General features: G+C 37.8%; 5 protein-coding genes across 6 annotated transcripts; 3 read left to right on the plus strand and 2 right to left on the minus strand.

Annotated features, from left to right (window-relative positions):
- Nucleotides 1-15,714: 15,714 nt before the first annotated feature.
- On the minus strand, nt 15,715-29,899 carry LOC129741108 (annexin B10-like). 2 transcript variants are annotated; one of them, XR_008736435.1, is made up of 5 exons: nt 29,740-29,899; nt 29,444-29,620; nt 25,982-26,695; nt 25,655-25,916; nt 15,715-15,846 (listed from the first exon to the last, which is right to left on the minus strand). XR_008736435.1 is itself a non-coding variant. In XM_055732842.1 (4 exons), the coding sequence occupies exons 1-4, from the start codon at nt 29,755-29,757 to the stop codon at nt 25,860-25,862; spliced, it is 966 nt and encodes a 321-aa protein (XP_055588817.1). In that variant the 5' UTR covers nt 29,758-29,899; the 3' UTR covers nt 25,561-25,859. The 2 variants fall into 2 exon arrangements, 1 of the variants encoding a protein (XP_055588817.1); XM_055732842.1 differs by lacking the exon at nt 15,715-15,846 and having other exon boundaries at nt 25,561-25,916.
- A 4,482-nt stretch (nt 29,900-34,381) lies between these two features.
- Nucleotides 34,382-49,266, plus strand: LOC129741022 (annexin B10-like). Its single transcript, XM_055732749.1, has 4 exons — nt 34,382-34,553; nt 34,742-34,918; nt 47,226-47,939; nt 48,625-49,266. Exons 1-4 carry the CDS (start codon nt 34,536-34,538, stop codon nt 48,679-48,681), a joined length of 966 nt encoding a protein of 321 aa, XP_055588724.1. The 5' UTR covers nt 34,382-34,535; the 3' UTR covers nt 48,682-49,266.
- A 1,566-nt stretch (nt 49,267-50,832) lies between these two features.
- LOC129741228 (probable serine/threonine-protein kinase clkA) lies at nt 50,833-58,529 on the plus strand. The gene is made up of 5 exons (XM_055732974.1): nt 50,833-51,292; nt 52,116-52,176; nt 52,480-53,137; nt 53,885-54,019; nt 54,081-58,529. The coding sequence occupies exons 1-5, from the start codon at nt 50,900-50,902 to the stop codon at nt 54,724-54,726; spliced, it is 1,893 nt and encodes a 630-aa protein (XP_055588949.1). The 5' UTR covers nt 50,833-50,899; the 3' UTR covers nt 54,727-58,529.
- LOC129738109 (WD repeat-containing protein 91) lies at nt 58,448-59,751 on the minus strand (the record flags this gene model as incomplete). Its single annotated transcript, XM_055729296.1, has 3 exons — nt 58,448-59,226; nt 59,288-59,428; nt 59,484-59,751. Coding segments are annotated over 3 exons (1,002 nt in total), but the record flags the coding sequence as incomplete, so codon positions are not given.
- Nucleotides 59,752-63,439: 3,688 nt separating this feature from the next.
- LOC129741311 (ER membrane protein complex subunit 6) lies at nt 63,440-74,559 on the plus strand. The gene is made up of 2 exons (XM_055733058.1): nt 63,440-63,672; nt 74,163-74,559. Exons 1-2 carry the CDS (start codon nt 63,534-63,536, stop codon nt 74,369-74,371), a joined length of 348 nt encoding a protein of 115 aa, XP_055589033.1. The 5' UTR covers nt 63,440-63,533; the 3' UTR covers nt 74,372-74,559.
- Nucleotides 74,560-132,025: the final 57,466 nt, after the last annotated feature.

Raw genomic sequence — 132,025 nt, forward strand, 5'->3', positions numbered from 1 at the left:
ATAAACAGGGATTAACCGTTAAACATAAAAAAAACAGAAAAAAATCAAAAATCAACTCTTGTATGAACTGAAGGCTAGCAATGTTAGCTGTTTCATCTAATCAGGCTGAATGAATCACAAAGTTTTCCATAGAACAACTGTCGTTAATTCCGTGAGTAATTGCTTCATTGCTTCTATTCTACTCCTCTTAAATACAAACATTGTTCATAAAAAGGTAAAATATTTCCTATAGATATTCTCGCTAAATTAAAAATTACTTTACCAGAAAATTTGCTCTTGAAGTTTCAGTCTGAGATTTACCTTCGATTCACAATTTTGTGTAGCTCTGCTGTTTGGTCAGTACTACCATGTTCAAGTTTATCGGGAACGGTTTACTTTACTCATATTTACGCCGGAGGTAATCGAGGAAGAAAAGTGCAATGTTTACTTTCAATGAAAAGAGCTGATTGTTCATGTCTGCGGTGTTGTTGGTCGGATTCCATGCGTACACGGCACTAGAGGTGATTACATAAAGGGTGATACGGTCAAAATTTGGTCAAGGGAAAACGCGTGTAAATCGGTGAAATCGTTTATTTAGAAAATCAAATTAAATTTCTTTTTCAAGTTTAACTAGTATAAAATTCAGGAAAAATATTCAGCTAGGCTTCCACTTTTCCAAATCCGAATTGCCGGGCCTTACGCTTAACCCCTGCCATCAGATTTTGTACAGCTACCTTGTCCACTTTCTTCGTCACAGAAAGCCATTTTGCCTTGAACTGCTGCTCGTCCTTAGTAGTTTTTTTGGTCTTCTTTAGGTTCCGCTTGACAATAGCCCAGTATTCTTCAATTGGGCGGTGCTCTGGCGTGTTGGGAGGGTTCTTGTCCTTGGGAACCACCTGCACGTTGTTGGCGGCGTACCACTCCATGGCCTTTTTACCGTAATGGCAAGATGCCAAATCCAGCCAAAACAGTACGGAACAACGGTGTTTCTTCAGGAAAGGCAGCAGACGTTTATTCAAACACTATTTTACGTAAATTTCTTGGTTGACAGTCCCGGAAGCTATGAAAATGCTGCTTTTCAATCCACAGATACAGATGGCTTGCCAAATCAGATATTTCTCCGCGAACTTTGACAGTTTCATGTGCTTGAAAATATTTGCTACCTTTCCCCTTTCTTTTGCCGTATAAAACTCCTGTTCCGGAAGCTGCTTGTAGTCGGCTTTGACGTAGGTTTCGTCGTCCATTACCACGCAGTCGAACTTCATCAGCATCGTTGTGTACAGCCTCCGGAATCGCGCTTTGGCCGTCGTATTTTGTTTATCATCGCGATTTGGAGTCACTACCTTCTTGTAAGTCGATAGTCCGGCTCGTTTTTTGGCTCGATGCACGGTTGTAGACGGAGAAAGAGGTTAGGGATTCGCTTGAAACTACCGGCAACTCTCTTTGTCGTCTCTTTGTCTTCCGGTTTTCGATTTCCCTCCGATCCAGACTTCCTGGCTGTCGACAAACGTTCCCCAAACACTTTAATTACATTTGTAACCGTTCATTTGGCAACTTTTAGCGATTTTGCCAGCTTTGCGTACGAGTAGTTCGGATTTTCGCGATGTGCGAGCAAAATTTTGATACGCTGCTCTTCTTCCTTGGACGGCATTTTGACAACTGAAGAGTGAACTCCAAAATCAAAATAGGAGCAAAATTCTACACACACGAACCTTCAAAATGAGAGGTGTTCAAGTTTTTTAAATGCAAAATTGAAAGAAATACGCCAAGTTGTTATTGACCAAATTTTGATCGTATCACCCTTTACCTACATTCGATCGAATCTTTCGTTTTGGACCGGTCAATTACAACTTTAAGCCCGGTTTACAGTACTTGTGAACTCGGACGCGAACGTGAACGTGAACTCACCACAGTGAAAAAATATTCCGCAGAGAAATGTCAAATCGGTCAAATCTCCCAAATTATCTACAGGTTTGTTCAATAACAGACAGAAATTGGTTTCGATCGGTAAATGATAGATCATTCAACCAATGTTTTGATCGATACTAGTCAAACCGTTGTTCAAATTTAAATTCAAATTTCTTAAGAAATATATAAAGAAACAAAAATAATTATTGTTTTTCTTGAAGACATATTCATCTTTAAAAACGATTGATTGAAAAAAAAAATAATCCAAAAGTCTTTATCCGTGAATACAATCAATTTAAATTTGAATTATGGACTTTGAGTACTCTCAAAAAGTATTTATCGATCAAGGAGTAACTAGCTTTAGCGATTTTTTTTTGAAAAACTTATTGAAAAAACGTTATGAATAACTTTTGCAAAATAGCCAAATTTTTTGTTCTTGATTAAAAATTTGCTAAAAAAAAGTTATCAAAATTACTTTAAAAAAAATGAAAAAATCGAAAAGTTTCTATGAAATTTAAATGCATCAGTTTACTTTTGCTCATGATTTTGCTGCTTTTCAGTTCTTTTTAAAACATTGTTTTTGAAGAATTTCAAGAATTTTCCAATTATTTCCAATCTTTTTCTGAAGCACACATTTCAACAGAGCTGAATCTACTAATTCTTTTTTATTTCAATGGACCCGGCCATTCGCATGGTTCTCGTTTACATTTATTCGTTGAGAAACTCTCCCAACAGGTACAATTAAATGATGCACAAGAGGGGTTTTAATATTTAAAAAACTATCTAATGCGCCTCAATTCAAACTCGTAGTATTTTTAAGCCTTCCATTGCCTTCTAATGTACTTGCGATTTAAAAACTAATTTTTATAGAGCAAAACAATTTTCCGTCATCGGTGAAATTTTTTTCAGAATGCACATTGCCATTCGGACTCTCTAGTTCGTTTCCGTTTTCACGTTCGCTCAGTGTGTTTACACTTCGAGCGGAATGTCAGTGAACGCGGAAAAAATATTCCGCAGTGAAAACCGGGGGAATTTAAATAAAATCAATGTTAAAGGGTTTGAACAAGAAAATCAATTCAAAAATAATCTTTCAACCATTCCGCATCTATTCCACCTAGTTTCGCAGCCATGAAATGCAGTATAGTCAAGTTTTTGAAGAATATAAGTATTTTCATTTTCACGTTCGAAAGAACTGTAAATGCACCTTTAGAAGTTAGCTCTTCTTCGTTTTAAATTCGTTTTCGAATTTTCATTTGACTAGAAAGAGAAATTAAATGTGATTTTCGGTGCAAATTATTTAAAGTTTAAAATTGCATCCATATCTGTAAAACTGTCCAATCAGGTGATCAGTTTTCCAATATGCGATTATTATTACAGGAGTGTATAATTTCCACAAGCATATAAGTATATTTCTAATCTTGGTTTACCAGAAAAATGTTTGATCCCAAATGGTGTTCAAAAATAAGTTCAAACAAACGTGTCAGAAAATTGGCTCGCTTCGCCTAGATTTTTTTCTTAATCACTCTAGGCCGTAGACATTTTAGTTACACGACATAAGGATATGACCTTCAAGAACTGAAATTTATTTTTTTATTATAAGTTTAGAGTTGCAATTCAATAAACCCTTTAAATTGAACCTCAAAACTTGACACACAAAAATCCTACCTTAAGAATGGGTTTTTAATAAGAAGTGTAACAAAATAAGTTCATAAATTTAAACCAACCATTTTATATTCAAAATTCATGCATCGAGATCGAATAATTATTTCAAACATCAACAAGTTCTAAGCCATGTGACAGGTGTGCAATACTCACAATAGTCAATAGAATAAGCAAACAATATCTTAAACCTACTATCCATTACTTTATAATTATATCTTTTCGATTTTAAAAAAATCATTTCTACATTTTATCCTTTTAATTGGGTCATTCCACATTAAATGTATTCAATATTCAATAGGGGAGAGTGGGGAATCATGAATCACTTTTTTTTCTTTGCTCCAAAACTTTTTTATTATAAAAGATAAATGTGAGGGTTTCCTACACTTTCAACGTACCATTTGACAATTTTATTTTATTTCAATAATTAATTCCCCGAGTTCTGTTTCAAAAAAAAATTTTTTTTTAATGATGGGGAATCGTGGGCCACGAAATCTAAAATGATCAAATAACTTGGAAAGTTTATAATTTTACCTAAAACTGTAATTTCATAATTCATTAGGTAATTTTAAAGCATTTTCAGGTGAAGGAATAAAAAACAGAGTTGTGTATGATAAAAAATTTCAAAAACCTGGCTCGTGAACGTTCATTTCAAAATTTCCTATAAAGGATTTATTTTCGTCTTTATTGCATTCAATAAAATATGAAGAATTTTCATATTTGGCATAAGAAAACTTTACAACAATAAACAATGTATTTTAAGATATAAATGTGTATAAAAACACCAAAACATAGGTGGCCCGAAATACCCCTCCTTGTGTGGCCCATGATTCCCCACAAGCTATGATTTGCGTTTAAGTGACTTTTTATGTTTCAAGAAAAATTCTTTTTCTATGTGGAAGAGCAACACAAAACTATTAGCATATTTTTGTTATGTACTTTAGGCCTCCCACCGACGTGTAATATATGAACTACAGCAGTTTTCCTGAGGCATGTTTTTTCGGATTTTTTTCTTGCATGCTAATTAACGAGAAAACTAGTAGCTTTAGCTATATATAATGCGCTAAACATATTTTACTGACATTGCAAAGTTTCTATTGATATAAGTTTTGTTTAGATCGGTTGAACACGCCAAAAGTTATAACGATTTGAGCTTGTAGTGTCAAATTGACACTCCTAGTGCTGATTAGGGTAATGAAATCTGATGCGGATGAGGAATCAGCTATGGCGACATCTTTGACGACATTTCATGTTGACCAGACACCTATCAAACATAATCCAAAAGTCGGAACCAAACAAAAGAAAAGGTTGCCGATTGCCGAGGTGTTTGATGAATTTTTTGTCGTCGAACTTAATTGACCAAGTCCTGACAGAGTACAACGACTGTATTTTGATGGACAATAAAACATATGGAAAATCCAGGGTCAGATATGTTTTCTACCTTGATAAGCGTAATAACGCGGAATACTCTTGGTAGGATCAAATTTGCTCTCAAATTGGTGATTTGGCAAGCCGACTGTAGCTGTTGGAAGAAGACAAAAGTTTTCAGCACTGGAGCAACCATAGATGGACAAATTTACAAGGAAAACTGTCTTCAGGACATAGCTTTTTCCGAAACCCTCGTGAAGTTCTGGCCTGATCTAGCTAGCTGCCACTAACCCGAAATATATTAAAATAGTACCAAAAAAATAATATTGATGTTTTTGAAAGAAGTATTATTCCACCAAACTACCCACAGCTCGTCCCATCGAAATATATTGGCCAGTACTCAAGAATAAATTGAAAAAAGGCAACAAATCAATCAAAACATCATCCTATATAGCGAAGTGGTGTGAAAAAAGGCAATTTTCTACGATATTTCTCCGATTTCGAGAAATCGGAAATTGTATTCGACCCGATACTAAGTGGCACAAACCTTACATATAGATATCTAGCTCAAAATACTGAAGCATAGTAAAAAAGATTCGTATGACAAAAAGACGTCAAGTAATTCAAGGGTGTAAAGTTTGTAGAAATCGGTTCAGTATTTACTAAGATATAAGGTGCGAGATCTGGCGTTCCAACTTTTTTCTGGGCCTTGAGCCATTTCAAATCAGAATCGGAATTTTCTTCGAGTTACAATTGAAGTTGCTGAAATAATTTCAAAAGCTACCTATTTGTTAACAGAGAAAAATTCCAAATTTTTATAGCAATTTTTTTTTCTCAAAAACACAGAGTTTAACCAGGTCATAAACCCATTTCCATATGAACTTATTATCGTAGAAACTGACGATCATTTTTATTGTAGGCTGTACCAACGGTCGTTGCGGCACCGGATTTCAATCCATCGGCAGATGCTGCGGCCCTGCGTAAGGCCATGAAAGGTTTCGGAACGGATGAACAAGCTATTATCGATATTCTCTGCTCCCGATCCAACTGGCAGCGTCAGGTGATATCGCAAGCGTTCACCCAGGAGCTAGGGCGAGATCTTATCAAAGATCTGAAATCGGAACTGGGGGGAAAATTCGAGGACGTCATTCTCGGTTTGATGCTGCCACCGGTAAATTATTTGTGCAAACAGTTGTACAAAGCTATGGATGGAATCGGAACGAATGAACGGGCCTTGATCGAGATTCTGTGTTCGCAAAACAACGAACAAATGCATCAGATAGCGCACACATATGAAGAGATGTTCAATCGACCTCTGGCAGAACACATTTGTACTGAGACTTCCGGGGATTTTCGACGACTGCTCACGTTGATCGTTACCGGAACACGTGATGCGCCAGGAACGGTAAACCCAGATTTGGCCGTTCAGCAAGCCAAACAGCTGTACGACGCCGGTGAAGGAAAATGGGGAACTGATGAGGCGGTGTTTACAAAAATTCTAGCCCATTCCAGCTTCGATCAACTCGAGTACGTATTCGAAGAGTATAAAAAGCTGACAGGCCGAACTATCGAACAAGCTTTGAAGGCTGAAATTAGTGGCGATTACTACGAAGCACTCAGTGCAATTGTAGAATGTGTACAGATGGCGCCACACTTCTTTGCCAAGCGGCTTTTCGAAGCCATGGACGGAATGGGTACCGACGATAAGACCCTTATTCGAATTATTGTCTCCCGATCTGAGATCGATCTGCAGAACATCAAGGACGAGTACGAACAAATGTACAATAAAACGTTGATGAGTGCGGTAAAGGTATGGTTTAGAAATTTATGGTTAAGCTTTTTTTCCTTATTCAACTGTTACTTTCTCTTTTCAGAGCGAAACCTCAGGCGACTATAAGAAAGCCCTATGCGCCCTAATAGGAAACGCCTGAATTAATATACAACGACTAAAATGCGAATCTAATCGACCTCAACCGTTTGTCATGCGGTCCAGTATAACCATATATTCTACATTCGATTGCCTTCAATATGGAAATAATCTTAAAAACTGTATCTTTTAATGAACGGCCTCTGCACATGCACAAACCCATATACAATTTCAAGTGCCAATTACGTAAACGTGCATTCGATGAAAACTTATTATACACCAAACTTCATGAACAAATGACTGTTGTCAGGAACTCAGTGTAAACTCATTTGATATAAATTGTATGTGTCTGTGGTATTGATCACACCGAATGCGCTGAATGATCTGTTTGTTTAATTTTAAATTATATATACATGAAAATAAATGTTTATCGTTAAATACTAAATTTCTTTGATTATTGCGAGCTTACGCAAGTGGCATAACTCTTCTCTTAAAAAAGGTTATTTAGTGATTGAAGGAAGTATTTCAACACAAACAAGCTATCAACAGCCTCTACATTAATTAATCAGAGATGGTGGATAAATCGATTAAACGAGAGCAGAAACGAAAACGCAATACGTTTTGTAAGTTCCTTGAACACTTAATGGCTTAAGGTAAAGAATGGCTTCTAAAAATACAGCTTGCCGACCACTGAAACGATTTTCAGAAACTTTGTCTTGTTGATTTGCCGAAAGTGTCTTGTTTTAGTTACTATAAATTTAAAAAAATTAGATGTGTTTTAAATCGTAGAGTAGGGTGGCTCAAAATTGCACTATATCTAGGATTCTGGAGGCTCGACCTTCAAATGATACCTTAGGGTGTAAGAAACGAACGTTTGTATGGCGGCGACTCAGAAAAATGATGTTTAGAGGTCGTAAAAGAGGTTTGAAAAAAACCATTGGCCCTTATTCTGCGCCGCGCGTGACGTGAAGATAGTCGTTTCACCCAAGTCACTCTATTCCAGTAGTCGGTTTAGGTGAGGAACGTCACTTCGGATGAACTTTGTGAGTTCTTACCCTATTCTCGTAGTCACCGTGGGTGAGAATCGTCGCATTCGGGTGACGATTTTAGGTGACAATTGTCGGTACCTTTTCAGGTGGTGACGAGATAGAAATTCAATGAAAAATTTATAGAACAGGGAATAATTTGGCTCTAAATGTTCAACAACATTAAAGAATGACCATTTTAAAAACAATTTTCACGAACAAATCAAGAATCGCTGAACTAATTCGGCAATCGGTGAGGATTGTCGTTACCTTTTCAGGTGGTGACGAAATAGAAATTTAACAGAAAATTAGTTAAATTAAATTGTTAACACTAATTAATTAAGTATAAAACGTTTTATTGAAAACGTCTTTTAAAAATTTGGAAGAAATTGCAAAAAGCTTCTCGGACACCAACACCGATAGCAGATTGTGAGGCAGCTCTCCCTCGAGCAACCGGACCGGCTTCAGCGACAGCTACGGATCCAGCAGGGATGTGTTCGGATCGGCGAGGGTCATCACTATACACTTCATGGCATCCTCCCGGGCATAGCTGGTAATTTCGTCCGTGTACTTTCCGAGCATCTCGATCATGATCATGAGCATTTTTAGCAGCTTGTAGCACAAAACGAAAACCACTTTACTTAATTGATCACACTTTGGAATTTGGCCTTGAATCCGCTTCTTTATGTACCGATTGGTTCGGGCGACATATTCGGGTCTTCGATTTTCACATTCGATGGTTCCTCCTTCAACTCGGTGCAGGTTCCGGAGTCATCCTTGGATAATGCACTTGGACCACACCATTTGACCCTGTTTTTTGTCAAGCAGCTTGCCATTGCCGTACAATTCGATTTTGACCTTTTAAAACCCGGAATTCCAACTCGTTTTTTTGAAAATTGATTCGGAAAATCCGAAGCGCGACCAAAATCAAAACAAAACAGAACAAGTTTGGCCATTTTGATAGATGTGTTCATTCAGTCACTCACATATGAATGAACCTCTGTCACTTTACCCATATCGACTCCGGGAATAAGGTGACAAATCTCACGGTGACTCCGAGGTGAGGTGACAATCATCACGCCACGCGCGGCGCAGAATAAGGGTCATTTTTTGCATCTGTTGCATACACTGACCGAAATCGGGCTATAAGCTTTATTGAAAATTCTAGTGTTTTTGCACTAAAGGAAAATCCAATACTTTTTACGATTTGACGGTCGAAATAGGGGTGATTCATTTTATAGGAATTTTCAATGAATTTCAAAGTGCGCCAGGATGATTTTATTTATTATTTAAAAAAGTAAAACTTATAGTTCATAGATTCCATAAAATATGCCGTTGTTCAATAATTATTTATTCTTAAATTAATTTGTTTTTATTCACTGCAGCGTGAATGAGAAACATTATGGAGCTTGATTAAACATATTTATTGTTATAACCTAAAAAGAAAACTTTCCGTTCCAATCAATTGGCCATGTACATTTGGTGAACATTCCGGACTCGGTTCTATTGTTCTCAGCAGTACTGTTCAAGTTTAAGGATTCCACACGCCATTCCGTACTCCGTTTCCTTGTTGTCACCTGCAATTAATATTTATTGGAAATAACTATCCGTTGAGGAACCTTAATTTATTTAAACTTACCGATTAAAAACTTTTCATAATCGCGAAGATCTGTTCAACTAGCATCGGGGGCAGGTCCGGAAGTTCTTCTGGTTCGGGTTCCTAAAGAGTCTCGCGAGCCGGAAATGGAATGAATGAACAGCGAGCGGTATTCATCAGATTTTTCAAATTGTAGCTTAATAATTATTATTATTCTCATGTTGATGTTGGTTAAGTATGATGAACCTCCAGTTAGCTTTTTCCGGATCATAATCATGCATGAGCCCGAACGTTTCTCTGGCCAGATGTCTAATTTTTATTAATCCGTGCGCTCCCGTTTAAATAAAATGTTAGCTGGAAAAAATAAATTCATTGAAAAAAAAAACAAATTATAATTTAATTTAGAAGTTATGTTTACTTACGACGAGTTGTAACATTCTTGAGGAAATTTTTTATCACTAGCTGTTTGATTTTTCGCTGCTGAAGGATTTTCCGATTCCGCACCACCCTGATGAACAAACTGGGGTCATAATACACCAGACGTCCTGTTTAAATTCATTTTATGTTTGCCGGCTGCTGGTTTACTTTCTCTGAGTCTGAACAGGTATCGAAAACTCAACGAACAAATCTACTGGATTTTCCAATACATTTCAAAAAGTGTTAAAAGTTCTTAAGATTTATTGGATTGTCTAGTATCTTTCACCGGATACTGTCCGATATCGACGAACTGGTAGAAAACGAAAGATTTTGATATAACTTTCAATGAATTTACCGTTAGTTTCTATTAGACATAGTATTTGTAATTATTATTAAAATGATCTTATACATTTTATAGCCCGATTTGGTTCAGTGTAGATAACTATTGATGTTGTGACCAGGGGTGTCATTTGCTCACACAATGAGCTCAATGTGCATTTTTTCCATAGCACATTGAGAGAACAAAACCGAGCGCTGCCTGAGCTAGCTGTTCATCAATGTGCCACATCGAAGCAAATCACTGAGCTGCACAGCGGTAGCCCCTAGAAAATGATCATGAAAGGTTTTTCGGAAGCCTTTAATACGATTCAAAATCTGTCGATAGGTTTTGATGAATAAATTTTTTTTTAATTTGTTTTCTTGATTTTTGTTGAGTAATATCTGGGTTTTCAGAAAATTTGCCGGAATATTGCCCGGATTTTCGGTCGTCACTTTCGGAATCAAATGCCCAGATTTTGCCAGTTTTTTATTTAAAATTGTCCGGTTCGTCCGGCCCGGATACGTGCTGAAAAAATTCTGGCAACCTTAATCTAAATTCTAGGTGTCATTTTTTGTCTTTCGATTTTGCTACCAACATGGTGTCAATGAGGCATCGGGTTGCTTTATCCTGGTCATAAGAATGGTGGTTTACACTGAACCCAAATTCACTCTTAAAATACACATGATGTTTCACTTAAAAACAAGGATCCAGTGATTTTCTTCCATTCAAGTGCGACATATACATTTCACTTGGCAGTCACTTAAATTTCAAGTGAATTCATCTACATTCACTCCAGTCGTCACTTGAATTTGAAGTGAGAAAAAATATTCACTTCCCCATCACTTGAATTTTAAGTGAATGTCAGGTTGTAATTGTGTTTATTTTCAGAGTTCAAAATGGCAAATTCTAAAGAGCGCAGCGTTTAAAGCTTATGCTGGATTTGGATTTTCCCAATTCTTTAATAGGCGATTTTGGCGGTAGTTTGTGTTAAACGTGATGTAAGAAAAAGTTATTTAAAGGTCATGATAACCAGCTTGTGTGTTGAACGGGACAGATTTTCTGGTTTGCAGCAGGGAAGATTTAGAAGTAGCACTATCCGCAGTAACCGATCTGCCTTGGGATTACGATGGAATTTTTCTTTCGCCTTAAATTTATGGCGAGAGCGTAATGTAAGTATTTGAAATCGTAGTGCTGTTCTATAAATGTTCTTTTATTTAAAAACGCGAGAGATAATTAACTAGAAACTTACTTAGAAACTCAGATAAATTTCACTCGAACGTCATAGTGTAATTCACTTGACCGGTCACTTAAGTGAATTCACTTGACCCATCACTTAAAATTCAAATGAAATTACGTATGGCGAGAATTTACTATAGATGTCACTTATTTTTTAAGTGAAAATTATTTTGGGTGTATGACGGTTTTATTAGAGTAATATAAAAAAACTATTTTTTTTTACTTTTCTTTCGCAAGCCACGCGCGTACGACGAATTACTCATTTCTGAGTTATTAATCATTAGTACAGTAAACGAGGACAGTCTTTTTAAATGAAATAAATTAGACCGGAACGAATATCAAATTCTTCTGTTGTCACAATATGGTTATTAATACGAATGGGCTAAACGAGTAAAAGTTGAATTTCGCTATCTCACGCCATCTTAAAATCTGCTTAATTTTAAATAGCTGTAAATTACTGAAAATCGCTTTAAACTTCCACAATCTGGATATTAGTTGAAAGAAGTCGAATTTCGCTATCTAAAGCCATCTCGAAATCGAAGATGACGGCTTCCGATTAGCTCCAAAATGCTGTACACGCTGGGCCACATTGAACCATTTATGTTTGAAAAATAACCATAATGGCAGTTTTGTGGATCAAGTCATTTTATGACTTTTCATCGAAAACTCATAAAATGAGATTTGAAAGAAAACCAGCATTATGGTTATTTTTCAAACGTTTTCTAGAAGCTGAATCATGGTTGAAAATTAACCGTTTTCGCAAAGAAGGGAACATTGTTTAATTTTTAAGGAATAAAACAGAAGTTTTTCAATAAATTTCAAATCGAAATGTTATCATATTTATTAGTTTGATAAAATATGTTGAATACATAATAATTGCTAACAACAAATTGAAGGGCAGTAAATCAAATCTCCGGTTGAAATAGTTTTCCTTGTATCCGGCTCACTATGCAACCTCCATTTATGACATGTGTCGACGAAACTGTAAAGATACCCCTGTTATTTTTTGTTCCGGCAGTTCAGAATGACTTCTTGAATGAGACCATCCAGCCGATCCGGTTGTCGGAAAGAAGAAAATCAACGCTCAATTCAAATTCACTTTCACTGAAAATTTTCTGGAGCAGCTCCTGGCTCCTGGCTGTTCACGGAGAAGATCCATCCATTCGTAGGTGACGTTTCTTCATCTAAACGAGTGTTATCTGGAATATAGAATGGTATTTGAATATAAGACCAGAAAAAGATTAACTGTATACAGTATACACTATTAACACACGACGTATTACAGGACACGACACTTGACGCTTAAAATGTGTGCCATCTGTGGAAGATATGTCATGGGGAGAAGATTTGTATTGAACAAAGCAATAAAAAAAAAGTAATAGTACAGGAACAGTAATTAAAAAGACCAGCCTTCTATCAGTAGATTTAAATTGTTCTGAAAAATTTGGCATTAATGTTCTGTGAAAACGGAGAAATTATTCGCTCGGTGTTTAAAACCATAAAAAAAATGTAAGATGATACAATTGTAGTAACTCTCATTCGACATACCTCTTTCTTTGCTTGTTGTACCTTCTATTTTTCAAATCTGCCGCAACACCAACATCACTCGAAATCCCATATGTACCTAATACCGGACACATCTTTACTCCAGAAATTTGGAATACAGAATGACCATCAAAACTCATTCATTCGCCAATCTCTTTTGTTCATTCATTCTTCTTCAAGTAACTCATCCTTCCAAGTAGTTCATCCGTACAACATGAACACTTAGACAAACACACGCTCTCAACTTCGTAATCATGTATAGTATACTTTTAAATCATCTTACATTTTTTTTATGGTTTTAAACATCGAGCGAATAATTTCTCCGTTTTCACAGAACATTAATGCCAAATTTTTCAGAACAATTTAAATCTACTGATAGAAGGCTGGTCTTTTTAATTACTGCTCCTGTACTATTACTTTTTTTTATTGCTTTGTTCAATACAAATCTTCTCCCCATGACATATCTACCACACCTTCTACAGGTTAAAAAACTGATATTCAGGGTTATGTTATTGGAATTTATTTTTTCCTTACCGGTATTCAAATTTGTTCCGCCGGATCTGATGGCCACTCGGTTCTTCTTCCAGTTCCTCGATTGTGAATTTGTTCGGCATACGGGGGCAGATCGAGAAGCCGTAAAATGATCAAAACCGAATATTTGATGCGCTGGCAAATGTGCCAACACTTTCGATAGTATGGAAAACAATGGCCGCAAAACTTTTTCTTCGTTGAATTTAACCATTTTCTGCGATTTCGTTTGGAACTCATGAAATGGGTAAAATTCAACAATTGATCTTGGTTAAAAAACAACAATTTTCGAAGTTCTTCGAGAAATATCATAAAATGGTTGAAAAAAAGTAAAAAATGGTTAGAAAAAAATGAGCGTGTAAACAACTGAAGGCCCGTTCAATAGCCAATTGAAATTGGTTTCAATCGATTTCGATTGGTAAATGGTTGTTCACTCAGCCAATGTTTTGGTCGAAACTAATCCAATTGACGTTCAATAAAGCCAATCGGAATCGATCGAAACCAATCGAAATCGTTTTGGAATGGTGTCTGGCTGGACTGCACAGGTGCTAGTGAAAGTGGTGTCGGTCGATGTGGCATTGGCGGTGCTGTGTCAGTGATGCGGTGTCAGTAGCATCTTTCAGTGCAGTGCTGCGCCGAAGCAATGGTGAAATTTTAAGAAATAAGTTTAAAATAATAATAAATAAATGTTACATATTTTGCAACAATGAAAGAAATTTATTTTTATCACGATATTCCCATGGAGTATGGTGTTGTTGACACGGAAGAGACGATATTCGCATTGTTATTCCTCGGAGCTTTCTATTTCCACCTATAGATTTAATCCTGCCAGAGTGGAGCTTCCGTATATTTCCATCAACAGCTTCTGGATTCATTCTTCTCTGCCTTAAAACGTCTTGTTTTGGATGAGGGTCGCGCAGGTAGACTTCGAAGGATGTCATGTCCAGGGTCGTTTTTGTACTAAAAAAAAAGAGAAAATACCTGTTAGTGTTGGATCCAGGGAACGGGGTTCGAGCTGATCCAATTTGTTTATTAAATTTTGACTGGCTACCAATTGCTTTGCCACTTTCCCTGATGTATGAACAAATTGATGAGATTTACTTACCAAGTTTTTATCCGACATTTTGTTGCTATCCATTTTAAAAATAACGAGGACAACAGAGACTTCGAAGAAAACGCACGCGTCTGAAATTCTCAAAAATACGGTGAAAAATGCCGTGGGTATTGATTTGAGTTGATTGCTTAAAAGTTTTTTTTATTATGCTTAAAGGATCCCGAAATCTCGAAGCGCACTGCTGAATAAGAAAATGCCAACAACACAGCGCGTTAGTATTAGTGAGTGGCTGTTCAATTAACGGCTTGATAGAAATCGATCGAAGTCAATTGGAAAAACAGCTGATCAACTGTCAATCCATTTCAATTGATTTCGATTGAGTTCTGTTGAACACACCTTGAATATCAAATGAACCTCCATTCCCCACCCTCAAATATGGGTATTGGATGAATGAACGAACGAACGAAGTTCAACGAATATAAGTCAAATTTTGCAATTTACGCCATCTTGAATTTAGAGATGGCGGCTTCACTTAACTATAAAATGCTGACTGATGTCTCAGGTTCAAACTTTCACGTCTCATCTGTCATGTCTCAAGTCCAAGGCCTCATGTCTCTTGTCTATGGACTCAGGTCTCGGGTTTCAATTCTCAAGCCTTTCGTCTAAGGTCTCACCTTCCAAACCTTTGAGCTAAGATTCTTCCAACTTGTTTTCCATTAAAATGGATTTCGAAAGTTTCCTCTCAGAGACCGTGTTAATTCCGAAAACCACATAAAAACCGTGCAAATTCCCGAAAACAGTGTTAAAAAACCGTGCAAGAAAAAAAAACGTGGCAAAATTTGTGCTTTTCTGAGCAACTTTCAAATTCGGTTCCTAAGTTTTTGTGCCATTGTTGAGAACTTTGATCTATTAATTGGTTGTGCCCGGCAATATAAAACACTTTAGAAATTGAGTGAAAAATAACACATAATGATTCCGTTTGCCACTCGAATATGTTGTAATTTTTTTTCCTATATAGTATTGTAATCATAATTTTTTTTTTTAATCATAGGTTTGTTTATTAAGGCATTTTACTTATAAAGCTTCAATTTGCCGAGTGTATCACTTTATTAATCTATGTTAGTAGAAGGGGGGGGCGTAATAGTCGCGGCGACTCAACTGTTAGTTGTATTCTAATTCGGGGGAGGGAAGGGGAGCATTTAGGGTTAATTATTGAAAAGGGTTTCTCCATCTGGGCTCGGTGGTGGCTTCCTGTAGCTGTGGATGCGGTAGCTACTCCAGATGGTCATCTTCTTGGCCAGACTTCTGGTGGAGTTTGTGGAACCCATTGGATAGTAAGTTGCTCTATTGAATAGATGAAATGAAAATTAATAGGGTACATATACAGGGGAAAAGTTACGAAGGAAGGACGACTAAACGACCAAGTCAGACATTTTAAGATATTTGTAGATAGGGTACAAATATTCAAGATCAAGGTTTGCCAAGATGTCTCGAATTGGAACATCGGGTGGTTTACGTCGGGCCCTAAGGGTATCCAGTAGCCAAGCCCTCGATCGATCAAACCGTTCACACGTCCACACAACATGATCAATGTCGTGGTAGCCATCCCCACAAACACAAACATTGCTTGTAACTAGTTGTATACGAAACAAATGCGCGTCAAGCCGGCAGTGATTTGACATGAGCCGAGAAACCACGCGAATGAAATCGCGACTCATGTTGAAATGCTTAAACCATGCCTTCGTCGGAACCTTAGGGATAATCATATGGAGCCAACGTCCCTTTGTGCCATCATCCCAGCTAGACTGCCAAGCGTTAATCGCTAAAGTGCGAGGTATTGAAAAATATTCATTGTAAGTTATAATCCTCTCAAAGATTTCACCTTGTAACGCGCCCACCTTAGCCAATGAGTCCGCCTTCTCATTGCCTTGTATAAGACAATGAGACGGGATCCAAGCTAAGGTAATCCTATACGAATTTTCGATCAAAGCGCCCAATAACCCTGAAATTTCCAGCAAGAAATGGGAAGAGCGCTTCATCAGTTTCATCGATCGAATTGCCTCAACGGAGCTGAGACTATCCGAATAGATGAAATAGTGGTCTACGGGCAGTGTGCGAATGTGTTCCAAGGTGCAGTAAATAGCGGCTAGCTCAGCAGTGTAAACGGAGCATGGCTCTCGAAGCTTGAACGAAGCTTCAAAGCCCTCATTATACACTGCGAAGCCAGTCGCGTTGTCGATTCTAGAACCATCAGTAAAGAACATTTTTAAAGGATCAATTTCACGTACTTTTGAAGCAAAGATTGAAGGAATAATGTTGGGTCGGACGTGATCTGGTATTCCACGGATGTCAGCGGTCATGGACAGATCGAATCTTATCAAGGAACTGCTACTCGGGTAAAAGTGACTCGTGTCCGAATTTAATAAAGAAGGATTTATTTCTAATTGACTAAAAGTTTTATAATTATTTACATATTTTACTTGCGAATTAATATTCATAAGCCTTTTCAAATTTTCTATCACCAAAGGATTCATAGTAACACTTCGAATTAGGAAACGTAGCGATAAATCGAAGAACCGATTTTTCAACGGCATTACTCCCGCCAGTACTTCGAGACACATCGTATGTGTCGACTGCATACAACCCATGGCAATACGCAAACAACGATACTGTATTCGTTCTAGTTTAATCAAGTGGGTATCCGCGGCTGACTCAAAGCAAAAGCTTCCGTATTCTATGACCGACAGTATCGTTGTTTGGTATAACCTGATGAGGTCCTTTGGATGAGCACCCCACCAGGTTCCAGTAATCGTTCGAAGAAAATTGATTCTCTTTTGGCATTTTTGTGTCAAGTACCTAATATGTTTTCCCCAGAGGCATTTAGAGTCGAACCAGACACCCAAATATTTAAAACTAAGAGATTGAGTTAGAGTTCTACCCATCATAAGGAGCTCTATTTGAGGTGGGGAATGCTTCCTTGAAAAAACTACTAACTCGGTTTTACTAGGCGAAAACTCGATGCCTAGATTCCTGGCCCAATGTGATAAATTATTTAGAGTTTCTTGTAACGGAGGTTTAATTTGAGTGCCTTTTTTACCTGTGATATGAACAACACAGTCATCCGCAAGCTGTCGTACACACTAAGATTGCCTTTATCACGCTCGGGACCATGATTCTCCATATCACAGAAAAACTGCTCAATTCAAACGAAGTTCGAATGGGAGCTCACCCGGATGTCGGGACGCTTCATGTCTCCTGAAATCGGAGACAAACTTGCTACGAGAGCACAGGAACTCAAAGTATCCCCGTGAATTCAGGGTAGTGTACGCCGGAAACACGGGAGGCCCAATTCTTGTCAAATTTTCTGTCTCTTGCTCTCCTGTATAAAAAAACAACACGTTTGTTTTCTGTCGCTTTCAGCAGTGCATTGGGCAAAATCCGCGAAACATTTTGACTCGTCATTTTTTTTGCAGTTTTCGTTTGTTGGTCGGTACTCGTGCAGAGTTAAAGTTTTGTTCAGCAGTTCGAAAAATTAGGGAAGTGAAAATCGTGAAAATATAGGTGAGGCCAGCGGATCAAATTCAGATAGTGCCTTCGTGCGACCGGTTCCAAGCTCCAAGTTCCAGCTCTACCGGAAACCTCAAACGGAAACTTCACATGACTGGTAAGCTGATTCGATCGGGTGCCAAATTCCTTCTACCTGGTTCAGGATCTTGGTCCATGGTTGACTGATTAACCTAGATTCAGTTGCTGGACACGGAACTCAAGGATTCGCCAGTGTCTGGCCTAAAACGTAACAATTTGTTTTTTTTTTATTTACAGGAGAACAGTCCCAGCGGGCATGTTGTGTTGTGATAGTTCAAAATTGTCGACAATGCCAAAAGTTATAAATGAATAAATTAAAAAATATATTGGTTAAAATATTTGGAAATAAATTTCAATTGTTTGATTTAACTAAGTTTTTTTTTCATTCAAACATTGCATTGGAATTATTTTTAAAAACAGAAAATATACAAGGGGAAAGGATTCCTTAATTCACTACAAATCTCAGGAAATTGCTGTTTCGAGCTCCCAGAACTGTTTCGAAATTCCCTGCAAATTACAGGAAAACATCGTTCAGAGTCTACAGGTGATTTTGACAGTTGTTTTCCTGAGCTGTTTTTCTGTCCTGAAATCGTCCTGTAATTTCAGCTGTTGAAAATACAGGACGAAATCGTTCCGACCACAGGCGAAAAGATTAAGTGTGTAGCGTGCAATTTTGTGCGATACAAGCATCGATTTCTCGGATATAAAAGTTGTATAGCAGGGGGCTTAAACATGAGCCTTGGGGTAGACCCATGTAACTAATGCGTTCAACGTTGGTTTCTCCATGACTAAAATGCATGATTTTTTCAGACAACAGGTTGTATAGAAAATTGTTCAATATTGGTGAAAGTCCGCAAGAGTTAAGATTACTTGATAGCACTTCTATGGACACCGAATCGAATGCCCCTTTGATGTCCAGAAATACTGCCCCCATCTGCTCTTTTTGGGCAAACGCCAATTGAATGTCTGATGAAAGTAATGCTAGACAGTCGTTCGTACCCTTGCCTCTACGGAATCCAAATTGTGTACTTGACAACAGGCTGTTTGATTCAACCCATTTATCCAGCCGAAAGAGAATCATTTTTTCGAGCAATTTCCGGAGACACGAGAGCATTGCAATCGGCCTATACGAATTGTACTCAGAAGCTGGTTTTCCCGGTTTTTGGATGGCGATGACTTTCACTTGTCTCCAGTCATGCGGAACAATGTTCAGTTCCAAACACTTATTGAATAAATTCAACAAGCGTTTTTTAGCGGTATCTGGCAGATTCTTCAACAAGTTGAATTTGATTCTATCCAGTCCGGGAGCTGAATTGTTGCAAGACCAGAGCGCAAGTGAAAGTTCGACCATCGAGAATTTATCCTCCGTTTCGGAACTATTCTCTGTATCCCGATAGTTTTTCTGAGCTGGTGCTGCGTCCGGGCAGACCTTTTTCGCGAACTGTATCAGCCATCGACTCGAGCTTCCCTCACTTTCGTTCGAAGGTGTGTGATTTCGCATGTTTCGTGCTGTTCTCCAAAGCGTGTGCAGAGACGTTTCTCGAGATAACCCATCCACAAATCGCCGCCAGTACCCACGTTTCTTGCCCCTGATCAAGTTCTTGAACTTGCGTTCCAAGGCCAAGTAACGTTGGAACTTCTCTGGCAATCCGGTTCTGCGAAACTCGACAAACGCCTTGCACTTTTCTCCTCGCGCACGTGAGCAGTCTCCATCCCACCACGGAGTGGGAGGCCGTTTTTGTATCGTCGAATTCATATTTCGTCTGACCTGTGCCCCGATTGCGCAGTTCACAATTGTCCCGGAAATGAAGCTGTACTCTGCCTCCGGAGGCAGTTCGTCCGTTGAGTCGATGGCTTCAATGACACCCGATGCATACTTTTTCCAATCTATATTCCTTGTGAGGTCATAAGGAATATTGATTTCTTCGGGTGGACTACGACCACTGATGATAGAAATATTGATAGGCAAATGATCGCTTCCCTGAGGGTCTTGGATTACCTTCCATGTACAATCCAAGCTCAGAGAGGAAGAAGCTAAAGAAAGGTCTAAAATACTATGCTGTGATTGGGATCCATTAATTCGAGTCACTTCCCCATTGTTTAAGACAGTCATGTTGAAGTCGTCGCACAGCTCATAAATAATGTTAGCACGTTCATCATCACGTGAGCTACCCCAGCCCACGCCATGGGAGTTAAAATCTCCCAGAACAAGCCGGGGTTCTGGGAGAAGTGAAATGATATTCGCCAATTGGTTCCGGCTCACGCTTGAATTTGGCGGAATATAAACCGAGGCTAGACAAAGGTCTTGACCTTTTATTCTAGCTTGGCAACTAACGACTTCAATACCTGGAGATGGTTGTAGTGGAATACGATAGAAAGAGTGGCATTTCTTGATCCCCAAAAGAACACCACCCCCTCTTTGACCATCACGGTCCAGGCGAATTATGTTGTGGCTGTGGAAGTTGAAATCTACGTTAGGAGAAAGCCAAGTTTCGCATAAGGCGAACACATCACAATTCAAATTGTGTACCAAAGCTTGAAAAGAGTCTAATTTTGGTAGAATACTTCTGCAGTTCCATTGTAATACAGAAACTATTTCTCTTCCCTCATTGAATGAATTAGCCATCAAGAGAAATTGTTTCTGAAATGAGGGTCATGGTGAGAGCTTTCTTTTTTAAAATTTCTCTCAAAAGGGGTACAAAAATATTGATCATAGTCCTCCATCCTGCAGGTACGCTGAAAAAGTCCAGGATGAACGCAACAATTTCCGAGAATTTCATCTTACCATCAGCCGAAAAGCTGGGAAAACCATTCGACGATGGCTCAGATGCAGTTTCTCTGGGAATTGTTGCATTCCTGTTAACTACTGATGGGCCTGAATTCTGAAGGGAAGCCTGGGGTTTTGATTTCCCAGAAAGTGGAGGGAAGTCCTTCGGGGACGGATTAAAACCCGGAGGATTCTGAATAGGAGGGGAAGAATTACTATTTCCACTTTGAGGATTTCTTTTAGTTTGTTAGTTGTACGTTTCCTTTTTGTAGCCTGTGAAACATTATTTTTAACAAATGGCCCAGTTGATGTTCCTTCACATGGATCCTCCCCTTCGGACTCATAGTCACTTAGAAGGCCAAACTGGTTTTCTGAGACGATTGGCAAAGACTTCATCAGCATGTCTCTGTATGATTTTTGAGAGCGAGTTTTCAAAGAAGCCTTGATTTTTTCCCGGCGCGATATGTACTTTGGACACGCTGAGAGAGCATGAGATGCTTCACCAGTGCAATACAAACACCTGCTTGCTGCTTGTATTGTACACGAAGCTTCCTCATGTTTCTCCCCGCACTTAGAGCAGCGTGCCTGATTGCAACAGTAGGCGGCCGTATGATCCAACTGCTTGCACTTCTGGCAGAACATGACCGAAGGCACATAAAGTCTCACAGGTAGACGAACCTTCCCGATCGCAACGTAATCAGGAAGTGCAGTGCCGGAAAAGGTAACTCGAAAAGAGTTCGACAGGGAAAAAGTTCTTTCTTCCCCCTCGCCTTGTGCCGATTTTAGCTGACGCGCGTCCAGCACCTTGACCGTGGGAAGGCCAGGGTCTTTGAATCGGCCAACCCCGGACTTCACCAGATCATCGACGGTCAAACCCTCTTCCGTTACCACTCCGTCGATTTCCACGTCACGAGCGGGAACGTAAACGCGATACTCGATCGTAAACTTCGGGTCACGAGCAATGGCATTTGCTTCCTTCAAGCTACCAACAACAATGCGCATCTTGTGCGGTCTCATAGGCTGGTAGCTTATTACGGAAGGGTAAGATCGATCAAGGTCCCGTGCAATTGAAATCACATTGGGTGATTTCCCATTCGGTTTGGACCGGATGTAAACCACCCAAGGTCCCGTCGATTCAGGTTGGTAAACCCGACGACGAGGGGGCGGTTTAGGCAACTCTAAAAGGGGAGCTTTTGTTTGAGGTGAGTTTAATATTGGAGGCGAAACACTTGAGGTTGAGGAATGGTTGCCGAATGTGAAGGCAATCGGTGAAATCGATAAGCCACATGGTTGAGGGGAAGGGGAAGGAGAAGGGTTATTTTCAGTATCCGAAATGTACATGGGAACATTCGGTTGGATATGGAGGTCTATCTCGTCAGAAGAGTTTTCCTCGGATGCAGTTTCCTCTTGGATGGGAGGATCTTTTCCTCCCTCGCCGTCGTCATCCATTAGACGGAGACTTCCGAGCTAATGGGCAAGAGGAGAACAAAACCTTATGAAAATAGTTTTGATAAAATGTAAAATACAAAAAAAAGTATTAAAAAAAAATATATATACTTAAAAATATAAAATTAATAATATTAATAATAATTAAATAACTATATACAACGAAGTGGTAAAGAAAGGAAACCGAAAAACCAAGAAAAAGGTAAAAGAAAAGAGAATAAAAAACCAAAAAAAAAAACTTTTTTTTTGGAAAAAAATACTTATTTAGGCACACCGTGTGTGTACCAGTCTGCTGTTGATCCAAAAAACGTGGTCCTTTTGTTTCAACTTTGTTTTGTTGAAGACGACACACAACAGCAAGGCCGAATGACTTCAACCGAACAACCGGTGATTCACTATTCACACCTGTTCTGGGGTTTCGCTACCGATTACGGCACTTAAGTCCGGATTGATAGCATCCCCAACGGATGCAAGAGGCACTGGTAAAACACTTTTTTTGCACTATTGCACTTTTATCACACCGCAAGAGATAGAGAAAAAAAAAACACGTCTGGCTGTGGTAAGTGATGCGAGACGAATCGGTTTGGGATGTAATCATAATCTTGATACTCTTAACAGGAGTATAGGATCCAATATTTAAAAAAAATTTTGTTGAGACTATATTTAGTAGTGATACGATTTAGTCTGGCTACGCAACACCCTACTAAATCAATGACCCTATTTAGTTTGCCGATTAATCGGGATACGTTTGAATATGAAATAGGTGCCATATTTATTAAATCGGCTGATGAGTAGGTAGGCTCACACAATGACATGATTTGATAGAACAATAAGTTGATCGACTTTATCGGGCCGGATCGTTAAATTTAGTAGGTTTTCGTAAGGCTCTATTAAGTTGGCAAACTGTAAGCCTATTGAGTATGAAATGGTTCATAACTGAACTAGTTTTTGACATCTGTTGTGTGATGGAGTTCACCGAAGGGAAAACTTGGCCCACGACAGCACGGAAGCCACGGAAGCACGAGGCCGTCGATGCTCATCAGCGGTCGTTGGAGTAATGACGACGTTCAACCTGACCAAGTTCCCGGACGTTTGCCGGACATGCCTGAAGCCGTAATAGAAGGTGTTCATGATTCCGATGGAGACATCGCTAACGAATTCCGCCGCCCTCACCGTGGGTCAGTTTCTGGATGAATTTACCTTCCCGATGCCGGAGATGAGTTTATGAACCAAATTTGTTTTGGAAATAAGTTTGATTGTGTTCATCTTATTTCAATAGAAAAACATTCAGCTCCCGAAATCCGTTTGTACCGGTTGTCTGGAAGAGCTGGAACGGATTTTTGCCTTCCAGTGCGAGCTGTTGTTGAGTCTACAGTTTATGGAAATCTTGGTAGATCGTTTGAGTTTTGCAGTGCTTGAATGGCAAGCTTCTCCGCGAATAGGTGCGAAAATTAACCACGTACATAAATTAATCGCCCTATTTAGTACAATTTATACATTAAATACGAATACCAATGCTCCTATTTATTTGGGATTCATAGAGTCATGAAATTGTTAAACTGGGTACAGTAATGAATACTGCTGTTAAATATTACTTCGTAGGTTTATTTTACTAGATCATGTGACAAATAAACCTTTTTAGTCGGGTGGTTCTATTTTGCGGTCAATCATTCCGGCTATATGCGTAGGGTGGTAGAAAAACAATCGATTTTTGTGGTTAATCAATTCTGCTATTTAATAGGAAGAAAAATCAATTGGTACACAAATTAATATGGGAGAGTGGGGAATTATGGGCCACTTTTTTTCGTTGTTCCATAAATTCTTTATCATAAAAGATAAAATGAAAATAAAAAATGGTATGGTTTTCTACATTTTCAAGGTATCATAAGGTATTTTTTAAAAATTTTAATAAGTTATTTTTCCCAAATTTTGACTGTTTGAAAAAAAGCAATATTTTTTGGATTTTGAAAAATGGTGGGGAATCGTGGGCCACCAATTCCAAATTGACCAAATAACATGCAAAGTTTATGAGTTAACCCAAAACTGTGATATCCTTATTCATTTCGTTATTTCATAGCGATTTCAGATGATGAAATAAAAAAGAGAGCTGTGCATAGATTCCAAAACCTGGCTCGCGAACGTTTTGCATAATTTCTTATATAGGATGGACAAAATATTTTTCATAACTCTTCATTTGGCATAAGAAAACTTTACAGATAGGTTAAACCTATTTAAAGTTCTGAATGTGTATAAAAACATAAAAATATAGGTGATTCAAGATGTGTGGCCCACGATTCCCCACAAGCTATGATTTGCAAATTGGTTGCGTTTGTGTGACTTATTGATGTTTCATCAAAAATTCCTTTTCCATGTGAAAGATCATGACAAAACTAAGATCATAAGCGTATGAGCATATTTTTGTTATGCACTTTAGGTTCCCCATCGATGAAATAAGCGGGTGTTTTTTTAATTATGTAAGTAAATTTTTCTACCTTTTTTTAGCTTGATAAATAAAAGAAGCATATGATGCGTATTTAAATCAACAACATATAGGAATATATGCTCACGCAAAGCGACGACGATGACAGTTGGTTTGAGATTTTTATCTCAACACACATCTGAGATATTAAAAGTGGCCCACGTTTCCCCATGGCCCACGATACCCCACTCTCCCCTACTGATATTAAATATGGCTTCGTAGGTTTTTTTTACTAGAACTTGTGACTAATAAACCTTTTTAGTCGTGTGGTTAATACTAAATAGCTCGTTTGATACTCCTATTAAATAGCCGAACGTCGAATATCTTTTCTACCTTATCGCCCTACGAATCAGGCGATTTAGTAGGTTCCTACACATTCATGCTACACATCACCCTATTTGATAGGCCTACGAAACCGTCTGATGCCCAGCAAAAACTACCATAGTGGCGATGTAACAACAGGCCGATTAGTATGAACAAAAATCGACCAACGCTCCCTACGCGAGCCGACTAAGTATGGTGAATAGTAGGGTGTATTTCCTATCGGGCAGGCGCAGCAAAACGAAATTTACAAAAATGTTGCATGGGTTGCATGGAGGGAGACTACATGTGTGTGATACATTTGTCACTCATAGGTATTCCTCGTTGCAACAAAAAGACTCCTGGGGTGCACCTGTACTCGAAGAAGACACGTGTCATCATGCATCTCTCAGCTCACTGTACACGTCAAGTAAGACAAAACTGAAGGCATTTTCGAAGCAATAAAGTGTACAACTCCAAGTACGTCAGCATTGGGTTAGTAACGACAGCTTTTTTCTGCTACGTCATACATTTCAACATTCAATAATGACCAATGATAAATTGTTAGTACTTACCTTTGAGTAATGGACGAATATGCATCCAAAAACTGGTACCACATATAAATTTCACGCAAAACGATACAACACTAAGCCACTTGAAGGCATCCGATTCTCGAGAATTGTTCTCATTTGGCAGATTATTCAATAATTTTTGAGTTACCCAATCACTTATACATAATGTAGAGATTCGAAATTCTAAAAAACATAAGTTAGAATACATTTATGCGTGCCCAATAATTGCCAATAAAGCACGCTTGTAGTCGCCGGATGTTTCGTCCTACAATAGAAAAAAATATTTTAATATTCCTGAGTCATTCATAATCTAAATAGGTACCAGCTGACCTTGACAACGCTGTGCAGCGACTTGTTGTACATTTGCTCGAATTCGTCCTTAATGTTTTGTAAATCGATTTCAGACCGTCCAATAATGATCCGAATCAACGTGGCATCGTCCGTTCCCAAGCCGTCCATTGCTTTGTGAAGGCGTTTAGCAAAGAAATGTGGCGCCATTTGTACACATTCGACGATGGCACTGAGAGCATCGTACATCTCTCCGCTTAGTTCGGCTTTCAAAGCTTGCTCAATGGTACGTCCGGTAAGGTTTTTGTATTCGTCGAAAACCCGCTCTAGTTGATCGTAGCTAGCGTGGGCCATTATTTTGTAAAACACTTCCTCATCCGTTCCCAGCTTGCCCTCGCCAGCGTTGTACAACTGGTTGGCCTGTTCGGTGGCCAGCTCCGGATCTACAGTCCCTTGCGGGTCACGGGAGCCAATGATAATCATGGTTAGCAAACGACGAAAGCTGCCCGACGTTTCACTGCACAAATGCTCGGCCAACGGACGGTTGTACATCTCCTCGTAGCAACTGACAACGGTCTTGATCTGGTCGTTGTTCAGCGAGCACAGTATCTCGATTAGCGTTTTCTCGTTGGTACCGATGCCGTCCATGGCTTTATGCAGTTGCTTGCACAGGTACTTTTCCGGAGGCATCATGAGCCCAATGATGACATCCTCAAACTTGCCGCCCAGCTCCGATTTCAAATCCTCGATGAGGTCCTATATGAGAGAAGATGTTTGTGAACAGTAAAAGGAACGCGTTATTTTTGATCAACTTGTTTCACTTCTTGTTAATGCATTATATCAAATTTTGGAATTGAATCAATGGATCCATAAAACACTGTCTAAAAAGTTTCTGCTGCATCAGAAAAGGGGTAGGCTTAAATTCCGAGAGTTTTAAGTATCTTGTCAAAGAATCCAAAATCCAATTGTTACACAGGATGTCACTGAACTAATGGTATGTTTCGACAATCCCTTACTCCTATACCTAACAAGGCAAATTTATTTCCATTTTGGGTCGATCCAATCAACGATGAGCTGGTTTGACGGTGACGTCATATGTCTTATAGTTCTGATGTCTTCTAAAAAGAATTTCGTTGCACGAGATCCCTTCGTAAATTTCAATTTTCAGCCCTTTAGTGTGTTGCCGTAATATGTAATTCTACGTCAACCATTTTAAAGTAAGCAAAGTGAACTTAACCATCTTTTTTAAGGATTGCATCAAACAAACTTCTTATTTGAGAATTAATTTTGAAACGTAGACCGCCTGATTGAAATGTTGATACAAACGATTTCAAGATATGCTAAACTGCCGTTGGACGCATAATTGTCACATGTGACATTTCGACGTTTTTTACTTTTTGATGCCAATCGTGATAATTTTATACGTATTATTGAAATTCTTTGTCGAAACATACAGTTTATTCTAGAAATTTCGAGAAAAATTCAAAGTCAATTTGTCACACTGGGACAAATGGACGCATAACTGTCACACCGAGACGATTGGATGCATATTTGTCACACTCAATAAATGAATGTATTATAACTTCGGAACGTCTAAATAGATTTTCACCAAACTTGTCATACGTGTCCTTGTTAGTCGGGAGGGGATCATGGAGATAAAAAGAGGGGGAGGGTCACTGTTTTCGCGACATCCCAGCATGTGCAAGAAAAACTCTGCGAACTGCTTTGGGTTCGTTGCTGGCGCTTGGAAGTGTGCATGCAAACGAAACCCACTTCACAACATTAGTCAAATATTACTCTTCCGGCGTCGTGGAACTGTAATCCAAAATTGTCCAGGATGGCCATAAGTGATTGTCAGTGGTTTTAGCAGACCATTTCTTCTTTGGTTTTGCTTTGAAATTTTATTTTGACGCACCTTGCAAAATACCGAAGATGTCCGTTTTTTAATGTTTACGAAGTATGCCGCCAGAGTTACTTCATCCGGAACTTGTTCCAGGACCGTATTCACTTCAAACGGATTGATTGTCATCTTCTGGTATCGCTTTTATCGCGGTTGCGACATTTTCAGCACGGCAGCTGACAGTTTGTTGAAGAAATGTTGCCTTCTGTACAGTGAGTGAGCTGGCTCCCCGAGCAGTCTTATTGATCGAACCCGTTAAACACTTCATGTTAGTCACCAAATAATGTACGCTTTCGAATAATCCGATTCAGACCTAATTTTTTTCAATTTAAGCTTCCATTTACGAATAGAACACAAGAGCCACGCACGAAATTCAAACCAAACAACTACTGAGAAAGTGTTCGTGGTGTGACAAATATGCGTCCATTTTTCGACTATTCATAGAATTTCGCGGCATAAATGTCACACAAGGATTTTCATTGAAAAAACAGTTCATTTTCGAAAAATTTTATCGAGGCTCATATGATAGGAGTATACTTTAGAGATCTATGGCATAGAATTCAACAAAAGTTGCGAAACTGTGCGACAACAGCAAAATGTTTTGGTGAAACTTTAATTGCGTTTTTCTCGCTTTGCCTTTTTGTAACATGTGACAATTATGCTTCCAACGGCAGTAAAGTAGTTCAACGGAATTCGCCAACTGATTTTTGGGGTGTTCAACATTTCGGAAGATCTAGACCAATTAATCAATTTTTTTTCCAAATACGTTTTTATTTATACTTCTCACTGATACACCCATACATGTATCCTGAATTATCTGGTTTCTAGTTCCAATTATGTAGTTTTATAGCCCTTTCCTTCGTCGAACTGCCACAGCAAACCAAATCGGAACTGCATGGTGAAATACCATATTGTAATAGAGCATCTGATTCTTCAAAACGGTCTAACATTCCTGTCGATAAAAACGAAGATATACGTAAATTTTGCTATTGATCTTTTTTGCGATCAATCAATTTTATGAAGTCGAATCAAACAACTATGTAGGTATTTAACCAAAATCTCATTTATAACGAAACTTTACCCTAGTTTACGAAAAAAAAATCAATTTTAAAAAAGTTGAGCATAAACAATACTCAAACTTTCAAACAGATCGGTTGAAAGTGAATAAGAAGCTACAAACAGTGTTTCATTTGCCGTAGTTCAAATTCTGTTCAATCGAATACGAACCCAAAGATTTTTATCGATCGAAAATATTTCATCCGACGAGTTCGAAATTAAACTGTATTTAGAAACCGTGATATCAATAAAATATGTTAACTTTGAATGATACTTGCTCAGGCAATGTTCAATGAGTTTACTAAATGAACCTTAACAATAAGCAAAAGGTAAATATGTACATATATTATTAAGAACAATCATTATTTCTAGGAAATAGCATTTTTGAGAATTTCAAAAATAAATAAACACAAACTTATTTCCTGGAATGTACCATTGAAAATGTTCGCTACTCAATAAAGATATAATTGCAATAACAATCGTAACGTTAGGGCAGAGCTCTCGTCGCTCTAACTATCGACGTTAGAAAAAAACTATTTGATACTAACCCGGCCCAGGTCGCGAGTAAACGCCTCCGAGATCTCTTGCCGCTGCTGGTTGCTGCGAGCACAGAGAATATCGATGATGGCCTGCTCATCGGTGCCGAAACCCTTCATGGCCTTCCGCAAGGCTGCCGCATCGACCGACGCGTCAAACTCTTCCGCAGCAAATACGGTTGGGTGAGGCTAATGATCAGCAGCAGGGTAAAACGGAAAACAGATAAAAGCACGTCATTAGAAATCGCTTCACATCGTAATCAATATTGGATTGATGAAAAATTGATATTGAATTCAATTCTACTTACGGTGTAGTACCAGGACATGGTAAAACGGGGAGCTTTCAAATACGCAGAAAAATAGTAGTTCTTTAGTTTAGGACACAAATCGTTGGTTGACTGTTCACTTTGAGTTGAAATGTTGGAATGAAAATGAGACCGAACTGAACCAACACTCACCAAATTTAACGCTTTTTGACCAGTGCTGCCACAAAGAAATCCCTACCTACAGTTCTAGAATAAAAATATCTTTACACCAAATTCTCTGCCTTTAGCAGGTATCGGTATAATAAATATTTCGGGATTCAAGTTAGAGGTAAATACGGTGATTACCAACATGGGAATTTTCAAATCGAAGGCATTTTTTTCATTGTACCTATAGGTTAGGTTTTTGCATGCCGATGGCGAAATTCAAACCATTTTCCAGCTGTTTCACATGCTACTATGTGGAAAAATTATATTCATATATCCGTCTTTTCTAGAACAAAAATGTGGTTGTTTCCGACCCGTAAATTCGATGATGGGAGGCCATGGCCACGGCTACGGAATCGATACATGACTAATACGTGCTAATACATCGATGGAAATCCAAGGAATTCTTCAAGGAAAATCGATGGAAATCCAAGGAAAATTGGTAATTCAGTTTATTAAGAGGAATATCATTTAATACTAACATAACTTATTTTGTTCCCTTTTCATGGTACTGATTATAAAATTATTAATTGAAAAAAGTCTTCACTTCTTGAAGAATTTAATACATAAATTACAAATTACCATAATAAAAATCTGACAAAATCTGTCTGTTTGGCAACACTAATTGTTCCTGCTAGTATGCGTGCAATTGCATCGGTGCCGCATCGTTTATCGCATGCGACCCATGCGACATAACGTAGTATGTTGCACTACACATCATGCTACATTTTATGCGCGCGACATATATGTATCGGGAGAAAACACTTGGAACCGGTTTAAAGGTTTTAAGCATCCGTTGTAAACCGGCTTTGTTTTTACGTATACATATTTTCAACTCTACTGTTCCACGCGACACGCTATCCGACCCGACGAGCCCGATCCTAAATCAAACTCACGCGCTGCCTCTGGTGATATGGGCGAAACCCAACAACAAAGGCTGATGTCATGCTGAAACAACTAGCAACGCAACGCAACGCAACGTTCCAATAAGATTGCGTTGCATTGCATTGGTATGTCATGCTGGCGCGACCTGTCACTTTGAAATTCCCTTCAAATCATCACTTCTCTACATCTGATAATGCTTTGAATCGTCTCCTTTCTTTCCGGAGCCATCAAAAACTCATCAAATCACGACCCGGATTGCAAGAATGCCGAAATTTGAACCGACAAAATTCCTTGTTTTTTTTCCGGAACTAAAAATTCATGAAAATTTTTTCGCCGATTAAGATAGTTTTTAGTTTATTATCACAAGTTCGGACAGATCTTCGTACTATTGTGCTTAAAACCCGGAATCACTGCTTCTAATCGAGAAAAAACAATGTTCCTATTGGATTTCCTACTAGTCGCGCTACTAAACACATTGGCATCAGATTGGTCGCGCTACCAGTAGCGACCAGTATGACAGGTCTGCGCGATTTCCATGGAGATCAAATGAGAGCTGGTTAGTCGTGTGAACGTTGCGTCGTAGGTCGCGTTGCTAGTTGCTTCAGCATGACATCAGCCAAACTCTCGCGCTCTCGTTTCCAAATCATAAACTTCGTAGTAGTATATAGGTAGTAGTACATTTATATGACTATGTGGAGAGGAGATCAACTATGCTGGGCTGCTAAAACGGGTAAACGGGTAAACGGATTCCGTATAGTGACCCACGGTTTGCTGACGAGTTAGGTTGTGTATCAAGTTACTCTCAGGGTACGAACACAGTGAGCGCGAAGCGAACTGCGAAGCGAAATATTCATTCACCGGATGAATTTCGCAAGTTCATTTTTGAAGGCCGGCCACAGTGCACGCGAATTGCGAAGCGGTTCAACACTGAAAAAAACCTTCGGTGTTGCAAAAATTAATCACACGTGAAAAAGTCTTTGCAAATTAACAAAACTGTGAACGAGGGATACGTACCGCGCAAAAAAACTAATCCGCGTTAATTCCGAAAAACTCAATCAATTAGTAACAGTCGAATTTTGCAGTCTTACGCTATGAAACGCCATCTTAAAATCCAATACGGCGGCTTCCGCTCAACTTTAAAATAATTTTAATGACTGAAAATCGCAAAAAAAAATCTTCTAAAACTATGACATAAATATAACAAAATTTTGAAAAAAAATACACTATAATAATAACAAATATTACGAAACGCTGACAAAACTTTAATAAAAATATGGCAATGGTGATAAAAATATTACAAAAATATTAGAAAAATATACCAAATCTATGATAAATTTGACATTGAAATGGCAAAGCCATGACCAAATTAAAAAAAAAAAAACTGACAAAAATTAATAAAAGTTGACTGAATAATAACAACAAATTAGTAATAACGCCAAAACTCGAAATTAAAAACTTTGACAAATATTTGACAACATTATGGAAAATTTGAAAAATGAAATAAAAATATGACAAATATAATAACTATAAATCAAAAAATACAAATACAGACCCCGTTCGTTTTTGGCAACACGCCCGAAAATTTTATGTTGCCAAAATCGAATGTTGCCAAAATCGAACGGTTTTTTTTGTCACTTTTTTATTTTTGATTTTTAATTCAAATTAGTCAAAATTGATGTAAAACCTTATATTAGCATACAATTTTTCAATTTGACTCAATTATATTAGTTATAAGCAGTAAAACATGGAAAAATTCATGTTTTTACTGTAAAACTATCATAATTAAGCCGAATGAAAAAATTTCATGCTAATATTACGTTTTACAGTACTTTTTATTGATTTGAAATGAAAATAAAAAATAAAAAAAACACAAAAAACGTCTTAATTGGATGTTGCCAAAAACGAACGGTTTTTGCTCGGATGTGGCCAAAATCGAATGTTGCTAAAATCAAGCGGGGTCTGTATGACAAAATTTTGAAATAAAATAACATAAATCTGGCAATACTATGACCAAAATCTTGCAAATGTGATAAAAATATATGCAACAAAAATATGAAAAAATTCTACAAAACTATGATAAAACAAAACAAAACTATGACAATTGACAAAGGTTGTCATAGTACTGTAAGATTTTTGTCATTTTATTTTAATTTTTGTCATAATTTTGTCATGTTTTTATTTGTCATATTTTTGTCATAGTTCTGTCAGATTTTTTATTATTATTATTATATGTTCGAATTTGTCTTATTTTTTCAAATTTTGTGATTTTTATTTCGTATTTGTCTTCATTTTGTCATTTTTCTTACATATATTTGAAAGTATTTTGTTATATTTTTATCTCATTTTTCATAATTTTCTTATATTATTGTCATTATTTTTGACAAATTTTTGTCATATTTTTTTCAGAACCTTGTCATATTCTAGTCATTTTGCCTTATTTTTTGTCAGATTTTTGTGATTTTATTGTAAATTTGTTGTTATTATTTTGTCATTTTTGTAAATTTATTGTCAAATATTGGTCCTTATATTAGTTCTGTCAAGTCATTTTATTGTCAAATTTTGATTATAATTTTATCATAATTTTTTTTTCTCATTTGTCATTGTTTTGCCATTTCTGTGATTTTTTTCTCATATTTTAGTCTAATTTTGTAATATTTGTCATATTTTTGGCTCAATTATTTAACCACATATGGCGTGTTTTATTCAAAGTTTTGTCATTTGTCACTATTTTTTTGTCATATTTTTGAATTTTAGTAATAGTTATTCATATTTTCCCACAGTTTTGTTCTATTTTTGTCAATATTACTTTAGTTTTATAACACTTGTTATATTTTTGTTTATTTATTTCAGTGCATTTTTGCAGTTCTGTCAAAATTTTTGTCAATAATTTTTCATCTACTTTTTTATCCCTCTTACTCATTTCTTATATTGTGGATGGACCTTACGATTTTCAGTTATTTATTGCATTTTGACTTAAGCGGAAACCGCCATCTTGTATTTCAAAATGGCGTCGGACAGCCAAATTTGACTTCTACTTATTGAGCCCTTTCATCCAATACCCATATTGTGGGAGTTTCATGTGCTTATCAGTCACTTCCAGCATTTTAAAGTTGAGTGGAAGGGGCCATATTGGATTTCAAGATGGCGTCGGATAACGAATTCCAACTTCTATCCGTTCAACCCCTTCACTCTATACACATATTATGGGGCTTTCATGCCACCGGTCGTTTATTGCCAGTTATAATTTGTTTCAATTGAAAAAGACTGAAACCGCGTTTGTTTCGAAAATCCGCGCTAAAAAACCGTGCATTTTTCATTACCAACATAGAAACGGCAATGATAATTAAATAAATAAACTTTTGAAAAAGATTTTATTGATAAATCATTTTACGATAAAAAATATCCGAGAGAATATTTTCAGTGTATGGCCGGATGAACAGGATGAATTCGCGCGATCCAGCCGGGTCTTCGCACGAAAATTCGCTTGCACTGTGGCCGGTCGATGTTTTTTTCAACGTGTTTAAATGAGAAGCGGTTTTTCGCGCGAATTGGAAATTCGCTTCGCACTTCGCACCGCGCTCACTGTGAATTCGACCTCAGATTCACTGCAGCGCTCAACTCCGATAGAATCAATTAAGCGATATTTGTGGCATTGAGTCATTCACATTCCGAAGCATTGTCGTTGAACAATTGAATTGCGCACAATTCACCTTTTTGATTCTAGTTGAAATCGTTCTAGCGGAATAAAAATGTCGTGGTATTACACTGTAAGTATACTTCTCTGGCGACTAGCATATCAAAAGCGAAGTGAAAATTTCCTCCGCCAAAAGGAGTGTCCCCCAATTTGATGACGAAATCAAGCTTCCGATCGATACTCACCTCCCACTGCTCGGGGAATGTTTGGCAACATAACTGTTCATTAGGCTAATGTTTCCCCTCGTTTGTTTCCGTACAGCCCAAACCGACCGTGGTCCCGGTGGACGGTTTTGACGCGTCGGCAGATGCCAATGCCTTGCGGGCCGCCATGAAGGGTTTTGGAACCGATGAACAGGCCATAATGGATGTTTTGTGCGCCCGTAGCAGCCAGCAGCGGCAGCAGATTCTGGAACAGTACTCCAGCGAACTTGGACGAGTAAGATTTTTTTTTTTATTAATGTATAGGGGAGATGAGGGCATAACGAGCACCCAGGGCATAATGAGCACTACGCTTTTCTACGAAAGTACGTATTTTCTTAAATAAATTTTCATGAGGATTTGTTTCGTACTTCCTATAGTGTTAATTTTTCACAAAAAAAGGAATCTCCTTATCATGTTTACAGAGATATTTAAAAAAAACTAGCTTGGTTCTCAAGTTACGAAAATATTATAATTTTTGAGCACCACGAAATAAGCTCTTATGATCTTAAAATAACCTTGATCTATAATGTACGCACTGCAACATGATGTACACATTGTTTCTCAACTTTTACCATCATAAAATTTTTTGATTTTTCACTTTTATCAATTTTAAAACAAGTTTTTACTTAAATTTGTTGACTAGGGGCATATAGAGCACCATATTAGCGAGGCATGATGAGCATTTTCTGCCGTAGAATCTAGCAGCGAATTAAAATTGATTTATAGCGCCACACCTTGACTAGTTTTCATCCGACGATTTAGCCTATTGGTAAGGTGTCAGAGAGGTAATCAAAAGACTAGAGTTAGATTTCTGTTCGAGGTGATTTTTTTCCATTCACAATTCATGATCGATTTTTTTAAAGTTACATTATACGGCTAGTAGCATCATCCTCCGAACAAAGCACTTAATGTATGAGCGTGTGTGAATTGTTTGTATTCTACAAACAGACCTAAATTATTTTGTTATTGCTTTGTTTGATGAATCTACGACTCACCTGACTTCATCGAATTGAATTCGCTGCTAGATTCCCCGGCAAAAACGCACATCTTGCTCTGATTAATGGTGCTCATACTGCCTCAGGGGGGGTTCTCATTATGCCTCCACAGTGGCTTGTTTTCAGCTTTTAGCAAAATTTTTTAAAATGCATTTTTTAACGTTTTCATCTAGTTTTTCACGTTTCAGCCCGTTAGGGAATAGGCACGCAGAGAAAACTTGGATTTTGATACAAAACAAAACTGACTTTGATTCAAAACATTCAGTTTTTTGAATCAAACTCCTGTTTTCTTTGAATCAATGAATTATCGTTCTGATTCAAATGAATAATTTTTGAAAGAAAGAATTAATTTTTTGAACTGAATAATTTTGGACTTTGATTTTAAACAAATTCTTTGATTCAAAAGAAATTTGTTCAATTGCACATTTCGTTAAAAACAAAGTAAATTTTCTTTCAACCAAAGAAAATTGTTTTCAACAGAAAGGAATAATTTCTTTAAATTAAAATTTTAAACTTAGAAGATATTTTGGATTGAGCAAGAACCGAATTTCGAATGAAGTTTGTCCGGTTGTGTTGAAAATCAAAACTAGTGAATCAGAGATAGCTTTAGGAGGATTCAGGATGAAGAATGGTAAGTGTGTGTTAATCCATTTATCAAAAAGTGAATGTTTAAGATTTTATAAAAACTCTTGCATTACAGGACCACGGCAGATTCCGCCCCAAATCCAGCGGTCTGATTATCTTCGGCCCGATCTTCAGCGGTAATGACCAGTTGGATGACCACTAAAGCTAGCAACCGGAGCTGCTTCCGGAAGTCTATTGAGCGGCCCAACAAGAATGCCTTCAGGCCAAAATTTGGACCAAAATTATAGTGAACCAGTGTTAGTGTTAATTTTGTGAATAAAAATGAATTTAAAATGTAAATTCTTTATTTTTATTATTCAAAATTCCTAATAGGAACTTCGGGACAACAGAAAATATTTCTTCCAATTGGAATAAAAGGAAAATTGTTCAATGAACCAATCCTTTTAAATCTAAATCTAAATTACATTGTAGCAAACGAGAACAACTTTGCATCAAATGGAACTGTTTTTTGTTTCAAAGCATTAATTTTTTGATTCAAAGATTTTTCAAAAGAAAAATTCTTTGAAACAAAGCAAAATGCCTTTGAATCAAAGGAATTTTTATTTATCCCAAAATCAAAGGAAAAAATCCTTTGTTTTTGCGGCACTTTCCTTTGAAATAAAAAATCTTTTCGCTGCGTGGGCTTTTCAAGTGTCTGAACACGAAACAATAATGTAACTTCCATATTATAGCTATTTTCTATGGTTAAATCTAGAGTTTGTTTTGATTAGGTCGTATGAACCAATGCAAACAAAACTGAGTTATCTACTGCAAACGATTGACAAAGATGTAATCTATGATCGGTAAAAATTTGGTTTCATTTTATGAATGAATAACTTTTTCAAATTGATTTGAATTTAGGACGTATAATGACTTTCTAATTTTTTAGTGCAATTTGGTTTTTGTGTCGTTTTGCGCTTGCCGTGCATTGCCGGGATGCAAATGGTCGCAAAATAAACAGTTCGTCGAGTTGGTTATACGACGTTATGAATCATCGCGAGAAGTTCGGTAAGTGTTATTAATTTAAATTAAAGGAGAAAGAACTGTGCATGGGTGATACAAGCGATGATATAATGGTGATCTGACGCTGTAATTTGGTCTCAGGTGAGTGAAATATTTAAGATCTTCCGAATTAGGATAAGTAAAAAAACACTTGTTGACAGGGGTTGAAAATCGAGTCGCTAGCTAGATGCCCGAAACGATCAAAACGCAAACCATTCCGAATCATGCTTGAGCTGAATCATTCCATTTTGTAACATTATGGAATGGAATGGATTGCCAAACAAATTATCCCTAGCCATCGCGTGGACGAATGAAATTATTTCGACTTACTTGATATCAACCAAGTTCAATGCGGAGGCCAGTGAAAATGAAAGGCATCTGTAGAAAATGCTGATGGGATGGCTGGGGATGGCAGTTTCTGCTTAACTAAAAATTGCAGTCCTAAATGACTGAAAAATGTATGAAGCCCACACAATATGGGTATTGGGGAAAAGGGCTTAACGCGTAGAAGTCGAATATCGTCATCCGACGCCATCTTGAAATCCAAGATGGCGGCTTCCGTTTAACTTCAAAATGCTGTAAATGACTGAAAAATGTATGAAACCCACACAATATGGGTATTGGGGAAAAGGGCTTAACGCGTAGAAGTCGAATATCGTCATCCGACGCCATCTTGAAATCCAAGATGGCGGCTTCCGTTTAACTTCAAAATGCTGTAAATGACTGAAAAATGTATGAAACCCACACAATATGGGTATTGGGGAAAAGGGCTTAACGCGTAGAAGTCGAATATCGTCATCCGACGCCATCTTGAAATCCAAGATGGCGGCTTCCGTTTAACTTCAAAATGCTGTAAATGACTGAAAAATGTATGAAACCCACACAATATGGGTATTGGGGAAAAGGGCTTAACGCGTAGAAGTCGAATATCGTCATCCGACGCCATCTTGAAATCCAAGATGGCGTCTTCCGCACAACTTAAAAATGCTGTAAATGACTGAAAATCGAATGAACCACCCACAATATGGGTATCAGGTGAAAGGGCTCAGCGAGTAGAAGTCGAATATCGTCATCCGACGCCATCTTGAAATCCAAGATGGCGTCTTCCGCTCAAACTAAAAATGCTGTAAATGACTGAAAATCGAATGAATCACCCACAATATGGGTATCAGGTGAAAGGGCTCAGCGAGTAGAAGTCGAATTTCGTCATCCGACGCCATCTTGAAATCCAAGATGGCGTCTTCCGCTCAACTTAAAAATTCTGTAAATGACTGAAAATCAAATAAACCACCAACAATATGGGTATCAGGTGAAAGGGCTCAGCGAGTAGAAGTCGAATTTCGTCATCCGACGCCATCTTGAAATCCAAGATGGCGACTTCTGTTTAACTTAATAAATTACTGAAAATCAATTGAACCATCCACAATATGGGTATCAGATGAAAGGGCACAGCGAGTAGAAGTCAAATTTCGTCATCCGACGCTATCTTCAAATCCAAGATGGCGACTTTCGCTCAACTTAATAAATTACTGACAATCAATTGAACCACCCACAATATGGGTATCAGGTGAAAGGGCTCAGCGAGTAGAAGTCGAATTTCAAAATCGAAGATTAAAAGAACATTAATAATAAAAAAAAGTTGTTAAATAATATTTAAGGTGTGTTAGGTACACTTTGGGAAGGACCTGATTTGAAAAATGGAATCGCTCGATCTAATGCTGGATTGATGAGTTCAGCATTCAGTTTTACTTGTAAAACATTCTCCAGTTTTGTTTGTCCAATTAAGTGTCTGTGGGGCGTGAATATCATTCCAAAATGCAAATTATCTCCACAGACACTTGAGTAGCCGCTGCTGTGTATACGACCTGTGAAAGGATGGATTTCAAAATGGCGTTACATGGCAAAATTAGATTTCTACTCGTTGAGCCCTTTCACCCAATACCCATATTGTGTGAGTTTCATAAATTTTTCAGTCATTTACTCCAATTTGAAGTTAAAAGACAGCCGCCATCTTGGTTTTCAAGATGGCGTCGGATGACGAAATTCGACACCTACTCGCTCAACCGTTCCACCTGATACCCATATTGTGGTTGTTTCATAGATTTTTCAGTCATTTACAGCATTTCGATGTTAAACGAAAGCTGCCATCTTGGATTTCAAGATGGTGTTAAATGATGGAATTCGACTTCTACTCGTTGAGCCCTTTCACCCAATACCCATATTGTAGTACCCATTTTTCAGTCATTTACAGCATTTTGAAGTTAAACGGAAGCCGCCATCTTGTATTTCAAGATGGTGTCGCATGGCGATATTCGACTTCTATGCATTAAGCCCTTTTCCCCAATACCCATATTGTGTGGGTTTCATACATTTTTCAGTCATTTACAGCATTTTGAAGTTAAACGGAAGCCGCCATCTTGGATTTCAAGATGGCGTCGGATGACGATATTCGACTTCTACGCGTTAAGCCCTTTTCCCCAATACCCATATTGTGTGGGTTTCATACATTTTTCAGTCATTTACAGCATTTTGAAGTTAAACGGAAGCCGCCATCTTGGATTTCAAGATGGCGTCGGATGACGATATTCGACTTCTACGCATTAAGCCCTTTTCCCCAATACCCATATTGTGTGGGTTTCATACATTTTTCAGTCATTTACAGCATTTTGAAGTTAAACGGAAGCCGCCATCTTGGATTTCAAGATGGCGTCGGATGACGATATTCGACTTCTACGCGTTAAGCCCTTTTCCCCAATACCCATATTGTGTGGGTTTCATACATTTTTCAGTCATTTACAGCATTTTGAAGTTAAACGGAAGCCGCCATCTTGGATTTCAAGATGGCGTCGGATGACGATATTCGACTTCTACGCGTTAAGCCCTTTTCCCCAATACCCATATTGTGTGGGTTTCATACATTTTTCAGTCATTTACAGCATTTTGAAGTTAAACAGAAGCCGCCATCTTGGATTTCAAGATGGCGTCGGATGACGATATTCGACTTCTACGCGTTAAGCCCTTTTCCCCAATACCCATATTGTGTGGGTTTCATACATTTTTCAGTCATTTACTGCAATTTTTAGTTAAGCAGAAACTGCCATCCCCAGCCATCTCCATTTGAGAAAGAATAAAATTGAAATGACCATCATTCAATTTTGTAACATAAACGAATGACGCCGATTCGAAGAAAAGTTCGATCCTGACGAAAACCAAACAGAGTGCCTTGGAGCTTCTCCTATGTCTGAATATTCCACTGCGCGCTGGTTTGAAAGTAGGCAACACAGATAACACAGAAGCATGTTGTTCACAGAGCAGATCGAAGCACGTTCATTTCTGTAGGGCTTCACTAAGGGGGTGAACGTGAATTTTGATTCATATTTCAAACCCTGCTTGTTGATGATCAGAGTTATCAAAAGGCAATGCCCTGCATCACCTCTCTGTTTATTCTTCTTTTTTCGATCTTCTCTGTTTTAAGGCAGTGTGCCCAGTTGGACACAACAGCTCTTCCCCTTTACATAGTTAATTATTATTCTTTCTTATACATTTGTATTTCACTTTAATCATTTCTTACAAAATTAATTCTATTTTAAACTTGTTTTTAAAAATATTCATAATCTGAATTTGTTGTTTTAGATTGCTTATTTCTTTTAGATCTTCTCAACACTATATTTCCAGAATCAGTCGCCTTTCTTTTGCGTTTCATTCGTTTTTCATCCTTGGGCTCAGGAAATCCTAAGAACTCCTCATCACTGCTCAACCCTGGCGGTGATTCAGCAGGATTGTCAATCGACTTAAAACGAACGTTTGGCCTAGTCGAATCTTCTTGATGGACCGGCATCCGGATCTGTGTACGATGGGCCATTATAGGAACGCTTCCAACTTGTACCTGGAAGGTGTTAAGAGAAAACCTTTTAATAAAAATCGCCTTAAGCCATCTGGCGTCATTTTTAGGATTAGAGTTTTTATACCATATAGCCTCCCCTTCGTTTAGTTTATTGAAAGGGTCTACTTGACCTCTTTCCCCTTTTTTATTTTCAGCAACTTTTGCTGAAGCTTGCGTCATAGATTGTTTGTAATTTGATCTAGGATTTAATAGATCTATCATTGTTTTAGGTTTGAATGAAAAAACTTTTTCGGATGGAAACTCTCCATCCTTTGTCGATATGTTCCTGTAGTTGAATAAAAATAAATTTATTTGATCCTCCAAACAGAGTTCTGCATATTCAGGATCTAGTAGAAACTTTTTAAGAACATCCTTTGCCGTTCTAACCAATCTCTCTGCCTGTCCATTACTTGAAGGATTGTATGGAGGACTTTTAAGAACTTTTATGCCTTGTTTTTCTAGAAAATCAACGAAGCTGTGTGAATTAAATGGAGGTCCGCCATCAGACACCAAAACATCAGGAAGACCAAACCTTGCAAAATATTCCACCAATCTTTTAAGTACTTTTCCGCTATCTGTTCCTTTTTTCATCCATACAATTTCCAACCATTTCGAAAAACTGTCAATTATTAACAAAAATGTATGATTGAAAAGATGAAAAAAATCTATGTGTATCCTGCTAAACGGTCTTGTTGTAGGTGTCCATTCAGACAGAATTTTTTGCCTGGGTACCGGTAGTCTACTGCAACAAACATCGCAAGTTGATACATATTTTTCAATATCTGTATTTATACCAAACCAATAGACAGTGCGTCTAGCTAATTGCTTCATTTTAACAATCCCTGCATGGTTGGCATGTAGAAGCCTTAATACATTACGCTGTAACAACTGCGGTATAACAACTCTGTCTTTGTAAAGAAGACAATCGTCAACTATTTCTATTTCATGCTGATTTGAGAATACGTCAACAAAACGCTTTTCCAATTTCTTTGGCCAACCGTTTCGCAGGAAAAAGATCACATCTTGTAGGAATTTATCGTTCTTAGTTTCATTAGCAACTTTATTTGCATCGTACGGAACGTCTTTACTGAAATTTATACTCCGTATAACCTCGACATCAATATCAGATGGCACCATTTGCTGCAATGGAAAACGCGAACAAAAATCAGCGTTTCCCATTTTGGAAGAAGGTCTGTACATAATTTCAAAATCATATATTGAAACTTCCAAAATATAACGTTTTAATCTTGTAGCAAATATCGAATTCTGACCAGCTTTACCAAAAATGCCAACCAATGGTTTGTGGTCTGTGTATACAATAAACTGTTGACCATACAAATATTTGTGGAATTTTTTTATAGTGCATACCAATGCTAAGGCCTCCAGGTGGAGTATAGGGTAACGTTTCTGAGCTTCATTTAAAGTAAAAGATGTAAAAGAAATAGGCTTTTCTACTCCATCAACAATATGAGCAATAACTCCACCTAAACCATATCCAGACGCATCTGATACTACAACAATAGGTTTATTTGGATCATAAAATTCCAAAAAATTTGTAGCTATCAGAGCTTGTTTACTTTCTTGGAAAGCTTCAGCACAACTTGAATCCCAGATAAACTTTACATTATTTCTCAAAAGATTGTAAAGACAATATAATTTTGTAGATAGGTTTGGTATGAATCTATGATAATAATTGATCAGTCCCAGAAAAGATTTAAGTTCAGTCACATTTGTTGGTGGTTTGGAATTTTGTATAGTTGATATTTTATCAGAGCACGGTAATAACCCATTTTCACTTATAACGTGCCCTAAATAGTTCAATTTGGTAACGAGAAATTTACATTTTTCCCAATTGACTTTCACATTAGCTTCGTTCAGCTTGTCTAAAACCAAAAACAGTTTCTGTTTGCATACTTCGAGGCTAGAACCGCTTATCAAAACGTCGTCCAAATAAACAAACACACCTTCAATTCCTGCTAAGATTTTTTCCATAATTTCTTGGAAAATCGAACTACTGGAAGATGTTCCTTGAGGTAGTCTGTTATATTCAAATAAACCTTTGTGTGTATTGATAACCATGAATTTTCTTGATTTTTTTGATAAGGATAGTTGGGTGTATGCTCCTTCTAAATCCAACGTACAAAAAAATTTAGAACCCGCCAATTTAGCAAATAAGTCCTGTGCAGTTGGTAGAGGATAAGAATGTGGAATCAATACTTTATTGATCGACACTTTACAGTCAATAACTAACCTTATTTGGTTATTCTTTTTCATAACAATTACTATTGGAGATGCCCATTGGCTAGTTTTTATAGGTGTTATTACTTTTTCTTTTTCTAATTTATCCAAATATTGTCCAACTTTTTCTCTTAGCCTGTATGGAACTTCATAGGCTTTTTTGAAAATAGGGTTGTCAGATTTTAATACGAGATCAGCTTCGAACCCTTTTATGGGAGTGGAAAAATCCTTAATGAACACGTTGCTAAATTTTTGTTTCAAATCTGATATAATTTTATCCCTATCTTCTTGTATCACTCTTTGAATAGTAATTTTACTAGTAAATGTTTCTCTCCAATTAGGTATGAAAATATCCAACCATGATCTACCTAAAAGAGGCAAGAAATTGTTGCTGCAATTAAGTACTACTAATTTCAATTTAGCTAATATACCCATGTATTGTACGTTCACTGTAGCTTCCCCTTCAATCAAAAGTTTTCCACCGTTTACAACTATAAGCTGTTTAGATGATTTCTTTAAAGGAACAGAAAATAACCCATAATATTGCTTTTTCCCAATTACCGACACCGACGACCCACAATCTATTTCCATTTGCATATTTTTCCCTTCTATAAGGACATTTACCAAACAAGGATCATTAACTCTATTAATGGACGTCACATTTAAGCATTGAAGATCACCTGTATCCGAGTCACTATCCGAGTCAGATTTCGCAGCTCTCAAACGGTTTAGCATCTCGCTCAATTGTTTATCCGTAGATGATCTCAATTTTTCCGGTTCTACAGCATCCGCATATTTTACCGCATCCCTTTTCGCGTTTTTCAATTCGAAGCATTTGTGTACCAGATGTCCCTTTCTGTTACAATATGTACAGGTAATACGGTCATAATCTGGTCTGCGTTGTCCCGAAAATCGTTTTTTATCAATTGGTTGATCATACCGTCGCTTAAAATTGTTAGAACTATGCCCGTAATTTCTATCTGAGCGATAAGGTTCACGCGTTGGTCTAACACCTAACCGGCTTTTAATAGGTACACGCATGGCCCCGACTACTCCAACTGCAGCTGTTTGAGCTTGACTTTGCTCCATCATTTTTGTATGTTTTCTGGCTAATTCGTAACCCGCAATGATCTTTTCTGCTACACTCAATGTTAAAACCGGCTCTTTGATGAGTAATTGTTTTAAAGGAATGTCTGTTACCCCAAATAATAGCCGATCGCGAATTGTCTTTTCTTTACCTTCAAAATTACAAAATTCAGCCATCAATTTAAGGGATAAAAGATAATCCTCGGCTGATTCACCGGGCTCTTGGAAACGACCGCTGAATGCCAAACGTTGTGATACTTCATCGTCAACTTTATCGATTCGCGTTTTTAATGCAGTTACTATTTGCTCATAACGAGCCTCCGTCAAAGCACCCGGCCCCGGAAAAAGTAGCTTTAATTCAGTAAAGATGTAAGGTCCAGCTAAAGTTATAAAATGAGCTTTTTTATCTTCATCCGAGATTTTATTAATCATAAAGCAATACCCCAATCTTTCAACCCAATCCGAGAAAGACGTTCCTCGTCTGTAAGGTTCTATCGAGGTTGCCAAATTAGAACTCAAAGTTTGTCGCGATTCAGTCATTGTCTAAATTTTATAACAGAGTTTTGTTCAATAAATCGACTGAATGCAATGAAATTCAAAAAAAATCTTCAAAAAAATGAAAATTAAGCGGCTTACCTTTGAGCAGGATAAATTAATATCAATAATAGTGCCTGCAAAATACACCACTGGACGCACCGTTGGCCACTCAGCACAAAAGCACTCCTTTTGGTTTGTAAACAAACCCTTAATTTTCTCCCGCGTATCGTCGAACTATTCTCAACGGCTCTCACTCAACCACAAGGAACTCTTGAATAGATGAACTCCTCCACTTGGATGGACACTCGAGTTCAGATGAATGCTTGCAACTCACTCTCCAGCACTTTCCTGGTAAGCAAGTGAGTTACCTCTACACCGCAGATCTAAAACGAAACCAAAAAATAATAAGATGTAATAAGATGAAACTAAAATTTCTGAAACTTATTGTTCTTTCACAATGGTACAATTCGATCAACACATTCTTTTCGTTACAATTGTAATCGTAAAAGGATTCAAAATGGAGTTAACTCTTTCTTATTTTCACCAATTTTTGATTAAAATACACAGCTTTTCCGTCGTTAAAATTTGATTTTTATACTTCGCCAATCAGCAGTAATGATGTAAGCAATTGCTTGATTCTTTAAACACTTTTTCACACTTAGGAATTTTCCTACTTACTGCTTCTGTGAGGTGAATTCCAAAAAAAATATCGCCAATTAGCTTCACTTAATTAGTTTCACTTTTTCCGAACAGCAGTTGCTGTTAAACTTCGCAAAAAAAATAATCCACCACATACGGAGTCACTAGACTTAGATTTTTCCTCGTCGCCAGTTGAAATATTTAAGATCTTCCGAATTAGGATAAGTAAAAAAACACTTGTTGATGATCAGAGTTATCAAAAGGCAATGCCCTGCATCACCTCTCTGTTTATTCTTCTTTTTTCGATCTTCTCTGTTTTAAGGCAGTGTGCCCAGTTGGACACAACAGTGAGTACAATAAATAGCAATTTTCACTTTGTGAATAGCCATAGTAGTTTTTTTGTCATTACAGAGGCAGCCGAAATAGTTGAAGGTTATGGATGCTTCTTACATCCCTCGATCGGCCAAGGGAGCCTCAGTTTGTTCCCGGAAATGTCCAAGTGGATTCCCAAAGACCACATCCAGAAAGCAAAAATATCAGGCTCCCTTGAAAGGATAATTTCCGCGTTTAGGTTGAAGGATTTTTTTTGTTTATAGTATTCCATCAATCTAATCCGAATGAATGATTGAAAATTGAAGGCAATCGAATCGGTTTTTGGAATCAAACTTATCGAGTGACCAAAGGACGTATGCGCCAAATGATAAATGCATTAGGTCGTAAGTACATCTTCATTGATTAAAAGTGAAATAACATCAATTTCTATCATGTCGTCATGTTCTGTGTCCATTTTTACGTTGACTTATAAATTTACACATGAACTGGACAAGCATTCATAAAATGAGAATTGAAAATGTGGTTCAGAACTTGAACATCGATTTTCTCAAAACATGTTCAGTGGCTCATACGACCTAATCAAAAAAAACTCTAGAAATAACCGTTTTCCTTAAGGTGGCCATTATGCCCCCAGCTCCCCTACCTATCACACGTAATATGCTGAGCCGTAGCTAGTGCTAACGCTCCCTACCATCAATAATACTCGTTATATGGGAAGGGTGCTGAACGGAATTTATGTTTCGGCACAGACAGGCGGAGTGGAACCGCGTGGCCGTAAGATGTAATGCGATGGCGTCGTTTATTTGCAAATTCATGTGAGTAGCTATATGTTTACTCTTGTATGAAAATAGAGTTAGCGCTGATGCGTCGCATGGATTTGAGCGAATGAGTCATGTAATCACAGTTTTCAATGCCATTCCATTACAATGAGCGCTGTTTAGTCACATTTCGTCATTCGAATTTATCTATCAACAAAAAAGTATCAAAAATATCAAATGTTTAATCTTTTATAAACCTAAATTTGTCAAAAACTTATAATTAGATCGAGAAGTGGATACATATCGATAAAACATTTATTATCAATCATACAAAGTACCACCTACCCGACGTATTTTTAAAGGGAGTTGAGTTACATACGCACCGTAAACGTGTGCCGAAATACGAACGACAGCAAAGACTCCATTTGTTTTCTTTATTGTTGACAGGATCTGATTGAGGATCTCAAATCGGAACTGGGCGGAAAATTCGAGGATGTTATCGTAGCTCTTATGGTGCCAGCGGAAAAATACCTTTGCAAGCAGCTGCACAAAGCCATGGACGGCATGGGAACGAATGAGGATGCACTGATCGAGATCTTGTGCCCCCAAACGAACGAGGAGGTTAAGAAAATTGTCGACTGTTACGAGGAGATGTACAATCGACCTTTGGCCGAGCATTTGTGCAGCGAAACCGACGGAAGCTTCCGTCGACTGTTGACTATGATTATAGTTGGTGCTCGCGATCCCCAGGGAACGGTTGATGAGGAGCTGGCCAAGGAACAGGCCAACCAACTGTACAATGCCGGCGAAGGCAAGCTCGGAACCGATGAAGAAGTATTTTACAAAATCTTGGCTCATGCCAGTTTCGATCAGTTGGAGATTTTATTCGAAGAGTACAAGAAGCTCTCTGGAAGAACCATTGAACAAGCATTGAAGGACGAACTTAGTGGAGAATTATTGGATGCTCTGAGCGCTATTGTGGAATGCGTTCAAATGGCTCCGCATTACTTCGCAAAGAGACTGCACAAAGCAATGGACGGCGCTGGTACGGATGATGCCAGCTTGATTCGGATTATTGTTTCCAGGTCGGAAATCGACTTGCAGAACATCAAGGATGAATACGAACAACTGTATAACAAAACGTTGGTCAGTGCCGTTAGGGTGAGTGGTTTGTCTTTATACATTTAGTCTAGAATGTATTCCAATGGCTCACAAAATCCGTAAACGTCTTGCGTTTTATCTTGTTTATTTATTTCAAATCTCTTTTTAATTGTTTATCAATGTTCTCATTTCTCGTCTTGAATCATCTAACAATTGGATGTGCTGTGAATACCAACATTGAAATCCACTCGAAACGTGGATGCTTGCCGCCTCTCGTCCATTGACAGGAGGTAAATTTAAAACTGTATTTATTATGTGTTTTGTTTTCACTAACAACGAGTTTTTGGCATTCCCATTTAGGCAAAATATTATAAATACCTATGTATTTCTAAAAGTTTTTAATTATCAGTTTCCAAAATAAGTATCTATATATGAATTATTAGCTTTGAAGATTAATTGGGCTAAAGTTGATAAAAACATGCGTTTTGTATCACGTGTTTTAGACACCTAAATTGAATCTTTTTTTTTAACAAAAATATTTATTGAGTGTAAAACGGTATAATAAATTCGTAGAAGAATGGTTCAGAAATAATATCCACAATCGAGTTGGAGTCATTGGCATGATTTTTTATCGTATTCTATTTATAACCTAAGGTTAACATTGCAATGTTTTATAGTTATAATCTGTTATAATAGGCAATGTCACAATTCCGCATACTCAAATTATTATTTCTACCAATTTCAGGGCGAATGTTCTGGTGACTACAAGCGTGCTTTGTGTGCTCTTGTTGGCGACGCCTAATTGGACCCCGCACATATAAAGGAAATACGTGGCCGCATAGAATTAAGCTTTCATTGTGTCGAAACTATAATGAAGAAAAATTATTACAATGTGTTAACAATTTAAGATGTGTAGTAACCTAAACTAAAGGCATTTATTTCATGACAGTGAATCAAGGACCTTGAAAAAACGAAGCCTATATGTTTATAAGCTGTTTCTAATGAGTTCGATTATGAGATTGGTCCGGGTATAGGGATGAATCATCCCAGAGGATGAAAACCCCGTAGAAAAAAAAAATTGGTCCGGGTACACAGGTTTATCGATCAAATTTCAAAGTATTATGGTATTATGTTAGTACGAGTAATGGTTGTACGGTGTATTGGAATGTTGATAAAGGAAGTCCTTATCCTCTTTTCTGCACAACATTCAATTTAAGAATATGAAACAATTTAAAATGAAACCTTATTTATTATTATCACGCAAGTGCAGTTTACAATACGCATGAAGGCCTTGAAATCAAAGATTTGAATCTCATACTATTTACTTTTCAAAACCGTTCAAAAAATGATGTACCGCAATAAAATAGCTTTTAGTAAGCACAACAAACATTTATGTTGTTTAAGTTCTTCTGAATCTTGAAAGAAATCCTTCTCTAAAAAAAAAACATAAAAATTATTAGAAATTATCACCAACTGAGCTTAATAAAAAAGTGCATCTTCTCTAACTTCTCACACTTAAAACACCATCAGTGATAAAAATACAAAAATTTGTATTTATGCTAGCCATCATCATATCATCGGAGAGTGTCCGCAGGAATATCTTCGAAGAAACTTCATGTTTCATTGAGATAATAGGTGGTATGAATAAGAAAAAAGCAATTACTTCGATAGCTTTTACTTAGCTCGAACTTTAGAATGGCTAAATTTGAAAGCATTTTCTTGACTAGATATGAAAAAGAAGAGAAAAACATTTACTTTCAACCTGCTCCGGATTAAAAATATGCATGCCATTCGAAGTATTTGACTCACAAAACTGCTCGAAAATAGCAAAAGCAATTACTAGAGCTTTATTCATATCAGCCAATGTCTTTGTGTTCGTTAAAAAAACTGCGTCAAATTGTGTCCAAAGCTCCTGAATTTTTGGACCAATCCTTAAACCAGTTCTAAAAACAGTTGGGGGTTGAAATGGTATAATGGATCGTAGATATACGGTTGCTTTGGTCGGAATTAAATCATGCACCGACCTGTGAGCAGGTAACAAATTTTGTTTCACTAGAATTATCGCTATTAAAACTCTTTTGAAGTCAATACTGATGTTATGAAATCGCTTGGTACATCTTTGTACCTGAAAATAATCACATTTTCGTAGGTGATAGAAAGAATTAGAGAAACATGACAACGACTCACCGACAGGACTCGAACCTGCAATCTCCATGATATTATTCAAAATCATGCGGATAACACCGGCTGTCAACATTTCGTCTCCTCCATCCCCGTCTATATTATACATATTATAGTCCTATTTGCCGCTGGTAGTGTTTGTAATTTTTTGCTGGTTGTTTCACCAACACTTTTCAGTTTTGGGACAATTAACCTCAAAAACGACCATGTGTGTCGACCGGCTGCCCATTTTTTGTACCGAGAGTTTTTGAGGTTAATTGTCCCGTCTCATCTGCACACGCTCAGCAAGTGTGCGTAAGAAATGTCAAAAACAACTCTATACCAGGGAGATGGCATCCCTATCCTTTGTCATTGAATTTGACAACCATCAAAATTAAGGGCCCGTGATTTTGTGGGCCCATAACAAACCTGACATTTTGCTGTCAAGGACCCGAACTAAATGTCAAATGCTAGAGAAGTATGGTTGATAGCACACTAACACATCAATCATTCTGATTCCTCATTGGCTGAAATTTTGACTTTTGAGACTTCGTACTGCTTTGAGAGGAAAACACCATAAACGTCTCTCCCGATGCATAGAAAAAAAGAAAAAGATTCTTGTTCGAAAGAAGAACTAGATGTCACCTCCCTGTATTATACGCTTTGCCAAATTTTGGACCACCTTATTCTAAAGCGTAATAATATTTTTATGAATATGTACTACATTTTCTGCGTGTATTGCTTAAATTTTCTACGGCTTATGAGTAATTTTCGGTTGTCGTTTGCCGATGAAAACAAATTCTATCGATTAATCGAAAAATTCAGTCTCAACATAAAATTATAAGTTTTTCTTTGTGAAAATGGATAATCCAAAGGATCTTTGGTTGATTGGACCGGCCAAGCGAGATTTCCAGGGAAATTCTTTACCAACAGCTCGCGAAGTGCTTCAAGTTCTGCAGTTCCACATAAGAGAAGTCGACAAAAATACGGGACACCTCACGGCCCAGCGGGTTGCCCAGAAGGTGGTGACGGATAAGTTGAAAGCAATATGGGATCGTGAGCGTAGCCCGATTAGATCTAGGCCTAAGATCGTTAGCCAGATTAAGCGACTCAGCTATAAATGGCGTCTACTGTTCCATGACCGTTCTAATGAATCCCAGCAAGCGATAGAGGAACGCAAAAAATTTAACGAACTTATGGATCAAGAATTCGACATCAGAGTTGGAAATACTTTCAAGAACGTCCTTATCCGGGTGAGTAGAAGTACAAGTACGAAATGATCGAATCTTTATTCCTTCTGTAAGCTTCTGTATACCTAACGTGCAAGATAGCCAAAACGACAAGGTACCCTATAAGCCATTTTAAGATGAAAAGTTTCCGTAATGCAGCAACCTACTTTTTTACTTGTTTCTACCGTATTCGTTTTGGTTCAGTTTTGCACCAGTTGTGCACGTTTTGCTGTCTTGTGTTCATTTATGCGCTCAGTTTTGCACCGGTAGTGAACTGAGTGCGGACGGTGGCAGCCAAACAAGACCGCTGGGCTCATTGCTGGCATCCTTTATGTCAGCTGATCGACGCGGCAACCAGCGGGTTGAAAACAACAACCAACCATTCACTTTATGTTTGGTTCTGCAAATATAAACGTTATTTTAATATGTACTGTTAAGTAACTACGTGTTATTTATTCTCTTGTATCCGTGCTACCTCAGTTTACAACATAATGCAACACGGACGCTATGATGATGATTATGATCTATGGGTTATTGAGGGCTGTAATTGTGCAAATAATTAATCAGTCGCATTCTTTGAAATTCTTTGAAAACCCTCAAACGATGTATTTGAAAACGTCAGGACTGTGTATTGTTGCTATCACCTCGATAGAATGCTGAATAGCATTCTTTTCAGCTCTTCATAAGAACGTAAAATTACAGCTTATCTGATGCACTATGCCTTTTGTTTTATTTTCTATTCCACAAAAGCTACTTGACAATCAGCAGATTTTTTTTCGTTGAAAATAGTAACTAACAAACAGTTATGCTTTCAATTTGATTTACATGATAACTTTGTATTTTACAGCAAACCTCTGCAAAGTACAACAATCCGCAAATCAACAATAACCGTTCGATGAAAAGGCGAGGTAAGTTTTTTGCTTTGTTGCTAACAGAACGGTTTTAATGTATTATCATTCAAACAGAAGATACCTATAAACCAAACGAATAAGTTCTCTGTCTTTGCCACGTACATTGGGTTACTGAACGTTATCAGCGAAATATCGATCTGCAAGCAAGATATTTCTCCAGCAAATAAAATATGAAGGTTATCTACCTAACTTGCTTTTCATTGATCAAATGATTAAGTTGACTTTTTTTAAATACGAAAAATTCACACGGAAACATGAAAAGAAATTAATCGTTTGATTGCATGATTTATACCTTTCCAGAGAATAAGAATAAAAGAGGGAGCAGAGCAGAACGGAAACTCCTTCGAAACCTGTGGGTGTCCGGTTTAGGACTGCAGACTGATGGCCGTATTTTAAAAACTGCTTTCGAAGCACACGGCCGTGTTCTCGGTGTGGAAGTGATGCAAATGACTTCCGAACCGCAACCCAACACCTACGGTCGGGTGACGATGGCAAATAATAAAATGGCAGCCGACTGTATTGCCAAGCTGAATGGGACGCAATTACTTGGGCATCGAATTAAAGTCGAACGTATTTCTCAAGCAAATCTACAAGGTGGTGTACAAAATTCGCCCGGAAAAGGACAATTTGATTCAACAGCAGATGAAACAGACGAGGACGATGAGCAAGAGTTTGACGTTCCAAACAATCAAGAAGGGTCGAGTGATCGTGGTTATCAGGGGGGTAACAGATCACGCGATCGAGGTGATGAGAATCGTAGAAACCAGTCTGATGAATTACAGAACACTCAATTAAATCTTCTTTATGAGGAAGAGGAACGGCTGCAGCAGGAACGCGAAGAGCTGGCCCGGGAACGGGCGCGTATCCTTCAGGAACAAGCCGACCTGCAACGTTTTGAAATGGAACATCGCGCCAAAATCGAGGAAGAACGGAGCGAGCTTCTGAAGCAGCAAAGAAAGTACGTAGACGTTAGTATAATTATTTGTTATTAAATGTGCAGTATTCGTCCCGTAAAAAGGTAACGTTTAAGACCCGATGTGTTGCCAATAGGTTGTTGTCCAATTTTTTTTTACCTTGACAACAGACTAGAAATGTTCGTTGCCTATAGGATTGGATCTTTTCAACTGACTCTGAAAAAGTGGCTTTTGAGTTGAATGTTGAGATTTCCGTTCGTAAAGAGATCTGACGTTCGGGTGTTTATGGTACCACCATTCGGGTTATTCGGGTGTCAAGAACCCGATGACTTGAAGCCCTGCAGTCTAAGCGTTGGCCGTAATGTCACGAAACTGCCGAGATTGAGGAAAAGTAGCGACGATAAAATAGATAATTTTTGTCACTTCAGTAGTTATTATAATTATATGAGACCAGAAAATATCGCGAAATTCCTTGCACGAGAATGCCTCTCACCATGCTTCGAAGAGATGGACTATATAAGTTTTCTGGCATTTCTCTTCGCCACAGTGTTATTCGTAGCATTAAAATGCGGTCCACACCGTCCACACATGTTGCCTTTACAGAATTGCGTCAATTTACTCCTAAATTATGTTCAGGATGAAAGCATAAAATAACGCCAAGCCACGCCAGTTACCACATCACACCTGAAAGTACTGCGATCAAACATGAAAGAACTCCTATGACTTTATCTGACCCTTCCCTGCACTCTAATCGTACTTAAACTAAACGATTCAAAACGCTTATATTTTAGAATTGAAGAGGCGAAGCGGCAGCTGATGAAGAATGTGAATTCCAATGTGAATCGATTTAGAGATGACCGAGAAGGATTTTCTGGCCATAATTTGCAGAACTTTGATGTATCAGGGATGTCGGTCAATTCTACCAGGTATGAACTTTGGATAAAAAAAACACAATTGCACTTAAATTTAAACTCTATTTTGTTACAGACCGGATGCTTTCGGATTGGCGGCTGCGGGCAACGTTCCCGTTGATAGGACCCCATCTCATCAAAGACAACAATATATCAAAGATGAATTCTACCGGGAGCCAAATTATGAACATAACATACCATCAGATCATCGCTATCAGGATTCTAACGCGAATATAAACTCAGGTGGCAATCGTGGCAGTTACGCAGCGGAAGCGTACGCCGGTACCTCCAGGTCCCATTACTCTAATAACTTGGACAACGGCAACCGAAACAACATGACCAACTCCAACTCAATGAACCAACGCTACCCGGATATGGCGGACAATCGTCACCAGGAACAGATGAGTAGGAATAATCGCAACGTTGATCAAACCAATAACCGCTATCCAGATAACAATCGTTACAATAAAAACAATGGTCACGGTTTTCGAAGCTCTAGGCCGGATCATGAAATTACCAGGAGCAATAACTTCGAAGGACGGAACGATGCTTGGGGGACGAACAACAACGATAGTAGCAAGCGATCTTCCTTGGGTATGAATTCGTACCGAAACGCACCACGACAGCATCATCGGAATGATCAGGGCGGCTACCAGACGGGCCAGAACCAGGATCGATACAGGCCGGCCGGCTCGGAACGCTTCGACTACGGACGGTTTTGAACAGGACATTCACTGACAGGTTTAATTTTTATGTTCCTTGAAACATATTTTTTTCTTGAGTTCAATCAAATTATCTGCGGTTTTTTTTGCTTCCAATGGAATCTAAATATGTTCATTTGCTGAAAGAACAGAACGCTGCAGTTTGTTTTTTTGGTAGTTACAAATACTTCACATTTCATTAATTATCAGAAGTGCTCTATTTCTATACCAGCATGAATTACTTTATGGACTTATTCTTAAAACCGTAACAGTGGTTAGAATTGAGAAGAAGTTTCCGATCTTAAATGCAATTACCATCAAGACGCCATTCACCGCCCAGTTAAGCGGTTTTTCAACTTCAAACATGTGTAATAAAAAAACGACGGCTGATTTTTTTTCGCTTTCTTTTTCAATACATCCCAAAACTGCTCTACTTAAAATAAAAAAAATTAGTGGAATGCGAAAAATGTACGCTTTTCAAAATAATTAACTAAACCTAGGGGTGTTCAACTGGCCCTATTACCGCCCACTCGACTTTTTCGGGTATCGATCATGTTTTCTTAAGGAAAAACTATCTAAACAACACGGAAACTGTTCTTTTTAGTATTTTCCATACAACGAGCTGTCAAAACCATATTTTGGCTCTTTAGAGAATACATTTTGTGAAATTTTTTCTGCAAATTTAGTACGAATTTTAACAAAGTGCGTTGTCTGACAAAATGATGATTCTCGGCAAACAACCTCAAGTAGCCGGTTACTTTCAGCGATAAAACATCATTTTCTAACATAATCAAACTAAATGCTTCTTACAATTTACACATTTGACACAATATATGCGTTAAAAACAAAGAAATTGTGCGTGACCGGTCATTAGGAACCCACACTTTTTTTTATACACCAATTACCGCCCATCACTAAACGCTTCAAAAAACAACAACTATTGAAAAAATCGAAAATTTTTTGATGCAAATCTATTCTACGGAAATAAAACTATCGTTTCAAGTCGATTTTAGGTCCAATAGGTACTATCTAGTAAACAAAAACCCTTTTTGCCCTAGGAGTACAGTAATGCTTAGTTCGCTAACAGGCGTCGAATTCAATAATTTGACCGGAAACGAAAAACAAAATATTTTATTTCTGGCTATAGTTAGCATAATTAAGTGAAGTTTTTTCAGTGAAATGGTCAAGCAATGATGCTGACACACAACACAGGTCTTATATTTGGAGGAAAAATCCCAGTTTTTTCAAAATACATACAAAAGGGTGATTTTGGGCGGTAAATGGGGTCTGGGCGGTGAATGGCGTCTTGATGGTAGTTACATCTTTTTTTTTCGAATTGATTGGTCCAATCTCGACCCATACACATAAAACTATGCTGAAAATAAAAAATTGCATTGACTTACCCAGATACCAAGTTGAAAATGATTTTACCCCTACGATTATTAATTATTATTTTTTGTCTATAATTCAACAACAAACAAACAAACAATTACACTAGTTTACAGCATTTTTGAACTAAGTAAACTGAAGGTCATTTCTAATGTGAAATCGGGCGCTGAATCCAAAAATGAAATTCAAAAAAATCTCTGTAGAACCGTTTTTGAGTTATGCTCCAATTATGAAATTTCGGAAAAATTAAAAAAGTTCTTGTACTTACATTATAATATCTCGGACGGCACAACAGTAATTTGAAATCCCTCTTTTGCATATTGAAGGTGAATAAATTTTCTGTCGATCATCTGAACACTGTTTTTGCGTTTGACTAACAGTATTGTTGATATTAGTGACTTTATGAGAATAAAAGTTATAAAAAACGCACTTTTTTAGATAAAATTTTGTTTCAACGAAAGTTTTAGACTCAATGGTAGCATTTATAAATTCTGATTTTTTTTTGCGCTTAAATGACAATTTAAAACAAAGATTTCAAGTGGTTATTTATCAAAATCGGTTGAAAATTGAAGAAGTTATGGCTACTTTACCATAATAGTATTTTTTGTAGTTTTTCATAATTTAACGAACTGCAGTACACTTATCATAGTATAGGAAGAATGAAACATGATAAATCTCACTCGCTCCAAGTCAAAATTATTTATTAGCTTACCAGAAGGTCACATGCCAAGTTTCAGGAAGATCTGACCATAGGGAGTGGTTGCTTGAGTCTCAAACGTGAATAACATTTTGAGGTATTTTGCCCGGAAGGAACGAAAAATACTGGTTTTTCACCAAGAACTTCTTTCATCACTAGCTGATTGTTTTTTTATGGTTGATTTTCTCAAAGCCTAAGTTGAGACAAATATTTCGCCCGAAGACTGTAACTCGATTGGATTTAAAACAAGAAAGTTATTGCGGTTCAAAGATTGTGTTTTGGTCGAAAATTCTCGTATAAAACGCAATGCGTAAAAAGTACTCATTGCGTGTTGAACAAAATTTGCGACCTTCGAACTGCAATAACTTTTTTACTTCAAGTCCAATCGTGTTGCAGTCTTCGGGTGAAATATTTGTCTCAACTTAGGCTTTTAGAAAATCAACCATAAAAAACAATCGGCTAGTGATGAAAAAAGTTATTGATGAAAAACCAGTATTTTTTGTTCCTCCCGGGCAGAAAACCTTAAAATTTTATTCACGTTTGAGACTCAAGCAACCCCTTCCTATGGTCAGATCTTCCTGAAACTTGGCATGTGACCTTCTGGTAAGCTAATAAATAATTTTGACTTGGAGCGAGTGAGATTTATCATGTTTCATTCTTCCTATACTATGATAAGTGTACTGCAGTTCGTTAAATTATGAAAAACTACAAAAAATACTATTATGGTAATTATTATTTTTAAATTTACAAATGGTTTTATTAAGGCATTTCAATTATAAAGTTTCTATGTGCCGGGGGTATTTATCCTAACTTTGGTTTAGTAAGAGGAGGGCCGCAATCGTCGCTACCCCTACGGATCATGTTTGTGCAAATTTACAGTTCTGCTAATTCCAGTAAAATTGCTGTACTTGTATTTGATCATTTCGAAAGTGTAGGCTACACTTTTTTTTATTTATTTAAATAAATAAATAAATAAAAGTGGCCATTCTTATTAACTAAATACAATCAAGTATATCTGTCTAAGTATTAACGATAATGTAGTCCTATTTGACTTATGTGAGAAAAACCCATGTCATTACCTTCGAAAAATCCTAAATAAAGTACATTATTTAGTAAGTCACGGAACGTGATTCGCCAAATTTCAGTAGTATGACTACTTCAAGTGCTTAAGACAAAAAACGTGAGTTCAAACGAGCTCCAAGAACCAAGCTTAACACGTCACGCAAAATGAGTTTCAATGGAAATATACTTACATAGTTAAGAAAATAAATAAAATGTCCATAAGGAAGTGTGTAATTGCTTCCTGCGCATCAATATTACCCAAATGAAGCGGCAAGTATTCACCAGATTCATATGAAACATAGAAAACAATGTATGTAATGTGAGGAATCGATACACACAGTTACAATACAAGAAGAGTCGAAGATTTCAGTATACTAAAATACGAAAAAACACTGAAGGTTCCGTGTTCTTTATCTGTACAACATCTGAATGTTGTACAACGTACAGCTGAGCATTAAAGCCAGTTTAAACAAAAACTACTTCAAAATTAATAATGCAGTTAGGAAGCAAACAATTTGAATCAATGGAGATCTGTCGAAGAATCGAGGATTACCATATTAACGAAAAGTTTATTCTAGCAAAAATTCATGATACAGGGAAATAAAACTTATTTTTCGAAAGTTACATTTTATAACCATATACATCCGTTTATTTTTTTCTATGTAAGCATATTCGTAGATTGTGAGATCATATAACATATAGGACATTAAATAGTAAACCGCTCAAAAAACAGAAAAACCATAAACAAACATTACCAGTTATACCAAATAACCTAGCTTCTTAACTATGTATCCAGTTGCTGCGGCTACCCACGCTCCCGGAGCGCCGTTTGTTGCGCTCCGATGCCGTATCCTTGCGGCCCAGCACCGGGCTGCCCCCGGAGCTTATGTTTTTGATCAACGATTTCAATCCACGGGCTTGCGATTCGGCCGCATTGCCAATGTTGTTCGATTCCTGGGCAATGATGTAGAAATCATCGACAATATGTGCCGGCGGAGGAATGTCGAACGGAACGATATCGTTCAGCGATTGTGGATTCGCTGCCGAGCCCCTACTGCCGAACCGAATCTTGCCATCCGAAGAGAAGCTCGACAAACGTGACTGATGATGGCTAGCACTCGGTCCGGTGGAACTGGAGCCAGCTTGCTGTTGTTGGATACTTTGCAGCTTGGCCCGAAGTTGCCCGTTTTCTTCCTGTAGCTTGCGCAGCAGACTACTCTCGGCTTCAACCTTAGAAATCGTTGGCTGGGGCATGCATTGGTAAATGGTCGACAGGAAGTTATGAAGCGAGATAAGCAGGGTATCTTGCCACTGCTTGGTGAAGCAAACGGCGAACGCGGAATGCTCCTCCGGGTTCTTGCAGAATGGGAAATCTAAAATTTAGGATTATAAAATTTAACAATAATCATTCCTGATTGACAAAAGAAAACTTACAGAACCATTCCTTCCATTCGCTCTGGTTTACCAATTCCGGAGCCATTTTGGTAAAAAAGTCATTAACTTTTTCCTGTTTATTAGACATGTACGCGATCACTAGGTAAAGTTTCAACATCGACTGCTCTAATTTATTGACCGCTGATAAGAGAAAAAAAGATTAAACAACCTGCACACATTCAGCGACACTACTTACCAGAAGTGTAGCTGTGCTCCAGATTGCGAAAGAGGTGATTGTTCAGATGAGACCATAGATCCCTCAAGCCCTGCAGATCGTGCGACTGAATCTGCTGCATCAGCTGGTCGATCAGCTTGTCCACTCGGAAGCTTTTATCCTTGTCGTTCTTCAGCTCAGCATCGAACGATTTGAGCGCTCCCGAAAAGCCTCGGAACAGGATATACTCCCGTACCAACCCATCGGTGTACTGTATGTGAGCCAGCTTGGATGATGTTTTCGAGAATGTAATTTAAAACTTGTTAGTTTTGGAGATTAAAGGCGACAAGCAGCAGCACGATTTTTTGTAAATAAAGTTCACAAAGTTCACTTTTCACTTTCCAAAGGGATCATTCAAATATTACGTAACATTTTTAAACGTTTAAATATTTTTCAATATTTCAAGCGTGAGTTTTCAAAAGGACGTATGTAACATCAGACAAAATCTGAGAAAAAGGAGGGACAAAATTATGTTAATATAAATAAATGCTATTTAAAGCTGTTTGATCTAGAATCAAGTTTTATCATGGCAGTTGTAGGAAAAACAATAATGTTTTAATTATAGGTTTGAGCATACTGGATTTTTTGCTGTTTCCTAGTGAATTTGTTAAAAAAAATATTTTACACCGTATTGTTGAGTTTTTTTTCACATACGCCATAATGATTCGTCGTTGTGACAGTTTAATATTTACATACACCCTTTATGATTCGTCGCTTGGACAAATTGTTTTCATTATCACATTCAATTGTTTTCATTTCACATCATTGCAGATGCGTCAGTTTTAAAATAATAATTATTTTAAAACTGACGCATCTGCAATGATGTGAAAAAACCGACGTATCTGATTTGACGAATACGACGGTTTGCTGCGATCCTATCTGCTGTGTGTGCGATATTATTTGTTTTGACAGATGCGTCGTTTTACCAAAAAGAGGTGTAAAGAAGAATTTCGAAAACACTGAGAAAAGATGACATAGGTCGTTTGTATATTTTTTTAGCTAACGGCATATTATTTTTTTTTGTACAAACAGTTAATTCATACAGAAGAAAATAAAATTTACTATACCGTGCAAACAGTAACTCAATTTGTTTACTTTTGCGACATACGTCCTTTTGAAAACTCACGCTTGATTTATATTCCTTGACGTTTTTTAGATAAGAATGTGTTACGTAGGGGAAAAGCGGGGTTCAAAATGATAAAAAATTGGATGACGTAATATTTGGATGGCCCAAATTTGTTTGAATGTTTATATTCGCTACACTTGAATAAAATGAATTTCTCATTTTACTTATCAAGAAAACTAATTTTACACTTTTCACACTGCTCCTATAACTGAATCCATCGAACAAACTCACCGATTTTGATAATAGTTTGGGTGAAATTTTCTACATTTTTTTTCTATAATAGATTTTTTTGGATTCTATTAAGCAGTCATTGAAGTGATGCATGTTTCGAAAAAATAGATGTGAAAAAAACTATTGATTTTATGAAGCCATTTCTCTCAGTGTTGGCTAGGTATCGAATTAAGTACCTTTAAAAAAAATTAATTTAATTTAAAATTATTTAATAATGTTTGTTAATTTTGAAAAATAATTGTTTTTGATATTTAAGTTTGTGAAAATTTCGATTTCGATTCGAGGAATCGAAATTTTTATTAGCCCAAAATATAACTATAAAAATGTTTAATGTTTATTAATTTTGAAAAATTATTGTTTTCGATATTTAAGTTAGTGAAAATTTCGATTTCGATTCGAGGAATCGAAATTTTTATTAGTCTAAAATATAATTATAAAAATGTTCTGCATTATGTAATGCAATTAATGCATTAAACTTAACATTAAGTCCCTGCACTTTTTGTCCGAGTTGCATATACAAAAAAGTTGCTGCTGAGTTTTTTATTTAGGGCATCCGCAGCAATCGCGAGCAAAGTGAAAATGCTCACGAGTTTAATCACTTCCATACCGCACCGGGGGTTAGTATGAAGGTGAGCAAAATAGGGCCGATGCCGTCGGGACCGACAAAATCACCAAATTTGCTCACTAGAAAGGGGCGAGAGCAAACATGCACTGAAAAAATTCTACCGTTTTGAGCAGAATTAAACAAACGATGTCGCAGCGTGTAGATGTTTGTTGATATTTATTTTAAGAAAAAAAATGTATCAGCTTAAAATTGTGGATGGTTTTTTTTGTAATAACTGCAGTTAAATTCGCAATTTCGTTACATTTTTTCGGGGTTTTCCAGGAATTGAACGAGAAAGTGTAAATGCTGGTTCTGATGGTGAGTTATTTATTTTGTATTTTATACTGTTTTTGACTTTTTTTCTACCTATGAATTTTGATAACATTTTTTCCTTTCTCACTCAATTTCAGATAAACAAACTTGAAGCATCGTAATTTGTGACCAAAAATGGTCACTCGGAGTTTCTCGGAGTAATAATAATCGAGACCAGTGCGCTGTGCAGGATTTTTGTATCCAACCGGCCGATATGGGTGGCATTCCAGTACTGTCCCTACCGATTCGGCTTTCGGAACGAGGTCCAATAAGTTTGCAACTAATGGGACCCAGTTTTTCGGAGCAGCAATTATTTCATACAGCACGTTGGATAGAAAAAGAAGTTGAAGATTTTTTAGAAAAGTATGATTTTAATATAAATATAATAAACAAATAAAGTTGAATTTTAGTTGAATTGTTTGGTTTGTTAAATTTTGTTTTTCGGGTCCATTTGTTAGAAATATAAGTGCCCGGCGTTTTGAAAGCAAAATCGAGCTTAATTCGAAAATATATTCTTATCTGAACTTATTTTATTCAATCAAGTCGTCCTACAATTCAATAAGTTTTTAATCACAATCCAGCAAACGGGTGACACGGAATTGGAAACACCGTAAGGAAAACTCAACGCTTTACAACCACCACACCGGTTGAAAGCGGTGTCCTATAGATACGATGACGAGGCCAAGCGAAGCAAACATCCTGCTCGGAAGTTCTTGCTGCATCCGTCATCGGACCCGATTGCTGGTGTTCGAAGCTGCTTGGCCTTGCTGCTTCTGTATGGCATGTTCAACCAGGATGTAGACTTTGACGTCACGATACGGATAGCAGCTATCCCGTCAAATAACTGCCAACACCCCCAGGCCCTTTTAAGACCAACATTCATCGAAATTTGAGCAAAAAACTGACGACTCCGAAAATTTACTCGGTACGTATTAATTTAAATTTAGATTTTCTTCAAAAGTTTTCTCAGTGCAATGCTAAATTTAAAAATAATTATGCTACCGCCCGGTGCACGAAAGAGTGTGTATCCCAAAACCGGTCCGCTGAAATGAGCAAAACCGGGCATCTTATACTCACTTATTGGTGCGTTTGCTCTTAGACCGTGTACGAAGTTATGATTTTTCTAATTTTTCTCATTTATTTTTTTCAGTGTACAAAATTGTCCTCTGATTTTGACATCAGCCAATCAATCGTGCTTATCAACAGGGATGCCAGGTGTTGAGGATGAAAAATCTGGGCAATTTTGAAAAAAAGTCTGTGTGTGTCTGTGCATAAGGAAAATCACAAATTTGGTAGTAAACAAAAAATTAAATTTGGCGAATCGTGTGAGCGAGGGGGGGGGGGGGGGTGTTTGTGCTATGATGTTCGGGTTACTTTATAACAAACACTATTTCCTACCACGTTCCATGCCGATCTTATTTAAAAAAAAAAAAAGTTTAATGATTGATTGGTCATACCAAACAATACAAGCCAGATTTTAGTCTAATCTGCCATCTTACATATCAAATCTGATACATTAATATTGATTTTATCTGTCAATTTTGAAAGTCTGTAAAATCTGGGCACTCTCAGTAAAAATCTGGGCAAAATCTGTGTCTGGCCAATATCTGGACGAAGGGTCAAAAGTCTTGGTTTTACAGACAAATCTGGGCACCTGGCAACCCAGCTTATCAATCAAAATATTTGGTTTTAATTTTCAATTTTTCTCCAAAAACCTGCGAAAAAGTGGTGCATTTCGAATCGGTTTCGGTAGGCTACAATGGCAACGTCTAGAGTGAAAACAAGAGAAACCAAAACCGGTGAAATCATCGCCTACAGTGAAATGGCTATCCGGAACAACGCTTCCGCCGTAGAGTACTGTCGCACATCGATGGCCGCCCTTTCCGGAAGCACGGCAGGTAAGTTATCGTATTCTGTAAGCTGCTCACTAAAACGTAGCCTGTCGGTTGCAATTCACTGTATAAATATCATAAAGAAAAGCAAAGGTTCTCAATGGTCTTATGTTTGAAATTTCATAATCAAATTGATTAACCCTCATCCGCATTAGGGTATCATTTTGACACCATTGCAAGTTTGAAGGCTTGTAACTTTTTTCAAAAGCTTCAAAATACAAAAATTTCTTCGGGGACCCTAAATGAATTCAAAAGTTCTTCAATATTGCATCTTTACTTTTTTCATGGACGAATCCTGGAAGCCTGGACAAAAAACTCCCTTTTCCGACTTTTGGTGTCATTTTGACACCACCAAAGTAAAATCTATTTAAGTCGTTTGAATTATTATGAACTTCATATAAAACTTATATCAATAGAAACCTTGTAATGTCAGTAAAATATGTTTAAAACATTATATACAGCTAAAGTTACTAGTTTTCTCGTTATTCAGCATGAAAGAAAAAAAATCTGAAAAAACATGCCTCACGAAAACTGCTGTAGTTCATATGTTACACGTCCAAAAAAATTTGCCTTATGCATATGAAAGCTGAAGTTAATGCCTACACCATGAAGACAAGAAATATTTTTTTAAATTTTTTTTAATGAAATGGTCACAAAAAGTTAAAAAAGTGGTCTAAAAAACCTACTTTTCATTCGATTGCTAGTAAATACTGTTTGAGCGATGGTAGAGTTTTGAAAAAAATATGACTACAAAATGTATTAAAATTCCAACATTTTGCTGTCTTTAGATTTTTGATGCAACAAAAATTGAATTTACTGGAATTTTTCAAACTTCACTACTTTGCGCGATTTTTTTACAAATTGAAATTTCATCTGTTTTTGTGGTCCACCGTCATGTTGTACCCGGATTATCAGTGCTTTTACTTTGTTTGGACCAACCAAGAGTATATTCATTGGAAAGCACATTTAATCTACATTCTAGTGAGGTGCTGCAATTCACGCTGTGAGATTTCACAAAAATATGAAAATTATAAACATAAAATCATTCCTGAATTTCTAGAACTACAAGCACCTCGTCCAGCAAAACGTGTTTGTTTGCTCTCCGAGTAGGTACTAAGGTAAGGTTTCTATTGATATAAGTTTTGTTTAAATCGGTCTAACACGTCAAAAGTTATATCGAAATGAGCTTGTGGTGTCAAATTGACACCACAAGTGCTGATTAGGGTAATGAAATCTAATGCGGATGAGGGTTAAAGTACAAAGATTTTTTTACGTGGTATGAAATCAGACCTTCATATATGGTACTTAGAATACTGTCACTCAGAAACCGAATTGATTTGTGAGAACAGCGTAAGAGAATCGTTCTAATGACAAAACCCGTGTGCCATATGTCCAAATATGTCCACATCTATTCATTCACTGTTTTATTGCCAAACTCTTATATCCGAATTTGGAGTTTATAATTCAACAATTGAAACGCAGAAGTCAAAAACAAAATTTATAATTGATAGGTAATACCCGAAAGTAGTATTCCATATTTTATATAAGCAAATGAACACTGCGCTCAGATCCTAGTTATTAGATGAAGAGATTCTTCACCGTGTCCCCCACTATTTCCTCCACTAACTCCCGAAACCACTAAACTAGGGGTGCTCGTAACACTAGTGAATAATATAAATAACTAGCTGATCTCATACGAACTCCGTTTCGCTTTCAACTTGCAATATGTCACGAACAGTTTGTATGAGAGTCAATTGCCAAGCATTTTCCAGATTCATTGTTAAGTGATAATTGCAAAAATATTGGACGATCACTTCGTCTGTCGTCTGCTAATAAATATGAAATCAGGAATCGAAATCCACGTGTATAAATTTCGACTAAATCATTGCATAACAACGCAATTATTGCCAAAAAGCTGAACCCCTTTCGGGGGCTTTTATATAAACTTTGATATCTCGATTGCCCTTCCCTCAAAACTTCCGTGTGCAAATTTTCAAAGCAATCCATTGTATAATAACGTCAATATTGCTAAAAATAGTGAATAATTAATTTATATGGGCGACCCCTTTCGTCGACCCCTGGCAAAATATTTGACATCTGAGATCGATTATCCGTCCCTGAAAACTACCGTGTGGAAATTTTGATCCCAATCCGATGTATAATAACGTCGATATTGCAAAAATATTGAAAGGTTTATATGGACGACCGCCTTTGCCGGCCCCTTAAACTGAATTGGATACCTGAAATCCAATGCTCATCTCTCAAAACCCTCGTGTACCAATTTTCGTCTGAATCCGATGTATGATAACGACAATATTGCATCAACAGTGAATAGTTAACATGGACGACCCCTTTGGCCGACCCCTGATTTTAGTTTGGATAAGTGAAATCAGTTATTTGTCCCTAATAATTCCTATGTGAAAATTTTCATCCCAATCCGATGTATAAAAACGACAATATCACTAAGATACTGAAAATTTAATATGGACGACCCCTTTTGCCGGCCCCTTACACTAAATCTGATAGCTCAAATCGATTGCACGTCACTCAAAACTATCGTGTACCAATTTTCGTCTGAATACGATGTATAATAACGTCAATATCGCAAAAACAACGAACAGTTAATATGGACGACCCCTTTGGCTGTCCCCTTACCCAAAATTTGACACCTGAAATCGATTGCTCGTCTTTCAACACACTCATGTGCAAATTTTCAACACAATCCGACGAAAAATAACGTCAATATCGTGAAAACAATATTTGTCTTGTATGGACGACCCCCTTCAGAAGGGGTCATCCAAAAATCTGAAAACATTTTTCATCCTTCCTGGTCCTAATGAGCATCCATGCCAAATTTCAGCTCTCTAGTTCTTAAGACGGCTGAGTCTATAGAGGACAAACAAACAAACAAACAAACAAACATACAGAAATTGCTTTTTAAATATATAGATATTCCATAATTGCTTGTTCAAGGTACAACAATTCGTAATTCAGAATTCTTAATTCAGGATTCAGAGTCACAATCAGGATTTACAATTTATAATAACGCAATCAAAAAGAGGAATTACCGTTGAAATCTGTATCGTACAGAATTTTAAAATCAGATTTTTTCTTTGCCATGTTTGTTTGTTTTTCTATTCAATACAGCGCATTCTAAACAACAAAGTGCAGAAGAAAAACACACTGTGTCATCTGGAATGCGCTATAGATGGATACAGAAATCATTGTCCAACAAACATGGTAAAGCAAAATTTATACATATCTGAAAAAGGTTTCATGCATTTTATCAAAATAACTCTGAAGGCTTACATTTTACATGTTTAGAATGTTCATATTCAGCAAAAATATGTATTTTGATCATTTGAACAAGTTTGTAGAATATTTTAAAATTTATAAAAATACTATAAAAATTTCATGTTAAAAAAACTGATTATTGAAGGTTCTTTTCATATTTTACACTGTAACTCGAAAGATAAAAGTGGTAGGCACTCAACGTTCAAGACAAAGTTTTATTAAATTGTGTTTTGAACAAGTTTGTCGAAGACAACAAAGATATTGGACCAACGGTTTCAAAGTTAGATATTTTATCTCCCTTATAGGGAGGTTAAATAAAAAAATCAAAAAAATTTCTTGTAGAGGTCATTTTACTGTAAAACTTTTTTCAAGGCACCTAGAAGATGAAATGTAAAACAAAAAATTTATAAGCAACAATCACGTTTTTTACATTTTTTGACCACCGTGCAATGGGAAGTGTGACCAGCGTGCTTACAGCTACGGGTCCATATTTACACCGAAAAAACTCTTCACATGAACGCTACGTGAAAATGTACATGGATTTTTGCCACCATGAAAATCACGTGAAACCTACGTGAATTTCAGATAGCAAACAGAGCTCGCGCAGCAGGCAGAATTCACGTAAAGTTCATGTGAGTTGTAGGTGAAATCCATATGGAGCGTACGTGGATTTGATTTCGTCTGCTACATGCATTTCACGTAGTTTTCATTAAAATATTTAATATAGGGAGTTTCTTCAAATGTTTATAAATTATTTTTTTTAAGTTAGCGGGAATTTTTTATTACCTTCAATAAATGATAAATTAAACACGATTATCACAAAACTTTAAATCTCCACTTTCAAACTAACTAAACTTCACTTCACTTAGTTTTTCAACACAAACCATCGTCGCGGAAATGGCATTTGGTGTGTCCCTTTAGTGGTAACTCGGCCGTCTTGGCTGCTCCAGTTCCAATTCTGTAAAAATATCAAATGTTCTGAGAAGAAACAAACACATAACCCAGTTTTTATTACTTACAAAAATTCAACTTCTGCATCACCCAGAATTCTTCTATCTGTCAGCAGCAACTGTTGGATCCACGCCATATTGTGCTGTATATTTTATCACATCGATTTTACTTCAATAAGCCATTGAGATTTACGTGAAAAACACATAGATTTCACCCACCCCACTATAATTGGCGGATCGCTGGATTTTCACGTAAATCGGATGTGTTTTGGTTTTGGAAACAAACGGCTATGTGAATTTTACGTAAATATCAAGTGATTTTTTATTAGCTTCTAAATGATTCACGTAAATCAAGCAAAAATTCACGTAATGAGCGCCTACGTGAAAATATAGGTGAATTTAACGTTTCCTTTTCGGCTGAGTGTAGGAAAAGTAGGCAAAGGGTACCAAAAGTTTCTCCTTGGTAGGGGGTGGAGACGGAGCGCTTTTTGACAGCGAATTGTTCGCCTACCATGCCTACGATTACGATTGCCTGTCACAAGATGGACGATTCCGTGTATTGTGTAACCGTTGTTACAAAAGGTATTAGTTCGTTTTTAAAATATTTTAAATTGTTATAGGTGAGCTGTTGTGTATGTTGTTAAATTTAAGGGAAATAGGGAAAATTACATGTATTAGCTAGTTTGGTTTAAATTTTGAATAACAAGTACACATTATTGTTAGTTTATAATCAGGCGGGCTTCAGCGGGGGTGTTCAACAAAATGTTCATAGTAGTATGAACAAGTAGGGGTGGTTCGCCATGTTGGGTGGCATAACTATTGAAGAAATGGTAAAAGGAAGGGATGAAGATGACCTAGCTTCCGCTATAGGTCATTTTCATTTTGGCGTTCGTGTGTGAATGTTGTGAGTGTCTAAAACAATAGAAAGTACGGTTTATGTGGCATTTCCGGTTGAGATCAACGTAGATCATTCAGGTAATGGTGACCTATTAAAGCCAAAATTGAGTCCTGCAATTACATTTTTGCTCGATTACAGGACCTTGTATTCTTGGATCGATTTTTCGATCGCAAAAACGTCCTCCGAGACCTCACACGCGCACGCGATTCGGCCTAGGTAGTCTTTGACTGCCTACGTCTAATCCGTAAAAGACCCGACTCTCTGGTTCCGTGGAACCATCATTGTAAAGGAGAGAAGTCTCAGACCCGACGGGCCTTAATTATTAAGGAGACCCCCTCTCGGCGCGACCAATACGGCCTTGCTGTGGTCCGCCGATAGTGTCAAAGAGGGAAGACGCCAGTGCTTACCATTTCTGGTGCCCAAAAGCTACAAATTGGGTACACATCGCCACAGTCACCATAAATAGTTACCTGAGAAACAACAGAGCTCAACACAGCAGTTCCACGACCAGTATCCTGCAAGCGCGCCAACGAGAAAAATCCGTCGACGGTATGTACACCCTCAAAAGCCAGTGAAGCTACCCCTGAACCACACCCACACCCACATTGTAGTAAAAATAAAAAAAAACCCAGTTCCAAAATTTAATTTTCTAACTTCTTATTTAGCAAGAAACTCCACAGTTTGCCTCTTAAAATTTGATCCGCGTTCTCTCCGTTTACCCAGTAGTAGGCCGACCCTGAGACACAGTTCAGGGGTCTCCTGCTACTGAGCTAGTTCCCGGGAGTATTGGGCCAGTAGGTTTTAATTGGTATGAGAACACACCCGAAGCTGTACACGCCCTGAGTGTGACATTGAAAATGATGACAAGTTTGAGTAAGAACTGAGGTTTATTCTATTCAACGATCAATACAAAGGGTGGATATGTTATAATTGTGTACAGGTAAAAGTATGACACAGATAATTTGAAGTACAGACGAGTTACTTTCGTCACATCTACCCTTCAAGGACGTTGCTATAATTTGTGTAAAAACATCAATGGATCGCATGTTGATCCTAATGATAACTTAATAAAATAATGAGTTAAAACTAGTTAAATCTACAAAGTTCCCGAAACCATTAAATTTTTTTTTCGGAAAGTAGCCCTTGAAACTTCGAAGTCGAAGTACTCGGCGAAGCGGTTGAAAGCAAGGTTGCTGATCTTCGCTCTGAATGGTTTTTCACCCCGATCCTACCCAACAAACACTTTTTGCTGAATGAACGCTGAAAAAATATCGTGGTTCAATTTTTAATCAGCAATCTGGCTGAAAGAAGGTCTCAAAAATTCACTAATTCACGTGTCTTCAGCCTTTAATCATCTTGATCTGGAGAAGGTATTCAGCAAACGTCATTAAACGTCAATTGACGGATCATCAAAAAAAAAAAAATAAAAAAAAGTCAAATGTCTGTCTGTCAGATGTTTCGCACCCACTTTTTCCCCTCTGTGTTGTTTTTTTTTTCGTTTCAACTGCCCCGACTTTTAAACCTCCGGCTTGTTGGTCGCATGCCGCAGTACGCAGAACCAATCATGAAGTCTGCGGCGCGATGAAAATTTGTCGATCTTAAGCGACCAACATGCCTCTCAACCGAATTTTTTTTTAAAATAAGTGTGAGAGAAATGATCTTTTTTTTCAGTTTTGGGCACCAAAAATAAAATTTGTGAGGAAATTTATTCTTTCTTTCAAAATTAAGCTAAATGAGAAATCATAAAAAAAAATTTCATTGCATAAAGAAAACAAAAATTCCCCTCTCATTCCAATCAAGCCGCCATCATGCAGGGCAATTTTACCACAGTTCACAGTCTGTCAAGTTCCAATGGTAGCGAATGGTTGAACAAAGGCTGAAATAGTGTTATGGAAGCAACTCTTCAACTCCTTTCATTGGCTGCACTGAGACTTCTTTAAACGCTGAAACATGGTTATAGTTTGTCTTTATTCAACCATTAAGCTGAAGCAGCAATTACGCTTTAGCTCAGCTTTTGTTCAGCGAATTGCCGTTCTTAAGCAGCCAAAATGTTTATTGGGTAGTCACCAACGATTTTACTCCTCAACATAGAAAGTCAGTTTTCTTTAGAAACGATGCTTTTCAGCATGGAACGACGCGAACCTAGTTGGTTTTTCTTCCCCTTTTTAGTGATCAGTTATTTTCTGAGTTACTATCGGTAACCATCAAACAATCATCATTCGCTTCTAATGAAAACATTGCGCGTAGACGGCGTCGAATTCTTCGACATCTACTCGACCTGCTGACGATCCTGCTTCGCCGCGAACGCTTCATGAAGGAAAACTATTTAATTTTCGGAACGCAAGAGATGCTTAAAAACCAAATTTATGCCAATATTGGCTTATTTTCAAGGTGTGTTCATTATTTTATTAAATATCTGTCTTAGTCTTTATCCCAGGAATTGATCCCTAGTACCATTATTCCTTAAAGGTCTGATTCTGGGCATGAATCAACAGCATCGTCATCAACTCGCGCCGAATCAACTCGCAAACGAATTCATTCAGTAGCGAAGCAAATGATTGCTGCAGTAAGCAATGACTGAAAATTTGGAGGAGAAAATCAACAAGGAACGCTAGGCAACAAAAACAGAAAGAAAATTCATAGTACATGGTTCACTAAGACAACTGACCATACTGACTGGACACTCGATTTCGTTTTCTGGATAATTTTTCCAACAGTACGCAATGTCGATTCCAGAGTGCGCATCGATCGATTTGAAGAAATGCTATCCCAGTTAGGAAATGCCACCCAACTTTAAAAATAAAACACGCAATTTCTACGATAAAATCGGACTAAACAGGACCATTTTTCCAACAGGGCATTTTTTGTCAAATTTTTCAGGTTCGCCACCTGCCGTCGGTATTGCGAACCTGCAAAATCTGACAACAAAAAATTAGACAGACTATGGTTGAATTTTTGTTCTAAGTGTCATGTCAGTGTGGTCAGTCTAAGACGGCGTTATGATGTTGTATGTTTTGATTCGTTCGCGAGTCAATGCTCAACAGCGTCGTTACTGTGGTTGCGTCGGTAACAATTGGAAATTTTCAAGCCAACGAAGCTATTATCAGTAAGCCTGGTTGAAAGTTCTCAAAATTCCAATTAGAGCGCTGTTGGCTCCGTTGTTATTCAGCCGGATGGAAACATAGAGCTGTAGACAGCCAGGAAGTCTGGATCGGGGGGAAATCGAAAACCGGAAGCCGCTGAGACGACAAAGAGAGTTGCCGGTAGTTTCAAGCGAAACTCTAACCTCTCTCTCCGAGATGCCGCATATAAGCTGGGTGTATCGTCTACAACCGTGCATCGAGCCAAAAAACGAGCCGGACTATCGACTTACAAGAAGGTAGTGACTCCAAATCGCGATGACAAACAAAATACGACGGCCAAAGCGCGATCCCGGAGGCTGTACACGACGATGCTGAAGAAGTTTGACTGCGTGGTAATGGACGACGAAACCTACGACAAAGCCGACTTAAAGCAGCTTCCGGGACAGGAGTTTTATACGGCAAAAGGAAGGGGAAAGGTAGCAGATATTTTCAAGCACATGAAATTGTCAAATTTTGCGAAGAAATATCTGATTTGGCAAGCCATCTGTACCTGTGGCTTGAAAAGCAGCATTTTCATAGCTTCCGGGACTATACCAAGAAATTTACGTGAAAGAGTGTTTGAATAAACGTCTACTGCCTTTCCTGAAGAAACACGGTTGTTCCGTACTGTTTAGGCCGGATTTGGCATCTTGCCACTACGGTAAAAAGGCCATGGAGTGGTACGCCGCCAACAACGTGCAGGTGGTTCCCAAGGACAAGAACCCTCCCAACACGCCAGAGCACCGCCCAATTGAGAAATACTGGGCTATTGTCAAGCGGAACCTAAAGAAGACCAAAAAAACTGCTAAGGACGAGCACCAGTTCAAGGCAAACTTTCTTTCTGCGGCGAAGAAGGTGAACAAGGTGGCTGTACAAAATCTGATGACAGGGGTTAAGCGTGAGGTCCGGCAATTCAGATTTGGAAAAGCGGAAGCCTAACTGAATGTTTTTCCTGAATTTTATACTAATTAAACTTGAAAAAGAAATTTAATTTGATTTTTTAAATAAACGATTTCACCGATTTACACGCGTTTTCCCTTGACCAAATTTTGACAGTATCACCCTTTAGTTAAAAATAGAAAATTTTCAAATAGTCGCTGTAAACATCCGCTATTGTCGGAATCGTATCTCTTTTAAAGTTATTGGATAGATTACAAGTAAATTTTACATTCTGCATAAAAAGTTTGAAAAAAAGTGCACAGTATTGTTTTAATAGCCATCGTTCCGCGGTGTACCTTATCCTTTTTCTTTCATGAACAATCTTATTTGTTTAACATTTTCGACTTGAGTGACTTAATTTTAAAAATTAAAAAAAAAACCCTGCGTGTTAATCTAATGATTTGCCGTTTAATTGGTTCAAAATAACTGGAAATAATCCATTGAAAGATCATTCACAACTAGAAGAAAGTTTAAACGATTTTCCTTCATATGGTTTCAAAAATGAATATTCGGAATTTTGTTTGGTTTTCTGTTTTGCAAAATCGGGATTTTCGTGAGACCATGCGGGAAACCAAAAATTGATTTTGGGTGGCCATCCTGCAATTCCCAAAAAAAAATATTTCTATGGTTTAGTTCGTCAGCATTGGAAGGGGAAGATGGTGGGAAATTTTTATAAATTAAATAATTAAAAACTTATGAAGCTTAAAAACCAGATTAAAAATTTTAGACTTGAAAACAAATTTAGAGATCAAGTTTCAGAAAATTAGTGCAGTTTGATTTGGAATAATGCCACCAAAAAATAAAAATTTAAAATTTTTAAGCAATTTCATTTAATTTTGAAATGTTTAGAAAGGCAGCTAGTACAAAATAAAGCAAAAAATCACAAAACAAGATAAAATTAAATAAAACACAATTAAAAAAGAAACAACAACAATAAAATTTTATAAAGCAAACATCAACAAAGAAAAACTAAGAGAAAACAATACAAACACTTTTTCTGAAATATTCGTCAAATTTCTAAATATCGCCAAAATTCTTAATGTCTTAATGTTTTGAAAGACATTTTTTAACCCAAAACAATGAAAATAATAGAATTTTTTTTTATTTCCTGAAAACGCAATACATAAATCAAATTAACAAAACTCATTTTGAGCGATACTTTTTCGCAACTAACACCTTCCTGGAAATTATTTTATTGAATAATTGAATCAATCACGTATTTCGTTTTTTTTTTGTGGAAGGAAACTACAAACGTTGGAAAGATTCTAAATGTGCTTATATTTCTCCCTACAGGTGTGCTCGGTTTGACCGGAATCATCGGATTCCTGTTTTACGTGCTGGCCGTGCTAGGTCTGTGGTGTATGCTGCTGCTCAAATCCGGCACCAACTGGCAGAAATATTTCATCAGCCGGAAGAGTCTCCTGACCAACGGATTCCTCGGTGGGCTCTGCACGTACGTACTGTTTTGGACATTCCTGTACGGTATGGTTCATGTTTACTAGAACTGTGGGTAGATGTGGAGGACACCAAATCTTGTGAGGGGTGAATTTTGTTTCGTAGCGATTAGTTTACCTTCTAAGGGGCGCGATGATGACCGAAAGCATTTCTAAACGGGAGGGACACATATTTATGCTAGCGTTAAATTGATTCAGTAATTAAACAAACACCGTGTATAACAACAGTAACTCTATTGAGCAGTATCTGTTTGGTTTGTTCCGGTAGAAGGGAAAGAAATATCCTTGCACAGGTGAACAGAGAACAACCTATAGAGATAGTCGTCTCCCGTTTTAAACTTCATTTTCGTGTAGCATTTCACGCGACCCTTCCTATTGAAACGTTCTTTCCTCTCGGAGGTGTGATGTAAAAACGCTTAGGTATATCCCTAGCATTACATTATAAAACAAGTGCTTTAAAGTTTATTTGAACACCTGAATTAATTTGGCAGCTGCAAAGTGGTTCACTGATTGATATTTACACTTCGAAATATGGGTTACCCGAGCATTTGATTGTAAAACTTTATTTCTTGGAAATGAATTTTCATTGTTTTAAAGGTTCTTGGAAATAAACACTGTCTTTTGTAAAGAACTTTTTAATGCATAGATAAATTGATGAACTTTTCTGTGAAACTAACTAGTAATTATTATTATTATTTATTTTTTTAAGGACATTTTACCAACTTTTGGCATTCGTGTTCGAAAACTAATCATACAAACTAGTTCTTCAATCTATTAAATTTTGTTCATAAATCAACACTTTTTATGAATCGTAGGAGAGCTTTTTCTTTATCTGGTTCGTTACTAAGAATTCTTTTCGAATAAGAATGAGTGGGTCAAACGAGTATGACCTATTCTCATTCTACTTAGAATTTTCTGCTCGGTTGCGCATCTGCAATCCGTTGGTTTGGAAGTGCATGTTTAAACTCTCCTCAGGAAATTCGTCGAACATCTCTATGTACATTCCCATTTTTCTCGTATTTTCTCTTTAACTAATCGTTTTAGATCTTGAGCGGGAACAGCAACATTCGTGGGAGATTTGTTACAATTGAAAAATTGTAACAAATCAAATTGAACGCGGCTACTAAATGTTACCGGATATACAACCGACTTTGCTATCGTCGTTATGTGCATCGTACTCAGACTGAACTTCGTCGCAATCCAAAAAAGTTCTGGAAATTTGTAAACTCCAAACGGAAAGAGTCTGGGCTTCCAGCTGTACTCCAATTAAATGATCGTATTGCCATGTCAGCTGACGAAAAATGCGACCTTTTTGCGACGCACTTCGCCAGTGTTTTTTCAGTCGAATCGCCAACCGCTAGTCAATTGAACGCCGCAGTAACACGATTACCCATCGATGTGCTGGATCTGGATGTTTTTGCTGTAAGCGAGGAAATGGTGTTAGAGGCAATAATTAATCTGAAAAACTCCACGACAGCCGGACAGGATGGCATACCGGCGTGCGTACTGAAAAAGTGTTGCTCATTACTGGTGAAACCTCTGACAAGCATTTTCACCCAGTCTCTAGAACAGCAAAAATTTCCCACCATCTGGAAAAAATCGTTAATGAGCCCAGTGTACAAAAAAGGTGACAAAAAAGATGTTCTTAACTACCGTGGTGTCACATCGCTAGCTGCCTGCTCGAAAATATTTGAGAGGATTGTCAACGATGTCATGTTTTCGGCTTGCCGGAACTGGATCTCTGAGAACCAGCATGGATTTTTTCCTAAACGCTCTGTAACTTCAAACCTGATGGTTTTTACATCCTTTTGCATATCAAACATGGATGCCGGCAAACAAATCGACGCGATATATACCGACATTTCCGCGGCATTTGATTCTGTAAACCACGATATTCTTCTGAAAAAATAGCATCGATTGGGATTTTCCGAACGATTGTGTGCGTGGATCAGAAGCTACCTAAGAGATCGTCGATTGGCAGTGAAAATTGGTTCAGCTGAATCTTCTGACTTCATTCCAAAGTCTGGGGTACCCCAAGGCAGCAATTTGGGTCCATTGTTGTTTACGCTGTTTTGTAATGATATCAACTTGTTGCTCATTGGATGTGGAGTTCTCCTGTACGCGGACGACTTAAAAATATTTTTAGTCATTAGCAGTAAAGCTGACTGTTATGAATTACAACGCTTCTTGGACACAGTTGTAAACTGGTGCGCCAATAATTTACTAGTTTTGAGCGTTACGAAGTGCTGTATTATCACGTTTGGGCGTAGGAAAAATCCATTCATTCATAATTACGATATTCTGGGCGAGCAGTTGCATCGTGTTGAGGAGATAAAGGATCTTGGCGTTTTGTTGGACAGTCAAATGACTTTTAAGCGGCATTACTCTGTGGTACTCGAGAAAGCTAACCGAATGCTTGGATTTATTATACGTTTGAGTAAAGAATTCACTGATCCTCTCTGCTTGCGAGCTCTGTATTGTTGCCTGGTGCGATCAACATTGGAATCTGCGAACCTAGTATGGTGGCCTTTTGAAGCTTCATGGACAGCGCGTTTTGAAGCAATTCAACGTCGGTTCGTTCGTTATGCTCTTCGTGAACTACCTTGGGAGAATTCTTTAAACCTACCACCATACGCTCATCGTAGTGCTCTGCTTGGACTTCATACGCTGTCGGATCGTCGTTCCATCGGTCAATCGCTGTTTGTGGCAAAGATTCTTCGGAACGAAATTGATTGCTCCTGGCTACTATCTCGCTGTAATGTTTATGCTCCAGAAAGAACCCCACGTAACAGAAACTTGCTCTCCCTGGAACCTAGAAGCACGCGATATGGCAGTAACCCTCTCCGTTCCGCAAAAATATGCTTTCTACGTTATTATACTGTCTTCGACTTCAATGTTTCCATTTCAACTTTCAAACGCCGTATTGAATCTGACTTAAGAGACCAACTGAGAAATTAGGACAAGTATCATGTAATGTACAAATAATATTAAGTAGATCATTAAGACACCTAAATATGTCAGATGATTTTGTATCAAATAAACAATAAACAATAAACCGGATTTGGCTATCAGCTCTATCATTGCCCGGGATGCCTGCATGACCGGGTATCCAGGCTACAGTTATGTTATCATACTAACTAATAATGTCATGAACAAAATGACAATCTAAATAATCTATATCTATATATATAAAAATGAATTTCTGTCTGTCTGTCTGTCTGTCTGTCTGTCTGTTCCCTATAGGCTCGGAAACTACTGAACCAATTTGCGTGAAACTTGGCAGGTGGGGGTATTAGAGGCCGGGGAAGGTTCCTATTATGGTCTGAGACCCCTCCCTCTCTCAATAAAAAGACAATTTTTTGCATAACTCGAGCACCCATCAAGCAAATGGTATCAAAATTGGCATGGGGTGGTATTTGGGAACGAAGAATATTCCTATGAATAAAAGGTACCCCTCCCTCCTCTCAGTGGGGTGAAAGAAAGGGGGGAGGTGGGCTACCTTACAATTTTTCATATAACTCGAAAACTAATCAAGATATTGGAACCAAATTTGGCACGGGAAGGTATTGGGATACGAAAAATATTTCAATGATTATTTGAGACCCCTCCCCCTTTTTTGTAGAAAGGGGGAGGGGGCCTCTTTCATATTTTTTTACATAACTCAAAAACTAATAAAGCAAATGGAACCAAATTTGGCATGGGAGGGTATTTGGATACGAAAAATATTTCTAAGATTATTTGAGACCCATCCCTCTTTCCAGTAGGGAGAAATAAAGGGGGGAGGGGCCTTTTTTACAATTTTTTTCACAACTCAATAACAAATTAAGCAAATGGAACCAAATTTGACATGGGCGGGTATTTGGGAACGTGACATGTTCTAATGATTGTTTGAGAACCCTTCCTTCTTCCAGTGGGGAGAAAGGAAAGAGGGAGGGGAGTTTCATACAATTTTTACATCATAACTAAAAAACTACAACAGCAAATGGAACCAAATTTGGCATGGAACGATATTTGGGTACGAGAAATGCTTCTTTGAATATTTGGTATCCCTCACTCCTTCAAAGAGGTGGATGAAAAGGGGGAGGAGAGGTCTCCCTTACAATTTTCAGTATAACTGGAGAGTTGGTCGAGCAAATTGAACCATATTTGGCATATGAGGGTATTTAGATTCGAGAAATGTTTCTATCATAAATTGAAGCCCCACCTGCATAACTCGAGAATTTATCGACCAAATAAAACCCAATTTGGCATCAAAAAGTATTTGAGTACGAAAACTACTTTATCTATGTGAAACAATTTCTTTCTTGCAGTAGGATGATAGAATTGGGAATATAGGAAGGGAAGAGGAGGCTTACATTTAACTTTTTTTTTTACAAAATCCGAGAAATGGACAAAACTTAACATGGAAAATCATTTTGGTATAATTCTATGATTATCTGACACACCATCCTCCTTTCAGTGAGTAGGTACATAGGAGGAGGGAGGTGAGCCCAATACAATTTTGTTAGCATAAGTTCTCAATTTATGCTAACGAAGCCAACAAATGGAAACAAATATGGCTTAGAAAGGTACTTGATTACGGGATATGTTTCTACGATTGTTATAGATCCTTACACTTCACAGAGTAGATAGGGGAAGAAAGGAGGAGGGTTCATTTAAATTTTGTTGTAAAGCTTAAAAACTTATCAACCAATGGATATATATTTTATATAAGAGGATTTTTGGGAACGAAAAAATTAGGTATGATTATTAAAAATCACGACCTCCATTCAGCAGGGAGTGAAGGTAAGGACCGGGGAGGGGCTCTCTTATCAGTTTTCCAGCATAAATCCAGAACATATCAAGGAAAAACAACCATATTTTATAAGTTAGATTGTTTGCGTACGATTAATTTGAGACCGTCCAGACAGCTTCAAATTATCAGATCTTTAACACAACTTTATATAGCAAGATTTAGAATATTCGTTTGAGTTATCTTTGTGTTGCAATTCGAAACTCCAGCTGCAGCTCTCATTTTATAGCGGTTGCTTATAAATTATGAGCAAAAATAATAAAACAATAAAAATTTGAATAATTTTTTAAAATATCATTTGATTTTGAAAGGTGTAGCAAAGCACACCGGGTCAGCTAGTATATATATAAAAATGAATGTTTGTCTGTCTGTCTGTTCCCTATAGACTCGAAAACTACTGAACCTATCATCGTCAAAATTGGCATCTGAGGATTTTTGGGGCCAGAGATGGTTTCTATAATAGTTAAAACCCCATCCGACTTAAGGGAGGGGGGGCTCCCATAGAAAGTTTGTAGTTTTTCGAACAAAATTAAAGTCATGACATCCATTTTCTCGAGATTTTTTTTCCTTTGGGCGGTTTGTTTTTCGTCTCCATGGTCGAGGCGTCGCGAGCCAACGTCGCGAGAGGGTAGTAACCATGGCATAGCATACTGATCAGTGGGAATATTTTGGCGCGTATTTTGCAACCTTGAAGCCTTGATGTGATTTTTTTCTACTTGATTCCTAGCTCATTTGTTCAGCACATAGTTATGAATGACGCCTAGATATGATCCAGATTGACATTTTGCCGATCGACTAAAACATATACATTATTTTTGCCAAAATCTGAAATTGAAAAGTCATGGCATCTATTTTTAGAGATTTTCTTTTCTTTGAGGGGTTTGTTTTTCGTCTCTATGATCAAGCAAACGTCGTCACAAGTGGATAGTAACCAAAGCATTGATCGCTGGGAAAATTTAACAATCAGGCGCCTGTTTCTCAACCAAGCATCTATATTTCTCATGCACGTGGGGGCGATATGCAACCTAGATATATTTTTTCTTGCTTAATTGTACACAGCATGTGGAAATAAATGACGCCTAGATGTGACACGGATTGGTATTTTATCAATCGAATCAAAAGCAATTGAAATATTTGCAAAAAATACTTCCATATTTGTTGTCAATATAGCATTTGTTGTCTAAAAAATATAAATTTAGTTCTGATGCTAATGAAATAATGGTATGACACTTTGCGGACAATTGAAAAAAAAAATACTGAAAGTAAAGAATTTACATACAATTTTTTAACCCATTTTGCCTACAAGGTTATTTTTGAATCATATTGATAACAGAAATATGAATAAGATGTTTTCTACAGAGGTAGATCGGAAACATTTTGTTGAACATGTAAAAATGTACTTAACTGAAAAAGAAGATAAAAAAATCCGATTCGACACACGAACTGATCAAGAGCCTTTTCTTTAAATTGGATGAGATAGGACTGACGTGTGCATAAGTAAAAGGTATCAGTGAAATAAACTGATTTTTATTGACCAAAAGTGAGGGAATTCATTTCCGAAAGAATTTTCAGTCAAGGAACACTAGAGCATGTTCAAACGTGCAACTTTTCTCTGTTACAAAAAAAATAAAACATTATGTTTACTTCTAAAAATTGTTACTTCGGCCCAAATACACAACTGAAACGAATTTAGAAATGAAAATGGGAGCATTTTATTTTAAATAATTCGGAAAAAAAAACATCGCACTTTTTGCTACCATATCAATTCAAATACGTACATAACATGACAGGTTTTTTGTGTTGTACATGGCTGCATAAAAGAGACTTTTAATCCGCTGGGGGCCTTTGAACTGATATTCAACTGGAAGCAAAATGTTTATGAAATTTTTTCAATATACTTTTAAAGTGTTCAAAACAATATTCCCTCCTGTCAACTTACACGATTGGGCATGGGCAAACGTCGAACTTTTAAGAAATTCATCTTCAAAATGATTCAATATGTTGGAAAGACCAGAAGGGGTATTCCGAATGTTGAAACTGAAGCGGATATTTAAAATTCTTAAATGTTATTGTAAATGAAGGTTATTTTCTTTAAACAGCATTCGTTAAAAGTGGAATAACAAACATAAATTTATACTGCTGAACGCGAAGAAATTATTCAGTGATGCAACTGATATTTTTTGCTTTAATAAATTTATTTAAAAAAAAGAAATTTGCACTGTATAAAATCGAAAACTTTCATACCATGATTAGTGTTGTTTGGGAAAACTTCAAGCTACAATGTCTCATGTCCACGAGTTTGGCATATGGCGAAACATTTTTTCATAATTTTGGCTCAAAAAGGATAAATATTCAATCTGCTTCGAAGGGCGAGGATGGTGAAAAAAGCTGTTTGAAAATCTTTATTAAAAATTCTTTTCATCGTTTTTTTTCAAATTTCGATAGCTTCTTTTTTTAACTCCAAAAAGCTAATCAGGGGCTGGAAGTGCTCATAATACAGAATTTTAGGAATATACTCAAAAAACTGTCCCGATTCACGTTATTGATCGGTTTTCAAAATTCTATTTCCATAACGTACAATATACAATAAATTACAATATGCTAATCTTTTTCTTTCAGTTAGAAATTTATGTAAACTCGAGCCGGGTAAATCAGCCTACCTTCATCAAGCAGTGGGGGACAAAATTGGAAAAGATGGAGGAACTCCCATGTAAGTTTAAGATAAAAAGCTTTTCAAAGAAGGGACCATAAAGGGTTTTTTGCGTACGGGTATTTGGCATAACTCAAAAATAGTTGTGACAAATGTTTTTATGGAAGTTCGTAACTTCCCACTTTGGGAAAAAAGGTGGAAAATCCATAAATATTGACATTATTTGAGTCATTATGAAGCTTTAAAAACAGAGTACAAATTTCAGATCTTGAAAAACAAGTTTAGAGATCAAGCTTCAATAAATAATATATACCATCTTTGAATTGCAATTCGGAACTCCAGCTGCAGCTCACATTTGAAAGTTGTTGGTTCTAAACCATTATGAGGTTTGATTTAAAAAATCTAAATTTGAATAAATTTTTACAAATTACATTTATTTTTGCAAAGTGTAGCAATGCACACCGGGTCAGCTAGTAGCTAAATAAATTATTCAAAAGAAAGATAGTTTCAAATGAAGAAGTGCTTCGACGGGTGCCACGTGCGCCAGCTATATAGCTGACTACACCAAAAGCTCTCCTTTTCCAAATTTCCGCTATTTCCTAAAACGTTTCCTATTTTCTGGAGCTTACGCTTTAACATTTTCTATTTCATAGTAGTTGGGTATGGCAAGTTCAAATTTTCGCGTGATATCATGATTTCAGATCCATCCGAAATGGAGAATTAACGTCGTGAGACCTATACTGTCCCATAATTTTTTAAGATACACGCATTCATAACTGTCCCATTTCTGAATGATCTAAGCATTATTCTTTCTGTTGACTGTGCTGTAACGCAATACAAATGAAAGACAATTTGTTTCAGGGAACTTTGAAAGACGAAGTAGCCATTGGTTAATAGGCGATGGAAGCGCTGCCTAATTTGGGTGATGGTATTGCATTAGTGCAAGTAGGATGCAGCTGAAGCTTCACCCAACTTATAACAGATATTACGGGGTTTTCTTAAGGAGAGAAAGAATAACTTTTCTATTCCATCGCCCATTAGACATTTAAGAAATGCTACTCATTCGGGATGATTTATGCTGCTATGTTTCTCCAGGTTTCAAAACGGATGAAGAGAATGCCACTGTTTTGAGCTTCGGAGAAGCGAAGGCCAGGGCGACCATAAGATTATTGGTTGACCCGTCCTCAAAATCAGAAGCCATTTTTAACAATTTTGAGCATTCGATCGAAATGCACACGAACTTCGAAGAACAGTGGACCCAATGTCAACGAGTCAAATATTCGAAGAACTGCAACTAGCCATGTAATTTCCAACTCCAGAAACTACAGAGGAAGAACTCAAGGTCTGGAAATGAAATCGTATCGCAAGATTGTGCACTCTCAAGTCGGTAAAGCAAAAGGAGAAGAACTATCCCGGGAAACCAGGTGGAAGGTCGTCGGAGTGGTGCAAAATCGTTGGGCTGGGGCGACGAGGCGGTAGTCGGATTGGTATCATGGTAGGTTGTGTATAGTCAGATCCAGGTGTAGGCTGCAGCAAGAAGAGACTGGAGATAAACTAAAAGGTCGTCAGATTGAAGCCAGGTCGAGGTCGTCGGTGCAGGGATTATGGAAGGTCATCGGACTAGGAGCAGAATGGAAAGTTGTTGAATCAGGAATCATGTAAAATCGACGGGCCGAAGAAACCGGAAGATCGTCGAGCCGGAAGCGAGATGTAAGGTTGTTGAGTTGCAATAAGGGCGAGAGCGTCGTGCAAATGAAGACGACGGTTGAGGTAGGTGCTGAGGAGGAATGTTGAGATACATCTCATCGTAGCAATCGATGAAATGGATACCAACACACGCATTATAATCATAATAATAAACAACTAGTTGATGTAACCATGGGGACGGTTTTTGTATAAAAGCCAAAGGACGAATATCCCGAAAAAACTGTTCCTAGCGCCCACGTGCAAGCTTCACGTATGTATTTTTGACATTCCGCAAATCGACTGTTTTTGTAAACAATCAACATGGAAGCCGAAAGGAGGTAAACAATTACGCACAGTTATTTGGAAAATCCATTGTGGTCTGAATCTAGGCAAGCTAAACAGCTTAAATTGCCCAGAAATACCGTATGGCGCGTTATCAAATGTTATACAGTGACGACGATTCGGAAGCCTCAAGCCAATCGTCGGAGTGGAACTGTCGACCGGAAACTGCGTGGTAAGACTTTGAAGACGATTAAGAGGAATTCCAATCTGTCGGACCGTGATTTGGCCGAAAAATTCAGTGCGGTGAGAAGAATTCGACTCCGGGAAGGAATCAAGTTGTATCTAGCTAGCAAACATCCAAATCGGACATAAAACAGAATAGTGTGGTCATAGTCCGAAAACTCGGAAGCTAGATATACACAGAAAAAAAATCTGAATCCTTAACAGCACTGAATTTGAAGACCCGTAATATTACATGACATAGAACGCGATTTCCTAATGTAAATTAACAGAAAAAAAGAATTGAATCCTTAACAGCACTGAATTTTAATGACACTGATAATACTTGACACGGAATACGATTATTTGATGTAAACTTACATCACATATGACGTAAATAAAAAGAAGCATCGTATATGACGGAATTTTCTGTGTGGGATGAATTTTACAGAACTTGAAAGCTGTAAAACTGAGAGCCAGTAATATTGCGAGAGTTGCATTTACGTCTTATTAACACTGAAATTTGAATGAAGTAATCATAAATGACATGTAACGCAAATTTTAATGTAATCTTGAAAACTCGTTTAATTCATTATTTTATTCATCAGAATTCTTTTGTCAAAAGTGTTCTTTAATGGTGGCAATTATCATAATTTACTATCGGATCGATCCAATTAAACCAATTAAACACCAATTAAACAAAAAACCTCAGGTTTCGTCTTTTTTAAGTGCAGCGGCGTAGCACAGATGGAAAATTGTTACCAGCGGTTTACTGACAGCTCATGTTTTGTTTGATTTTTTTAGTATTGTTGTTAATATTTTCGATTGATACACTGAATGAGCTCATTCTAGATAGTGGCGATAGTATGGTTGGTAAGTGCTTTGAATAAATAATATGAATGAACCGAATAATTTTATTCGATGTTTGTTATTCAGGTTCTTCGTGAATTCTCGAATGAGAGCAACAAGTTTCGGCTCGGGCTGGCAGGCGGATTGATTACGTGCGCGTAAAATTGTTTATTTCAACTCTGCATAATAAACTCGAGCCCATTTGCAGCTATTTGGAACCGAAAGGAGTACTTTTTCTGGAAATCCGAATTACCCTAACTAGAGAAGTTCCATGAAAGGTCTGTCGTATTTTGCAAAATTTAAAATTTTACTTTTCTGATTCACATTTTTTTTTAATAATCAAGGAACCGGCGCAGCTTTCCAGTTCGTTGCATTTTCAGAAACAAAGCAAAGGACACTTCATCTCTATCAGAATTAAAACTGTGATCGGAGCTGCTGCTGCAGCTTTCAATTAAGCAGTAATCAGTCACCAAATCCAAGCCCCGTGAACTCTTAGACAAATCAATCTTTCTCCCTGTCTTGATGACGAATGCAAATCGTGAAAAGGATTGAACTAAATCAGCTGATCGAAGTAAGAAACAATACAACAGATATGGCAACGATGGCTCACAAAAAATCGGCTCAAGTATCAATTCTTGAAAATTAAACTGTCCAGGTAAGTTGTTTTTAACTGTTGATCATTATTATGATTCTGTAGTGAATGTTTCACATTTCATTTTAAGTTGGCCGAGATATGATGCGGTTCCAGTTTAGAATATTTCCTTCCCACATCTTTCGGAAGTCGCAAGAAGATGTCCCAGGAAGAAGAAGATGTCATTGGAATTAAAAATGCTCAGTGGTTGCTCGAATTGTCAGATGCTTTGCGTTTTGTTGCATCCAGCTTAATCCTGCAGCCGGTGTAGATTCAATCATACCAATTCGAATGCAAGGCAATCGCATGAATGTAGAAACTTAAAACGGAACGACCGGTAAGTTCTAAATTACAGGATAGAAAAGTTAAACGCTTATGAATTTTTTTTGTTCGTCTTTACAGAAACAACACGAACAACATTGGTGGAAATTTGTAACCTGCTTCCACTTATAAACAAAAACTCGTCTTAGTAGCAAATACAAGTAGTTACGGTCCAAGAAGAACCCGGAACAACAAAGACCCGGTGGCCAAAGAGTAAGCGTTAGTTTTTTTTTCTAAACTAGATTAACATTGTTAGGTTATGGTTTTTATGTGATTATTTTTGCACACACCTTTGTTGATATTTATTATCATGTTTGCAAGTTAGTGGATCGAAATTTTATATAAAATCATAATAAACAAATTTTACGATGAATTCCAATTCGTTTCTTATTATGAAAAGAAAGAAATCTTCAAAATTACATCAATTATGATGTAAAGAAAGAAAAGCATCACATATGCCGGAATTTTCAGTGCAATTTGAATTTTACACGTCTTTTACAGGTCTTAAAAATTGTACACGTCTGTTGTAGTTTACAGGCGTGTAAAATTTAACTCGCACTGAAAATTCCGTCATATGTGATGCTTCTTTTTCTTTACATCATATATGATGTAATTTTCCAGATTTTTTTGGTAGTGTGTATGACCAGGTTCGTCGGGTGTCTTCTGATGGACGATGAAACATATGTCAAGACTGACTTCGGACAAATCACAGGTCAAAAATTTTACTTGGCAACGATTCGGCAGGATGTTCCAGCCAAAGTTAAATTTACGTTTGCCGTCAAATTTGCACAAAAATTTATGAATTGGCAGGATGTTTGCAGCTGTAGCAAAAAGCCGAAAGTTTTGGTTAGAAATAAGACAATGACGTCGGAACTATGCCACCCAACTGCCTCCAGTTCCGCCCTATTGAGAAATACTGGGCAACCATGAAGAGGAGACTTAAGGCAAAGGGGAAGGTTGTCAAAGACATCAATCAGATGAAGACCTGGTGGAATAAGATAGCTAAAACGATGAACGAAGAAGGTGGGCGCCGACTGATGAGCCGTGTTACTGGAAAAAATTGAGAGTTCACTCGAAACCGTGACGAATTATTTTATCCGCATTTTTTTCATAAAAGTATGAATAAAACGCTACATTTGTATAAAAAATATCTTGAATTCAATGATAAATAACTGAAATACAGGCCATTGTTTTTGTTCCAAATCTATCTGAAGAAAGCTTTACTTCCTGTCGACCAATTTTGCTTATTTAACTTAACATCACTAGGTAGTTTCACTGAAAATTCCATCAATTTCCAACGCTCACAAAAGACAGTGTAGATTTTTTGTTTCGAGTACTGTCCTCATGGAATCAAAAAGTAAATGAAACAGCTTATATTTTCTAAATAATTTTACCTCTGATTGAACTGTTCTCAACGAAGCTTCCTTTAGACACTTCAAACTGTCGACAAATTGCCCACAATCTCAGCGGCGGACGATTCAACTCGATAGGGCGGGTGGTGGTAAGTTATCTACATCGAGCATCTTTTGTTTACACAGTGAACGTTCCGAATCAGAAGGACCAGAAAAGGTATTAATTTACACACAATTAATAATAGCTGGCATATTTTTTTTTCGTCGGTTTCCACCCCCCGTACAACACACCCTCCCTAAATACACATGAGCTCGAAGCGCGCTCCATGCGCAAGTGCTCTGTAGATTTTTTCATCCCCTACGTTCTGCTGATACGCATCAACGAGGTACTGATTGGTAGGGGATTATCCCTTCTCAAACAGAATGGCTGTTTGGATAGACATCAGTCCTCATCAGTCAGACATCAGTACCTAGGACTCGTTCTGAAGCGGTAACCGCTGCTAGCTAGATTTGGTCTCCGCAATCATCAGTGACCGAGAAACTTGCCGTCGGGTTTTCACGATAGGTTAGCTTTAATTAAAAAAAAGGATTCACAGGTTGCCAGAATAAGTTTTTCAGTCGCTAGTTCTACAGTAATCACTGCGCGATCTTGTCTGATATAATTTGTTTTTCGTGTTAATGATGATTATTATTACTTACATTTTTGCTCAATTAACCTTTAACCTACCTAGTAAATGTTTACAAAAAAATCGATAATGATTTTACCGAATTCTCAACATGCAGAGTCCGTTAAACCGTTTCGTATATTAATGCTCTCTATAATACGAGCGTTTTGTGTAAAAAATTACCGAAATGTTGCTGTTCAAAAGGTGTTGAGTAATATTTACCAAAAAATCTGTGATAATCACCAAAATGTCGGTAATTTTTACCGAACAACTCCGGTAACTTAAACCGAACTATCGGTTATGTTTGCCGAGATACCTGTAGTTATAACCAAAATGCAGTGATTTACCTAAAAAATGTACAGGTTCGACAATTTTAACCAAATGTTCGGTATTGTCAAAAAATTAAATTCGAATGATTTCTTCGAATAACCGGTAACTACACCAAAAAAAAATCTGAAAAGAATCTGAAATGAACTAATTGAACCTTCAGACTATATAAGGCAGTCAGAGTCAAAGGGGTATAAATGACAAAAAGGTCGATTTTAAATTAATGATGCCAAACAATTTTTCATACTTCAAACTTTGTTTGATGATTTTTTCAGATACTTAGAATTTTTTTTACATACTTTTACGTTCGAAAGGAAAATACAAATTTTCAAAACATATTCGGAAATCACAAAACAAGTTAAAAGAGTGTTTTTCTTTTTTTTTGGGATTTGAAACTAATTGGTTTATTCATCCCCATTAAAAGCGTGTTTTCTCTAAATAAGCTTTGATGCACTTACAGCCCTTTGACTTTAAGGGTCTATGTTTCTAAAAGAAATAAAAGCATTGTTGAAGACAACCATTTGTAAGAATAAATAGGAAAATCTTCAGAGTCGGGTATACCAATTCTGTTCATAATGTCCAAGGTTTGTTCAGAAGTTTGAATAATAAACACGTTTAGGTCGTTTCAAATGAGACAAAACTTCATTTTTCGGGCGAACAAAAGAGGGGAAAAAATAATCTAAATACACTTTAATTTTCGGTAAATTCAGTCGCAGCCCGTGGCGTAGAGGATAGCCTTCAAGTCTTCTAAGCCAACGGGCATGAGATCGAATCCCGATAGAATTTTGGACGCATGTTTCCATAGGAAAATCATATTTTATGTTCAACAATCAGTAAATCTATTTCAATCAAAAACTCAATAAAATATCGTGAGATTCTGATTCTAAAACACAAATGGATCACTTAATTCATTTTTTCTTTTCTTTATTGCTTTTGTCAGATACTTTTTGAATGTTTTGGGGATGGAAAAGATATTGTTCTCTTGAATCTTCCAAAATTCTATCGCATTCGCATTTTTAGGTTCAAGCCTGAAATATTGTACTTCGCGTAACTTTTGATCCCATCGATAAAACTTTTAAAAAACATCAGACATGCTAACTTGATATTTCAACAATCACTCTGCAATATTTTAATAAAAAGGGTAGCGTAGTGGCTGGTAAACGGTGGATAATGTGCAACACGAGACCCCATAGTGGTCATATCACCTCTTATTCACAACTCCTATCTCTACCTCCCCGCGGTACCGGCTGGGGTGCGAGTAACCTAAGCGGAGATCGGGTACCCAACCCCGGTGGATGCTTTGGTCGCATGCAGACTGAGAAGGTGGCCGCACGCGTCTGTTCCCCAGGTCAGGGGCGGCGTGCAACAACAACCGAGCGTCTGTTCTCCAGGTCAGGGGCGGCTCAAACAGCGTCTGTCTTGCAGCAAGCGGCTGAATTTATGAAATGCGGCTCCCGCCAGCTAAGTCCAAGATGGCAGCCCCATCGCGGGATAGGGACTTTAGACTAACAACCTACTGCTCCCGATTCATAAACTTGCTACGGAATCCGAAAGAGATGACCAATCTTGAACTTTGGCGACGACTTTTAGCATGTAAACCCGGACACGAATTGGAACTTGGAATGTTTTAACCCTTGCTCAACAAGGCAAGCTGGCTCAACTTGCTAGAGAAGCTAGCCGCCTCAAGCTTGAAATTCTGGGACTGAGCGAAGTCCGTTGGCCTAATACTGGAGAACACAAGACACAATCCGGGCAAGTCCTGCTTTACTCTGGCATACGAGGAGAACATGCTACTCGGGAACGAGGAGTTGGTTTCCTGTTAAGCCCGCAGGCCTACGCGGCCCTCATTAGATGGGAACCGATAAACGAAAGAATAATCGTAGCCAGATTTAGAACACGGGTTAGAAACCTTACAATGGTCCAGTGTTATGCGCCAACTGACGTTGCCGACTTGCAGGAGAAAGAGCAGTTTTACAGTCAACTGAACAGCGTGGTTGAGAGAATTCCGAAGGGTGACATTCAAATCCATTTGGGCGACTTCAACGCAAAAATTGGCTCCGACAATCAGGACCTTGAGCGCATCATGGGGCGCCATGGCCTAGGACAGATGAGCGAAAACAGAGAGCTGTTTGTAGAATTTTGTGGCAACAACAACATGGTGATCGGTGGATCGCTCTTCCCCCATCGACCAGCACATAAGGTCACTTGGGTATCCCGAGATGGCCGAACGGAAAATCAAATTGACCACATCTGCATCAGCCGAAAATGGAGAAGGAGCCTTCTTGATGTCCGCAACAAGCGAAGCGCAGACATTGCGTCTGACCATCACCTCGTCCTTGGCGAGATACGACTGAGAGTTGCACGTGTCCAACGGCGCGAGGAGAAAGTCGGGTGTCGATCAAGCTTGCAAAAAATCAACTCAACGAGTAAAAATCGGCTCATACGAACGGGAGTGTGAGGCGGAACACAAAAAAAAATCCACCCAAGGCTGAGCGAGAGTAAAAAAAAATCAAGATTCCTTTTTGAACCATACTCACCAAGCGGCGCTTACTCGCTCGAAAAAAAAATCGCTCTAGTGGTGAGTAGAGTCAAATTCGGTGGCTAGAAAATCTGCTCACGCACAACAGGTATGATTTTTTCTTCGGTGGTGAGTTGAGTCGAATCTCCAGGAGCTTGAGTCTGATGGGAAAAAAATCCGTAGAGTAAAAATAAAATCCGCTCACAGGTAGGCTGATTTTAAATCCTTGAGTCGGGAAGAGTCCTTTGGTTTTGACTCGCTTGAGTATTTTTTTTTTGACTCGCTTGAGTATTTTTTTTTTACTCGCTTGAGTATTTTTGTTCTGACTCCGATTTTTTTCGGGCAGCTTGATTTTTTTTAAATTTTGACTCAAGGTTTTTCTGGCTTGCTTGAGTCGTTTCATTTTGACCGGCCTGCGTCGTTATTTCTACTCGCTTGAGGCGTATGGAATTTGGATTCGGGCTCGGCTCGTTGTTCGTGTGGAGTGCACTGGTAGAGAAGATTAATTCCTTTACCTGTATCATACAGGCTGTATGTACTAGGGCAGGCGTTTGGGTTTGATTTAAATTAAAATTGTTCTATTCGCGCTGTTTGCTTGCGTCGCTGATTCTAGTGCGTTATAAAAATTACAAGAGAGTCATAAATTTCTGTCTGTAAACTGTTATAGAAAATGAAGCCAATTTTGTTTATGATCAAAACGTTAATGCAATTATTTATTATGGTCCATATTCAAATTATCAAAACTGATAAAAACTTTGAACTTTGATTGCAAAATTGAATTTTGATATTTTGGAAACTGTAATTCAAGATTCAGAAGTCACTTTGAAAATTTCTAAATTTTACATTTTTAATACAAATTATATGATTTACAATTATTGTAACTCAAGGTTAAAAATCAGCATTCAAAATTCAACCTACAAATTTCTTAACCTACAAATTTCAAATTACAGAATTGAAATTCAAAATTATAAATTCATAATCCCAGATAAAAATTTCAAAATTAAATTCACAAAAAGCAAAATTTGAAATTTTAATTTCCAAATTCAAAATTTAACCTACAAAATTTATGATTATTAATAGTTTTCAATTTTTTATTCAAAACTTGAAATTTTTAATTCTTAATTAATAATACTGAATTGAAATACAGACCCCGTTCGTTTTTGGCAACATTCGATTTTGGCAACCCAAAAAGTTCGGGCATGTTGCCAAAAATGAACGGGGTCTGTATCTAAATAAAAAAATCTAGATTTAAACCTTCATTTCATGATTTTTTATTTTCCCTCAGAAATCATTTGAAACAGTTGGAAATTATGTGTACAATAAAAAAAAATTTAAATAAAATACGAGTTAAGGAGTTATGAGTTTTTTTTTGGATTTTAAACAAAATTATGAGTTATGAGTTACTTCCGGACACTTATTTTATATTCTTCGTGATCTAGAAATGTTCATGAGACTGTAATAATTTTTAAATTTTGAATATTCAATAAAGAATTGAAATATATGAATTAGGAAAATTCTAAGTTTTTACATTTTAAATTTAAACATTCGGATTTTTAATTTAAAATTTCAAATCTCTGATTTTAAATTTTGAATTTCAAATATGCATTAAATTTCGAATTTTGAATGTTAAATTTGAAATGTAGTGTTTTAATTTGTAATTTTGATTTTTTATTCTTGATTTTGCCTTATAATTTTGAATTTCAATTCTGGAATTTGAAATTTATATTTAAGAAATTTGTAGGTTAAGAAATTTGTAGGTTGAATTTTGAATGCTGATTTTTAACCCTGAGTTACAATAATTGTAAATCATATAATTTGTATTAAAAATGTAAAATTTAGAAATTTTCAAAGTGACTTCTGAATTTTGAATTACAGTTTCCAAAATATCAAAATTCAATTTTGCAATCAAAGTTCAAAGTTTTTATCAGTTTTGATAATTTGAATATGGACCATAATAATAATTGCATTAACGTTTTGATCATAAACAAAATTGGCTTCATTTTCTATAACAGTTTACAGACAGAAATTTATGACTCTCTTGTAATTTTTATAACGCACTAGAATCAGCGACGCAAGCAAACAGCGCGAATAGAACAATTTTAATTTAAATCAAACCCAAACGCCTGCCCTAGTACATACAGCCTGTATGATACAGGTAAAGGAATTAATCTTCTCTACCAGTGCACTCCACACGAACAACGAGCCGAGCCCGAATCCAAATTCCATACGCCTCAAGCGAGTAGAAATAACGACGCAGGCCGGTCAAAATGAAACGACTCAAGCAAGCCAGAAAAACCTTGAGTCAAAATTTAAAAAAAATCAAGCTGCCCGAAAAAAATCGGAGTCAGAACAAAAATACTCAAGCGAGTAAAAAAAAATACTCAAGCGAGTCAAAAAAAAATACTCAAGCGAGTCAAAACCAAAGGACTCTTCCCGACTCAAGGATTTAAAATCAGCCTACCTGTGAGCGGATTTTATTTTTACTCTACGGATTTTTTTCCCATCAGACTCAAGCTCCTCGGGAGTCTGCTAAACTCACCACTCGGATGAGTAGGGAGTTGATATTGAGCAAGAGACCTAAGAGTGGTGATTTTATTTGACTCGGCTCTGTGCTGGTTAGCTTGAGCGAATTCTCTACCCAACTCAGGCAGCAGAAGGATGGAGTCAAAGAAAAAATCGACTCGGGCAAAAAAAAATCAAAATTCGCAAGCTTGGTGTCGATACGACGTCCGCCGGTTGGAGAATCCAGAGGTGAAAAGGGCATACGTTGAACAGCTAGAATCCCGAGCCTCGGAGCTGCCGACAGACGGAACAGTCGAAGAACAGTGGTGTGGAATCAAGAATGCCTTTATCACGACGAGCCATGGTACTCTCGGTAAAGTTTGTGGAAGAAGGAGTGAATGGATGACGGATGAAACTTGGAGGATGGTCGATGATCGGAGAAAGGCGAAAGTCGGAATTGAGCAGGCATGTACCGGGTCAGCCAAAGCAGCCGCCCGCTTACGATATGCGGAGCTGGAAAAGGCAGTTAAACGAGCTTGTAGACGAGACAAGAGAGCCTGGACAAACTCCCTAGCCGAAGAGGGAGAAAGAGCCGCCGCCAATGGAGATATCCGATTACTTTATGACATTTCTCGCCGCCTCAGTGGTGCAAGGACTAATGCAAGAATGCCGCTAAAAGACCGAGCAGGTCAGTTATTGACCGATCGAACAGATCAGCTCAAACGATGGACTGAGCACTTCGAACAACTCTTCCGAGTCACGAATAGCGATGGCCAACAGAATCTGCAGCTCGAAGCGCCAACAGTAAGTCGCATAAATGGCGTCAACTCGGAAGCGCCTTCGCTGGCTGAAATAGAAGCGGCAATCAAAAACATGAAATCCAACAAAGCCCCTGGGATCGATTGCATCCCTGCTGAAATGCTGAAAGCCGACCCTGCCCTATCAGCACAAATGTTGCACCGTCTTTTCGCTGACATCTGGGATACTGCAACATTCCCGGCCGACTGGATGCAGGGTATCCTCGTAAAGGTCCCGAAGAAAGGAGACCTGACAGAGTGCGGTAACTGGCGAGGCATAACGTTGATCTGTACAACCCTCAAAGTACTCTGCAAAGTGATTCTGAACAGGATCCAGGAGAAAATAGACGCTACACTCCGACGGCAACAAGCTGGATTCCGATCCGGACGATCATGTGTGGACCACATCACAACGCTACGAATCATACTGGAACAAATCAACGAATTCCAGGACTCTCTTCTGCTGGTGTTCGTTGATTTCGAAAAAGCATTCGACCGACTTAACCATGAAAACATCTGGGCGGCTCTAAGGCGACGAGGGGTCCCAGAGAAACTAGTCCATCTCATCGAAGCACAGTATGAGGCATTTTCGTGCAAGGTCTTGCACGACGGTGTCTTGTCCGAACCAATCCCGGTAACTGCTGGAGTGAGACAAGGATGTATTCTATCACCGCTACTTTTTCTGATCGTAATGGATGAGATTCTGATTGGATCGATTGACTGTGCACCGAACCGAGGATTGCCGTGGAATCCTTCAACAATGGAGCAACTGAACGACCTTGACCTGGCTGACGATATTGTTTTGCTCGCCCAAACACAACCAGATATGCAGAGCAAACTCGACGACCTCACCGAAAGTTTCAAGGCAGCAGGTCTCAAAGTCAATGTCGGAAAGACCAAGTCGATGGAGATCAACACAGGAAATCCCTCCAGTTTCATGGTAGCTGGGCAACAAGTTGAGAAAGTGGAGTGCTTCCAGTATCTTGGTAGCCAGATTACGCCTGATGGTGGTACCAGAAAAGACATCGAAACACGGATCAGAAAGGCCCGATTTGCATTTGCGACTCTCCGAAACATCTGGCGGTCACGCCAGATCTCTCTACGAACAAAAATCCGAATCTTCAACTCAAACGTCAAATCCGTATTGCTGTACGGGTGCGAAACTTGGTGCACGTATGCGGTAACGACGCGAAAACTGCAAGTATTTGTAAATCGCTGCCTGCGGAATATTATCCGCGCTTGGTGGCCTGGCAACTGGATCTCGAATGAGGAACTACATCGCCGGTGTCATCAAAAGGCGCTGGAAATCGAGATTCGGGAACGTAAGTGGAGATGGATTGGGCACACGCTGCGAAGAGATGAAAACGAGATTTGCAGAGAGGCGCTAGATTGGAATCCAGAAGGTCATCGAAGAAGAGGCAGACCCAGAAATTCGTGGCGGCGAAGCCTAGCCGCTGAAATCCGAACTGTCGACGAGAATCTTGACTGGGACCAGGTGAAGACGCTGGCTCCGGATCGTCAACAGTGGAGGTCTTTTACCACGGCCCTATGCACCGGAGGATCGGCGCGGGATCATTAAGTAAGTAAGTAAGTAGCGTAGTTTCTGAGATATAGCAGTTTCGATGGTGAAAGTCCAAAAAGTCCGATTTTTTTAGAATTACTGTAATTCAGGCTATACAAACTTAAGAATGCTCTAATTTTGTGATATAATAGTGTGATAGTTGATCTATCTTACGTAGAAAATTATATCAAAAAATATCAGAGAAAAAAGTTAAGGAAGTTCAATGTCGAAGTGGCATTGTTCGTGCTTCCAATTTCTATACAATTATGAACGGTACTGTACATGGAGTGTATATGTGGAAGATCCAGTACACTGACAAATCATTTCATACATTAATGTGTGATATTTCACACATTTTGGAAATAAGTAGACCAACACATTAAATGTGCGAAAGTACTGCTACGTGGTGCAATTGGCTAACGCGCCGATGTACTGAAGCGAAAATTGTAGATTTAAGTCCCGTCCGTGAGCTGTTGTTCTAATCTTATATTTCTCTTATACTTTCCATCGCCTTTGAAGATGTGATATGTAATTTATCAGGTAACAAGATGTACCAAGACGAACTCAAAACATAAGATTTGAGTTTTTTTTTTAAATTTCTTTAATAACCAAACCTTGTGAATCTGTCATCGAAATTGGGCTTGCAAACGGGGAACAAAACGGGCAGTGCTAAATCGCAGAGAACATTTCCCTTGTTTTATTATTATCAATGTTTTAACGAGTTACAAAGTATGTTAATTTTCGTTAAATTCATAGAAATTTTAGGCTCCCGTTGTCAAATTTGGCTCAAACTTTAGCATCGGGTTCAGGCCTAGGATCAATTTTAGTCTGAATCTTTAATCAGTATTCCCCCTTTTCAAACTTTCAAGATAGAAATGTATACATATATCTTATGAAAAGAGCATTGCCCAACGCAGATCTTTTTAGTTGAATTCTCTGTACTTAAATCGAAGGCTAAATTATCTATTTATGACCAGTAGACCGAATCGATTTGGGGTCTTTTTGAAATTTCTCAAACCCTGCATGACCCGAAGATCTAAAACCCTATGTATGTGTGATTGAAATGCCTTCAATGTCAAAAGACATTCCTGCATTCAACAAGCTATGACTCGGTTATCTGAAGAAATACTAAGTCACGATTTTTGACCATTTTTGTTTGTTAAATTCTGCAAAAGTCGCCGATCAGTATTGAACTTAAACGAAGCTTTTTAGACCTCAGAGTTTAAGAAATTTGAAAATGATCCCAAGTGAATCAGTCTAATGGCTTAGTTATCTTATGTTGATATGAACTGATTTGTAGAATTTGATAAAAAAAGACTTGAGAAGTAAAATCTTAACCACATAAAATTCAATAAGCTGATTGAAGGAAGTTAGAAAAAGTTTAATACTGTTTTCATGTAATTGGAATCTTCTTCTATGAATGTTGCGGAGAGAAGTGCTTTAGGAGATGATAAGTTAATTTGCGTGGCACTCAGCGGGTGTGTGAGATGAACGAAAACACTCCTATCACCTGACTTCACTCCTCATTAATATTTGGGACTTAGCGGTCTTCAATTAGCGGAACCAAAAAATAGCGAAACTTTTTAATTCGCTAGCTCAAACAAAATTTGACGGCAAAATTAAACCGCTAACAAAAAGTAAGCGGACTAATAAGCGGTTAGCGGATCAGAGTTTTTGTGCGAACACTGAGTAATAGAGACACACAAAAATTACTCTTTATGTTTGATGATGACGTAGGAGATTTACATAAGTGAAATAGAAGCACCAAACAGGCTAGAGACCTCTTAACATGAAGGGAGTTTGTATGAACTTTCTCTTCAAAATACCGTCTTAAACAATGATCAGCTTTAAAAAAACAGCTTTATTGTGTTTATAAATTATTATTATGAACTTATTTTTTTTAGTTTAAAATTTAATAGCATAGCATAGCATAGCATGGGGTGACTACACACACATTTTGCATTGGCTGATACAAGAGCAGGGTGTCGACTACTTGGAAAAACCTGGAAAATCAGGGAATTCAATTTGCATCAGGGAAAATCAGGGAATTTTTCCAACAATCAGGGAAAAAATAATGATCCTGATTTTATTTGAAGAAATTAAAACGTCATAGTCATAGTCATAATGGATTTAAACGTACGATTCTGGGATGAGCATAAAAATGAAGTGTTAAGTCGATACCTGACCTCGAAGTTTCTCGGCAGATCCCGTGCAATAGATTTGCTGAAAGCTTTTAAGGAAGGTCTTGGTAGTATCCCTCTGAATAAGTTGCTGCAAGTATCGATGGTTGGGCCAATGTAAATTGGGTTTTTTTACGTGGGCTAAAGCAGGATACCCAAAATAATGGTGACAAGCTTCTGGACTTGGGAAGTTGCGGATTACATATTAGCGATACAAAATTGGTCAAAAAGGATTTGAGAAGACTTTGACTATATTGACAGATACTGGACGCGTTAGTGAATCCTCGGCAGATTTAGCAGTATTCCGGAGTGATTGCCAGAGGCGATAAATTTGATAATGATGACCGTAGCAAAGAAAGGCTGGATCATTCTTGGAGTGGAGTGCTAGCAAATGCCAAGTGTCCAGAATTCTTCAACATCATCAAAATGATCTGCTGCCTTTCACATGGCAACGCGAATGTTGAACGTGGTTTTTCAGTAAATTCCGAATGTTTCTTCGAAAATATGCGTGAAGAATCAGTGGTGGCTAAACTAGGATTACCATATCCTGCTACGCCAAAAAGAGTACATTGAGGAATTTTTTCAAAATTTTTAATTCAAACGCCATTTATTCAAAGCCGTGATGTATTAGGTCATTCAAATAGCGCCAATTTGATGCAAGAAGATATGTGACTAAATTGACAAATACTCAATATTTTAAGTTGAATTATTCAAAGTTTCGATTTTATAATGAGAAAACGCACCAAAGTTGATAAAAAATACTGAATTTTTAAATAGTTTTTTCAGAGGCGTAGTTTTTCACTCTTCAAAAACATTATTGCTGATTTGTTCGCTTTTGATTTGTGTACTATGCTTTTAGCAAGCTGTTGTTATGCATATTGCCTACTGCTCAGGAGTTCATTGCATACTCAAAGGCGCTTATTTTGAACGAAACGTCTAGATTGAATCCGTGAATGTACTGGTTATTCCTTCCATAGGAATCCATCCTTTGAAACATTTAACAAATGAGCAAAACTGAAGTGTTGTGCAACGAGTGCATAAAAAGTTGAAATTTTTGGATTTATAAGAATACAATCTTCATGCATCGGAAGAAATTATTTAATTTATATGAGAAAATTTCATTTTTTTCCTTCCACCAGAAAAAAAAGAGTCCATTTGGTAAAATTTCACAAAAAGAAAAGTACGCTCATTTTTCGATCGAAAAAGAGTACATGTACTCTTAAAAAAGTACGTATGGTATCCCGCTAAACGACAAACTATGATGCTGTTTTTTATGCTGGAGGGATAAAATCAGTCCAAATTTCCAACAAACTTATTCAGAGAAACGGAGGCAATTTTTGGAAGACGCACAGATTAAGGCTGATAGCTTGCAAGAGAAAATTGTTATGCTGAAATCATAAGAATTTCTACAAGTGGATCCGAACTGGCTGACTTATCTTAAAATGTTTAATATCACAAGTAATACTTCCATGAAAATTATCGTAACAAATTAGTATTCTCGACTCAAAGCTTTCTGTGCGTTTATTTTCGGGGGAAATATATTTTTTATAACTGTAAGTTGCTTTCTCAGGTTGTTTTTCAACCTGGAATTTTCTGGAAAAACGACTGGAAAATCAGGGAAAAGCAGGGAATTTTATTACCAGATATGAGTCGACACCCTGAAGAGGTACAACTGATAATCATAACCAACACAAGATGACAAAATAAGTACCTGGATTCAGTTCTTATTTCAAGTGTTACCGTAAACTGGGGAAACTTGGATCAACATGAAATTTTTGCAGATAATCATCATTAACTAAGTAAAAAGTTGAAATATCTGAAAACTGTTTACTACTTTTGATAGCCTATATATTGAGTAACAAATAAGCTTAATTTGATTTTTATTAGAAGATTTTTGATATAACTTAAAATGTAATTTTAAAATCTTAAATAATCTGGTTTTTCGAAAGCTCACAAACAAACATTTCTTCTGATCAAATTTAAGCATTTAGGAGCAAATGGGTTGTTTTGTGTGAAAGTTCAACTTTTTTCTTTCTTAAGGTTTAGTTTGAGTGTTATTTTTTGGTCATTTTTTGAAATTTTTTGGATATTGAAAAAGGGTGATTTTCCACGAGAAAGTCCGTATAGTAAAAATGACCAAAACCCTATCAAATGATTCAATTTGAAGAAAAAAAGAACATGGGAACAGTGTGAGGACCTAGAGAATTGCATGAAGGCAAAGTTTCATTTGTTTTTGAGGCCAAAAAAAATTGAAAAATGTTTATAATTTTTACCCCTAGATGTATGTAGCAACATTTTCCATCTTTTGATTATAAATGTTTTTGAAAAAAAAACGCTGAAAAAATCAGTTTAGTCCTAACAAAAATGACTGTTATTAATGTTTATGCTTTCTGTGCTAAATGGCACCATACCAATAATTTTGAAGATATTGAGGTACGTAAAAACCATAGTGATCAAAGTTTCCCCGAAAATTTAAATCTGGTTTTGTAACAAACATTTATTTACAACCACCAATGTCGTTTGAATTAACTGCAATCAATGATCATGTTTTATATTCCTCACCTCAGTAAGGGTTTTAAAAATTTTAGATATTACGAAAAAGCAACCCCTTCCAAAATATTCAATATTTAATGAAAAAAGTGATCAAAGTTCCCCCAGTTTACGGTACTTTTGAAAATCAGTGTGGTACCATATCTATGTGGTTTATCTATAGGTGGGGACAATCAAAACTTTAGTATTAGTTTATTGTATCCATAAAGTTGTTTATGAACGATTGTGACGTAACGCGACGCCATCACGGAGTCCAGTATTAGGCGTCCGGATGTAGTCATAGAAACTTATTAGGAAGAAGGTCTGGGACGCAAATAAGTTTGTTTATTATTTAGTACTCATAGCGCGCAGTAAAGAGCCTGTAATAAAAACAAAAGAGACGCAATCTGATCCTTTTAAGAATAAATCATCTAGCAACCCCGCTTTCATTTGAGCGCAGCACTGCTTTGCTTCAAACTTCACATGACTTCAATTTTGGTTGCGTTTACTTTTTTTCGGAAGTGGTTTTTGGTCTAGTCTGCTGTTTTACCAAGCTGTTTTTTGGTATTGTCATCAATTGAAAAAAGTGCAATCATGGAGTGTTTGGCAAAAAAATTGTTCTAACAAAACCTGCCCCGGATTTAAAAATATATTTTTCTTCCGGTTTCCGACTGAGCCAAAAACAAAAAACGGGAGAAATTGCTCGCATTCTGCCATCTTTCGGGGTATTCTGTACTGGAATCCGCAAATTTCATTGGTAAACTTTCCATTTCGACTCCGCTGATCCGGGAACATCTTGTGCAGTCAATGAAAACTCAAAATTAAAAAAAAATATCCTACATATTTATCATTAAATAAAATCATAACTAACCAATTAAGTACCAAGAAATAAGTCCTTGAGAATCTAGCTTGTAATTGAAATAGAGCATTCAAAAACTATGTTTTGATTACCCTTTGTTTACAGATATGAATGATAATACTTTCGCTACCGCCGCTTTCGCAATTCCAAATTTTCCAGTTTGACAAGTCTTTTGCTCGATTGGAATGACACTGACAGGAAATCGAAAATTCCAATCGTGACATTTCGTCTCTTTTGTTTATAGAGGCTCGTTAGCGCGCAGTACTGGGCGTCAGGAAGAAAAAGCATAAAGAAAAGGGTGCTTTGATTTTGATTTTTTAAATAACATAGAACGTTGCATGACGTCGATGAATGGCGACTTCAACGTCGAGACGCTCATGAACGTTTGTGACGTAGCAATCAAAACATTGAAAAAACTTATTCTCACACTCGTGCAAGAGTAGTCTTGTCCCCACCTATAGATAAACCACATGGGTACCATATTGCACACCACGACAAGTCAATGTAATAATGGTAAGTAAGATCTGAAACAGCAAAACAAACTCTTAAGGTGCAGAGAACTCGTACGACCCAGAAAGCTGTTTCAAAAGGGATCTGGAAGGTTACAATTTAGGAAATCCTACTTGGCAGATAGGATTGAAAAGTTTTAACATAAAACAATCTCACCAAAATCCATCGTCAGCCGACACTGACTTCAAACACTCCTTAGCGTGATGTTCGTGATGAACTCTTCGGGTGTTCAAATCCATTTCATCTTCACATTTCATAACTATTAGGCAAAAATTGAACCTTTTAATTTATGGTTCAAGATACTTGAAAATTTGCCAGCCAAAAAAAAAACACAACCATCATCGACGGTCACAGCCTACCAAGACCTAAAACTTTCCAAATCATGGTTTTAAATTTGTTTTGTAGAAATTTTTTAATTCTTTTTAGTTTAAAATTTTATTTGTGTAAATTGCAGTTATTAAAGATTCTAAAATTTCTATTTTCGATTTGAATTCAATGTTCAATGATTTTTCGGACCTGTTACTCCAAATGGAATCTCGTGAATAACCCTCTTGGAATGATTAGTTTGTTTTTCTCATTCTCACTCCAATGATGGTTGTGATTTTTTGCTTTGATGCTCAACCAAGTTTGCTGGAACAAAACAAAAAGAGGGAGTAGGTACCGTTCACACCACAAATGATTTAATCAATCACCGCAGCACGATCATCGGGCCGAAAGAGCTGCTCCCTTCCGGGGAAATTAGAACCAAAAAACCGGAAAATGAGATGTTACAAACAGTACGCACCCGCACATTAGGGTTTTTGCGGCACCCCTCTCTTTTGATGATTGTAATGGGTCGATAATGTATTTATAAAAAGTTAAGCACGTGTTAGCCCCCGCCGAGTAAATTACACTCATCAAGATTTTCCGAGGGTTTCTATCTTCTTTCATTGGATGGATCAACTTTGATACAGTCCTAAATTGTTACCCTGGAGAACACTTCCTATGGGACAGAAACCGGAACAATCGGAAGTTACGTGTCTATCAAGATTCGATCTGACACCGGTAGGGATTCGTCCGATTCAATCCTATACCGGAAGATGATGGGAAATGTAAACAAATATCCGTGGCTAACGCGTGTGGCTACGCTCTCGACAGAAAAAAGTACCGGACGATTAGGTTGACAAGATAATTCGATTGGAATCATTGTAATTCAATATACGCTTAAAATCCATCTAGGTTTGAGGTAGACGACTTTTTCCTTTTCGTTTCGTTCTAGTAGAAAAAATAGACATCTCCGAAAGGATAGGATTATTATTGCGTGAGAAGGTTCCGTTTACGTCCCGATGTAGTTTGTTATCAAATATCCCTTTCAAGAAGCAGATCCTAGCTTACCGATAGATGAATAATTTGGAATCCACTGAACCATAAACAAAAAATGAAGGTCACATAGAAACCAAATTTGAATATAAATATAGAGGAAATAAAAAGCATAATACGAGCATCCGGGGCGAAGAGTGTACCACTCTTTTCCACGAAAGTACGTATTTTTAAACCAAAACAAACGAATATGAGCAACTCTTGGTTGCTTCCTACAGTTCTTTATTTCTTAACTATTAAGTTAACTGTTTTTCAATTACACGAGCATACAAACATTTAATAACCAAATTGGTTATGATTTTTAAGACCTATAATAAAGTTTTAAAGATGAATAAATCAACAATCTTTTATCTGTCCTTATGTTGGACAAATTGTTCCTCAAGATTTCCCTCCACTGAAGTTTTGATTATTCTTTAAAGCTTCAAGGTATGAGTCGCTTCAAAAAAAAAAGTAGGGGAGATGAGGGCATAATGGCCACCTTAAGGGGGGGGTAGGGTCTGACGGGTAAAAAAAACACCATTTTCACGATTTTTTTCTAGAGCTATCGTTCAAACAAATGTATTAAAATTTTTTGCATTATACAGTGCATTGTTAAAAGAACATTTAGTTATTTTTTCGTAGAAAAATATTGAAAAATGAACCGGTGACGGAGCACTTTCGAGGATGCCTTTTAGAAAACAGGATTTGCGGTGGACACTGTATCTCAACACAGAATCATCTGAAATCAAAAAATCCGAGCAAAATATTTATATTAGATGTTTTTCTGGACCCCAACGTTTTTATTTAACTTAAAAAAAATTTTATGAAATTTTTGTGGCTGTTTGAAGTAAAAACTACGATTTTTCACGAAAAAATCCGCCATTTTTTATCTGTAAAATCTCCCCAAAGTAAAAAAAATAAAAAAAACGTTGGGGTCTGGTATTTTATATGTAGAAAATATGTTCCAAATTTGAAAAGAATCGGATAAGTAGTTTTCAAATGACGATGTCCACGGACTTTAAAAATGTGCTTTCGAGAAAAACGCGTTTGAAGTTTCTGCTCTTGCTTTCTTGCAGTATTAAATAGGAGGAGATAATGGCCTATAATTTCTACAGTTTTGCTTCAATTGACTTGAAAATTTGACACAACATTCTTGAAATGTTTTACAATAAAAAAATAAAAAAATAAAAAAAAAGATTTTTTGAAAGTGTTAAACCCTACCCCCTACCCCCCCCCCCCCCCCCCTCCCCCCTTAAGGAAAACGCTTATTTAACCATAGAGAACAGCTGTAATGTGTGAATTACATCATTGTTTCGTGTTCAGACACTCAAATAGTCTATTGCCTAATTTGATGAAACTTGAAAAAGTAGATAAACACGTTTAAAAATGCATTTTAAAAATTTTTGCCGAAAGCTGAAAACCAGTCGCTGTAGAGGCATAATGAGAAACCCCCCGAGGCAGTATGAGCACCATTAATGAAGGCATAATGAGCGTTTTCTGCCGGGGAATCTAGCAGCGAATTCGACTTAATGAAGTACTTGTATCGTCTGACGATTTGGCCTATTGGTTAGATGTCGGAGAGGTAATCAGTAGGCTCGAGTTCGATTCCTGGTCGAGGTGATTTTTTTTTCATTTATCATTCATTATCATTATTGCACTAAACGGTGAGGCGTAGATTCATCAAACAAAGCAATAACAAAATAATCTAGATCTGTTTGTAGAATTCAAAGAATAAACACATGCTCATACATTATGTTTCTGGTGTTTTGTTTGACGGACGATGCTTTGATGCTATTAGCCGTATAATGTAACAATAAAAAAAAATCAATCATGAAATGGTATGTGCAAAAAAAATCCCCTCGAACAGGAATCGAACTCGAGTCTATTGATTACTTCTCCGACACCTTACCAATAGGCCAAATCGACAGACGAAACAAGTTAAGCTGTAGCTCTATTATTCAGTTGAATTCATCGAGTTGAATTCACTGCTAGATTATACAGCAGAAAATGCTCATTATGCCTTCATTGATAGTGCTCTGTTCGCCTCTAGTGAACAAATTAAAGTAAAAAAGCGTTCTAAAATTGATTAAAGTGAAAAATCAAAAATTTTATGATGTTGAAAATTGAGAAACAATGTGTTGATCATGTTGCAGTGCGTACATTTCAGATCAAGATGATTTAAAGGTCACAAAAGCTTATTTGGTGGTGCTCAAAAATTATAATATTTTCGTCACTTGAGAACCTAGCTGGTTAATTTTTAATATTTCTGTAAATATGAAAAGGATATTTCTTTTTTGGTGAAAAATTAATACTATAGGTAGTACGAAACAAGTCCTTATGAAATTTTTTTAAAGAAAATACGTACTTATGTAGAAAAAAGGAGTGCTCATTATGCCCTGGGTGCTCGTTATGCCCTTATCTCCCCTACTGAACAGGGGCGAAATCAGCACATCTAGGTGGGGCAATTCCGGCAACTTTTGCCGCATAGTTTAACAGCTAATTAATCACATGACTTAGGCAGCTTGTCATTTTGTTTGTCACTACCGAAGCTCCCTGACAACGACGCAGGGTATGTTTATGTTTATTTTTATTTCTCTCCGACGTGCAATAGTGTGCGTTCCTTTGTAAAAGTGTACCTCATTGAAGTGAGCCTACTTGGTTGAATAATTCAACTGAATCAAAGCAATCGAAAGATTCAACCACGGTACCGTGGTTGATTTAAAAAGAATTTTCGATTGCTTTGATTAAACCGCTGTATTTTTCTTTTTTTTTCTCAATCGATTTGTACAAATTTGATAGTTCTAGAAACCTCGTAATGTAACTCAAATATGTTTCTCAGACAAGATTCAGCTACAACACTTCATTTTTTCATTTTCAAAGTCTAAAAAAAAATCCGTATATACAGGCTTCGGAAAAAAATTTGTAGATCAGCTACGGAATGAGCAAAAATTTTTCACTAAGTGTCCAAGAAAGCTGAAGTTCTAATAAGGTTATCAGATTGTCCGATTTTATCCGGGTTTGCTGGGATATTTAATATAAAATATGAAATTTTGTTTTCTTGATTTTTGTTGAGTAATTTCTGGGTTTTGATTTAAAAATTGCCCGAATATTGCCCGGATTTTTGGTTGTCCATTTTGAAATGCCCAGATTTTTCCAGGTTTTTACATAAAATTGCTGAAAAAATTCTGGTAACCTTAAGTCAGAAGCTTATGCAAAAGATTTTTGTTTTGAAATTTGTTCAGATCATGACTACAAAAAATGTAAAAAAGGGGTGTAAAACCGTACTTTTCAATCTCAATGAACCCTAAACACCAGATAAATTTTGAAATAAGGATCGGAAAGTTGACGTAATTTGGTACATTTTAGCATTTTTGTTTTTCAAAATATGTGCTAAACACAGAATTTTAGACGAATTTTCAAAGGTAGCTGATTTTAGAACTTCGTATTAAATTTCAATTTCTTAGATTTTCTAACTCCTTTATTTAACTCTGCACAGGCGTGAAGGTTTTTTGTGTGTTCTTAGTAAGGATTTTCACTTTTAAACCTTTGTAGTGGCAAAATTTTCCCGTATGTTTGGATAACATGTCGGTATTAAGCCTACCCCCATTCTGATACCTGATCTCACAGATTACACGCTACTCCCATTGCCAAAATTCTACAGAGTTTTTGTTTCAAAATGCTAAGTTTCCAAAAATATATGTATATCGACCGAATATTGAAATTCCTTAGGAACAGTTTTTAACCCTCTAACTAATGCATAGTATAGTTCCAAAATTACAATTACCTCGAATCAAACTAACTCGGAAATGTTGCTGGAGATTAACAGGAATCAGCTTGGTTTTTCATTCAAGTGCAAGAAATTTAAAAAGATATGCAAAAAAAAATGCAAAAAAATTTTTTTTTTTAAATTAACTTTAGGAAAAACGCTTTCTTCCAAGAAGAACATTTTATCAATTTTTGACCTATGCATGCCTTGATTTCGTATTATTTAATCCGAATGGCTAAGAAATTATTGCGTTAAATATTTGAAGCCAATTTTGCGCTAAATATACAACAGTATCGAATATAGTTCTCCAATGCCCTTCCATGAACATTCCAGAATTTGCCAGCCTAGTCAGACGTATACCATTCACGGTCCCATTTTTCATGTTTTTCCAAGAAAACCAACTCACCAGCCAGGCCAGGCCTCGGGTATTAAACATTTCAATTATATCATCCTGATGGCCCACAATGGCAACATCCCTACATTGTAACCGTACTTTGCCGACTTTTCTTCGGAAATTCGTTCAGCTGTAATTTTCCCTCGAACGAGCGTCAACAATACGCGTGGAGCCATGAAAGCAAATTTTCCCCTTGTGGGGCTTCGCAAATCGATGGCACTGCCGGGGAAGTTTCCAGTACACATACATATCTCTTTGTATGTACGTTTCTCCCTCTGTATTTATGATGTTTTTGGCTTTTTATCTCAAGCCTGGAAAATATTTCAATTGAGTTTAATTGAGTTTTTGTGCTAAACATTTAAGTATTTATATCAAACGCTTGCTGACCCGGTGTGCTTTGTTGTACCTGGTAAATGAATTAAAATGTTTGATTCACTAGTACACCATTTTTAATTTAAATTTCAACATTAGAGTCCTTCCCATCTCCCCTCTAAAAGAAGGAAAGGTTTTTCAATGATCAAAGAAACATTCCTCGCACCCAAATATCCATGCCAAATATTAGTTATTAAGCTGAGATATTGAGTGATTAGTTAGTGAGCTAAACAAAAAAAATCATCTCCCCGCTACAAGGAAAGGGGGTTCTCAAAAAGACTGAGAAATTTTTCTCGGTCACAATACCATCATATGTAAAATTTCGTATCGTTTTCTCGATTAGTTTTCAGTTACCAAAAAAAATGTACGTACATATGAGAGCATCTTTCCTCACTGGAAAGAGTTAGTGGTCTCAAATAATCGTAGAGACATTTCCCGTACGCAGTCACTATCCTTTTCAAAAGTTGATTTCATATGCTTAATCAGTTCTCAAGTTATAAAAAATAGATATTTTTTTCAAATTCTAATGGCAGTGTTGGGTAGGACACAAATAATGATACTGTTCGGGCTCGGCCGATGGGGGGTTCGGTATTCGAGGGTTTTCTTCCCGTCTCAAAGGCGACGGCATCCACCAGCAGCAGAAACTTCAGGTAAGTCGTCTTCACTTCGCACCAACAGCTGATCACCCGTTCGGGGGGAAATTTTGTTTGCGCTATTCGGATCTGTTTGCGAGATAGCACCAAACAGTACTCGCGATCGATTGTATTGCCACTGCACTTTGACTTTCGGAACTTGTATATTTCAGTCGCTTGATTGGACTTTTTTTTGACTTTAAATTAATCTTTATTCAGGGATTTTTGTGTGGTTACATATTCAATTTCAAGTGATACAGAATCTTCTTTTCAGCTTTAGTGGAAATGTTGTTTTGAGATTGTTCTACATTTTTAAAATTTTAAATATTTTCAAAAAGTTTTATCCAATCTTGTGGAATTGTTCAGTTTTGAAATTTTCAAAAAGCTACTTATATCTACTATGTACAGAACCTAATACTACTATTTACAACCTATCATACTAAATATAGGAACGCTAATCACCTTTTAGCGCCCCTTTAGCGCGTTGAGCAACATTCGGTGTGCTCTACCGATCTTTGTAGACTCTGTAGACACTTTCAAACCACGTCTTTACTGCTCGGTCTCTAGCGGGAACTGACTTCCGTTGGCTTTTTCTCCTACACGCTCAAAATAGGTTACCCATCCGTGGTAGCAAATACACGCTCTTAATAGATTGTTCAAAAATGAAATAATATCCACCCTACACGACTAACTCAGAACCCTACACCCCCACCTTACTTTAAAACGATTTGATCTTTATTTAAACACGTTTTCTCAATACCATTGTACAGTGTTTTATTTTGATATAAGTATTTGAAGGCAAAGAATATCTCTGATTCGATGATTGATTAGTATGTAATATAGTCCTTTAATCTGGAGGGCTCTGTCTTTCGTCTCTTAGAAATATATTCAGCAGCTCCACTGCCCTTGTCACCGGATACATCGTTTGATCCTTCTCCACAATCCTCATCCTGAGGTGGTCTTGAATGCTGCGCTAAATCATTCTTGTTGTTATCTTTTTCCTGAACGGTTTGAGCTGACTGGTTATCATTTTCTGTTCTGGATACCATTTTAAGATGTGCCGCGTTTCGCCTGAAGTATTTTCCGTTTGCGGTAGAGCGTATGATGACATCACTTCCTTTCTTATCAACAACTGTGTACTCTTCCGGTGAGAATACTGTATCTAGTTTGTTAATCTTTTTAGTTCGTTTCGCAATAACCGTATCGCCAACCGTAATATCACTCATAGCAGCTTTTCTTTTCGTATCTGAATATACCTTCCCCTTTTCTTTAAGAAGACAATCATGGTCGCGTAATTCTGTATCATCCAACACAACTGGTACCCGCGGCAACTTAGTCCGTACCTTGCGATTGAACATAAGCTCCGCTGGCGATTTTCCGGTAGTTGATTGCTTTGCCGAATGGTACATTAAGATATATTGACGAAGTTCTGTTTTCCAGTCTTTTCCAAGACTGTGAGCAATACGAATACGCTTCAATATGGAACGGTTCTGTCTTTCAACCTCCCCATTCATCGCTGGTCAGTACGGTATAGTGCTTACTAATTTGATCCCGTATTCCATACAGAAATCTTTAAATTCTGTTGATGAAAATTGCGGTCCGTTATCTGCCCGAATAGATACGGGAGTACCATAACGTGAGAAGACTGTCAAAAGCTCAGCAATCGTCGACGTTGTACTTATATCATCCATGATGATCACCTCTAAATATCGGCTGTAATAATAAAGTTATGTATGTATTTGTTTATTCATGTAACTTAAGACAAAATCTTTTAAATTTGTTACATTTAGGGCTAGTTTTGATTTCAATTTCAACTACTTAACTACTACAAAAAGTTTCTGATGACTTTCATATCAACTCAACTACTTATATCCGATTGTTACATTATTTATGCAAATCTTATTAGTGAAGCTTTCTTGAACTCTGATTTCGTTTTGATGGATTTTAATTGGGTAGGAAGATTATTCCAAATTGAGATGCCTCTAACGAGGAACGAATTGTTATAATAGACGGAAACATGCGGTGGGATAACGAAATTGATAGTTCTTGGGTTTCTCACAGGAACAAATAAGCTTTTTATATAATCTGGGCCTCCTCTAGTAAGTATTCTGTGGATAATAACGCAAGATCTATATTTATAAAAACTATCAAACGGACAACCGATTAGCATTTTTTGGAGGTGAGAAACGCTTGAAAACCTTGACAAGTTGTAAACATATCGAACGCATGAGTTCAGTGCTACACGAAGTCTGTTCATGGACCTAACAGAACAATTTGAATAAGCGAAATCTCCGTAAATAAACAAGGGGTATATATAGGTTTTGAATAGTTTTAACTTAGTGTCAATGTCAAGGTGTCTTGTGGTAAGGTTCAACCTTTTCAATGAACCATAGATTTTGCCACATTGTCTATTAACCTGCCTGCTCCATGATAATTCACGGTCAAAAATTACACCAAGGCTTTCAGCATGATCTGTAAAAGCAATTTCCGAATTTGCCAAGAATAGTGATGGAACTTCGATAATCCTATTTGATCTGCTAAATAATAATGCTTTGGTTTTAACTGGGTTAATAGGCAAAAGATTCAGAAGGGACCATTCATCAATTTTTCGTAAGTCATAATTTATTTTGTCACTAACAACGTTCGTTGGCAACGATTTTTCAGAACAGAAATAGATTTGCACATCATCTGCAAACATCTGAATGCTACAGTTCTTTAAGACTGACGGTAAGTCGTTAATAAAAATGGAAAAAAGAATTGGACCCAGAATTGATCCTTGAGGAACGCCGGATTCAATAGGTGTCAAACTCGAATAACAATCATTTATATAAACTGCCTGCGAACGTCCTTGGAGGTATGATTTTATCATTTCGCCTGCAGGTCTAGAAAATGAAAAATTCGTTATCAGTTTTTCAACAAGCTTTTTATGGGATACCCTATCAAAGGCTTTAGCAAAGTCTATGAGTAGAAGAGTGACTAGTCCTTTTTTATCAAGGGTTAAGGCAATATCATTATGGACTTTCATAAGGGTAGATTCAGTGCTATGATTAGCTCTAAATCCGGATTGATAACTACTTAGTAGATTATGTTGATTGATAAAGTCTGAAATTTGGTTCTTTACTAATTTTTCGAATATTTTTGAAACCGAACTCAGTAAGCTAATTGGTCGTAAATTAGTAATACTATGATTGTTGGATTTTTTTGGAATTGGTATAACCTTTACTTTTTTCCACTGGTAAGGAAATTTTGATGTATTGATAATGGTATTAAAAAGGTGATTTAAAACCGGGAGTAAACAAGGAAGAACTATTTTTACAAGTTTTATTGGAATGTTATCAAGCCCAGTAGCATTGGATTGGATTGAAGCCACGGCATTGACAATTTCATATTGATGAACAGGTCTGAAATAGAAACCATTTGATGTTTGGGTGATAGAGATTTCTTGATCATTATCAGATGTGAAATTAGAACAAAAATAGTGATTCACATCTGTGGCAGAAAATTCTGTGACACATGAGGACTTCTCGGTATTGCCTAAACCAAAACTCTTTAGATTATTCCAGAACATTTTGACAGGTAAATTCATGTTCAATTTCGCTTTATCACGCCCAGCTTTAGCTTTACTTATCAATGTATTTACCTTATTGCGCAGTCTTTTGAATGTTTGTCTATCATCAATTGATTTTGTTCGTTTCCAGGTTTTATAAGCTAGATCTCTGTTGATAATAGCTATTTCGATATCACGATTGAACCATGTATTTTTACGACGCTTTTTAAACTTCAGAGGGAAATAAGTATCAAGCAAAAACAGCAGGAAAGAATTCAATATTTCCACAAGTATGTCAGGATTATCTATACTGAGATAAGAACTCCAGTTCATATCATTGAGAGTGCTAGACAGTGCGCCTCTATCAAAATTTAAAAAGTCTCGATACCAGTATCCATCAGAGCTATCTTGTTTTGAAAAATTCAGAGACGAAAATATTAGGTCATGATTCGATACACCAGGTAATGAAATTTGATTAAACATGTAAATACTCTCAGGTGAGTCCGTCAATAATAAATCTAATAAAGAACTACCATTGTTATGAAAAAAAGTGGGCTCAGTATTTATACTTTTTAAATTTAAGCTGGATAATGTATCTTTTAAGATATCTGTCCTAGAAGATTGTTTTAAAAGATTATAATTGAAATCTCCTATCAAAAATGATGTTGTGTAATGCATAATAAATTGCTGGTGGTGATTTTGGAGCAGCTCGGAACAGTCTTGCCCAGGGGGGTTGTAGTAGACTCCGAAGCAAATCTTATCAAAGTTACAAATTAATTCAAGCAATAGGAATTCCGTACTACCATTACCATATTCTGATTTTGCTAAAATCTTATATTTAAAGCATCTCTTGATGTAGATACTAACTCCACCACCATTTCTATTACGATCATTGCGAACTAAGTTAAAACCATCAATCGAAATGACTGCATCTGGGATTGTATCATTTAACCATGTTTCCGTCAAGAAAAAAATATCTACTTTAGTATTTATAATAAAGTCTTTGAGCTCATTAAACTTACTCATACCGCGTGCGCAAATGCTTTGAACATTAATGTGAGCTATATTCAATTTATCATCGCTAAGAGCAGAATTAAGTACAGCTTTGGGTATTAAATAACTCGTTAGGGCATCGTTTACTGGAAAATCATCCATTGGATAGGATAGGAGTGAAAATAACGAAATAAAAATCCAAGTCAACTTCACTAACTTGATCTACATAATAAGTAACAATCGACGGCTCATACATCTTTCTTTTTCAACTAAAACTTTGTCTAATCTTGCATCCAACTAAGCTCAACGGCTACGGTAACAATTGAATTCTGACAATTAATGCAATCAAATGGAAAGCCCATTCCAACGTTTAGGAAGTGAAGAGAGAAAAAAAAAAATATACATACGGGCGTCGTGAATCTCTTGGGGCTATGTACCTTCGTGTCACACCAGTCAACCAGCAGATTCCCATCATCGTTGTTGCGTCGAATGAAAAGCGTAACCAAATAGATGTGGCGACGTTCTATAGCTTGGGTAGGCACCTCAGTACGATTCGGTCGGAGTAGTATTCAAAAAACAAAAACCCATGTCGCCCCAGTCTAACCAGCTGTGAATCATCGTTGTAATAGAATAGGAATAGATGTAGGAATAGATGTGACATCGTTCTCCTGCTTGGGTGGGTACAATTCTTCGTCGGGTGGAAGAAAGCGTCTTCGTTCTCTCGGTTCACGGGCGCCTTAGTCGAAGTAATAGACGGCGACAACTGGATTCCATTGCCATTGTAGCGTCGGGAGGAGAACGTATGGGGATAGAAGTGGCGTCGTTCTTCAGCTTGGGTAGGTACAATTCTTCGTCGGGTGGAAGAGAGCGTCATCGTTCTCTCGGTTCACGGGTGCCTCAGTCGAAGTAATAGACAGCGACAGCTAGATTCCATTGGCATTGTAGCGTCGGGTGGAGAACGTATGGGAATAGAAGTGGCGTCGTTCTTCAGCTTGGGTAGGTACAATTCTTCGTCGCATGAAAGAGAGCGCCTTCGTTTTTTTTTTGGCTCACGGACGTCTCATTCGGAGAAAGGCGACAGTTGGATTACATCATCATTGTAGCGTCGGGTGGGATTCTTCTTCTGGAAGTTGATCGGTATATCATCGGCTCGATATTATGATTTGGCTTTGAAATCGTCATCAGGGCAGCGGCGGGTAGATGAGAGCGTCTTCATAAGGGGACATTCCAAATGCAAAAAAAAATATCGCTCTCCACTACAATCCCTCGGCTCACAGGCGTCTCAGTCATTCACGTAGATGATTTACTTATAGCGAAAAATGATGATTTTTTTCGCATTTGATGTTTTTCGAAATTGAGATTTTGAATGGTTCCGCACTAGCAAACTTCAACGGGCCATCTTGAGCAGCAGCAGCAGCAACAGAGTCGGTGACCAATTTCAGGGCTCTTCTCGGGATACAGCAGCAACAGAATTATGGCCAACATCAGGGTATCATCTTGGGGGGGACCATCGGCAGCAACGGTGACCAAATCAGCAACAGCAAAGCAGCAGCAACAGCAACAGCACGGTGGGCAGTAAAAACTGCTTGACTTTCAGGAGGGGCATGGATACACGGATAGCTAAGGATAGGAGTCAGAGGAATTTGTGGGTAGGAAAATGATTTTACTAGGAAAGGTTTTTATGCGTAGCGTTTTTTTTTTTTGACTTTCAGGAGCGGTAATAGGAGTCATAGGAATAAAGGATAGGAATCATAGGAAGCTGGGAAGGATGAGAAAAGCTATTTAGGAAGGGTTTGTTTCGATGATAGATAATAGTTGACTTTGACTTTTAACAGCAATCATCTCCGAGCGGCTTCGAATTTTGATGTGAACTACACCATCTCTTGTATTCACTTTTTCTATAATCCGGCCCTCTTTTTTCATTTTAAGAGCCGCATTGCGTAGGTTCCGGGTTTCAAGAGTAAGGTTTTCGTTGAGATATATACGGTTATCAGATTCGAAACCGATATGACGTAGCGTAAGTGCTCTGGAGCCAATATACCTTTGGTAAAAATTAACTTTCGAACTTTTGAGTGCAAACTCACAAAGAATGGGCGGTGATGATCCTGAAACAATCGGGAATCTAGCGAGACGGCTCAGCTCGGCAATAGGGCATGGATTGAAACCAAGAGCGGCGGCTAATTCTTGAAAGGTTTTACCGAGATCCTCTTGGTGCACGTAGGGGATCCCAGATATGACAAGTTCTCGGTTTCGAATTAGGCGATTGGTGTTTTCTTCAGCAAGGTGAACCTCCGACTTGACACTATTGATATCGGCTGTCAAGGTGTTGATTTGGATGGAGCATTCGTTCTTCATAGAAGTCAGCTTGTTTTCGATATCGTCGATTCGTTTTTCTAATTGCGAGTGGAAGGAATCGATTTTCGCTTCAATTTTATTCCACAAATCATGTAGGCTCACAATTTCTTCAATTCCAGCAACATCCAGATCTTCCCGCGAGCGTTTTTTGGCTTGCGAGTCATTTTCGGCAGTGAGTAATTGTTGTGATGCAGACCTCGTTGTTTTGGCAGACATCTGGCTCACAGTTTTCGACATTGGGTTGACGTTTGTCGATCACACTACGATTAGTTAATGTTTTTGAAGGGAGCACACAGTATGGCACTATAGATAACAATAGCGGATTGAATTATAAAAGCGAATCAATTTTCACATGAAAAGCGCTTTCGACGAATAGAACTCGATACGGATCTTCACTTGGAACTTTTCACGAGTTGATTAAACTGTTCGGGCTTAATAAATAGTAGTGAAAACTGGTAAAAAGCCGTTGAATTAGACGGAGCACTTCGGTTTTATCAGATACTACTCATCCCTTCAGAAACTTTTTTTAATAGTCAACACAAACTAACAAATTTTCTCCATCAGGAAGGGGTCCAAGAAAATCTATTGCAATTTGCTCCCATGGTCCTGCTGGGAGTTCTTTCCTCGTCATCGGCTCAGGTGGATTTGGTGCTGATACTAATGTGCAGCCGCGACATTCTCGAACATATTCCTCAATGTGTTTATCAAGCTTAGGCCACCACACGCTTGCCCGTAAATATTCTTTCATGATTCTAGCGCCAGGATGCCCTTCATGGCCTAACTGCAACACTCGCTGTTGTAATTTCTGAGGAATTATTATTCGATCTCCTCGCATTAGTACGTCATCAACTACACAAAGCTCTGTAGCAATTAATCTGAATGGAAGAGGTAGCTGAACTGTATCTTCTGAGTTCAATATCTTTACTATCTGTTGTATCTCTTCGTCCCCTTTACTCGCATATTTTATCTCGCTCCATCGCAAAGCAATCATTGCTGCAGCAGCCGAACCTATTTCACAAACCGTCAATTCCTCAGCTGGGTCAAACGGTTGAGGAGACGCGCTCGTGAGGCGTGACAGGGCATCCGCTATATTATCTTTTCCTTTAGTGAAAACTACCCTGTACCGGAAACCCTGTAACCGTAGAACCCAACGTTCGATACGAGCACACGGACGTGATGTAGGATTAAATAAAAACGTTAAAGCTTTGCAGTCCGTAATGAGGTCGAACTCCCTGCCAATCAAGTAGATTTGAAAACGTTCGACTACCCAAACAAGTGCCAAAGCCTCTCGCTCGGTTTGGCAATACCGTTTTTCAGTATCAGTTAATGATTTGGAGGCAAAACAAATGACCCTGGATTCTTGATCAGCATTGGTCTGAATTAATACACCTCCTAAAGCATATGGGCTTGCGTCTGCAACTACACTAGTTTGATCCGCAATGTTGTAAAAACCTAGACATCCCGCGTTCGATATTCTTGCTTTTATTTCATGGAATGCTAATTCTTGCTCTCGACCCCACACGAATCTTGTTTCTTTATGTAACAGCTTCCGAAGTGGTTCGTCAATGGTGGTCAAATTTGGTACGAATTTGGCCATGTAGTTCGCTAAGCCAAGAAAACTTCGAACTTCGCTGTCATTAGTTGGCTTACGGAATGACATAATCGCTTCTTGTTTATCAGTTGACGGTCGAATGCCCTTACTACTTATTCGGTAACCAAGAAAATCAAACTGTGTTACTCGTATCTTGCATTTCTTCACATTCAGTACTACTCCTGTTTCTTTAATTCGTTGGAGTATCTAAAACCAGAAATTACAATTAAACCATTTTTTTTCTAACATCAATTCAACTTTATTCGAGAATCATCAAAATAAAAGAAAAACAATACATTTTAGAGTACCTTTTCCAAACGTGCGTCGTGCTCCTCAACGGTGGTACCTACGACGCCTACATCGTCGAGGTATCAATATGCTCCTTCGCAATCCGCCAGTATTTCGTCCATGTTTCGTTGGAATATCTCTGGCGCATTAACCAAGCCAAACGGCATACGTTTGAAACGATACAGGCCTCGATGAGAAATAAATGTGACGATGTCACGCGAGTCCTCCTCAAGTTCGAGCAACAAGAAGGCATCCTTGATATCTAAAATGCTCCATACTTTCCCTCTTCCAATCTTCGCGATGACGTCCTCGATGATGGGCATCGGGTGATGCTCACGAATCACAGCTTGATTCACGCGTCGCAAGTCAACACACAGACGAATGTCCTGGTTTGCTTTGGTAGCAACTACCAATGGTGAAACCCACGTGGTTGATCCTTTCTTGGGCTCTATTATGTCTCTTGCCAGAAGTTCGTCCAGTTTCTTGTTTACTGCATCTTCTAACGGAATAGGAATTCTGCGAACTGGTTGGAACACAGGTACTGCCTTCGGATTCACCTGGATTCGTACCTTAACTCCCTTAATCTTTGAGAAAGGCCGGTTGACTTCGTTCTGTGCGACTGCATTCACGTCTATCCCTATTTTAAGTATGCCCAGGGCCTTTGATGTAATGTCCCCCAGCAAGTCCCGTTGTCCATTCTTGATCACTAGGAACTCTGCTACCGCTGAGCGATGCGCTATTTCAATAATAGCTTCGAACGAACCTAAAATCTCCAATGGCGCCTGGGACCCATACGCTCGGAGTATCTTGTTACTGCCTTTCTGTTGTTTCTTCAAGACCACTTCGTTTGCCTTGAGTACCTCCCATGTTTTGCCAGTTATGAGATTCGCATCCGAGCCTGAATCAACTAGCATGTCAAGCTCAACGCCACCGATTTTCACAGTAAGCACGTTTGTCGTGTTTCCACCGTAAAAAGTGTAGTAAACTTTTTTCTCGACATCAACCATGTTTTCTTCTGTTGCTATTCCCGGCGATGAAACGTCTTCCACCGTTCGAATCCGTTTGACGGAAGCCGATGTACGAGGTCCCTTACCGGCAGATTTCTTCCTGCATACATTTTCAAAGTGGCCAGTAATTTTGCATTTACGGCACACTTTTCCTTTCGCTTTACAATGAGCGGCATTGGCATAATGCCCTGGTTTTCCACAGGCGTAACAATTACCAACCACTGGCCTTTCACTGGCTGACATTTGTTGAATTTCACCACGGTTGTAATTCCTTTTACCAAGGGTAATCTTATTGACTCCCACTTCACTTTGCTCCAGTTTTGCACCAGCTAACTCTCTTTCCTGCATCCGAACGCTTTCAATGGACTCTCCTAAAGCTTCTATTTCCGTTAGTGTGTAATCCTTAGCCAAGATCTTACGACGTAACTCCGGAGAGGCACATCCTTCTACGATTACATCTATCATCATGATCTCTTCGAGCACCTTTCGAATTTCTGCTGGATGCTTGTCAAATCCACAATAGCTTAATTGTTCTCGTACTCGTAGTATGAAGTGAGCGAAACGTTCGTTCTGCAACTGTTTCAACTTCCGAAGCTTGTGTCTTTCGAGAACATCTTGTCTGTATGGATTGAAGTATCCGTCCAAACACTCTATGGCTTTATCGTACCATGGTGTATCAAGAAGTACCATTGAAAATTCTTCAGTTCCCTCTAAGCTTCCAAACACTTTTTGAAGCTGAGGCCCTCCGAAGTGCAGCATCTTCGCTCGCATTGTTTTCTGGTCGACTATTCCTGCTGCGTCAAAATAGAATTGAAGCGCTCTTTTCCATTCGATCCATTCCTTGGACAGTCTTGAGCCTTCAATCTGCTCGCATTTAAACATCGGTAGTGGACGATATTCTTCCATCTAAAAATAGCAGAAAGAAAAGAACATTACTTTCCATTCGTTCTGTCCATTCTCTTTGATGCAAGTACCAACTAACCTTGGTCTTGAACTTATTCTATTCTACTGAATTGCTCACCAATGCCAAAAAAAAAACACCTTCCAAATTCTATGTATTATAGTGGAAATAAACGCATCTTTCTTATTAGCAAAGATCTCTTACCAAGTCACACAAACATTGGTCGCAATAAAAATATCGTTCCCTACTGGCAACGATCTCTTACCAAAATCCATTAAATTATGGTCGAAATAAAAATATCATCCCTTACCGGAGACGATCTCTTACCAAGTCTCTCAACTTTGGTCGAAAACAAAATATCGTTCCTTACCGGCAACGATCTCTTATCAGAATCCATTGGATTCTGATCGAACAATATCGTTCCTTACCGGCAACGATCTCTTACCAAATTCCCTTGGATTTTGGTCGAAATTGAAATATCGTCCCTTACCGAAGACGATCTCTTACCAAGTCCTTCAACTTTGGTCGAAATAGAAATATCGTTCCTTACCGGCAACGATCTCTTACCAAAATCCATTGGATTATGGTCGAAATAAAAATATCATCCCTTACCGGAGACGATCTCTTACCAAGTCACTCAACTTTGGTCGAAAACAAAATATCGTTCCTTACCGGCAACGATCTCTTATCAGAATCCATTGGATTCTGATCGAACAATATCGTTCCTTACCGGCAACGATCTCTTACCAAAGTCCCTTGGATTTTGGTCGAAATTGAAATATCGTCCCTTACCGAAGACGATCTCTTACCAAGTCCTTCAACTTTGGTCGAAATAGAAATATCGTTCCTTACCGGCAACGATCTCTTACCAAAATCCATTGGATTTTGATCGAAATAGAACTATCGTCCCTTACCGGAGACAATCTCTTACCAAGTCACTCAACTTTGGTCGAAAACAAAATATCGTTCCTTACCGGCAACGATCTCTTATCAGAATCCCTTGGTTTCTGATCGAACAATATCGTTCCTTACCGGCAACGATCTCTTACCAAAATCCCTTTGATTTTGGTCGAAATTGAAATATCGTCCCTTACCGGAGACGATCTCTTACCAAGTCCTTCAACTTTGGTCGAAATAGAAATATCGTCCCTTACAGGCAACGATCTCTTACCAAATCCCTTGGATTTTGGTCGAACTAAACATATCGTCGCTTACTGGCAACGATCTCTTTCCAAAACATCTGAATTTTGGTCGAAATAAAATAAAAATAAACTATCGCACTTTTCTTTTCACGATATCTTACCAAAATCCGCGTTGGTCGATTTTCTTTTGTTTTACATTTCTATCACTTTTCGAAGCGACCATCTTGAACGCCAATCCAATTTCGAAAGCAAATTTCATCAGTGAATGGCTTCCGAACAGCCATCTTTAAAATTTTACCGGTACGCTTTGCGTTCAGAAAAAAACATGTATCTCGTGCGAATAAGCCCAGGAAATTCACTCACTTAACTAGTGATCACGGTTTTCATCCCAATTCACTTGGTTTCCTTACCTTTTTGGATCCGTTTCGTTGAATCCTCGTCGCCAATTTTGTAGACACTTTCAAACCACGTCTTTACTGCTCGGTCTCTAGCGGGAACTGACTTCCGTTGGCTTTTTCTCCTTCACGCTCAAAATAGGTTACCCATCCGTGGTAGCAAATACACGCTCTTAATAGATTGTTCAAAAATGAAATAATATCCACCCTACACGACTAACTCAGAACCCTACAGACTCTGCTTTCTCCATAGATGGATTTGGCCGTCTTCTATGATGTATGATAAGATTCTGCGTCGAAGTAAAGTGGGTGATCTGGAATCGACAAAAGACCCGGTAGATCGAACGATAGGAGAAAAAATGATAGGAACGCTAATCACCTATTGGCGCTCCGTTAGCGCGTTGAGCAACGTTCGGTGTGCTCTATCGATCTTGGACGATTCTGCTTGGGACTGGCTTGATAAAAGGCGATGAATACTCCATGACGAAAAAGGATGATGAGGTAAAGTGGTGATTGAGAAAGGATCTGAAATCAACGAAGACCAGGTAGATCGAACGAGAAAATGTGGAGATTTGGAACGCTAATCACCTATTAGCGCTCGACATGCGCGTTGAGTCACATTCGGCGTGCTCTGCCGGTCTTTGTAGATTGATCTCGTTGACAACAGATGGCGGGTATTACAGCATTAAAAAAGATCTTTTAGCGCTCTATAAGCGGGTTGAGCACGTTCGGCGTGCTCTGCCGGTCTCTGTAGCTTTCTCTGGTCGATTGTAGGGTTGACGACTTGGTTGCTGGCGATGAGTAAGATGGTAATCCGATTCACCGCTCTGACAACCATCTTGCTTGGCTGTCTCCAGTCCTAAAACAGGAACGACTCCATCTCGACTTGGATGAAGCTTTGTAATGCGACTTAGTGGCCGCAAGGTGGCGGAGCAGGGCCAGTTTTCCATGGACGAAAATTGACGTGTAGGGTCGTAGCAGCACTGAAGCTTATCGGGGAAATGGAACATGCTGGACAGATTGCTGGCCACATTGTGCCCGTCTGTACCAATCTGTATAACCGGTGCGCGTTTAGCAGCGACAGTTCTCCAACGATGCGATGGCGGCTTTGACCGCTGGGGTATCCGGAGCGGTTCTGTTGACAGAACAGCTGCACAGTACTCCATAACGGTAACAGAGGGCTGCTTGGCCAAGGGGACAACGTAGCACGACGGAACCGACGAGCAGCGTATCTTTGAGCGCGTACCCTGAGTTGGGCCCACAGGATGCATTGAATACCACGCGTTCGTTGGTGGTTTTGCTGGCTTCCTTGAGCACCGGGTGATTTGGCAGATAGCAGTGCACTGCAGTGTGGTTTGTAGTCTTCAACAGGATCGCTCTGGTGCTCCATTCCGAATTGGTCGTTACTTCCAGGAATCTTGTGGTGTGTATCTCTGGTGGAGTTTCGATGTGTGGCATTCGGTTCGTAATCTCCAAGGGTGGTTTGTGGATCCTTGGACCGAGAATGGTGGGCAGCGTATCCTTGATCGTGGATTTGAGTGGTAAAGGGTTGTGCATCGGTTTTCTGACTCCCATTGGCGGTTTCCATTGGCCGGAACTCCCCAGGGATCGTTTCTCGAGTTTGATCAACGGTGGAGAGGAAGCACGCTCGCGGTGCGGTGGGGGAGCTGGAATCCACTTTGCCAGAAACTGTCCAGCCAAAGAGGGTGTCCACCAAAAACGGGAAATCGTTACCAAGGAAATGGCGCACGCCTGTGTGAAACTCATGGTAGCATTCACCACCGATGATCATGTCGATTGTTGGTGGAACGTTAAACTGAGGATCCGCCAATGGAGCCTTCGGCATTCTCCAGGCAGTTGAATCGATCGGAGATGTGGGGAGATATGGTGTTGGTTTCTTCATGACGAGGAAATCGAGTGTGGTGGAGAAGTCGTTGTTCCTGGATACAATTTTGCAGCTAACTTTTTTCTGATGCGCTTGACTGACTCCAATTCCGGCAACTGCGATGTCCACGGGAGTTTGTCGGGTGGCGAGCTCGTTCGCCAGCTTCCTGGTGATAAAGTTGGACATTGCTGCGGAATCTAGAAGAGCTCGTACTGGAATCTTTCTGCCGTATCGATCGACAACTAACAGAGAGACTGTCTCCAAGAGAACGGTTGAATCTGAATGCACGGGAAAATTTACTGTTGGTGGGCTAAGCAATCTACTGGGGCCTGGATTCGCTTGTGATCCCTCGGATGAGGACTCGTTCGGTGGTACTGCTTGGTCGTGCAACATAGTATGGTGCTTCGCTTGGCAAATCCTACACAGGAACTTGGATTTACAGGATCTTGCCTGATGGTTCGCGCGGAAACAATTCCAGCAAAGGCTGTGCTGTGTCACAAGCTCTCGCCGTTGGGAGCTTGACAGGTTCGAAAATGCTGGACATTGGTGAAGCGGATGTGTTCTCAAACAACAGTGGCATGACGAAGTACTGGTTTGAGTTGCGGACGTAGCTGTGTTCACAACATATCGGATGGGAACTGGTTTCTTCGGGATTTGGCCGGCCACCTTGGAAACGGTGGGCACTGAGGAACGATGCTAGAGATCGCTGTCCACGGATTTCAACATCCGGACCTGGTGGATGAGAAACTCGATGAGCTCGTCGTATTTCACCTCATCTTTCTGTCGAGTATCTTGCTCCCATGCACGAATCGTCGCCGAATCTAACTTATTCGTCAGGATAAAGATGAGCGGAGTGTCCCAATGCTCGATAGGTTCACCCAATTTCCCCAGTGCCTTAACTTGTCGCTGGAAATTATCAACCAGTGGGTTGAGGTCTTGTGCTGACTCATGCTGGATCGGTGGAAGGTTATACAGGCCTCGGAACAGCTCCTTTCTGAGAAATCGCTTGTTATCGTAACGCTTCTTAAGCGCGTCCCACGTCGACGAATAATTATCGGCTTGGATATCCACCGACTCGAATGGTTTCTTGGCTTCTCCTTCGAGGGACTGTAACAGGTTCTGCAGCTTGTTGACGATCGGTATATCCTCGTTGCAGTGAATCATCGAGAGAAAGTTGTCACGGAACGGAATTCAGCGCGATTCATCTCCACTAAATTTCGGAAGTTCGATTTTCGGCAGCCGATGATGGAAACTGGAAGCCATGCTGTGAGAAGCCGATGTGTGTATGATCGTCGAACTCAACGGATGCTCCCTACTTTCCAGTTTGGACAACAAGAAACCTTTTGCTCTGCAAAACCGATCCTCGAAATACGCCCGGAACTCCAGATGTGTCTCGAACCGTTCTTCGCTGTCACCCATCTCGATGTCGTTCCGCACGTTCAAGAAGAGTTCGTTGCACTTGTTGAGCGCCTCCAAACGTACCGCAATCTGGCAACAATCCCGTTCATAGGTGAAATCCGCTACGAACTTCTCCACCACATCTCGTTCGGCACATGCTCGTCGTCTCGTCAGAAGGTCCGCTGCTTACTTTTTCTCCGCCTTAAAACACCAAAACGACCGTAAATGCCACCGATGATTGACTTTCGGATGATTTTTTATAAATAAGTATTTTCAATTTATTTTTATTTCGTATGAGTTGCTATTGGTTTGACCGGTACTGTTGTCAGCAACTTGTATTAATGCCACTCAGTAATGTTACAATCGCCTCAAAATGAACTCCGAAAGCGATTAGAAATTTTTCCAAATATCCAATTTTTGAAGTGTCGCTATACTTTTGCACGATACTGTAGTCGAGCAACTTGCCCCAACGCGCCTCAGCAATGTTTCAGTGTCTCAGTGACCACTGGAAATGAATTCCAATTTTTCCAAAAAACTTTCAAATTTGTAAGTGTCGATGTATTTTTGAACGACACTGTAGAGTGCAAAAGTATAGCGACACTTCAAAAAAATTCGTGTAAATGTGCCAAATAAAATAAATAAAATTTAATAAAACAGTTTTTTTTTATTATTTTGATAGTGTCCTTATAATTTCTGGAACAGTCTATATTTTAATTTGTTCCTCTGTTCGAAGTATTCCCTGAAGTGATATAAAGCCAAAAAAGCCACTTTAGTATCCAAGAACATAAGTTTTCTCTTCGCACCGGAACGCCTATTATGAAACAGAAGTGACGAAAAAGTGATTTTTTGTATAGAAGAAGCTATTTTCAGAAGTTGCGCAAAATCTTTTGGGTAAAGACGGGTCTAACGTAGGATTGTATTTACGAGTATGGTATTGAACTGTCGTTCTATCATTGGGATCAATATGTGATCTGTTGATATGTTATCAAATAAATAAAAAAATAAATAAAACTAGAATGAAGTGCATATACCAAAATATTATAAATGGTAGAAAATTTATTGTCTACAAGTTTGAAAAGAATCGGTCAACTAGGATTTTTTTACAACGTTTTTACTGAGATGCAATTTAATGCCTTTAAGCGCAGACACCAGATACCCAGACTGATCAGTGGCGCTTGAATCCATACAACTGCAAGTCGCCCAGTATCATACGCCATCTGACGGGGCATCTTGAAACTACTGTGCTTCATCAAGAAAAAAAATTGCACTTGATAATTAACAAGCCAAATGAAAACCGTCTTGATTGAATCACCTATCAGTATTTGAAATTCTATCTCAAATATTTTCATTATCGTTTTTGTCTTCAATGTAATTAACATTTGATTTACTTTAATTTAGTTTACTTTACTTTACTGTATCATAATAAGAGATGAATGTTATACAAACAATGATTGTTGATCGATTGAGATGGGAAAAAAAACAAACGCAACGTTATAGCGGTCCTCAGTTCAGAGCCAATCAATTTTGCGATTCAGTTTTGATTTCAAAATTAATTTATCCGGCTGAGTAACAGTATGAAAATTATTATGTCTGTTATAAATAGTTCATTGAGTTCGGAATTGTTCGTCTTAATATGAAAAGTTGACTGCGACCAAAAAAACAAACTATACATAACTCCTTGAAAAACTTGAATTCTAATTTATCTTAACTGTTTTTTGGCTCGTACCTAGATAGGTTTGAGGAGTCGTAGGGAAGAATGCCACGATGTGGCAAATTCCTGGCAAAAAAAGGTTTGAGGAGTGAAATAAGTTATTGACATATATTGAATAATATTTAAATGTGATGAATGTATTGATAAGATCTTTAATCCTAATTGCCGCTGAAAGTGTTCGTGATATAATGCTGGTCGTTCACTAAAACTTATAATGTTTGGAAAAATAACCCTAGAAACGACCGTGTTTGTCGACCGGGTATTTTTACCTGCTCAAATGTGCGTGAGAAATGTCAAAAAACAACTGTAATGACCATCTCGCGTGAGGTTTCATTACGCCGCATGAAACATCTTGAAAATTAACCGAAAATTGCTTCAAAAGTTATCAAAACAACTTTAAAATTTGTATTACACATATAGAATATGTTGTCCAGGCTACAAATATTCTAAATGGGAAGAAGTTGCTACTAAGTCAATTTTTGTTTTTTTTTTTCGTTATAAAACTGTTTGTTTACATTTTGTTTCATACGACGTAATGAAAGCTCAAGCGATATTTTGGCATAATTCTGCACTGGACTGGAAAATTAACCTTAAAAGCGATCATGCTTTTAGACTTTTTTCCCCATCTTTTATTCGAAAAAAAAAATTGTTGAAAAACTGCACTGAATTTGGAATATTTCAAAATGTATGTTTCAAATCCATTTCTCTTTGCTTCCGAAATGTTTTCAACTTTCGACATTGAACCAAAAACTTTGATTTGAAGTTTGGTTGAAACCATATTTCGAAAGTAATTAGTTTACTAAATGAATTCATTCTTCAAAAAACTATAATTTTGAATAAGGGTCATTTTAATGGTCCTTATTCTGCGCCGCGCATGACGTGATGATAGTCGAGTCACCCAAGTCACTCTATTCCAGTAGTCGGTTTAGGTGAGGATTGTCACTTCGGATGAACTTTGTGAGTTCTTACCCTATTGTCGTAGTCACCGTGGGTGAGAATCGTCGCATTCGGGTGACGATTTTAGGTGACAATTGTCGGTACGTTTTCAGGTGACGACGAGATAGAAATGAAATGAAAAATTACGAAAATTACAGTAAAGCGGAGTTTTTAGTTGTTACACCCTTAGAAAATCCTACACAAAAGTATGTGAAAAGAAGCCAAATCAACCCGTAAGTGCAGGAAGTCACCAGTATGTAAAAATGGCGGTACGGAAAAGTATGTAAAATAGGCTGGTACATACCAGTATGTAGAAAGTACGCAAAAGAACGTAGAGCTCTGTGAACTAAAAAGTATGTTAAAATCACATAAAATAGGAAAAAATCAAAATTTCAATTAGGAATTAAGAAGCAGGGATATTTTCTTTCAAATGGAATGAAATTTTATTTGAGTTGATAATTTATTGAACTTCAATTCAAAGTTTAAAGGCGAGTACAGTAATTTATTTTCGAATACCACCTTCATCATTTCCGGCCACTGTTTTGCAAACTGTTTTCGGTTCATCCGAGTAATACGTTTTTCCGTTGGCGTCTATGATAGCGTTGCATGTCGCTTCTGGACCCAGTGGAAACCAACAACTATCCTGAAATTAAGGAGATAAATTGAAAAAAAAAAACATTCATCGGAAATAAATGTTACCAAACTTACCAAGAAAAATTTTCATGTTTTCGCAAAGGTTTATGGGGAAGTTCTGCAAAAGTTGTTGTGTGCGCGCAAGTAGGATGCAAATCACAGACTGACTCTGGTGGTGCGAGTGAGAAGCAAAACGCCGTCAACTTAAAATTAACTGAAATTAAAGTTCTTTCTACATAGAGGGTTTTGTAGAACAGAAAGAACTGGCAAAGTATGTAATTTCTGAAACCCACTTCTACGTAAAAGTTGACGAACTTCAAAGTATGTACTTTTTACTGTCCCACTATGTACAATTTTCTTAGAGTGTAGAAATCAATCAAAAAAATATATCCAGCATGTTTTAAAGCTTTCAATTATCTATCATATTTTAAACGACGAAAATTTATTTTTATAAATGGGTTGGAGTTGAGGGGTTTTTAAGGGATTTCTGCTCAATTTGGCTGAATTAAATTTCAAACTGTTTGTTACCGATAAGTTTTTTTTGTAACATCTTAGTTTGGCTCATACCTTTACGATTTAAGGTGACAATTGGCGGTACCTTGAAGGTGGTGACGAGTAAGAAAAAAAATGAAATATAACGAAAATTACTGTAAAGCGGAGTTGTTAGAAATTCAATCAAAATTGTAGGTTCCAGAGAATTTGTTATAAATTCAATTTAAAACCGAATTGTGGGTTATATGGCCAGAATCAAAATTAACTTGGATTGCTGAATTGAAACTTATGTAACATTTTGGAGTAATAATTTCATCCAGCATTAAGAAAAAAGTATAATTTAGTGCTAGTAAATTATCGACGAATACAAATTTTAAACATACAATTTTTCGCATCCACTACAAACTGCCAACCAATGTTGCCCTCTGGTGCTGCTGCAGCCTTGTTGACTTCGATACCAGTGCTCGGCATTCCATAATCCCTATGATCTATTGGCGGCTGGGCTGTGGGCTTATGATTTCCGGCATGTCACGGTGATAACCTCAGGGAAAGCACCTAGATCGGCAGCACCAACTGAAAACAAAAAAAATCACGTGAATCGCTTATATCGTGTAATTTGTGTAATGACACAGATTTCGGAAGCTGTTCTGGCCAAGCGGTATACAAAAGAAAAATCACCCTACTTACTTGAATCCGTCTGTTGGACACTTGTTGGTTGCAGCAGCAGCTGTCGATTGTTATTTTTTACCTTCTAGTAGGAGTTTCCGGTTTCAGCTTTCTCCACTTAGGACGCACAAAAATGCCTGTTTTTTTTCTTAAGTTGCTTGCTGTCACCTTATGTCTCGTTGGTGGCCTTTTGCGAACCGGAATTATCACTAACAGCTTTAAAAATCAGTTTGGAAAACTCGAAGCGTGAACGAAAACAAATCAATTCAGAACAAATTTTACCATTTTGACAGATGTGTTCATTCAGTCACTCACCTCTGTCACTTTACCCACATCGACTCCGGGAATAAGGTGACAACACTCACGGTGACTCCGAGGTGAGGTGACAACCGTCACGTCACGCGCGGCGCAGAATAAGGGCCAATGTTCCTTAACCGATGCCCAGGAAATAAGAAATAACTTCGCTGTAACTAAACTTAGATATCGATTTCAATGTTTTTCCACACCACCAAAAAGAATTTTGAATGGTAAAAGAACAGTGCTATCTTGATACAAATACAAGTCATTTTTATTTTCTTGTCGTTTTATGGAATGTCAAATATCGTATGGCTGTGTGAGTGAATTCATTTAATGTTTTGATTTTTATATGACGAGTTCACGTTTATTTTATTTTACCCATGGATAGAATCAATTACTCGTACGATATTCAAAAAATGGTTCGAAATTTAACTAAAAAAAATAATGATGAAAAAATAACTTAACAACAGAACAGGAAAAGCTAAGCTATTCGTACTAAACAGACTCGGATAATTGATATTGTTTGTCAGGAATCATCATTATGTCAACCAACGCACTTTGTGAGAATTTGTACTAAATTTGCGAAAAAGGCATCATCTCGAAGCCAAAAATATTTTTTCCACATCTGCCTCTTCCAGTGGGCGGTAAAAGGGCTAGTACGATATTCAAGTTTAGTTAGATATTTTGAAAAGAAGACGTTTCTTGAATGTGACTAAATTTTTCATAGAAAGGGAAGTTTTTGGATTTATTGGAGAAAAAAGTAAATAAAAATCTGACACCGGTTTTTGTTGTAGATGGTGACTTAATGGTATATTTCGTTGTTGCGATTTTCATCAAGCTTCTTCTGTTAACAAAACATTGCTTTACAAATTTTGTAAATATCACTTCTACTTTTGTTTTATTCAGTTTTTGTAAACCTCTATAAATGCGGCATTTCGGCCAGGTAAGGTTTTGTAAGAATCTCGTCCATTCAACTGATTTAACAGTTCTAAACAGTAATATTTTGTAACGGTAAAATTCAATATACTGTAGTTTTGCAATATACAATCAGTGGAATGTTTTACGATATCATTTGTCGTTTTCTCAACAAGTCCTAGATCGTTTTATAACTATTTACAAATAATTGGGTTTGGAACAATATTTTTCTACTCGGGAAACTTGAACTTACCCTTGACGGAGGTTTCGGGGTTATCGAAATCTTGCAGTTGAAAGTGATCTTCACAAATGAAGCCAAAGATGTCATAGAATGGTTATTTTTCAACCACAACGCAATAAGGAAGTGGAGCAGAAAATCTCAAGTTTTCATTCAATTTTCATTTCTGTCGAAGTCGATGTATTTTTTATAAGCTTTATGATTGAATTCTAACCACATTTGGTTAATGCGCTCCAATTCAAAAACGGTTCTTTAGTGGTTTTCGAAATATATCGTGTTATTTTTTTTCTATCAAAAGTAGGTAATCAAAAACGACCGTGTTCATCGCTAGATGTAGAAAAACAAATAGCACAATGCAAATGTGTGTGTGTGATATATCGAGATTTTTATTTTTGTATATGTGGCCGTTAGTTTCACGATAACCCGTAGATAGCGCTGCGCCAAAATCAGCCTTCAGTGGTCAGTCTGGGTATCTGGTGTCTGCGCTTTAAGTTAGGGCTAAGTAAATTTTTCATAACTTTACCGAAGCAATTACTATTTTCTTATTCATACCACCTCTTAGGTCTCTGCCCGTGAGAATGTTCCTGTGAAGTTTAGGCACAGATGAAGTTTGAGTTTGTTTTGCGGTAGAACTTTCCCGAAGGTTTATGATTTGCTTCAGCGGACAAAGGACTAAAGTTTCTATTACCAGAAGGACCAAGAACTGAAAACTTTTCAAAGAGGAGAATACTTGCAGAAACTGTGTTGTTTTATTGATAACCGTTCGTAATAGGGGTCCTGCGAAGTTTCGACCGGATCTGTCGACCTGTGACTATAGTTTTAAAACTTTTCGAGAAATTAATGTTGATTCAATCGAAAAAGATCTCAATATTCATATGTTAGTCCTCAGCATATAATCTAATACATCCAGTATAAAAACGTACCATATACATCTTCTTGGTTGGCCCTAGAAAAATGAACGGTGCTAAATTTCTGCTCAATCGAACTTAAATTAGAGGTACCTCAAAACGCTGAAGGTTTCAATTTTCTTACCCTCAAAGATCACATATTGGGTGGGATAGGGAATTCTGCGGGTAGGGGAGAACGAAAAGTTCAGCACGTGACCGGAAATATATATATATATATTTTTTTTAATGTAGAGAAATGAATCCAACTTAGATGAAATTTCAGGGACTAGATAAGAGAAAATCGATGTTGAAAAATCTAGTCCCTGAAATTTCATCTAAGTTGGATTCATTTCTCTACAAAAAAAAGTTTCGCTGACTGAATGTTTGAGTCAAGACCCATCTCTGGGTCGCAGTTTAAAAATAGAAATAAGGCGGTGCCAAACACCGAAATTGGCTGGATATCCAAATACGGCAAACGCATCATTTCTCATCATAACTGACAACCCGTGCAGGATATGAGAAGGCAATGCAAATCTTGCCGTGCTTAAAAATGTCCAAACTTGATTCCATCTACCTTAAGATGAAATGATGGGAATAGAAATAGATCAAGAAAAATGATTATGATCACATGGGAGAACTATTCCCTTCATTCCGATAGACATCGACACTCAACCAGTATAATATTCATACGTCAGATTGGTCTCCTGTAGTAGAATGTTAATACATGGGCCCCGGAGAGGCGCAAGATGTGGGTTCAAGTCCTACCGGGAGACAAGGCGAATTTTTTTCGCATGTTTTTCAACATCGATTTTCTCTTATCTAGTCCCTGAAATTTCATCTAAGTTGGATTCATTTCTCTACAAAAAAAAGTTTCGCTGACTGAATGTTTGAGTCAAGACCCATCTCTGGGTCGCAGTTTAAAACATTTTTTTTCAATTTTCTATGAAACTGATCAATTTTTTTTAAATTAATGTAATGTATGTATGTTTGTATGGTTCCTCCATTGGTAGCAAGGTACAGCCTACGGCTGTGGCCTTCGAATTGCTTCTCAGTCATCCACGGCCGAGATGGTTCGTCGTGGGAAGGCATCCAATCTTTCAGAGACCTATAATGCTGATTGGCAATCCACTCCATTAGCTTCAAATGCATTCATCTGAAATATTTATTACACATATGTAGGGGCTTGTGATATAGCTCAGTTGGCAAGTCTGTTGTCTCCTGAGCCGATGTCCGCGAGTTCGAGCCCAAGAGTAAATATCGAACACAGTTGTACCGGATAAGTTTTTCAATAACGATCCGCCAACTGTAACGTTGATAAAGTCGCGAATGCCATAAAGATGGTAAAACGACTATAATCGAAACAAAAAAAAAAAAAACATATATGTAGTTGATTAAATAATGAAACACATCTTACGTGTCGACAACTTGTGGGATTCGAACCCAAAAACCCAAAATAACTGATTTTGGAAGAATTGAATATTGGTCAGTTTTAGGTAAAATCGATCTTTGATAACTAATAAACCATTAAACCTGCATGAAAATTAAAATGCTGAATTTTAATACATTTTTTATCCTTATTTCAGAACTTGCCTAGATATTCTTTTTTCCGAGATACAACGCTTTAAAAAGCTTTAATTATACAAATTTTAGAAATTGGAATAGATAAGTCTGATTTAGAACATTTCTATTTCAG

The sequence above is a fragment of the Uranotaenia lowii genome, chromosome 1 (assembly GCF_029784155.1).
Source record: "Uranotaenia lowii strain MFRU-FL chromosome 1, ASM2978415v1, whole genome shotgun sequence".
Classification (NCBI taxonomy): domain Eukaryota; kingdom Metazoa; phylum Arthropoda; class Insecta; order Diptera; family Culicidae; genus Uranotaenia; species Uranotaenia lowii.

What these genes read in the sequence shown, in the direction of transcription:
- LOC129741108 (XM_055732842.1), bottom strand. An exon ending in TTACTCGCGACCTGGGCCGG is followed by an intron (nt 26,696 to 29,443) that starts GTTAGTATCAAA and finishes TCTCTCATATAG; the next exon opens with GACCTCATCGAGGATTTGAA. An exon ending in CGCTGCACAGCGTTGTCAAG is followed by an intron (nt 25,917 to 25,981) that starts GTCAGCTGGTAC and finishes TTTCTATTGTAG; the next exon opens with GACGAAACATCCGGCGACTA.
- LOC129741022 (XM_055732749.1), top strand. An exon ending in ACTCCAGCGAACTTGGACGA is followed by an intron (nt 34,919 to 47,225) that starts GTAAGATTTTTT and finishes TATTGTTGACAG; the next exon opens with GATCTGATTGAGGATCTCAA. An exon ending in CGTTGGTCAGTGCCGTTAGG is followed by an intron (nt 47,940 to 48,624) that starts GTGAGTGGTTTG and finishes TACCAATTTCAG; the next exon opens with GGCGAATGTTCTGGTGACTA.
- LOC129741228 (XM_055732974.1), top strand. Translation starts at nt 50,900, where the DNA reads ATGGATAATCCAAAGGATCTTTGGTTGATTGGACCGGCCAAGCGAGAT. An exon ending in TCAAGAACGTCCTTATCCGG is followed by an intron (nt 51,293 to 52,115) that starts GTGAGTAGAAGT and finishes TGTATTTTACAG; the next exon opens with CAAACCTCTGCAAAGTACAA. An exon ending in CCGTTCGATGAAAAGGCGAG is followed by an intron (nt 52,177 to 52,479) that starts GTAAGTTTTTTG and finishes ATACCTTTCCAG; the next exon opens with AGAATAAGAATAAAAGAGGG.
- LOC129741311 (XM_055733058.1), top strand. Translation starts at nt 63,534, where the DNA reads ATGGCAACGTCTAGAGTGAAAACAAGAGAAACCAAAACCGGTGAAATC. An exon ending in CCTTTCCGGAAGCACGGCAG is followed by an intron (nt 63,673 to 74,162) that starts GTAAGTTATCGT and finishes TTCTCCCTACAG; the next exon opens with GTGTGCTCGGTTTGACCGGA.